The 101,029-nt window shown below is 44.6% G+C and overlaps 1 long non-coding RNA gene across 2 annotated transcripts; it reads left to right on the top strand.

The window, feature by feature from the left end:
• Window positions 1-30,078: 30,078 nt before the first annotated feature.
• Window positions 30,079-100,689, top strand: LOC125417121 (uncharacterized). 2 transcript variants are annotated; one of them, XR_015003020.2, is made up of 4 exons: window positions 30,079-30,199; window positions 37,325-37,410; window positions 65,092-65,206; window positions 97,670-100,689. It is a non-coding gene; the product is annotated as an uncharacterized LOC125417121 (long non-coding RNA). The 2 variants fall into 2 exon arrangements; XR_007237051.3 differs by lacking the exons at window positions 65,092-65,206; window positions 97,670-100,689 and adding an exon at window positions 58,234-59,582.
• The last annotated feature ends 340 nt before the right edge of the window (window positions 100,690-101,029 follow it).

Here is a 101,029-nt window from a genome sequence, read left to right as displayed (position 1 = left end):
CTAATCCAACTAGATGCTCTCTGGGCAGGGCAGGTTGCCCCTGCTATTGTGCTCGACATTCATCTCGTGAGGCCGCTCCAGTTGGTTCAGTTCACATGTTGTCTTTCTTCAGCAGTTCCAAAAATGGATCCACAACAGATTAGAACAGGAGTCGGTTGGTTTGTTTGCTTTAGACTCAGGGTGGCAGCCGCTGGTCCAGCCAGAGACAGAAGGGTTAACAGCCGCAGCAGGGCAGGTGTTGGAGTGAAGACAAGCCGAGGCAGCCGTGGGAAGAGAGCCAGCTGGTGAGGAGCTAACACAAAACAGGTGTTCTAGTGGCCCATGTAGGCATCCAGGAGGAACCTCAGCATGTGACTGGACGCCAAGAATGGCAGAGAGCGAGGCGATGTGGTGCGAATTTGTAGTTCCAAGCCTCAGGCAGGAGGATTGCAAGCTCAAGGCCAACCTGGTATCTGTATCGAGACACCCCCCCCAAAACTGAAAAGGACAGCAGTAGCAAAAACTAAGTAATAAATAAACAGATAATGAAAAGAATGACAGAGAGCATTCTAGAAGCAAGCATGTCGGAAGAAGTCAACCTTGGAATTCAGAGAAAGAGCTGGAGTTACTGGTTGTCAGGGGTTGAACTGGGCCCTCTACTCATATGTTAACTTCTTAATCCCCAGAATCTGAGGATATGGCTGCCTTTGAAGGGAAATTTAGAAGCATTAAGAAGACCAGAGAGATGAATCAGGAGTTAAGAACTTTGCTGCTCTTGTGGAAGAACAGGTTCAGTGCCTGGGATCCACATGGCGGCTCACAAACCCCTGTAACTCCAGTGCCAGAGACTCTGATGCCATCTTCTCCCCCCACCTCCAGAAGCACCAGGCATGAATTTGGCGTATATACGTGCATGCAGGCAAACACTCATACGCATAAAATTAAACAAATAAATGTTTTAAAAAGAAAAAAAAAACAGATTTTTTTTTTTGAGGGGAGAGCCCTAATCTAATTTGTGTCTTATTTCTATTTGTTTTTGTGGCCTTGAATTTAAGATTCACCTGCCTCAGCCTTCCAAGTGCTGGGATTACAGATTACAAAATCCTCCACACTGGGATTTTGTGTTTCCACAGAAGACCTGCCCCTAAGTACACTGAGAGAAGCTGGCTACCTGCAAGCCAAGGGGAGGAGAGATCCAACCTACAGAACCACAAGAAAATGATCTCTACTGCTTAAGCTACCAGCTTTTATTTAGCATTTTGTTGTAGGCCCAACAAATACCCATGGAAGGGATTTGCAGGAATGGGGTAGGGCTACCACCTCAGAGACATAGTACTGCGTCTAGGTCTCAGCCAGTTATGTGACAGGGACAGCGATTCCCTGAGCCTGGAACTCACTGATCCCGCAGGACCTGTGACCAGTCAGTGCTAGGGACCCTCCTGTCTCTACCTTCCCCGCACTGGGGTAACAGGCACCACACATTGCTATACCGGTCTTTTTATATGGGAGCTGGGGACCTGAACTCAGGTCTTCACAGTTGGACAGCAAGCGCTTTCCCCACAGAGCCAGCTCCCCAGTCTTTGGATTTCATTCATTCATGAACAATGCTACAGCTTTTGAGTTTACTCTGGGCTGGGCCCTGTTCCAGGCTATTAAGAGGGTCCATATGAGAGAATATGGTGGTGTGAATTGGAGTGTATAGAGAATGAGGTATTGACACCAAAATAACCAATCCTGGAGGTGATACTAAGTCACCTTAGTCTTGCACATAATTTCTTGCTAAGGAATTCAGAGACCTTATTTGAAAAGAGCTGGACCAAACAGGTTATCTATACCCAGTCTGAGTATAGGATTTTTTTTTTCTAGAGAAGGAAGTTGGTTTTCTGCGCCGGTAGTTTCTGTTGGCCCTAGGGGAATGAACTGAAATGCTTCTGCTGAAGGCGCCATTTCTGCTCTTAGAGTTAATACACAATATCCAACTGTATCTTTCTGAAATGTTAAAGCTTCCCCCACCCCCAAACAGGGAAGCAGGTATTTCCAGGCAGTAACCCCTGTACCACTGGAGACCATCAGCTTCCCTAACTCAGACCACATTGGCTCTTCAGTCCTCAATGACCTTGACTGAGGGGGGAAAAGGTCAACAACAAAAATGTCCTCCAAATTAATATTTTTGTCACCAATAAGTATCTATCCGAAATTCCTTACATGAGTTTTTTATTACGTGATAGACAACTTATCAACCTCAAGTCAGCAAACTCTCGTTAAAAGCTGGGAAGCTTCTAGAGTAAACTGTCAGGCTGAACGTGACAAGCTGATAATGGGAACTAACCGCGTCTCTCGGATCCTGTTGCTTGGACACAGGCATCCCTCTGTGCTTTATCGCTGGAGGACTCCTCACTCACCTCATTATTTGAAGCACTGAAGTGGTGTGAGAGTCCCAGATAGCCTGGCTGATTTATACTCTGGCCTTGTTTCATTTGGCAGGCGGTAGAGGGGACAGTAAAGGACTTGGGCTTTGAAGTCAGACAACCTTGAATTTGCACACTGACTCTCCCTCCTTCCAGCCCTGTAATTGTGGGCAAATATCTTTAACTTCCGTCTCTATTTCATTAGCTGTAAAGCCGGGGTAATCATATTTACCTTATGGGCTTGTAAGGGTGAAGGATACAAGGTATATGAAAGCTTTAACACCTGGTTGGCAGGACACTCTATGCTCATTAACTGGCAACTTTTAAAAATAGTACCAAGTAAGGATGTCCTCACTTAAAACAAAAAGCATCTGCTCTTTTGTGTGTTGGTGCATGGGAGTGTGTGTGCACATGTGTGTATGTGTGTGTACATGTGTGTGTGTGTACATGTGTGTATATATGTGTGTGTGTGTGTGTGTGGTATGCCCACATGTATGCAGATGCACACATATGGAAGCCAGAGGAAGACCTTGGGTCTTGTTCTGTCCTCTTCCTTACTTACTCTGCTGAGACAGGGTGTCTCTTGAGACAAGAGCTAGACTGACAGTCACCAAGCCCCCGTCTCTGTCCTGTCTCCCCCCACTCCCCAGCACAGGCACACTGGCTTTTCACCTGGTTCATGGGATCTGAGCTCAGAACCTCATGTTTGCTCACCTGGTGCTCTTTCGCACTGAGCCATCTCTCCAGTCCAGACCTGTTCCTCCTCCAGCCCAGAACGGAAAGCTGAATGGTGCATAGACTGGTTTAGCTTAGATAATTTATACAAGGAACCAGACTTGAGGACCTCTAACCCTCACCCCCAACTCCAGTATGCTAAGACATTTTATTCAGGGCGAGATGAGCATCACACAACCCCAAAAATGCAGCCACCTTTTCTAAGCAGTTCCTGGAGACACGCTGTGCTCCCTAGAGACACGCTGTGCTCCCTAGAGACACGCTGTGCTCCCTAGAACTTCTAGTTCTGAAGCTTACAAGACCCAGTTTGCCCAAGAAAGCCCAGGTTGGAAGAGGAAGCCTGGAGAAAGAAGACCAGTTAATTTATGGCTGAAGAAACAATTCTTTTTTCAGGATAACAATGAGAGCAAAGGGACATTTGACCCTTCCGAGATGTTTTCTTAGTGTGAAACACAAGGGATGCACACAATCTTGCTTTCTGACAGATCCTTGAAAATAATTCTGGCGTATTAATGATCCTCTTAAAATACCAAAGATGGGGCCAGAAAGAAACTTCTCTTTCTGAACAATGACTGGGAAGGGAATTCTAATGAACATTTTGGCACACAGATGTCATTTTCTGGCTCTTCCAGGACCTAAGAGCTGTGGGTCATAATTAAAGCCGCTGACGGCAACTCCAGACAGCCAATCCAAGTGTTTTCTCCAGGCTGTCAATTCTCTGCCTTGAATGATTTAACATCATGTTTGTGTAGCTGAAGACACACACAGAGGGAAAATTAAACGTTGATATGAATTCTGGAGCATTGCTCAAAAGATATTGTTTATTACATCCATAGGATTTGCACAATGTTTTCCTTAGCTGATAAACTGAAATGTCCCTTTCCCTAAAGAGAGTGGAGACGTTCACCCTGAGATGTCAGGATGAGATAACATTGCCTATCCACTTCCCTCGCTCCCTCCCTCCTCTTTCCTAGTAGGATCTCATAGTAGTTCAGGCTGGCCTTGAACTCATTATATAGCAGACAATGACCTTGAACTCCTCATCTTTCTGCCTCCACCTCCCTAGTACTGACGTTGTAAGAATGTGCCACCGCCCCCGGCTTATGTAGTGCTGGAGAGTGAATATAGGGATTAACATATTAGGCAAGCACTCTATCAACAACCCCAAGATCACATTTTCTGCAGGAAAGTAAAACTGACTCATATATTTGGAGCTGAAGCCACACATTAAATCAATGAATGTTGTCCCCGTCCAGTCCCCACCTTTCTGGAGACTCCCAGGCACTGCCGGTGCTGCAAGTTCAATTATGTAACTTAAAAAGCGGCTTTTTTTTTTCAATTCAAATTCCAGAAAGAAAACCCACAAATACATCTGCTTGCAAGATCTGTTAGGATCTTAGAAACCAGATTTCCAATTTTTGTCCTTTTTTTCTTTAATAAATTTTGTATTTTTTACATGAGTAAAATCATCTTTTCTCCTCCATCCTCCTCCATCCCTCTATCTTCCTCCATCTTCCTCCATCCCTCCATTCTCCTCTAAAAGATAAGTGTTTCAGTTTCAACCTGGATGGAAATGAAGCAACTAAATCCAAGTGTTTCTGAGAGAGTTCAAAGCATCATTTTGGAGTGAAATAAACTGACCAGTCACTTCCTTTTCTTTTAATTTAGTATTTTAGATTAAGTCTATAAAGATCATTCAGGTTATTTTCTTTTTAAAAATGCTTACATTACACACACACGGATACACATGTGTGCATGCAAATTTACATGCCATGGGAAGAATGTAGAGGTCTGAAGACTATTTGTGGGAGTTGGTTCTTTCCTTCCACCCTGTCGGTCCCAGGGATTGAACTCAGGTCTTGAGGATTGGCAGCAAATGCCTTTATCCACTGAGTTACCTCACAGGTTCCCAGGTCATTTCTTAAAGACAAACCTGGATTTGGCCTGCAAAGCAATTCATCTACGGTCTGGCCTGCAAGCTCCAGCACAACACCGTGATAACGCAGACTTTCCAGCTGCAACTTACACATTGGAAGCCAAGCATTGTACTAAGTAAGGCACGGGAGTCATTTGGGCCAAATGAGAGAATGGTCACAGCATTGCCCGCTCATGAGCCCAGCGCTACAGCAGCTGCCAGGGTGCGGTGGAACTTTCCGAGGTCTCTGTCTTTCCGGGTACCTCAGCTTCAGGTTCTGTGAGCTTGCTTTCTCAGGGCTCACATTCTAGCCTTGGGTAACACTGTAAAGAGACGGAGCAAACGCTGCAATGTGGAAACTCAGTCAGTAGGTACTCTTCTACTCCATCACACCCAGGTTCCTTCGAAGGTCTTTGCGGGGAATCTGTGAACTGGAACATTCTGATATTGGAATACAGGATATGAGACCCATATACTAGAGCCTGTGTGATCTGGATGCCTTGCTGCTGGCGCTTGCTTTCCTGTCTGGCCTCACAGAATCGGGGAATCTTTGGACAGAAGCTTTTGGAGTGTCTCTTGTCAAAACACACAGAGCCCCCTGGAGAGGACTCTCCACAGTCCACACGACAAAATGGTGGCGTGCTTGTCTCTAGGCCTGTGGGGTGACTCAGAGGAGAGATTACGCCCTGACACTTGGTTCTCACTCCACGCCAAAGGGTGAAAAAAGGTAACCCTCTGCTGCCACCTGCTGTTTCCTTTGGAATAAATTATTTGGAATAAGTTTACCCTTGTGTTGGTTGATCTTCGCCAAATGCCTTGAGGAATTTGGGGACTGTGAAATGTATGTTTATATAGTTCTGTACCAGCAGATCTGTTATGTGTTAGAATAAACTGTTGGATCCCATGGGTGCTTGTTCTCTTTTAAGCTAGTTCAATGGCTGTCTGCCTCATCTATCAGAATAAGATCAAGAGGAAGAACACTCAATGGCCCCAGTGAGGATCTACAGGGCCCTGCCCAGTGAGCCCCTTGAGCAAGGTCCAAGTCTCAAGAGTTTGGGTAACACTTCCTCATGGGGCAGTGACGCCTTGAGCCGTAACTGAAGACTCAGGTAGACTGTTCCCCAAGGGAGTGTCTGCGGATAGCTGCGATAGTAATCCTTGTAAGTACCGCCCCCCCTCCCCCGGAAGTGGAAATTCTCTTCCTAGTAAAACTGGCTGGAGGGTTTCAGACAAAGTTCACTGTGACACTTCAGAGGTTTTATCTTTGTCTTTTTTCGAGGAAACTGAGGCAGACTAAGGAAGAGGGAAGAGAAGATAACACTCCCGAGGTGGGAGAATCTGCTCGGGTTAGATGTCGAGATAGTGGTGCAGAGTTAGTAGCCCTAGGCTTGGACGGCCTGATAAGCACTCTTAGTCATCTGGCGGGAAGCACCGAGGACAGAGATCACCTATCTTGACACTTCTAGAAAGTGGCGTTCTCCTCTTTGCCCTCTTCAGGAAGATATACTCACAGACAGGGATTTCTTTCTGTCACTGTCGTTGGGAATTCTTCAAATCATGATCTTTTTATTGGCAGAGATTAATGAACCCATTAAATGTGTTTTCATATAAATCTAAGTATTTTTTTTAAAATGTCAAATCTGGTACTTCTTAGATGACATAAAGAATTAAGGAAATGACCCTTGATATTTTCCCTATCAGACTGTGCCTGATTAGGACCAGGTAGGACTCAGTGTCTTGTGCCACAGCTGGTACTGAGGGGCACATTTGCTGAATAACTGAGCTGACCACCTACCCGCTCATCTCCAGAAGCTCTGTGGGGTGGGAGGAGGAAGAAGGAGGAAGCTTCCCAGAGTTATGGTCAGGCGACCCAGGAGTACTAGAGTGTGATTAGGAGACCGAAAGTTATACTATATTGGCTTCAAATGAGATGAGTTGCTTCTAACGTAAGCACGACTCTTGAAAATTCAACCAGAAAGCTGTAACATGCAAAATTCCTTCCTCCCCTGTCTGGTTCTCAATCTCTTGCCCTTGTTCATGGGCTTCACAAGCCTGTGTTTATGCTTCATGCATTTTCTTGTTTATGTCCTGTTGTTCTTCTGTAGAGTTGTGTAAAGGCTTTGAGAATGTTCTAGCCTGGCTCACCATGGCAAGAGGCCAGTCACTAAAGTGTATTTCCTTGTGGGGGGGGCAATGCAATCATGGCAATACAGTGAGAGACTAGAGGAAAATGCTTGCATGTCTAGGGTAACGGTTTCACCGTCCTCTCTTCTCAAGATCCTCTTGACAGTTTTTAGTTCTCGAAGATTCTGGGTTGTCTCACTTTTCTTCTCCTGGCAGGGAAACAACAATTCAGGTGTGTAATACAGTGAGTATTTACTGGTATACTTGATTCAAGGAGCACGGAAGCCCACCCCAGAAGCCCTATCCTGATCTCAAAGATCCAGCCGGAAGGCATGACCAGCTTCTGAATGAAGCTAGTGAAGAGAGGAGGAAAGGCCATTGCTGAGAGTACTGAAGATGGTCAGGTCGTGCAACTGACTGGTCATGAGGCCACTGCAGATGTAGCCTGACAAAGGTTCTCACACAAGTGTTTGTTTCAGACTCCATGATGAGCAGGTGGACAGGGTCATTATTGCTTCTTTAGCAAGCTTGTCTTTTGATGAGCAAGAAGTCTGGCAGGTGGTGTCAAGGCGTAATTGTTTTCCAGTATTTTCGATACTAGTTCTTAGGCGTCCTGTTGTGTCTGGTAACTAAGATGCTGTCAAGAAAATACAGCTAGGCTTCTCTGAGCTGAAAAAGAGCACTTTTGCAATTAGCCTTTTGTCCCTTCAGTCTGTTTCTCTTAGAACAAATGTAATCTTAGTCGATACAGAGTGTCTAAAATAGCTCTTCTGGTGAGTCACCTAAAGAGAAGCTGCAGAGACTATTGTTTCAGCCACAGCAGGTTTGACATGCCAGCCAACTCCTAGTTACCACTCACAGGGGAGCAGGGCTGTTGCTGTGTGCTCACGTGTATTTGAGGCCAACCTTCAAAGGGTTCAGAGAGTAAGAAATGCCTGAGATGATGGCTGGTACTGCACATCTCAGAAGGCCCTAATGTGCTGCAGAGGCAAAGGGTTCCGAGCTTCACGTTCCTCAGGCCCCGAGACATGTGAGGGTTTTACCCATCATTCATTACCTCTCCCCCTTCTTCCCCCTAGAGTGTGGACAGAACCTCAGGGAAATCTCCAGGAGGCCACAAAGAAGAGACCGAGGACTTTGCCGATGCTGAGGAAGAAACGAAAGCTTTAAACAGAACATTGTGCCATAGCTTGAAAGGTCATTATCTAGTTCACACTTACCTCAGAATTTAAATATTGTCAGAAAATGGCTAAGTTTGCCAGGACTATGAGCAGTGAAATCACTCAAAATAGCTCTCAGGAGTCTTCAAGGCCAATGTGGCTCTGGCAGGCCGGGGCACTCAAACCTGTTGCTGCCTGTGAGGGACCTCAACGGCAGCTGTATAGGAGGGGTTTACTCAGAGGCCCTTGAAAATTCAGCCGCCTGTCATGTCAAGTGAGTCAACTTTGTCTCTCTCCTCCACCAACTTCAAGTGTGGGCTGGGGACTTGAGCTCTTCAAGTGAAGTCTTCGGTACTACAGGCTTCTGAACACTCTGCGTGGTATCTTAGCAGGCAATAGCAGCTACCAGCTTTACTCTGCTCCTGGCCCCACCCTGGATTGGCTAAAAACAGGTTGCCTCCTGCCAGGCAGCTGCTGGGTCAAAGTCCAGAGCAGTTTTCTCCCAAATAAACAAGTCCAACAAAGGCAATTCCCAGCAGTCAGCGGGGCTTTGCTCCAGAAGATTGTTTGCAAATCTGTCTTAGGAATCTGGAAGACTATTCCTCAGGAGGAACGACGTTATATGTCATGGCAAAGTTCCCAGGCTAGCCCGCACTGCTGAATGAACCCAGAAGGGACTTAGAATGAAGTGCTCCCGACATGCTATTATAGGCAATAGAGATATTTACTGAGCTATGGAGGCTGCAGTGAGATATGAGTTCCAGGTTACTTCAAGCCCAGCTTCATAGAGGGTTGACTTAGTGGCTCCAACTGCATGTGGGTGGTACCATCCCGTAGGCTCGGGTCTGTTGAGGGATCTTTAATCGCACTGTGAACCCCTGAGACTTAGTAAAATCAACCGAGGATGGGGGTGGAATCAGTGATTAGTTAACAAGAGTTAGTTACAGAGAGAACAGAAAGCCCAGGAAAATGGATTAGGAGGAACCAGGAAAATGGATAGAGAGACACACAGGAAGGAGTAGGGAGGGACTTGGAGATTTGCCGTCTTTTTATTTGGGAACAAACGGAGAGACGTTCTCTCTTGCTGGGTCTCTGGCCATAAGGAAGGTCAGCTGGTTGCTTGTCAGCCCCTCTGGGCTATCAGGTTTTCACCCCAACATCTGACTCCTGAGTCTTTATTGGTAGATAGAATGACAAATAATTAAAGAAATATATTTGGTGGCAGCAACAGAGCTGGTGCTGGCAGGGCTGGAAATCTCACCAGGCGGAAACCCAAGTGGCGGATCCGCTGAATGCAGGGCTGTGGGCAAGCGAGCTGCAGATGGTAGATTTAGATGTCGCTGCTAAGCCGAAGGGAAAACAACATGGGTCAAGACTGAATAATAAAAAGAGAAAAAACTGGTCACTGGCACTCCTCTCTCTGCTGACTGACTTCCGATGATACGACCAGTGGCCTCAGCTGCAGACACCATAAACTTCCTTGCCAGAGTGGCTTGCGCTTTCACACTGCGAACAAAAAGGAACCCCTCCTTCCTTAAGTTATTTTAAGTGTTTGGAAATTTATTTTTATCTTATGAACATGAACGTTTGTCCCACATGTCTGTTGTTGCCCACAGAGGCTCGAAGCAGGCAGCAGATCCCTTCAGGATGGAGTTATGTATAGATGGTCGTGACCACGTAGGTGCTGGGAACCCAACTCAGGTGGGCTGGAAAAGCAGCCAGTGCTCTTACCCACCTGAGCCCACCCCTTTCTGTCTTTTAGTTTTTGACAGAGTCTCATTATGCAGTCTGTTGCTTCCATCTCTTAAACTGAGAGGCGGGGATCCCATGCCTGGCTTCTTCCTTTCCTTCTGTTCTCTTTTTCCTTCTCCTTTCTTTGGTGTCTCCCTTGCTCTCCCTGCTCATCAGGGCTGGGGTGAAAGGGGAAGTGAGAGCTGGGATGAACCCCTGGCTGGGGAAGAGCTCATTACTGGAAGGCCAGAGAAGAACGCCTCCGGTTTTGCTCTGGTAACTTCTTTGCATATAATATCCGAGGTCTCAGATTAGACTCCCACAGGGGTTTGGTGACACGGTTCTCTGGAGTCTTTGCAGGAAGAGTGGACTAGCAGAACAGAGCACCTGGCTGTGATCAGGGAACGGGAGAACGGGGTACACATAATGACTGAAAATAAGATTTCCACTCAGCCACCATCTTCTAGACTTAGTTTGGCCCAGGTTCCCAATTTGAGGAGATTACTTTAACAGAATAAGTTGCAAAGCCAGCATGATGGAATTTTCAGGAAGGAACCAGGTTCTCCTGGTATCGCCGCTTTGTTATGCTCCTATGCATGGGGTCGAGAGCTCATTTGTCTCTTCTCACTGTTTTCAAGAATATGCTAGAACAGAGGACAGAGAAGGTGTGTAAGAAAACATCACTTCACAAAACCGGGATCAAGCAGGGGGTGGAGGGATGGTGAGACGGTTCAGTGGGCAAAGATGCTCTTTGCCAAGGTCAACGACCCGAATTTGATCCACAGGACTCTCTTGGAAGGAGAAAAGTGACTCTTGAGAGTTGCCCTCTGACCTCCACGTGAGCTTCATGGCACTTGTGGGCACATGTACATTTGCTTCTGAAAAATAAATAATTGAAAAAAAAATATGGGTCAAGGGTGCCATGTTCCAGCAGGGAAATGGATGCCTCCATGTGAAAACGGAGCTCCGGTGTGGTCTGCCTAGAACAGGATCAAACCACCACTCTCTTATCGGGTAGTAGATTTATGACTGTGTTGAAGAAGTTGCCTTAGCCTTTGTTTTTTATCAGCCACATTCCATTAATGCCTCAGGATGAATCTGCGGTCAATTAAAAGCCCGGTTGTTTTTATTTTTTATTTTTTTTACATGAATTGCTACCAAGCCAGGAATCCCTGTGAATTCGTGCTCTTAAGGGTGTTTTTCGAAACTAAGAACAGAAGTTTACAATGGTCCTCACTGAATCAGAGGCCAGCTTGCATCTTGTTTCTTTATCTATGCTAAGACTCTAAACTTTGTGCTTACCTCCTCCGTTCGTCAAGCCAGTCTAGGCTGAGAGTATAAGACAGATGACTGAGTCACATGGCAGGCTCCCGCTGAGGGACACCCAGGGCATCAGCCTCTGGGGAGCAGGAGAGTCAGACAGCGCAAACCCATCTCACAATAGTCTTATACCATTCATCCCCTGGGTGTCTGACATCTCTGGTCCCCAAGATACTTTGTGTGATATTTTAATGAGATCAAGTTACACTGCCCTCGAAGTTTCTACCTCTGGAGTTTCAGCCCTGACCGAAATTTTATTGAGCAAGACGTGGTAGATGCTCAGTAAGAATTGTTGGTTTAAACTAAACACTGTGGCTCACCAGCCTCTTAACTATGTATTTACAGAAGGGAGATGAGACACACTTCAGGGAAGTTTCCTTGGCTTCCGAGGGCTCTTCACAGTCATTTTATTTTCTTTACGAGAAAGGGTCTTATCCTGAAGCCCATGCTGATCCAGAACACAGAGTATAGTCAAGGTGGACCTTAAACTCACAGTGATCCTCCTGCCTCAGTCTCCCAAGTTCAGGGGTTACAGTTGTGAATCCTTATGTGAGACCCCTTCTTTGTTGCTTTTAATCAAAAATGGAGCTGGGGATGGAGCTCAGTAGCAGTGCTTGCCTTGCTTGTGAGAGGCAGGGGGATTGAGCCTCAGTACTGAAAAAGGGAGAGAAGGAAGAGGAGGAGGAAGAGAAGGAGAAGGAGGATGAGGAAGAGGAGGAACAGAAGGAGGAGGAAGAGGAGGAGGAAAAAGGAGTGAGCAACTGCAGAAGCAAAGTTTAAGTATTATATATTATGGGGAAAAAAAACAGAGGGTATTTGTGAGAGAATTTCTATGGAAAGTCTGGACAGTTAGTTTTATCTCCACTTAGTTCAAGGAAGAATGACAAGTAGACTCCTATCAGCTCAGGTCAAGAGAGAATGGATTCAGGCTGGAGAGATGGCTCAGAGGTTAAAAGCTGACTACTCTTCCAGAGCTAAGTTCAATTCCCAGAAACCACATAGTGGTTCATAATCATTTATAATGATATCTGGTTCCCTCTTCTGGTGTGCAGACACACATGCAGATAGAGTACTCATATACATATAATACATAAATAAATAAAGCTTTGAGAGAGAGAGAAAGAGAGAGAGAGAGAGAGAGAGAGAATGGATTTAATAGGACTATCCTCAGAGTTTTATCTATGTTATATGTGTTTTAAAAATGTATACACTTTATTTTACCAGTTTAAAAATTATTGTTTTGCCTGTATGCATGTCTGTACCATGTGCATGCAGGCCAGGAAAGGGCTTTGGATCGTCCATGTCCTTAGTACTGGATTGTCCATAGTACTGGAGTTATGGACAATTATGAGTTGCCTTGTGGATGTTGGAAACTGAACCCAGGTTCTTAGAAAGAGGAGTCAGTGCTTTGAAATGCTGAACTTTCTCTCGAGCCCCCTCTTTATTTTATTACATTTTATTTATTTGTTTGGTGTGTGTGTGTGTGTGTGTGTGTGTGTGTGCGTATGCATGCACACATGTGTTGAGGTCAGAGGACAACCTTTGGGAGTGGTTCTCTCCTTCCACCATGAAGGTCTGGATCATTGAATTCAGGTAATTCATCTTTTCAGCAAGCATCTTCGCCAGCTCCACACACTTTATTTACTTGTTTTAAGCTTTTTTATTCTTTGGAGACAGGGTCTCATTATCTAGCCCTGACTGGTGTAGAACGTGCTGTGTAGACCAGGCTGGCCTTGAACTTACAGTGATCTGTCTTCCTCTTGAGCACTGGAATTAAAGGTATGTACCACCATGCTTGGCTCTTAAAGTCATATTTTTATTTACTTCTTAAATTAATGATTAGTGGACCTATGTATGACCATTGGACAAGATTCAACTCTTTTTATTAAAGATTTTATTTTTGTTTTATGTGTTGCTTAAATGTATGTCTATGCACCATGTGTATGAAGTGCCCAAGGAGGCCAGAAGAGGGCGTTGGAGCTCCTGGGACTGGGTCAGACAGTTTTGAGCTGCTATGTGGGTGCTGGAAATTGAACCTGGGTCATCTGCAGGAGCAGTCAGTGCTCCTAACCACTGAACCATCTCATTTCGCCAGCCCCCAAGACTCAAATTCTTAAACTCTGATGTCGAGTTAGACATCGATACCTTATTCTCTGTCCTGCCTTTATTAAAGAGCAGTTTTGGATGCACAGAAAACAGAGCAAATAGTGCTTAGCTTCCATTTCCCCCATTTTATTTACTTATTGACTTATTTAGGTTGTTTTGAGACAGGGTTTCATGTAGCCTAGTCTTTCCTCAAACTCTCTATGTAGTTGAGAAAAACTTGAACTCTTGATTCCCATGCTTTGACCTCTCAAGTGCTGAGATCATGGACATGTATCACCACACCCTCCTGCTATTATGAACATCATACATCAGGTGGTGCATTGTGGCAACTAATGAATCTGTCATCCGCCGTTCATCTATCTACCTATCTATTTATCCGTCCATCTGTCATCTATCTATCTCTCTATCTATCATCTATCTATCTATCTATCTATCTATCTATCTATCTATCTATCATCTATCCATGTATCTATTTACTCATCTATCTATCTATCTATCTATCTATCTATCATCTATCTATCTATCTATCTATCTATCTATCCATCCATCTATTTACCCATCATCATCCGTCTATCTATCTATCTATCTATCTATCTATCTATCTATCTATCTATCTATCTATCTATCATCTATCTATCTATTCATTTACCTGTTGTTTTGCAGTACAGAGAACTGAATTCAGGCCTCATCTGTCCTAGGCGAGTGCTTCAGCACTGAGCTGTATCTTCAGTTCTTGTTAACTTTTAATCGACTTTGGTACAGCATCTTATGTAGCCCAGGCAGGCCTTGAACTTGTTACGTAGCTAAGGATAACTTTAAACTTCTGATCCCCTACCTCTACCTCCCAAGTGCTGGGTTACAACTGTCTAAGTTAGGGTTACTATTTTTGTGAAGAAACACCATGGCCATGGCAACTCTTATAACAGAAACATTTAATTGTCATGGCTTGGTTACAGTTCAGAAGTTCACTCCATCACGGCAAGGTGTATGGCGGCATGGTGCTGGAAAAATAGTTCAGTGTTCTACATCTTTTAGGCAACAAGAAGTCAACTGCCATACTTGGCAGTGTCCTGAGTATATAAAACCTCAAAGCCCACCACCACAGTGACATACTTCCTCCAGAAGGTGTATAGTCCAGATTAAAAGTATGCCTTCTAGTCTCAAGGTCTGGATTAAAGACATATGTCATCCAGCCTCCTTCAACACGATTATACTTCCTCCAACAAGTGCACACCTCTTAATAGTGCCACTTCCAATGAGCTTATAGGGGCCAAATAATTCAAATCATCACGAAGGTTTATGCCATTGTGCACTGTTTATGTGGTACTGAGGATCAAACCAGGACTTTGTGTCTCTTCAGCAATAATTCTACTAATTGGACAATATCCCCACCCCCTTCTTGTTGCTCTTTATGCCCAAGTCTGCTGGCTTTTGTTTCCTTCTCCTGGAAATGCAAGGTTGGCTACTTTCAAGACATCGAATTTATTTTTGCTGTGTGGTCCAGATAAAAGATGGATGAGGCCTGGAATTGGAGAAGGAGAGAGGGACAGATTAGAGGGCATCAATATAAAAAAGCTGGCAGAATTTTGCTGATTGGATATGTATAAAACTAAGAGGAGTTGTACACTCAGATTATGAGTTTGAGACCAGGATGGTAAACACAGAGAGTTCCGAGACAGCCTAGGTTACATAGTGAGACCCCGTCTCAAAAAAAAAAAAAAAACAAAAAAAACACACAAAAAACCAAAACAAAACAAAAAACCCCACTCAAGTTGTGTTGTTCACTTGAGGAGGCACAAAATCTATCTATCTATCTATCTATCTATCTATCTATCTATCTATCTATCTATCTATCTATCTTGGAGTTCCTTGATGCATTTTATTTATTTATTTTCCTGTTTTTTTAAAATTGATTTTATTGAGCTATACATTTTTCTCTGCTTCCTTCCCTGCCTCTCCCCTCCCCTTTAACCCTCTCCCATGGTCCCCATGTTCCCAATTTACTCAGGAGATCCTGTCTTTTCTACTTCCCATGTAGATTAGCTCCATGTATGTCTCTCTTAGGGTCCTCATTGCTGTCTAGGTTCTCTGGGATTATGAATTGTAGGCTGGTTTTTCTTTGTTTTATGTCTAAAAGCTACCTATGAGTGAGTACATATGTACATATGATAATTGTCTTTCTGGGTCTGGTTTACCCCACTCAATATGATGTTTTCTAGATCCATCCATTTGCCTGCAAATTTCAAGATGTCATTATTTTTCTCTGCTGTGTAGTACTCCATTGTGTAAATGTACCACATTTTCCTTATCCATTCTTCGATTGAGGGGCATTTATGTTGTTTCCTAACAATAACAAACAGTACTGCTATGAACATAGTTGAACACATGTCCTTGTGACACGACTGAGCATCCTTTGGGTATATACCCAAAAGTGGTATTGTTGGGTCTTGAGGAAGGTTGTTTCCTTCTGAGAAATTGCTCTACACATATCCAAAGGGGCTGTACCAGCTTGCACTCTTACCAGCAATGCAGGAATGTTCCCCTTACCCCACAATTTCTGCAGCATAAGTTGTCATCAGTGTTTTTGATCTTGGCTATTCTTACAGGTGTAAGATGGAATCTCAGAGTTGTTTTGATTTGCATTTCTCTGCTGACTAAGGATGTTGAACTTTTCCTTAAGTGTCTTTCAGCCATTTTAGAGTCTTCTGTTGACAGTTTTCTGTTTAGGTCTGTACTCCATTTTTTATTGGGTTATTTGTTCTTTTGATGATGAATTTCTTGAGTTCTTTGTATATTTTGGAGATGAGACCGCTGTCTGATGTGGGATTAGTGAAGATCTTTTCCCATTCTGTAGGCTGCCGTTTTGTCTTGTTGACCGTGTCCGTTGCTTTACAGAAGCTTTTCAGTTTCAGGAGGTCCCATTTATTAATTGTTTCTCTCAGTGTCTGTGCTACTGGGGTTATATTTAGGAAGTGTTCTCCTGTGCCAAAGTGTTCAAGTGTACTTCCCACTTTCTCTTCTATAAGGTTCAGTGTGGCCGACTTTGTGTTGAAGTCTTTGATCCATTTGGACTTGACTTTTGTGCATGGTGATAGATATGGATCTATTTCATTCTTCTACATTTGATATTCAGTTATGCCAGTGCCATTTGTTAAATATGCTTTCTTTTTTCCATTTTATAATTTTTGATTCTTTGTTAAAACTCAGCTGTTCATAGGTGTGAGGATTAATATCCAATCTTTGATTCTGTTCCACTGGTCCGAGGAGGTACAAAATTTAAATGAGAATATACCCCATAGGCTCAGATGTTTGAATACTTAATCTTCAGCCAGTGACACTGTTTGGGTTTCCTTAGGAGGTGTGGCATTGCTGGAATAGGTAGGCCATTGTGGGCAGCTTTGAGGTTCCAAAGCCTTACAACATTCCCAGGGTGCTCTTCCTGTTTTCTGCTTGTGGTTCAAGATGTGAGCTCTCACTTCCTGTTCCTGCCCCTGCCCCTTCACCTGTTGCTGCTGCTGTGTCTTCCTACCATGATGAACTCTTACCCCTCTGGAACTACAAGCCAAAGTAAACTCTCCTATATAAGCTGCTGTGGTCACGGTGTTGTATCACAGCAATAGTAAAGCAACTAAGACAGAAGTGAATACAGGAGATTGGATGGGAGCATCATGAGGTCATGGTGACATCCTGGCTTGGATTTACCCATGGGACATCAAGGTATTCTTCTCCAAGAGAAGGCTGGAAATTCTGAGTCTTCAGTTCTGCGTGGAGATTGGATAGGATCATTTCCCAAACTAGAGATCATGACGGGGGCTCTCATAATGGATTCAACTGGGATAGACCCAAGGGGCACATTTGCAGTAATTCAAACCCTTGGCAGTAAATAATTGAATGTGAACTTCAGGTCAGCAGAGAAATGAAAATTTATTTTGGAGACCACGAGACAGAAAGAGGCCAGGACTTTGTGGGGAGGATTTTGTGGTAATTCCATTCTCCAGGCTTAGGCTAATGACTGCTGCTTTTCTACTCAGATGAAAATTTGGGATTTGAAAAGGCAGCTATATTAACCAATTAATACAATCTCAGAGAAAGTAGCAGGGAGGTGGGCCTTGGACAGAGTCGTGTAAATGGGAATATAGTGGTGTGGAGTTGGGTTGTGATGGAAGAGCTCCCAGGTGTTAGACGTCTTAGACTTACAGCATTATTTCACGTTTTCTTTAAAATGCAGTCCCCTTGTTCTTGGCTGACACTGTAGGTTGGCTCAGTCGGGAACCCTTGTAGCTGCCTCCTACTCCCTTGTTGTCTACAGGGGCTGCAGCTCTCAGACACCTTTCCAATGGAGATGGCTGTGTAGTGGTTTGGGAAGCTGGTGGACTTCCAGCATGGAGCATCCACACCATGGTTGCAGCAGAATCTGTCTGTGACCAAGAGAAGGGAAGCTGAAGCTTAGTGTGCTGAGGAAGATGGGCAGAGGGGATCCTGACAGCCCCCCAAAAGATGATGTTGTTCTAGATCGCTCATGTCTTGTGTTTTGTCAAAACAATAAAAAAAAAGTGCTTGGTTGGGGAGATAGCTCCATTGGCAAAGTGCTGGCTACTAGAGATGAGGGCCCGAGTGTGGATCCTCATCACCCATGCACAAAGCTGATGTACAGTGTGTACCTGTAATCCTAGCACGGTGTGTACCTGTAATCCTAGCACGGTGTATACCTGTAATCCTAGCACGGTGTGTACCTGTAATCCTAGTACAGTGTGTACCTGTAATCCTAGCACGGTGTGTACCTGTAATCCTAGCACGGTGTGTACCTGTAATCCTAGTACAGTGTGTACCTGTAATCCTAGCACTGGGGAGGCAGACAGGAGGATCCCTGGAGTTTGCCGGCCAGCTAGTCTAGCTGAATCCAAGAGCTCTAAGTGCAGTGAGAGACCCGGTCTACAAAAATAAGGTGGAGAGTGATTGAATAAGACACCTGACGTTGACCTATGCCTTCCAAATGCACGTGTGTATGCATGCACACTCAGGGCTATGCACTCCTGTGAGCTGCACCCAACGTGTTTGATGACCTCTTTCCCTCTCTATCAGGACTCTCCCCAAAAGGAGATTCTGGAGGCTCAATCCCTGCCAGGACACTTACTCTAGGTAGCGAAACTGATCATCAAGTATTGGTTTTCTCCAGGGCTCAGCCGGGTCCCTTGAATCACCTCCCCGCCCCTCCCAACATATACGTGCATGCGTGTACACACACACACACACACACACACACACACACACACACACACGAGTCTGTATCTTTTTAAATGAACACTCAAGCTTTCTCTCTGAGCCTCCCACTAGAATCACTAGTGGAAATTTCAAGTCAGTCCCTACTGCTTAGCTCACTCTGGAATTTCTGACAATGGGACCTAAGATTGTGTAAATTTTAAAACTCCTCTGCCTGTTTGAATGTGCAACTCATACCAAGAACCTGTGGTTTAAGCCGGTGTTTGTGGCGGCGGGTGTTTTCTTGCCTTCCTCAGCTGGATGCAGCTATGACTGACACATGTATCGCAACTTTTTTAAACAGTAGAAGATGTCAGGTCTTCGACTCAGTCTCTACTCTAGGCGTGCTCTCAGGAGATGTGGAAAAACGGAAATATATTCTATTTTTCTATTCCAAAATTCCTTCCAGGGGCTGTTCGAGTGAGGCCAGAGAAGTGTCACTGTTGCTTGGCTTGGAAAAACTGGGACAAGGCTGACCTCAGCTTTCTATCTCTATAAACCTCAAGAACACCTGGGAAATGCCAATGTTTTAGCAACCAGACTCCATCTCCCGGGTCACGTTCTGCACTCTAAAATAGCATAATGTTAGTTCACTGACAGAGTTTAATCTGCTTCAAATGTTTTAAAATTATATACTAGAACTTTGTCAGTAATTTTTTTTAAAAGAGATTTATTTATTTATTTATTTATTGAAATAATGTCTCTTTCCGTAGTCCTGACTCCTGGAACACATTATGTAGACCAGACTGGCCTCAAACTCACAGTGATCCTCCTGCCTCAGCCTCCCAAGTGCTTGGCATTGTAGGTGTGAGCCGTCACGCCCAGCTGCTGGTTTCATCAGTGGTGTATCAAGCCGTCCACTTTCCTCCATGTCTTTTGCTCCAGCCCTGTTAGTCACAAAAGCATCAGAAGATGTAAAACCGTGACACTGACTTTGTCCTTGAAACTTCAGGACAAACACTGTTTGCTTAGTCACCTAACCTCATTCCTGGCCCTTTTTCTTTTTTACCTTCTAAGGTCTATGCTTCCTGTGCCGACTGCCACGTCAGGGTCTTGGTTGGCTCTTGCCCTTTCTCTAACCACATTTGTTTACCCTTATCTCCATTTTTCCCCCTGTCCCACTTTATCTGCCTGCCTCCTACAGAAGCTTCCTATCTCAATTCAATTATAATTTCTTCTCAGAAAACAGCAGGGTCTCCCTATGTAGATCAGGCTGATCTTGAACTCATAGAGACCTATCTGTCTGTCTCTGCCTCCTGAGTGCTAGGATTAAAGTTGTGTGCCACCACATTCTGCCACACCCATATGTTCTTATAGGACTTGATGTTTTTCTCTTCCTGTCTCTCATCAGGCTGTGTTATAATTACATCTTTTTATCTGCGCCCCACTCTAGAGGGAAACAGACAAAGTTTGCTAAGGACAGGGTCCAAATAGGCGACACCTACTAGTTGACCACAGCATTCGTTCCCATCTGGAAACAGCATCTTCTTTGATAACTAATTCTCATGTAGTTTCTAGAGACACTGGTGTGTGTTTATACAGTCTAAAACAATCATGGTAAGATAATGATAAGCTATAGTGGATGCTGGATTCAGATCTAGCTCTCAATCTGGGCATGGCCAGCACAGGTTTGTAAGCCCAGAGCCTGGGAGGTGGAGGCAGAAGGTTCAGGATTTCAAGGCCAACTTCAGCTACATAGTAAGTTTAGGGTATCTGCATGAGACCCTGCCTCAAAAAAAAAAAATCAAAACTCAACCCAACCCAAACCAAACCAAACCAACTCCTTTCAAACAAGCAAAAACAAAACAAAGAACCAAACAAAATTCCCACAAACCTAGCTTCCCGCTTTATGGTGTATGAACATCTTTGTGGGTTTGTCTTTTCACGTGGGTGTCCTGTAGTAATCCCCCTATGACAGATGTGTTTTGAACAATGGCTGTGGATGTTTGACCACAAGTTACCAAGTTATCACGGAATCTAAATTCCCCATTATGAATTGGGTGCTGTCTGGCCCTCCAAGGCATAAAGTTGCCCATTTCCAACAGCATTGTCATTTAATGAAACGGGGGTGGGGGGCATGAAGCAGGCTCATGTAAGCCCTGAAGGCATACATCATTTGTCTACGCACAGGGCACCACGGCCTCTTCCCCTCAGTTGCATTGGTGGTCTCTTCTAATTTCTTATGACAGGTATATGAGGAAGAAAGACCCCTGGGCTTGCTTTAAGGCTTTAATATTCATGGCACTACATTAGAGTGGCTTTGAATGGTGTGGGTGAAGGGAACCCTCCCGGTTGCAGTGTGGATTTACTTCGGATCAGGGGCAGAAGATACCGGCTTGACTGGACAGTCACGGCTCATGAATGAACAAGGTTGACTAGGAGGTCGGAGAAAGCAGTCTGTGTGTAGAAGTCTCTGGGTTGGAGAAGAATGTGAAGATGTAGACGGTCATCTCACAGCAACCCTTCAAGAGGAGAGTTCAATAAGCAGATGAGTCGGATGGTCTTTTCTCTTTCCTGTTCCTCTGGTCAGCCTGGTCTTAGTCCAATAAATACGACCCGTAAATTGTTCAGAGGCTCCGTACCAGGGATTCCCAATCACTGCTGTGCACAACAGTGAAGGCCCACAGTGAATCCACTCACAGGACACGGGACAACCAGTGGGTGAGAGGCTACTTACAAATGGTCTTCCATTACGGAAGGGACAGACTTCGTTCCTGTTCCCACTGGATTAGTCACTGTAGCTACAGATATCCCTTGCCTGTCCACAATTCCTCCAAAACCATCACCCAGAGATTTGCAGATGGTGTTATTGACGGAACACTGCTTCTGACTAAGGAACTCACAGTGAGTCAAGTATGGCAAAGGTCTCATGTTCACGGAATTCACTGAACTTGCCTTGTTCTCCACCTCCTGGAAATGGGTGCTGATACAGAGGGACATTTCAGAGGCTTGGTTACAGTGAGGATGGGATGGAGCTCCTGGCAGTGCTGGAGCTCTCTCCTCTAGGATGTAGCATGCTCCAAATCAGACTCATACGTGCTGCTGTATTTCCCATCACAGTGTTTATGGGTCCAAGAATCAAGGATAGAGAGGAGTTTATTTTTCACTATTGCGTTGAATCATCGGCTGGGAAATTTTTTCTTCTTCTTGCTACCACTTTCGGTTTTGCTAGTCTGTAGGACAAGCAGGAATTCAGAAATGGCATGCTGATGTTGTCGTGTATGCGAAGGCCACTTGGGACTCCTCAGACCAGTGAATCAATAGGAAAACAGAGCTCTCTTTCTTATTTCTTGGAAACAGGATGTCCTAGTTACGGTTCCTATTGCTCTGATGAAACACTGCGACCAGAGCAACTTCGGAAGGCAAGGGTTTGTTTGACTTACATATCTTGAATAATTTATTTAGTTGTGTATTTGTGTGAGGATCAGTAGGCCAGGGAACATTAAAGGATGGCCTTCCAGACTCTTCTCTCTTTGCCCTTTGGAATCTGGGTGTTGAACTCAGGTTGTCAGTCTGTGTCAGTCAGTGCTTTACCTGCTGGGACGTCTCACTGGTCCCTTATTCATTGATCTTTGAGATAAAATCTACTGTGTTCATTGCTGTTCTTCTACATCCAAATTATATCTGGAAATTTGCCAATTCTCTGTTAAGTAATGAATTTAAACCCGAGGCTCATGAGGATCCTGCTTTAGCGATTACTGAACATTCCTGCTTTTGGCTGAGAATTAAGGGAAAGTACCAGCTTTATCCCTGTGGTATGGGCGAGACGGAAGGCTGGAAGTCCACTGAATAGGTCCTAACTTGGTTGCTTCACAGACCACATGATTTTGCCATCTTTGCTACTGGTCCTGTTTAGAAACCAAACTGTGTGCCTTTTCTCATGGCTCCCGAAAGTTTCTTCTGGAAACAAGATGCCATCTTCCAAGGCACCCGATTTACCTTTCCTTGACTACCCTGTCTCTGAGTCTACTGAGTAATAAAACATCATGATCACAAGCAGCTTGGGGAGGAATGTGTTTATTTCAGCTTACATCCTGCGCTCCATCATCCAGAGGTGTCATGACAAGAACTCGATGCAGGACCTGAAGCAGAGGCTATGAAGGAGTACTGCTTACTGGCGTGATCCTCACTATGTGCTCAGTCTGTTTCTGACAGCACCAGGACCACCAGCCCAGTTTAGGAGTGGCTCTGCCCATAGTGACCTGAAGGAACCCCCACACAAATCATCAATTAAGAAAATGTACCAGACTGGAGAGATGGCTCAGAGGTTAAGAACATTGTCTGCTCTTCCAGAGGTCCTGAGTTCAATTCCCAGCAACCACATGGTGGTTCACAACCATCTGTCATGAAATCTGGTGTCCTCTTCTGGCATTCAGATATACATGCAAGCAGAATACTGTACACATGATAAATATTTAGAAAGAAAGAAAGAGAGAGAGAAAGAAAGGAAGAAAATAAGAAATTAATTGTAGGCTTCCCCACAGGCCAATTTGGTGGGGGAATTTTTTTGTTTAAGGTTTCTTCTTCCAAACGACTCAAACTTATGTCAAGTTGACCTACACTAGTGATTGCATCTTTCAATATGGAGGGAATTGAAAGGAGGCTGTCTACAAGGTAAGCATCTACCTGGCCAGCAAGCTAGCTCAGTGGATACAGGCACTTGTTGCCAGGCCCGACATACTGAGTTTAATTCTTGGAACCCACACAACTGATGGAGGGTTCCCATTCCTGCAAGTTGTCATCTGATCTCTCTGAGGAGAATCTCTGGAAGGAGCCACGTCAGCAAAGAGTTATTGATTAGAACAGAGAGATTGGGATGAATCTCTCCAGAGAATCTATGGAGAGATTGGGATGTTGATAGCTCAGAACCTAATTGTGCCTCATCCCGAGGGTAACCTTGTCCACCTATGTGTTGGATCTAGCATCCTGTGATCAGCAGATAAAATCAGTCAATTATCTTAGCAGCCCATTAGCTTCCACCAACCCTGAAGCTAAGGATGTTAATCAGATAGCATCAGACCTGGAGCAGAAATTCCCCCATCTTGATGTCATGGCTTTCTGAAGTACCCACCATGTATTTTAAAATCGTCTTGACTTAGAATTTTCTTTATTTTACTACTATAAAACAGAAAACTGCATCTGTCTGGGAACATGGAACCCGAGGTAACTTACCTGCACTCAAATTTGGCTCTAGAATAAACGGTTTTATTCCCTTTGAGGTAGGAGCTCTCTGCTTTCTGTGTAACTGCTCTGAAGATAAACTGTCACACCCTCATGTCTTTATACCACCTCTCCTGCCTACAAAATAGGTACACGGAATGCAGTTTTTACAAAATGATTTATTTTTAAAATTTCTATTATTTATTTTATGTGTATGTGTTTTTTTCCTTCATGTGTGTCGGGCACTTTGTGCAGGTTTGGTATCTGTAGAAGCCAGAAGAAGACATTGCTGGAGTCACCAGCATTCATGAGCTGCATGTGGCTGATGGGGATTGAACCCGGTACTCTAGAAGGGCAGCCAACACTCTGAACTCTTAAGTCGTCTGTCCAACCCAAGATTTATTTTTTTAAAAAAATTGTGTGTATATATATGTATATGTGTGCATGTGAGTTTAGGAAGTGGTCAGAAGGGACTGTGGGATGCCCTGGAGCTGGAGTTACTGGTCATAAGCCTCCCCTGGTGGGTGTCGGGACCTGGACTTGGGTCCTCGGCAAGAGCAGCTCAGCACCTCTCCAAGTTCAATAAAGTGAAATTTAAAAAAGAGTGTATCTCACAGATTAGTAAATTAATAAAGTGAAAGAATTATTCTACCAAATGTTATTTACAAATTTTGTGCAACCCCAATCAAAATCCCCATTTCATTTTTCATGAAAATAGAAAAATAAAAAATAAAAAACAAACAAAAAACTATCCTAAAATTCACATGGAACCACTAAAGACCCTGGATATCCAAAAGAACCATGGTGGAAGGATTACCATCCCAGACCTCAAGATACATTACAGAGCCATAGTAATAAAAACAGCATGGTACTGACACAGAGACAGACATGTAGACTGAGGGCATGTAGACCAGGGGTCAAAACGGAAGACCCGAGCATGAACGCCCTTAGCTGTAGCCATCTGATATTTGACGAAGATGCCCCAAACCCGAAACAAACAAGCAAACAAACATACAAAAAACAAGGAACAGGCAGTGTCTTCAACAGATAGTGCTGGGAGAACTGGATGTCCACACAGAGAAGAATGAAATTAGACCTGTATCTACCACCTCGCACAAAAACTGACTCCAGCTGGGCCAACCTAAACGTGAGATCAAAACCTCCAAAACTTCTAGAAGGAAACACAAGCAGTACCCTGCATGGTATAGTTGTAGAAAATGACTTTCTGAATATGATTCTATTTGCCCAAGGATTAAGAACAATTAGTTTTATGAGTGGAACCTCATGAAACCCAAAATCTAAAGAAAGCTAAAGAAACATTTAGTGAAGAAGCCCACAGAATCTAACAGAGGATTAATATCAAGAATATATGAAGAACTCAAAAAAAAAACCAGAGACAGTAAGAACCCCCCAACAAAAGCAAAATCAAAGTATTCATTCAAAAAATGGGTCTGAGACCTGAAGAGAGAGTTCTCAAAAGTAGGCAAAAAAAGTGGCTGAGAAATATCTCAAAAAATAAGCATCATGCCTGTCAACTGGGGAAGTGTGAATCAAAACAACTTGAGGCTTCATATACCCCAGCCAGTCTGTCTAAGATCAACAAAACAATAGATAACAATGCTGGGGAGGATGCAGGGAAAAGTGAACCCTCATTCATTGCTGATGAAATCTCAAACGGGTCCAGCCACTTTGCAAATTAGTGTGGAGACCCTCAAAAAGCTAAAAATAAATTTACAATATGAGTCGTTTATAGCATTCCTTGGCATGGACCCAGAGGACATCCTACTCCACAGATGGCTGCCTAGCCACATTCGTTCACAATAGCTAGGAAATTGAAATGCCATAGCCCAGGCAGCCTTCAACTCGAGATCACCCCTGCCTAAACCTCCAGATGCTGGGATTACAGACATGGGCTACCATGTTTGGCCTTTCCTCCTGAGTATTTTCTATCTGTAGCCAATTGACTCTTTGGATATGGAGTGTGTGGGTATGCAGACAATGTGATGTTTTGAATACACACACACACACATACACACATCTCTGGAATTATTGAACTGAGATCATTAAAATAAACATTTCTTCACATATTTATTTATGTATCTGTTTAATTATTAATTTCTTTACATTTGTTTACTTGATGTGCAGACAGACAGGACAGCATAGAATCCAAAGCCAAAGCTACTCGAGACAAGTGAGGATTTCACCAATGGAACTGCTTCCTAGAATTCAAGGACAAGTCTGCACCAGAACTAGGTCCTCAGGTACTGTCCTAATTTTGCATCTCCTGTCTCCGTGCCCATCTGTACACCACCATCACTCGCATACACCACCTTCTCCTGTATCCGTGCCCATCTGTACACCACCATCACTCACGTACACCACCATCTCCTGCCTCTCTGCCCATCTGTACACCACCATCACTTGCGTACACCACCTTCTCCTGTCTCCGTGCCCATCTGTACACCCCTGCCACTCCCGTCTCCTATCTCTGTGCCTTCCTGTACACCACCATCTTTCTCAGATAGGCAGTGAGCTGAAAAATTGTTGGGCTGTATTTCTTGTCAGGATTGGTTCAATTTATTTCTTTTTTTAAAGAAATTATTTTGTTATCAGTGTGTGCGTATGAGCACATGTGTGTGTCAGAATACAAGTGTGTGGAATTGACTCCTTCCATCTGGATGTGGGTTCTCAGGCTCAACCTCAGTGTGTCAGGCTTGTACAGCAAGCACTTTATCTCCTGGAGATTTCATGGGTTGCATATGCATGCATGTATTATATTTGTAGTCTGTAAAGTAAGTTTAATTTTATATTTTAATTTGCATGCTCTAATTATATAAAATAATTGGTTTCATTATATTATGACATTTTCATACTTACATATGATATATTTGATCTTATTCATTTCCTGGAAATTTTAGCTCAAGAAATCATTTTGAAATTAAAATATAACTCTTTTCCCTTATTCCTTTTTCTCTTTCCAACCTTTCCCTTGTACCTACTTCCTGTTCTTTCTCAAACTCTTGGCCTTTGTGTTTTTAATTGGTGTTAGATATTTGTATATATATTCCTAAATTTACAAATGCAACCTTCTTGGTTTATATCACGTTACTTGTGTGTATATGGTCAGTATTTCAAGACTGACCGCTTGGCATTGGATAACCAATTTGGAGGCTCTACCCCAAGGATGACTGTTTCCCTTGCTCTCAGCATCTTCAGTTGCCTGAAGTTCTTTGTCTAGCACTGGGGCCTGGTGAGCTCTCCCTCTTCACATTAGCGAGTCTGTGGTGTTCTTGTTCAGGTCTTGTTCAGGCAGCCATACTGGGGAGACATCGGGGTCTAAGTTCTCTGATCTTGCTTGGAAACTCTGCTCCTTCTGACTTACAGTCTCTCCATCCCGTCTTCTGCTGTGATCCATGAGCCTTAGGTGCAGGAGGTTGTAGATCTAACAGTTGGGGTTCAGCTCCATAACTCTGCGTTTTGATCAGCTGCATTTTTCTGTAATGGTCTATGTCTGTTGCAAGGAGCTATGTCTTTGATAAAGGGTAGGTTCTAAGCTTATTTGTGGGTAGAAACTTTATATTTTATGGGTGAGAAATGAAGACCAAGAGAAAATTAAACAATTGATTCATGTAAGCGGCTGACTAGGAATTTTAAGCCAGGCTTTCTAAGGATTGCTTGTTTCTTCTTTTTTTTCTTTGCTTTCTGGGGCTGAATCTCACTATGTGTGGAACTCATTGAGCAGCTCCAGGCGAGCCTTGAACTCACAACCGTCTTCTCACCTCATTTGTGATTAAGGTTGTGCGTCAGTGCACCTGGCTTCCAAGAGTTATCTTGTCAGGTGACACTTGCCCTGACCCCAGTCTTGCTCTCCAGGTGTGTGATATAGCCTCTCACTTCATACTCCAGGTGTTAGCTGATACCTTGAAGGCCAGCTAGGACAAGCCAGCTGCTTCTCCTGTACTGAATTTTGTCCTGGGTTTGGTGTCCTTGTCTCTGTCGGATCCCCTGACCCTAAGCCCAATTTCTCATATGTAAGAATAGATGAATGGTTCAGAGACTTGTATGGTTTTGTCTATTGTGTCCACTACTGACTTCCACTTCTAAATCTGATTTCTTGACAGTTAGTTATTTAAAAATGTGTTTAAAAACTGGTCTAATAAGGGTCCTACTAGAGGGATAATTGAATATTCTTGTTTTTGACTATGTACTAGACTTTTGTTTGTTAGGTTTGGCAAGAGATAAAGGAAGATATGAAGGAAGCTGTGTACTTGGTTGGAGCTGGATTACAGAAGTCTGTAAGTCACCCAAAATGGGTGCTAGGAACTAACATGAACTCTCTTCAAGAGCAATATGTGTTCTGAACTGCTGAGCAGTCTCCAACCCCAATAAAGTATAAATTTAAAAAGGAGGCCATGTCCATGGGGGAGAGAGAGAGGTGGTGAAGAGGCTGTGGGTGTAGGGGGAGGCCATGTCCATGGAGAGGGAGCGGGGGTGGGGGGAATGAGGCTGTGAGTTTAGGGGGAGGCCACATCCATGGAAAGGGAGTGGGTGTGTGTGTAATGAGGCTGTGGGTGTAGGGGGAGGCCATGTCCATGGAGAGGGAGTGGGCGGGGGTGGGGGCGATGAGGCTGTGGGTGTAGGGAAAGGCCACATCCATGGAGAGGGAGCTGGGGGGGGATGAGGTTGTGGTGTAGGGGGAGGCCATGTCCATGAAGAGGGAGCAAGATGGGACGGGGCGGGGGCGGGGTGAAGCTGTGGGTGTAGGGTAGGAGATTCTGCTGCAGGAAGTTAGAAAGACTGGAGAAGGAGAAAAGGGAGAAAGAAGACAGCAGATCAGGGTATTAACAGATTTTTTTGATTTATTAACTGTAAAGTAAGTTTTGAATCTACATTTCCTCTTGGTATCCACAGGAGTTTATTTCAAGAGTCCCCAAACAAGTTAATATTATCTGGACATATTCAGTATGCAGGAAGTTAAAACATTTCCTCCTTCTTTCCTCTCTTACTTCCTTTATTCATCCCTCCTCCTTCCTCCCTCTCTCCCCTCCTCCTTCTTTTGTTTCTCCTTTTCTTGGCAAGACAGGTCTTGCTAAACCCAATATCTTCTCACATGAACTCACTGTGGAACCCTGGCTACTTTTAACTTCCCTCTACATCCTAGGTCCCCCAAATGCTACGATTACAGACAGGAACCACAGACAGGTGCTACCATGCCTGCTTTTTTTCTTCCCTCAGTATTTCCCATAAGTATTCAGTTGACTTTGAAGATATGAAATATGTGGGTATGGAGAGCAGACTGCATTTATCATGTACAATATGGTGTGTTTCGAATATGTGTACTTTGTGGACTGGCTAAATGAGGTGATTAAAATGTATACTACTTTATATATACTTATTTTGTGCTGTGTGAAGAGTTAAAAAATCTATTCTCTTAGTAGTTTTAAAGAATATAATATATTGTTATTAACTGAAGTCACCAGATGTTCAAAGATGTCTTGAATATTAAGACTAGTGGTCTTCCCTAACCACCCCGTTTTAATTCCTGTGGAGTCTGTGGTCAAGCGTCCAGTACTCGCGACTGCTCTGCATGTGGCTTTGCTCAGCTGGAGCACAGGAGGCAGGCCAGTTGCTTGTCTTATTGCTCTGACTCCCTGATAACCGCTCTCCAGGAAAGGAAGGGTCTGCTTAGGCTGACACTTTTACTGTTCAGTTCACCACGGAGAAAGTCACGGCAGCCGGCAGGTGAGCTGGTCACACCGTGTCCACAGTGAGCAAGCAGAGAGTGTTGAATGCCGGTTCTCAGCTCCATTTCTTCTTTTTATACAGTCCAGAACCCTGGCCCGTGGAATGGTGGCATGCATTGCTACAGTGGGTAACCCACGTCCAGAGACTTGCCTCCAAAGTGATCTTAGATTCAGTCAAGTTGGCCACCAGCATTAACCATCACAGGTGGATTGTAAGTAGCAAGGTGAGTGAGATCTTTGGCCAAGGTACCCAACCTATGGAAGCTGCTCAGTAAACATCTATTTCCCCTATTTCCTGGGGAGCCTGGGGCCTTGGCTGAACTTCTCCATTTCCTTCACTACAGCAAAGGGCTTCTCATGCCCAGACCTCTCAGAATGTTTGCCTCCCTGCCAAGCCTTTTCTGAGGACTCTGTTGGGCAGCCTGGCAAAGCTCTGAGCAGTGGAGACGTTTGCCCCACTTCACTCTCTGCAGAGTTCTGTCCCATTCCCCCAGGCAGGAGCACAGCCGTCCCTCACACTGAAGACAACACTCTTTAGCCTGCTGGGGAGACTCCTGGGTAAGTGCTGATGTAATTTGTTTTTTTTTTTCCCCAAAAACTATAACAGGCTTCTGAGTTAAGCATTTGCTCAGCTGGCCTGTGCCAAAGACGACAGGTGCTTTGTGTCACTGCCTGTTGACAACAGCCGTGGTCACGCGCTGACCTTCAGTGGCAGAGCCATTCTGAGGGTGGCGAGCTACAGCAAGGGTCCAGAGGTGTCCTAGATCTTCCAGACATAGTACAGTTGGGAGAATGAGGAAATGACAGCCCGCTCAGACTCCCGCCGTCCTCAGACTTGCCATAGATGTTTTAATTAGGATGTCCAATTTGTTTAAATTAGAGGAATACAAATTCTATAATTACTTCTTTCTCCCTTTTGCTACACCATGAGGCTTGGGCAGGCAGGAGCCTCTGTCATCTGCCTGTCTCTCAGTACAGAGCTAGATACGGAGAGAAGCTTATGAAATGGGCCAACCAACGTGATGGCTCTGAAGACCCGGCTTCCCGAATTCTTTGCGCTCCTTGGCAAAGGCCCCTGCTCGCCACAGGTGTCTCCTAAGAGCTTCTGTCCCAACATTTCCTTTTCATCCTGGAAACGGAAGTTGGCTTTGAAAGCTGCTCCATTGTTTGTCCGGTTTAACCTCCAGCTGAGCGCGAGCAACCGGCGGGGTGCTTGGCCAGTCTGCTCTGTACTTTCAGACCAAGTACGGCCTGGGATAACAGCAAGTTACATCCAGGGTAGCTAGGACCCTAAACTTTTCTACCTTTTGTTGGTATAATCCAAACTATGATGTTCACAGAACCCTTTTTTCCTCTGTCCAGAAAGTAGATGGAACAAGGTGGCAGTGGCGGTGGGTAAGATTGGACCTAAAGATTTTTGGATCTGGGTCTGGAGAGAAGGCTCAGTGCTCTTGTGGAGGACCTGAGTTCAGTTCCTAGCATCTGTATTAGGAGGCGGACGACCGCCTCTAGCTCCAGCTCCAAGCGTTTACTGCCCTCTTCTGGACTCCCTAGCTACCTGACTGCGCATATACATACTTTGCCCCCTCATTAAAAATAATATAATAAATTAGAAATAAGATTTTGGATCACCTGATGGAGAGTGTGAAACGAAAGAACCCTTCCATTTGTAATCTTCATATAGCTTGTCTCCTAAAAGAGGAAGAGTCTAAAGAAGTTCTTCCTATGGGTCTTACACAAATTATATTTTAAAATTGTAATAATACTTTATTATTAGAAATCACAAATAAATAAAAGCGTTTCATACCAGAATTAATCATATCCAAATCTATACAGCTTAATGAACCTATATGAAGAATTGGCATTAAAAATGGAAACTGTGAAGCTTCATATTACATTTTACACTTTTGGTATGGAATATATTTTATGCATGTATACACCATCCAGACCAAAAAAGTCCATGACAGAATTAGAAATAGAAAAACAATTAGCTTTATGTTCCCTTTCACAACTATGTGCATTCCCTGCACAAATGTACGCCAGGGTACAGTGTAACACAGAGAAACGAGAACAAGGAAGATCAGGCACAAGGAGCAGAGAGAGGAGTAAATACAGCAGTTTATGCAAATTAGAGTAAAAGCTCATTTCCTTCTTTTTTAAGGCACGGACTTACTATGTATCCCTGGCTGGCTTGGGACGTGCTGTGCATGAATTCAAAGAGATCCACTTGCCCCTGCCTCCTGAGTTCTGGCATTAAAGGCACGCGCCACCCAGCTCAACTAATTGTTTTGATTTTTTAATACAAGGAAAGCGGCAAAGCCGTGACCTCTTAACCTTCCTACTTCTACTTCCCAAGTGCTGGGATTACAGGTATGAACTAACCATATCCAATGTGTTTCCTGCTGTGGGTTGAACACAGGTTGTACACACTAGGCAAACACTATACTATTTATGCTCCTGCTTCAGTCATAAGAAAAAAAAAACACAAAGCAAGCTAGCTAGCAAGCAAGCAAGCAAATAAAACCTTAATTTGGAATGAGGAAGATCTGATAACTTGGAACCAAGAACCTAAAATTTTTACTTGAAAAAATTGGGTTAGAGGTTGTCATGAACTGCAGAGTTGGCTTTTCTCAATGGCTCAGTCTTAGTTTTACTTTGTTGCCATGATATTACACTCTGCCTAAGAGTGACAGGTTTATTTCAGTTTACACTTCCAGGCCCTAGTCCATTATTACAGCAGGGTCTCAAGACAGGAACCTGGAGCAGAAAGCATGGAGGAATGCTGTTTACTGGCTTATCTAACTTTCTTAAACATTCCATGTCTACCTGCCTAGACATGGTGCCACCCGCTATGGACTGGGCTCTCCCTCATCAATCATCAGCCAAGACAATTCCTCATAGACAAGGCCATGGGTCAATTTGATAAAGATAATTCTTCAACTGAGGTTCCCTCTTCCAAGGAGACTCAGGATTGTGTCAGATTAACATCAAAAAGTAACCAGGAAGGGGCTGGGAAGTTGGCTCAGAGCGTAAAAATAGTGGCTGCTCTTCCAGAGGTCCTGAGTTCAGTTCCCAGCAGTCACATGGTGCTCATAACCATCTACACGGGGATCTGATGCCCTCTTCTGGTGTGCAGATACAGCACTCACAAACATAAAATAGGCAAATCTTTACAAATAAAAGCAACCAATCTGGTGGTGGTAGTGCACGCCTTCAATCCCAGCACTCGGGAGGCAGAGGCAGGAGGCTCTCTATGAGTTCGAGGCCAACCTGGTCTACAAGAGCTAGTTCCAGGACAGGCTCCAAAGCTACAGAGAAATGGTGTCTCCAAAAAAAAAAAAAAAAATCCAAAAACAGACAAACAAGAAAAGCAACCAGGACAGATTCCTTTTTGGAGCAGGATTTATTTTCCAAGTATGTATTTAAATCATCTGTTACAGCTCACTCTTAGATATTTTCTCTTCTCTTCTCTTCTCTTCTCTTCTCTTCTCTTCTCTTCTCTTCTCTTCTCTTCTCTTCCCTTCCCTTCCCTTCCTTTCCTCTTTCTTTCTTTTTTCCTTCCTTCCTTCCTTCCTTCCTTCCTTCCTTCCTTTCTTTCTTTCTTTCTTTCTTTCTTCCTTTTCTATGACACGATTTCTCTGTGTAACAGCCCCAACTGCCCTGGAACTCACTTTGTAGATCTGGCATTGAACTCAGGGATCTTCCTGTCTCTGCCTCCTGAGTGCTGGGGTTAAAGGTGTGTGCCATCACCTCCCGGCTCTTAGAGATTTTCTAATGGGTAAATGATGCTTTAGGTACAGGAGCTAGGAAACACACATGGATGGAAAACTGTAATCCTCATCATAGACGCCTGTTAGAAGGAGAATCAGGAAAACCGAGCTGATTCCATCAGGGATTGCTGGTCTCGCTGTGCTTTGGGTCTGAATGTCTGCTCTGGTATCCTTTAGAAGCTGGACATTTCCATGAAATGGACGCTTCTGTTCTCTGGCCACCTGGAACAAGACCAGTCCTAAGACAGGAAAGAAGAATGTTGGACATGGGCCTTAGGCTGGAGTGTGGAGAAATCGCTGCCTCCTTTCCCTGATTCAGGATTTGGGGGAATCAAGAACATTCCCATTTTAGGGAGGTGGCTGGCCCTTGCTTCATGTCTGGCCACAGCAGAAAGGAATGTGGGGGGGGTCACTCTAGGACCCAGGCAATCTGAACAGCGGCATTTGTTTGCTTGAGTTTCTCTGTGCTGTCATTGTCTCCTCTCCAGCTGTTTACTAATGAATCCTTGAATTTAAACCCAGCGTGGGTTATCACAAAGGGAGCTGGGAAAGTCTGTATCTCATGCTGAAGCAGGGAAGGAAGTCAAGGCAAGCTGAATTCTGAGAGGAGCAGGTGTTTAGACATAAGAATCTGCTACATGAAGCCAGAGATCTGGCAAAGGTGAAAAGAGCAGAATTGTCTGGAATTTGTAGGCATCTCCCAAAGAGCTTGGCCAAAGCCTGCACGTCTTGAAATTCAGTAGCAAAAGGCTCGGGTTGCAGTGATGCGCAGCCAACAGGTGTGTGAGTTCACAAAGTGGTGATGCTTGACACATTTAGGCTACATCAGAACCCTGAAATCGATTCTGTTGCTGTCAGGGGTGCACTGTTCCCCTGGCTGTCCCTTAGTATTTGCTCTGTGGTTACCAGTGGATGGTTCTCCGAGGTGCCTGATGGCTCAGCTGTTCTAGGATTTTGTGGGGTGCTAGAGACTCTGATGGACTCAGCTTTGTTCAGTTCCCACCAGTCTCCGCCATTCTCCTCTCACCAATGTGTTTCTTCTCCTCTGGCATGGAGTGTGGGGCAATGCTGGAATATCTCAGCACATGTAGCCAGAGCAATGCTGGAATCCACTTGGAGTCTTTCTTAAGTGGAGAATCTTATGCTTTAGACGGTTACATTCTTGGAAACTGTGGCTCTGAGGTCTCTCTGACTGCAGAAGGGGAAACTCCCATTTAGATTGTGACATGCTGAGAAATTTTGTAACATTTTTTAATGTAGGGGAGACAAATCAGAAGGAACATAAACAAAACCCCAGTTTCAAAATAGTTAAAGAATACACAACTTTCTTGAAATGTATACATTGAGCAGGCCAGGCCAGGCTAGAGGACAGGCCACAGAGCTGGATGATGGAATGTATTTTCCTTAGATCATTACTGTAACTCTCCTACCTCATGCTTGTCCTGATATTTTGACATTGTATACTCTCTTTGAAAGATAGGGTATGCCACCCATTTTCTTGAATCAGCAGGTTTGTAACTTTGAGGGAAGTAATATTAGTGTGTGTGTGTGTGTGTGGGTGTGTGTGGGTGTGTGTGTGTGTGTGTACATGCACATACGTGCACATTTGACACCGCAGACTGCACTCAGGACCTTAGGTATGCCTCACAAATGTCTACCATTGACTTACACATCCAGTTCTGTATGCAGTTTCTGAGTCTAGGTCATAAATGATGATATGATAATATAGTTTCTGTCTGTTTATCAAGTTAAATTAATGAGTTCGTCAAGTTTGTGAGTATGCTTTCACACACATATGTGTGCACTTGGAGATCAGAGGCCCACCTCAGGCAGTATGCACACACACACACACACACACACACACACACACACATGTGTGTACTTGGAGATCAGAGGTCAATTTCAGGCAGTATTCATACACACACATATGTGTGCACCTGGAGATCAGAGGTCCACCTCAGGCAGTATGCACACACACACATATGTGTGCACCTGGAGATCAGAGGTCCACCTCAGGCAGTATGCACACACACACACACATATGTGTGCACCTGGAGATCAGAGGCCCACCTCAGGCAATATGCACACACACACACATATGTGTGCACCTGGAGATCAGAGGTCCATCTCAGGCAGTATGCACACACACACATACACACACACACACACATACACACACACACACATATGTGTGCACCTGGAGATCAGCGGTCCACCTCAGGCATTTCCCAGGCACTGTCCACCTTGTGATTTGAAGCAGGGTCTCTCACTGGGACCTGGGGCTCACTAGGCTAGCTTGTCAGTGGGCAAGTGAGCCCCAGGGATCCTCCTGTCTCTGACTCCCTGTGATGAGGTTACAAGTACATCACCATGCCTGGCTTTTTAAATTTAATATATATGGGTACTGGGATTAAACTCAGATGTTCATGCTCGCACAGTAAACACTACCAAGTGAGCCATCTTCCCAGACCTTCTGCATGGTTTTTATGGCACACACATTCTTGGAGCCTGTATTAGATATCTGTTGTTCCATAAAAAAAAGTGGATTCCGAGACATCAACTTAAGATAACACACATTTATTATTCATTTCACAATTTGTATGAGTTAGGAATTCAGCCATCCAGCTGGATCCTCTGATTTAGGACATGTCACAAGAGTGTGATTGAGGTTTCTGGAAAGGGCTGGGGTTGGGGCTCTCATCTGAAAGTACAAATGGAGAATAGTCTAGTTCCAAGGCCACTTCCATGGTTTGAGCGAAGAATTCCATTCTTTAAGGTTTGTTAAATGGAAGGCCTCAGTTTCTGCCGGTTTTTGGAGCCTCTTCAACAGGACAGCTTGCTTCATTAAAGCTAACAAGAGGAATGGAGAGATAATACACCACATGCCTTTGATGAGAAAACTGTTCTCTCAGTATTGACATGTTCTAGTTAGTTAGCTAGAAGTTAGTCAAGGGAATGAGGTTGCACAGACTATATGTTCCAGCAGGTAGGGATCTCGGGGGATTTTCTTAGAGGCTTCTTACCGCAGAACCTAACCACTATGTTGTGAGAAAGCCAGACAGGGAAGGGGCACAAATACTAGACAGATGAGTAAAAGAATCCAGCCATTTGGTAATCAATCCCCAGCCGCTGAGGATCTAGACACTGGGCAGCAAATGACAGCTGTCCTTATCACTCCCTTTGTAATTCCTGACCCATGAAACTCTCAAAAACAATAGACTCACGCTGTTTTATGCCACTAACTAGTGAAGGAAACAATCCATGTGTCTTGAAATTTCATTGCTCACCTGGTTACCTAGTTTGATTGCACGAAATGCTCACTGAGTGATGTTTGCAGTTGGGTTGAAGTTACATTTTGCCCAGAGATTGCAGCCTGAGAATACTTTGAGAGTTTACACAGATCTGAAAACATTGAGACCCTCTGGTTGTCGTACACATGACTTTGGCTCATCAGATAAAAGCAGTATTTAATTTTGAGCCTCTTTCCTCTACTAGTAGTCTATAAAATGCCTTCGAAGGCACAGGGCAGATTAAGTTTTCCTTGTCTGGTTCTGGGATTCAACTGAACTCATGGATTTCAGTTGAAATGCAAGTCATGGCCAGGGGCACACTGCTGCATAAGGTAGGACATTCTAAATGCATGCCTGATACTGGAGAGATCAACAAGAGAGAAAATAACAGAAGAGACAGGGAAGGAGGGAAAGGGAGGCGGAAGATACATGTACCATGGCTGCCATGCTGGTAGACAGAGGGTTGAAGCCAATAGGGAAAACTGTCTTTGGGGTTGTTCACAAGGACTGAGGAGAAGAGGAGCACATAGTAGAATTGTCTAAAGAGAGGGGACACCCTTTGCCCATCATTTTCAGAAAAGTTTATTAACCTAATATATGGCATTCTAATTTTTTTATTACAGGGCAAAATTTTGTGCTTGGGTTGATACAGTGCCAAGCAACATGGTACTAAAGAACCATTGACCCTGGGAAACCAGCTGCAGAGAAGGTATGTGTCCTGGATCTTCTAGAAACACTGCAGGAAGTATTAGACTTCTGTGGACTGTGAGGAGATATATTTTGAGCAATGGTTATATAGCTCCTGTGGTATGGGGGGCCCTGAGTGATGTGTAAGTTCTCTGGGCATTGGGTGTGAGTGAGGTCAGCCCCGTTTCCAGTCCTCACGTTTGTGTCTATTCTCTTCTGGGCTGTAAGTGTGATTTCCCCAGGACCCGCCCCTGACCTGCACCCATTGGCCAGTCCCTACTCCAGGTATCTGGGACAGTCTGGTATACAACTAAACCAAGTCCAGTGATCTAGGGCTCCACCTAAGAACACCCCTATGATTTGATTTTCCTGATTTCATACTCAGGCCTTGAAAAGCGAGACTTGTCTTTGCGTCCAAGTCCTGGGCCGTCTCTCTTACTCCACGCTGTGGGTCTTACGAATAGTTGTTTAACTTAAGCTTTAGAGTCATTTCCTACCTTCCTTCTCTATTGTTCCACCTGCTCATTCCGTCCAGGAGTCAGGAACTCTGGGCTCCATGCACAGATATGATTACAGGCTTGCTGTTTGACTTCTGAAAAGTCATGTTTACTCTCTCGCCCTTGGATTGCTCACCTTGAAAACACTGTGATTATTAACTTAGCAAGCTTAGATACATGTCCCCTGGCGACATGGATGGTCTCAGGAATTACTTGGTCTTGACAGGGGCTATGAAGACATGGTGAAGGGAGGACAGTGTCTTAGTTAGTGGATCTATTGCTGTGAAGAGACACCATGACTATGGCAACTCTTTTTTTGTTTTGTTTTGTTTTTGTAGACAAGATTTCTCTGTAGCTTTGAAGCCTATTCTGGAACTAGTTCTTGTAGACCAGGTAGGCCTTGAATTCACAGAGATTCACCTGCCTTTGCCTCCCAAGTGCTTGGATTAAAGATGTATGCCACCAATGCCTGGCTATGGAACTCTTAAAAAGGAAAACATTTAATTGTGACTGGCTTACAGTTCAGAGGTTTAGTCCATTATCATTATTGTGGAAGCATTACGATGTCCAGGCAGACATGGTGCTGGGGAAGAAGTTGAGAGTTCTACATTTTGATCCACAGGTAGCAAGAAATGAACTAGCTTGAGCTTCTGAAACCGAAAAGCCCACCCCCTGGAGATATACTTCTTTCAGCAAAGCCATACCTACTCCAACAAGGCCACACCTCCTAATAGTGTTACTCTCTATGGACCAAGTATTCAAACACATGAGTCTTTGGGGGCCTTTTCAATTCAAACCACCATAGACAGGTTGTGATAGCAGGCTTCATTGGGTGGGAGGTAAGGCCATGGAGTATAAAGTAGAGACAGGTCCAGGATCTTGGTTTTCAGCACTCAGGCGATCAAATATAGAACCTCAGCAGGTTGTGTAGCAGGATCTTACTCTCATGTGGGGAAATGCCTACTAGGATAAGCTGAGACTCGGAACCACATCCAGAACTGGAACCAAAGGGATCTGGTTTTAGATCAAGATTCAGTTTTCAGGGATCATGGGAAGATAGGCTGGGGGAAAATGAAGCTGAAGGTTAAGTGTGGGTTGAGTCCAGATAACAGGAAGGTTGTGTCCAGGTCACAATGAGGTTATTTCTAGCTCAGCAGTTTATTGGGACAAAGGCAGTAAGATGATCTTACAGGTCAGCTGGTGCAGTTACAGTTGCTTAGACTTTCCTCTTTCTTCTCAGAGCTAGGCCTGGGGTTCATCCCCAACTATGGACAGGTATGGATTGTTAACACCAGATCTCTCTGGAAGAAGATTCTAGGAATCCCTAGACAGTCTCAACACATTGGGGAAAGTGAGGGAGCTGTCTTGCAGGCCACAGCAGCCTCACACTACTCAGGAAGAGCAGGCAAATGCACCTCCGACCTGGTCCTCTTGGCACTATGCGTGTTGAATCAGTTATTGGACAGAACAGTCTTGGGGGTTCACTGCAGCAAGGAAGGGAGAAACCCCAGGGGCTCTTGCAGAGTGCACTCCATAAATGCATCCCAAACAGGAAAGCTGAATGAAATGAATAGGAGAGAATGACAGCTTGGAGACAGGTTCCATTAGCAGTGACGCTGGGGAGCAGGGCTTTCCTTGTAGTATTCTCACCATTGACAACTGAGCCTCAACCTTTCCCCTATAACCAAAAAATAATTCTTAAACAAATTTTTAGATTATAAACTGCTAGAGTCAGGGAGATGTTCCTACCCTTGACCCAGTCATCCCACTCTTGGGAATCTTTCATAAGGAAATAATTCAATAAAAACAAACAGCCAAGCACACAAAGATATTTATGACATCATCAATGGAGGCGGCACATGTTCAACAATAAGTCGCTGCCTCAGTTTCGGTACATCTATTCACAGAATCTCCTGAAGGTGTTAAAACGACTACTGTGAAGGGTGTGTTCCAAACATGGACATGTACAATAAATAGTTTAGTGAAAATGTGATTTTGCAAAAATTTAGTCCCTTGTTATAACTGGTTAATTACAAAATTATTTTATTGTTTTTAATTATGTGTGTGCACGTGTGTGTGTGTGTGTGTGTGTGTGTGTGAGAGAGAGAGAGAGAGAGACCCCCAACATGGGTGCTGGAACTGAACTAGGGTCCTTTGTAGGAGCAACACATGCTTTTAGCTGCTGAGCCATTTCTCCAGTCCAACTGCATTTAAATAACTAATCTTCAAAAAATATTTTAAAATCACATTTATTTATTCAGTTATGTGTGTCACAGTGCATGTGTTAAAGTCAAAGGATAACCTGTGGGTGTTCTTTCCTTTTAGCACAGGGGTCCTGAATCTGAAACTCAACCATCAGACTTGGCAGCCAGGACCCTACCTGCTAAGCCATCTTGCTAGCCTCCAAATTCACTAATTTCTTCCAAGTTTTTCATCACTGTGGTTAAATTCCAAACAAAATATAAAAGTTACTTAAGACTGTAGTGAGTACGAACCAGGAAACCATCTCTTAAAGAAGCCGCTCAGTTTTTGCTGTAAACACTGAGTCAGGAAACCTTCTCTTAAAAAAGGTGTGCTTGTTTCTAGCAAACAGAGCCCACCCGAGGAAATGCTGCTACCAAGAAGCCGTGCTTAACTCTGTTCTCTTGTGTCTAGAATTCCTCCCCAAGCTCTCTCAGGTTTTATGTGAATGTGATTGCCCTGCATTAGCTCCATTTGTAGTCAGAGACTGCATGTTTATTTCCTGGACACCCAGACCCAAATAATCACACAAAACTATATTAATTACAACACTGTTTGGTCAATGGCTCAGGCATATTTTTAGGTAGCACTTGCATCTTAAACCAACCCATTTCTATTAACTGTGTATCACCATGAGGCTGTGGCTTACCAGTAAGGCTCCTATGTCCTTCTCCTTTGGCAACTACATGGTTTCTCTCTGACTCTATCCTCCCCCCCCCACCTCTCTGACTTGATTTCCTGCCTGGCTTTACTCTGCTAAGCCATTGGCCCAAATAGCTTTATTTATCAACCAATAAAAGCAACATATATACAGAAGGAAAAAAAAGGAGTGTTTAATGTTTCCTTTTCCTGCTGTGACTTAAAATGTAAACACACACACACACACACACACACACACACACACACACACACACACGGAGAGATTCTGAAAACCAGCTTGATCAGGGTTGCATCATGTATGAACATTCTTGAATGACCATAGAAAAGTCAGAGCAGCTGGCTGATAAAACTGAACACTGAGGTAAAACAAAACTAGGTAACGGGCTAGGGAGCAGTAACAAGCTGTCATAGAATGGGCATCTCTGTGGGACAGGGAGAATAACAGGGCAGCAGACAGAGCTGAAAACCGATGAGAGGCAAGAGAGAAAACACAGAGGCTCCACTCGAGAGCAGCCGTGGAAGCTGAAGGGCTTGTCATGTCCATGCGTGAGGAGAACAAAAAGACCTGAAGGATGCGGTGCTCCAGCCTCTTTGTATGTGAACCCCCAAGATGGAGTGACCCACATGCCATTTGAGACAGGACCTATTCTTCGAGTAACTTCTAGGACAGGCCATGAGCTTTAGAAAGATAAGGGCAGGAAAAAAAGCTAAAGAAAGAGAAAGCTCAGGTCTATATGGGGAAAGAGCAAAGAGCTGGCAGAAGAAAATAATTGTAAAAAATAATTCTTTAATTTTAGAATGTGAAGTGCTATTTTTGACATGACATTGAAACAACAGAAAAGAGAGCCCTGTGAGATTGCAAAGACTAAGCACACAGCCCACCAGCACCAATCGGCAGTGTTATCTAGCTCTTCTATATCAATCTAACCAACAGAAAAATATCAGGGTGAAAGGTTCTGTAAAGAAAAGGAATAAACAGCATTATCACAAGCCTACAGATAATACAAATATGTGTGACAGGAAGATCCACTCAGCAAGAGATCAAAATACAGTATGCCATATGTCTACGAAGAGAATACAAGGTAGAACTAGAAAGTCTCAAATGAAAGCCAAAAAATGGTTCAGCAGATAAAGGCACTTGCCACACAAGCCTGAATGTCAGCGTTTGGTCCTCAGACCCATGGTGGAGAAGAGATTGCCCTCTGACTTCCACATGTGTGCTGGTTCACTGAGAGAATTTTTCTCAAAAAATAAGGTAAGGGAGCTGGAGAGAGGACTTGGTGTGTTCAGTGTTTTCTAAACAAGCACTGAATTTGGATGCTCAACAACCTTGTGAAAAGCTAAGTGTGGTGGCATGCTCCTGTAAACCTAGTACTGGGAACCTGAACTCAGCTGGATCCCAGAAGCTTGCAAGACAGTCACGCTAGCTGAAGCATTGAGCTTATGGTTCAGTGAGAGACCCTGTTTACAAACAACAACAACAAGAATGCATAGAATAATAAAGATGGACGCATGATATCAATGTTTGTCCCCCATGTGTGTACACATAGGTGAGCACACACACAACGACATATACCACTACCCCAAATCATAACTTAAACTTTTGAGTGGAATAATTTTATATTTATTGAAAACTTAGGATACAACACAGAATTCCAGTATAGCCTTTACCCAACTTACCCCCATGGTACAGCTCTCCAGATTCAGAACCAACACTGGTTTAGTCCCAGCACTATAGTGACATTTCATTTGTATTTTAATAACTAAAGCTTGCCTGAGAATCAGAAAAGTAAAACAGACACACTGGTCAGCCTTACAGATTAGGCAGCAATGACACACACCTTTAATCCCAGTAGTCACACTAGCTTGCCATCAAAGCCAGGCGGTAGTGATGCTCGCCTTTATCCCAGAACTAGAGAGGAACATAAAACGGAAGGAGACAACGCTCAGTCTCTGAGATTCCTGGAGACAGGATCTCCATTTCAGACTGACGGCTTTAAGAGTTGGTGACTGACTGTTTTGCTTTTCTGACCTTCAGGTTGAAATCCAATTCCTGTCTCTGGGTTTTTTATTAATTGTGTTTCACAGCAGTTGGGAGGCAGAGGCAGACGAATTTCTATGAGTTAAAGGCCAGTCTGGTCTACAGAGGTAGTCTACAGGACAAGCTGAACTGCTACACAGAAGAACACTGTCTTGAACAAACAAACAAAGCAAACAAAGAAGAAATCAACATTGTAACTCTGTTGTAATGAAACTGCAGGCTCTGTTTATATTTCACCAATTTTCCCATCAAAGCTGCCTTTCTGTTCTAGATGGAAAGCTGTTGACATTGGAAACAACACACAGAACTTCATGACAACATAAACTCCACAAGTCCCAGCATTAAAAATGTTGCCACTTGAAGCTCCCTAAAATATATACCTCCCTGAAGGGAATCTAAATGAGACTGCCAAATGATGGGAGAGACAGAGACCCATCTCGACATCTCTGTCACCAAATGAAGTTTCTAGTACTGGGATTGGGTTGCACATAATTGAGCTGTTGGCTAAAGGGTCCTGTAGGAACTCTCAAACTACCCAGGCTGTAGCCAAGACTACAGGTTGCTCTTGCTCTCTGCAAGCTGACACCGAAGACAACACCTGCACAGCTCACTGAACATGGAGAGGTTGAGCTGTGTCTACACAGAGCCTTCACCCCTACATTCTAGCATCTTTGGTATAGGAAGGCATTATGCATACTATCAAAAAAGAAACACGAACACCGACCCAGCCACAAACCCTTTGGTCTACAATGGTATCCTGCCTGCAAGATATGCTAGGGCACTGGTGGCACAAAGCTTGTGGGAGTAACCAAACAATAGCTGATTTGACTTAGGCCCGCTCCAAGAGATGGAACCTATAACCAACACTGCTTAAGTGACTAAGAACCTGACGCTAGATAGCCCAGGGACTTAGGGTAAAACCCAAAGTACTGTTCTTTAAAAAACAAAAAACAAAAACAAAACAAAATATCCCGGTGGTGGTAATGGTGGACACCTTTAATTCCAATTCTTGGGAGGCAGAGACAGGTAGGTCTCTGTGAGTTTGAGGCCAGCCTGGTCTACAGAGAGAGTTCTAGGACAGACTCCAAAAAGCTACAGAGAAACCCTGTCTTGAAAAACCAAAAACCAAACCAACCCAAACACAGAACCAACAAAAAAAAAGAAAAAAAAAACAAAGAAAAAAGCCGCAGATGGGAACAAAAGCAGAGATCCACAGCTAGACATTATGCAGAGTGAGAGACCTGAGAACACTTGGCCCTAACGGGATGTCTCTGTCAAATCCCTCCCCTCAGGGATCAGGGCATCCTTCAGAAGTGGAGGCAGAAAGCATGTAAGAACCAGAGGGAAAGGAGAACACTAATAAAGCAAGGCCCTCTAAATCAATAGATGAAAGCTCATATAAACCCACAGAGGTGGACACAGCATGCAGAGGGCCTGCGTGGGTCCACACCAAGTCTTTTGTGTGGAGATTATGGCTTCCACTTTAGTGTTTCTATGGGATTCCTGAGCATTGCAAACAAATTTGTCTCTTGCTTCTGTGCCTTCTCTCGGGCTCTTTTCCTTCTGTTTGTCTTTCCTAATCTGATGTATTAGCTTCTGTTTTATCTTATTATTTTCTTTTATTATTGTCCCTTAGAGGTCTGTTCGTTTGCTAATGAGAGACAGAAAGGCAGTGGATCTGAATGGGAGGGGAGGGGAGGAGGAACAGAGGGAAGTAGAGGGAGGGAAGCCATAATCAGGATATATTCTGAAAGAAAAAAACGTTAGTTTCAATAAAAGGAAAAAAAATTACTACTCGTGAGAAGAAGCAAGAGTATGATCCAGAAACAGAAAATAAAAACCCTACCAATAGAAACAGGCATAGATACTGAGGATGTGGTGCAACTAACAGGAAGGAGCTTTAAACAGGGATAACTGAAGGTTTAAATGATAATGAACTTAGCAAAGTAGGGAACGGTAGGTATAAAAATAGTGGCATGGAAATGCCAGGGTGACAGATCATGAAAAATAAGGAAGACAGCAAATTCCTTGGATGAGCATCATTAACAGACCAGACACTGTAGAAAAGACCAGTGAACTGAAAACGAAGCAGTAGAAGCCATTCAAACTGAAAAGCAGAGAGCAGAAAGAGACTGGAAAAATTGTTCATCACCTCTGTCACCTATGGGGTAGTAACAAGGGCATAATGTATGTCCAGTTGGACTTCCAAAGGAAAGCACAGAAGAAACAGCACCAGAGGAGTTCATCTACCTGATAACACTATAAATCCACAGGCTCAGAAAGTTCAACAAACCCCAAGCAGGATAAGATAGACAAAAAGCAAACCACACCAAGGAACAACAGAACTGGGCTGCTGGAACTCAATGACGCAGGGAAAAAAAAAATCTGAAACTCAGCCAGATAAAAGATACATTGTGTTCAGGGGACCCAGATATGAGCGACTGCAAAACAAGTCTTTGTTTTTTTTTTTTGTTTTTTTTTGTTTTTTTTTTTTTTTTTTTAACATCTTTAAAGGGCTAACAGGAAAATCTGTCGCCCTAGAGTTCTCTATCCAGGAAAGGTATCCTTTAAGAGTGAAGGTGAGACAGTAGTTCAGTTGGTAGACTGCCTAGCATGCATGTGGCCCTGGGCCTCATCCCCAGCACCGCAGAAACCTGGCTGTAATCCCAGTCGTCAGGAGGTAGTAGCAGAAGGATCGAAAGTTCAAGGTCATTTTGAATATGTGCATATCCACGTTAATTGCTGCTTGTCTTAATCATTGTTCTATTGCTGTGAAAAGATACTGTGACCGGCAGAGGCAACTCAAAAAAGAAAACATTTCAAGATAAAAAACACGAGTGACAGCTCAAGCTGGTAAGGATGTAGGGCAAGGGGTGAACACTCCTCCATTGCTGGTGGGAGTGCCAACTTGTGCAGCCTCTATGGAAATCAATATGGCGGTTCCTCAGAAAACGGGATCACTGCCTCAAGACCCAGCTCTGCCACTCTTGGGCATATACCCCAGAGACACTTCATCCTACCACAAGGACACCTGCTCAGATCTCTTCATAGCAGCCTTATTCATAATAGCCAGGAACTAGAAACAACCTAGATGTCCCTCAGCAGAAGAAAGAATACAGAAAAGGTGGCATATTTACATAATGAAGTATTAGCTGTTAAAAACAATGCCATCATGAAATTTGCAGGCAAATGGATGGAGTTAGAAAAGATCATCTGAGTGAGGTAAGCCAGACAAATGTGATATGTACTCACTTATAAATGGACATTAATTATCAACTAAAGGATAAGCACGCTACAACCCTCAGACCCAGAGAGGCTAAATTACAAGGAAGGTTCAGGGGGCTGGGAGGATTCTTGGATCTCCGTGGGAAGGGAAAATAGAATAGATTTTTTTCAGGTGGACTGGGAGCGGGTGGGGATGGAAATAGGAAGTTTCAGGTGGGGTGAGTGGGGGAGGGATGGAAGGAGAGAGTACAGGGAGAGACTGGGAGAATACTGGGATTGGGAGGCATTTGGGGAATGATGTGGAAACTCTGTGATCCTAGTGAAGTCTCCTCACAATGGGGAATATGGAGCCTGAACTGGCCATCTTCTTTAACCAGGCAATGCTCCCCACAGTGGGACTGTGACATCAACCCTACCACAAAACCTTTGACCTACAAACTGTTCTGCCTGACCATGTCGGGTAATGGTGGTACAGAATTCGTGGAAGTAGCCAACTGGTCCAACTTAAGGTTCACACTTGAAGAGGGAGCTCATGGCCTGACACTGTTTGGATGACCAGAAATCAGAGGCTGGACATCCTGAGACCCAGGATAAAATCAAACAGGAGTGGAAAAAAAGTCAATGAAATGATTATTGTCATAATGAAGACTATTCCTTTGCATGTTGACTTTAAAAATTAAAAAAACAAACCTCTAGAGAACCAACTTTGTGCTATTTACAAAATAAGATTTACTTTAAAGACCCAGATGAGTTAAAATTAAATAAATAGAAAATATATACCTTGCAAATGCTAAACTATATTAGAGAAATGGAATGGCTACATTAATGCAAAGCAAAATAAATTTCAAGACAAGAAAAATGACCAAGACTAATGAGGAACTTAGCTCAGTACTGAAAAAAATTGTTTAATGGAGATTTTAAATGTGTACACCCAACAGAGTTTCAAAACATATTTATCAGAAGCTGACAAAGATCTGGAGAGATTTCTCAAAAGCAAAAGTAGAAATGGATGAACCACAAGTATAGTTGAAGATTCACCATTCATTTTTAGTAATTGATGGGACAGACAGATGACCAGTAAGAACTAAGAACACAGCCTGTGAACACTTTAATCCTAGTACTTGGGAGGCAGAGGTAGGAGACTCTCCTCAGTTTGAAGCCAGCCTGGTCTACACAGTGAGTTTCAAGACAAGCAATACTACATCGTAAGACCCTGTCTCAAGAGACCAAACAAAACAAAAAACATCCCCAAGCAAAACCAATATAGCAAAAAGCAAAACAAATACAGGATTAAGCACCATCACTGACTAACTATTTAACAATTATGGAACACCAGTGCCCAGCCACTCCAGAACACACATTTTTTGCACATACATGTGTAACAGTCTCCAAAATAGAAGGTCATGAAGTGTGTCTCAACAAACTTGAGGGTTGAAGTCACATGGAGTCTCTGACTGCAGATGAACTAAATTGGAAATTAAATGGGAAAAATCATCACCACTAACAAAATGCACAGATATTAAAAGACAGTTCTCTAAATAACTCATGGTCACAGGAAGGAGAGCACATGCTGACCTGAAAGGCAATGAAAACTCAAGACTTCAGAACTGGTCTATGAAACGGACATAGACACCTTTCTGACTTCTGTGGACAAGAAGCACATATGTGGTACACACACTTACATGGGGGTAGACAATCATCCAAATAAAATAAATACATCTGAAAAAGAGAGGAAATCAATGAAATAGAACTCAGAAAAAAATAGTAGAGTCAATGAAACTGAAAGTTTTTAAAAAGGTTGATAAATTGAAATTGGGGAGAGAGAGAGAGAGAGAGAGAGAGAGAGAGAGAGAGAGAGAGAGAGAGAGAGAGAAGCTTTAGAAATGCAAAAGGGGCCATCACAATAGACCCTATAGGTATTTTTAAAAGGGAATGTTGTGAACAGTTTGTAATTAATAAGTGAAGTCTATTATGCTTTAGAATGGAATACCATCAGATAAAGACTAGATGAAGGACTTTACTTAATTTATTCTAGGAAGTCAGCTTTTTCCTGACCCCACAGCCAGATCAAGATGTTACAAGAAAACTAAAGACCAAAATCTGACATAAGTTCTTAAAATGCCAGTAAACTGGAAACAATAGACTCTGAAAAGAACACAAATCATGATCAAATAGGGCTTATTCCAGGAATGAGAGTCTGATTTATAATTCAAAACAGAAAAATCCACCAACATGTGGACATTAGTTAATTACTCACAGATTTTACCTAGCTTTGCAGAGTTTAATTTTATACATTTGAAAATTGAATAACAGAGATGGGGAGATGGCTCAGTGGGTAAGGATACTTGCTCTGCAAGTATGAAGACTTGAGTTCAAATCCCCAGCTCCTCAGTAAAGGCTAGGCATGGCCCTGCATGCCTGTTACCCCAGCATGAGGGCAGGGAACAGCAAAGACAAAGGTGGGTTCTGAGAGCTTGGAGGCCAACCAGCTAAAACTCAGAGCTTCCGTGTTCAGTGAGAGACCCTACTTCAAGCGATTAAGAAGAGAGTGGGAGAAGATGCTGGTACTCTACTCTGGCCTCTGCTTGCACATGCACAGATACTAACACTTGCATGCTCATGCATGTGCACACACACACACACATACATACATGAATACAATTTCTTTAAAAAATGATGTAGAACTTATTTGGATGTTTGGTGTCAGTGACAATATAATTTTTTTGTTAAAGATCTATTTTTACCAGATTATTTGTTGAATAGTATCATATTTATTATTTTTATGTTTCTTTTGTCAAGTATTAAGCTACTGATTTATATATTTGTCAAGTCCTTTTGCTGGGATTGTCATTTAATAATGTTTAGTAACAGTATTTTAAACATTGTTTATTTATTTATTTTGGAGATGGGGCTCATGTAGCCCAGGCTAGACCTGAACTTTGTAGCTGAGGGTAGTCTTAACTCCGATCCTTCTGCTTCTACCTATACTGAGTATTGGGGTTACAAGCATGTGCCATCATTCCTAGTTTATAGTTGACTTATTTTTCGATACAGGGTCTTTCTATGTTGCCTAGGCTCACCTCAAACTTTTGATTTTTCTGCCTGACCTCTTGAATGCTGGAATTACATGTGAATTACATGTACATACCTCCTTGTCATCCACAATAGTTTTGAACCAATTATTTACATCTGTCAAAGCAAAGGAGATCCCATTTTTCAATAAAGCTTTGTTTTAGGTCTTATTTCTTAAAATTAAATGTATTTATTGATAGGCAGTACATTCACATGACTGAAAAACTCATATAACAGACTAGAATAACACAGATACAGTAAATATTACTATACCAACTTATTGTGCATTCATCCATAGCATTTTGTCTATAAACTAGTGTTGAACAGACTGACCATGAACTGAGTTCTGTTGCCTGAGGTTTCTGTCCTGCCCAGTTCCCACAGTTGTTAGGTCCCAAAGAAAATCACACAGAGAGTCTACATTAGTTATAAACTGATTGGTCCATTAGCTCAGACTTCTTATTAACTCTTATAACTTACATTAGCCCATTATTCTAGTATATGTTAGCCACATGGCTCAGTGCTTTTTCACCAGGGAGGTCACATCTTGCTTCTTCAGTGTCTGGACAGGACTGGAGAAAGAGCTTCCTTCTTCCCAGAATACTCCTGTTCTCATTGCCCTGCCTCTACTTCCTCTCTGGTTTCCCTGCCTATACTTCCTGTCTGGGTACTGGCCAATCAGCATTTATTTAAAACATATTTTACAGAATACAGAATTGTCCTGCACAATTTCTCCTCCTCCTCTTCCTCCTCCTCCTCCTCCTCCTCCTCCTCCTCCTCCTCCTCCTTCTTCTTCTTCTTCTTCTTCTTCTTCTTCTTTTTAAGAAAACAAGAACATCCATAGTCCATAGGCTACTTCCAGCTGGTTGGGGGCACTGATAATCTTATGGAGACCTAAAGAAAATTTAGAATTATGATCAAGTTCTGGATGGACTATCCTATGAGTCTTGATCATCTGAGGCAGCAGTCTTGAATATGTTCTGGATGTAGAATTCAGACATCCGGACCATCTGTTCCTACCAGAGATTTCTCAGGTGGTCTTCCTTGATCAAACCTGATTTTTCTTAACTCAAAATGGATCCACAGTCTCTCATTTCCTGTGGAAACAAAAGCAAAACCTCTTCTCCAAAGTAACGTATTTTTTGACTTCAATTTTGAAGTCAAGGCATTTTCAAAATACCTATCTTGGATTAGTTCAGCAACATTTATAAGCAAATATCTTTTAGCAGCTGTTGCTCCTTCCTCAGCATTCAAACAATTCAAAGAGATCATAATAATATACAGTATCCAAATTCTTTGTGTATTTTCCATCTTTATGTGGCTTTACTTTAACCTCTATTTTTTTTTTATTTTTACTTTTACTTTTTGAGACAGGTTCTCTGTATATCTTTGGCTGTCTTGGAACTCCCTCTGTAGACCAGGCTGTCTTTGAACTCACAGAGATCCACCTGCCTCTGCCTCACAAGCTTTGGGATTAAAGGCGTGTGCCACCATGTCTTGAACTCACAGAAGTCTACCTGCCTCTATCTACCAAGTGTTGGGATTACCACCACACCCAACTACTCTTTTTCTTTCTTTTTTATTTTAAGGACTTTAACCTTTTTTTAAGCCTGCATATATTTTTAACACATTGTAAACAATTTAGAGGGTTTTTTGTTTTGCTTTTGAGTCTCTCTTTACTGTATATCTCTGTTTTTTTGACCACATGAGTCTTTAATTTACTAAGCAATATGGAGAGGATTAAAGCTGTGGCTTTGACAACTGGATCCAGCCCATTCCTTAGCTTTCTGAGATTTCAGCCTCATGGCTGAGGTACTGGCCAGAGCTATGTTTATTGCCACAACTCTATGGCATTTCAAGATTCCTGACAGCAAGCAAGCTGCAGCAGTGTGCTCACAAACCACACTCAAATGCTCCGTAGTTGGACCACCTGCCTGAAAAAGTCAGAGTTTGCCCTGGCAGGATGTCCCAGAAAGCCAGCATTTTAAAACAGTGTAACTTTTTTCCTGCTATGGCTGAAAATCAGAAAGCATGTGGTCAACTCTTCATCAACACTATTTAAGTGTTTTGTGTCAGCACTTCTTAAAAGAGCTGCAAGGTTTTGCAGCTAAAGCTGAGTTAGGAAGCCTCTCTTAAATGAGAGCACTTGCTTGCCTCTAGCAAGCAGAGCAGACCTAAGAAATTGCTGCTACCAAGAAGCCATGCTTTACTCTATTCTTTCCTGTCTAGAATTACTTCCCTAGCTCTTTCAGGTTTTATGTGTTGTCCACACGTTGGTGCCATTTGTAACATGATGTCCTGCCCAGTTCCCACAGCTGGTAAATCTCAAAGAAATCACACTGAGGTCTATATTAATTATAAGCTAATTGGCCCATTAGTTCAAGCCTCTTATTTACTCTTATAACTTATAATAACCCCTTATTCTTATCTATGTTAGCCACATGGCTCAGTACCTTTTTCGGCGGGGCAAATCACATCTTTCTTCTTCAGTGTCTTGGAAAGACTGGGGAAAGAGCTTCCTTATTCCCAGAATACCCCTGTTCTCATTGCCCCACCTCTACTTCCTGTCTGGTTGTCCTGCCTATACTTCTTACCTGGCTACTGGCCAATCAGCGTTTATTTAAAACATAATTAGCAGAATATAGAATTGTCCTGCACCACCTCAGTATTTAAACAATTTTCTTGTTTTGGATTCCCAAGAAGTTGAAAATACAGGAATATGCTACCACACCCAGGGACACAATCTTTTAAGTGTGTTGTATTTTCACTTATATGCAACAATAAGTAAACTTATATCATTTGTGCTCATCCCTTTCAGCATGCAAAGTTTCCCTCCTTATCCATTTTCACACATGCACAGTGTACCAACAGACATTGATTATTGATGGTTCTTTATATCATTTCTACTTCTTAAGATGTAGAAACAATGGATAGGAATAACATTGCAATACACTTTTGAAACATAGATTCAAGGATATTGGTAGAACATTCTTCTATGTTATAGTGTATGTTGTATACATTCATTATGTAATTTAGTCTTTAAAAGAGAAATTAGTAGATAAAAACATGCACATGTATGATTTTAAAGTATTGTCACATTGTTTTCATTGCCTGTAGAAATACACAATACTATGGGATAGCAAAAAGTGTGTTCTACAGTTCCTTATCCCTTACACAGATATAAGACCCTAAAATGTGCCGAAAGTATCTTTGTTGTAATGAAATGAGTATTTGGGAGGATCTTTGAGGAGGGATGGTCATCAGAAAAAGACCCAGTCATTTTCAGCTGCAGTCCCACCATCCCCAGGGAGGGAGGAGAAGCTGGAACAGAAATAAAAAATTGATCAGACTTATGTGAGGAAGACCCCACAAACATCCCTCAGATATGGATCTGGATGATTGTGTGGGTGTGTGAATGTATCCATAGGTTGAGAGATGATACACTCTAGTTCCACAGGGACAAAAGCTCTTGAGCCTTACATACTTCCAATGCCACTTTATGAACCTTTCCCCTTGAAGAAAGAGGTTTCTGTCCCACCCGGCCCCTCAGCCTTTCAATCCCAAAGAATCACACAGAGGCTTATATTAATTATAAACTGTTTGGCCTATTAACTCAGGCTTATTATTAACTAGCTTTTATACCTTAAATTAACCTATAACTCTTACCTATGTTTAGTCATATGGGTTGGTACCTTTTCTCAGTGAGGCATTCTCATCTTACTTCCTCTGCATTTGGCTGGTGTCTGACTCTTTGCCTTTTCTCTTCCCAGAATCCTCTTAGTCTGGTTGTTCCACCTATATTTCCTGCCTGGCTATTGGTCAATCAGTGTTTTATTAAACTAATGTGAGTGACAAATATTTACACTGCACATGACATTATTTCACAGCATTCCCCTTTTTTATTTTCAAAACAAGAACTCTGAATCTAATCTCCTTTGTTTAGCATCTTCCCTGACCATTATCCATAACAACTTGTAACCAACATGCTAAACAAAAACATACATCCATAATCAATTTTTTGGGAATGTTGGCATCGTTTTCTAGGTTACTTCCTACTGATTGGGACACTGATAATCTTATGGGGATCCAAAGAAAATTTAGGATTATGGTCAAGTCCTGACTGGAGTATTCTGTGAGGCCAGATCATCTCAGTCAGCAATCTTGAGGCTGTTCTGGATATAGAATTCAGAGGAAATTGCAGCAGAGGTGCTCTGAAGCATTGGATCATCTGGGTCATCTAGTCCCATTAGAGATTTTTCAGGGGGGTCTTTCTTGATCAAACATTATTTTTCTTAATCCAGAATGAATCCACAGTCTCTTATTTCCTGTGAAAACAAAAGCAAAATCTCTTCTCCAAAGTAACATCTTTTGACTTAAATTTTGAAGTCAAGGCATTTCAAAACACATAGATTAAATTAATCCAGTAGCATTTATAATCAAATATCTTTAGCATCTGATGTTCTTTTCTCAACAGTCAAACAATTCAAAGACAACACAATTACATACACTATTGAGACTCTATGTGTGTTTTCCATTGTTACATGTCTTTTTTCTTGCTCTATTTCTCTTTTAAGGAATTTCTCTATCCTTTTTCTTTTCTCTCCCAAGTCTACATATATTTTTAAACACACTGTAAACCATTTAGAATATTTTTTTTCCATTTGAATCTTTTTTCACTGTATATCTCTATCTTTTTCTGAGCACATGAGTCTTAATCTGCTAAGCAGCATGGCTAGGATTAAAATGACAGCTTTGGCAGATTGCTTTGCCCATTCCATGGTTTCCTGCAAGTCTAGTTTCATGGTGGAAGTACTGGCAAGAGCCACATTTATTGCCACAACTCTGCAGAGTTTTTCGGTCTATGCCACCACCAAGAAGAATACTGTTGGCTTCTCATAAATACAATTCAAGTGCTTGGTGGCAGGGCCTCTTAAAAGAGCTGCTATGTGGTTTTTGGTACCAATGCTGAGTCAGAAAGCCTTTCTTAAAGAGTCACGCCTCTGTTTGCCCCTAGCAAACAAAGCTCACCTGAGAAAACACTGGTTCTTTCATGTCTAGAGTCCCTTCCCAAGATCTCTTAGGGATTTATGTGGATGTAGTTGCCCCACAATGGGCACCATTTGTTGACAGAAGTTCCTCTCCCACATGGTCTCACAGCTGTTCAGTCCCCAAAAGACACGCAGAGGCTTATATTAATTATAAACTGTTTGGCCTATTAGCTCAGGCTTATTATTTACTAGCTTTTACACCTTAAATTACCCCATATCTCTTATCTATGTTTAGCTACGTGACTTGGTACCTTTTCTCAATAAGACATTTTCATCTTGCTTCTCTGTATCTGGCTGGTGACTGACTCTCTGTCTTTCCTCTTTTCAGATTTTTCTTTGTACTGCCTATAGTTCCTACCTGGCTACTGGCCAATCAGCATTTTATTAAACTAATACGAGTGACAAATCTTTACAGTGTATAAGAGCAATATCCCACAACACCACTTGTCTCCTTTGTCACATATGTCAATTATAAACCAGTAAATGCACTGCTTTGAGTTTCTTCAGTCATTCCAACAAATTATAGAAAATAAGCAGAGAATTGTGGGAATTCCCAATCTATCGCTGATGGACAGAGGCAAACTGCTTATAAACTGGTGTCTGAAGTGGGGGCCAGTCTTGAGGGTTAAGCTCTTAGCCTTTGGGGTGTGCACTAACTTTGGGTAGCTACTCTCAGGATTGAGTTAACTGATAGGGCACTTAGCTAGTATCTGCAGAGAATTATGGGAGCATAATAAAGATGGCTGGCTTTCCCTCTAAGATACCGTCAGCAGTGTATGAGGGGGCTTGCTAGCCCACACATTTGTCATGGTCTCAAGCTTTTTGATTGCTAGCATTTTTGTCCTGTTAATTGTTTTCATTCACATTTGTTCTATCCTTAGTGAGTCTTAAAGCTCTTCTTAATGATTAATTTATTTCTAGAATTTATTCCAGTGGAATTTTAATATACAGCATTGACAACTAAGGTCTGATTGATAGGTTTTTTTTTAAAAAAATATATCTTGTTTATTTTGCATTTTTTTTACTGCATTGGAATTAATTTCTAGAGTAATGTTAAGGAATAAAAGCAAAACTGAATATCCCTTTAAGTTGCTGATTTTAATGAATCAGTTATAATTTTTCTTTTTCATTGTATTTTAATTTTAGATAAAATACTACTACTACTATTATTACTATTATTATTGATAAAATATTACTCTTTATTATGTTAAGAGATACTGGTCTATCCTTAGTATATTTTAAAAGTAAAACAATGAAACAAATGGAAATCAATATGGATTTTTAACGAACGTTTTTCACATTGTGGGTCTGAGTGATCTGTTTTCTTACCGATAAGCTCTCTCTCTCTTTCTCTCTCTCTCTCTCTCTCTCTTACTCTCTCTTTCTCACTCTGTGTAGTTCTATATGCGTGTGTGTGAATATGTATGAAAGTCAGAGATCAACCTTCAGTGTCTTTCCTTAGGCACCATCCATCTTGTTATTATTTTGTATTATTATTTTATTTTTTTATGTATATGAGTATTTTGCCTTAATATGTATGCCTACGTATCATCTGTGTTCCTGGTGCCTGCAGAGGCCAGAAGGGGGCATCGTATTCCCTGGAACTAGACTTAGGGATGGTTCTGAGCTGCCATGTGAATGCTGTAGAAGAGCAGCCAGTGCTTTTAACTCCTGAGCCATCTCTCTAGCTCCCACCTTGTTTTTTGAGACAGGGCTTGCCAGTTAGGCTAAACCAGCTGGCAATGAGCTCCAGGGATCTGCTTGTGCCCATCCCTCTAGTGCTGTGATTATTCTGTTCTTTTACAGAGGTGCTGGAGCTCAAGTCTGGTCCTCAAGCTAGTGCCACAAGCACTTACCAGCTGAGCTCTCCAGCCCGCACCCCACTTTTAACAAAAGAACTCATGTATCCCAGGTTGGTTTTGAACTTGTTATGTAGCAGAAGATGATCTTGAACTTGTGATCCTTTTGGTTTCACCTCTCAAGTTTTGGCCTGTACTACCATGCTGGGTGTATAGGATGCTGTCAACCAGACCCAGGGCTTTGTGGATGCTAGGTAAACGCTGAGCCACATCCCCAGCTCAAGTTGTTTGATTTTAATTTTAATCAACTGAGCCATATCCTCAGCCCATGCTTTTTAATTTTAGCCCCCAGAGGAAGCCCCATCTCACTACCATGGGCATTTCTTTTCCACATATTTTATTGACCTTGTTATTGTTCAGTTTTCCCTTGCTGCTTCCTGTGTGTGTGCTGTTCCGGACAGGTCTTGTTATCAGAGTTTTGATGAGCTCATAAAATGAACTGAGTAGCTTTTCTTCTTCCCAACAAATTCCTCTCTGCTGTCCAAGTTCAGACCCTCTCCAGGACCTTTAGTGACCTTCAGTCGGTTCTTGGCTTTTTTCTTGCCTCTCACAGTGTTGTCTCTGGCATTTTTGCCTCTCCTTGAGTCTGGCTTCCCTGCCTGCACCCCAGCATCTTTGCTTCAACCTGAACTGGCCTCTGAGTGAACCCAGGGGAGGGGATTTCCTTGGCAGATGGAGGTTCTCCCTAAGCCCGTCCCACTTCCTGCAGGAGCTCTTCCAGCTGGGCTTCCGCCTTTGGCCTTCTGCAGCCTTGGCCTGCTCCTGGCCAACACATGTGTCCTGGCCATGGCTTCTCACAGACACAAACATTGGGACTAGGATGCACTTCCCCAGTTCACTGCTTAGAAATGGGCTGAAGAGTCTAGGAGTTCCCAAGAGCAACAGGTTTGAAGGGGTTTTACAAGGAGGCGGTAGCTTGTTCTGGCTGCTTCCAAAGGAGAAGGATTACAGGACAGACTCAAAACTGGATGGTACCTACAAGGGAAACAAGAATTGGATGTCTACCCACACACTTTGTGAGGGTCTGAGGTAGCCTGGCTGCACAATTCTGTAAGTCCCACAGTGGCTTTTTTCCTAGTCTTCGAAACAACTTGTACATCCAACCTTTCTGTCCAGTTCTCACTGGACAAAACCAGATGCTGAGGCCTGACTTATGCACTACAGTGCCTGGCTTAGGCTGACTCTCTTCTTGTGATCTCCCTGACGCCGTTTGAAGTCAAGGCCATGGCATCTAGAATCTGACTGATTTGAAGTTTGAATCCTGCACATGTCACTCACTAGTTATGTGACTTGGGTCACTCTGGCTTAGAGGCTGGAGAATGAGAGGCTGGGGTTAGATGATGCTGGCTCTCCTAATGAACAATGGACATTTACTAGTATGTGAGTGAGCAATAGAGTTCTTGAGTCTGGATAATAATAAAACATGCTCATTATAATCAAAGCAGTTACTACACGTGAGAACATGAACAAAAATGTATGATTCTATGGAGTTTACAGCAAGGCAAGATTGAGTGTTATAATGCACCACGTGACAGTCACCCCAAACCTTCTGTGGAAGGCCTTCTGGGGACATGGAAGCTTTGGCCTGGATGAGAGAGAGAGGCTGGGACAAGTAGTGTGTGAAAGCACTTGAGATGATGAGGAGTTGACCTTCTACTCAAAGGGAGAGAACTGAGTTCAGCAAGTTGGTGCAAACTCGGCCCAGAAGGGCCTATTAAGAACCATGGTCAGTGGTCAGGTTATGGCTAGAGGTTTGCTCATCCCTGTGAAGTGGGTGGAGGTGCCTGTAAGGGCCCCCAGGGGATTGGCTGGTGTTTTAGAAGATGAAATTGAGTGGACACATGGCCTCAAGCCCATGAACTCTTCCCTGTGGTGAGGTGAGGGTGGGGTGCAGTAGAGGGAGTGAGGGAAGGTGAGGGAGGGCCCCAAACTTGAGGCAGAGGAGCCAAGCGATCTTGGCTCTTTGGACGGGCGTGTGAGGAGGCAGTAGAAAATGACTGGGGAGCAATAAGTGCCAGAGCATTAATATTTATTTATTTACTTACTGTTTATTTAGTATAGCCTTGCAAAAGTCCCTTCCTACCTGGGGTTTAAATCCCTGAATCCGGCCTTAACCCCTCCTCCTTTCTGCAGTTTGTTGCTCTTAAGCTAAAGAATCACGAGTCCCGTTTGCCAAATATTTCCAGTTTTCTCCTCTTCCAGGCACGTGATAGGATTGCGCTTCTTGGCTCCCCGTGGCTGGCTGGAGGCGGAGTGATAATTTACGGCCAGTGGATTGTGCATGGGAGGACATACATCATTTCTGGGCTTGGGCATTTCATCGCCAGCGCAGGGCCTTCCACGAGGCTCTCTGCCTGCCAACAGTGTGGACGGTGTTCAAGATGGCCGCTGCTCTCCAGTGAGAAGTGGAACAGACCCCGAATGTGAACAGGGCGCATGAGGGAAATTCCCCTCTGTTGTCCTAAAACCCCTGTTTCTAGCTACACTGGCACTCCAATTTCGATTCCCCAAATCATGCTAATTTTCTTTCTTCAAGGTTCTGTGCCCTCTAGTGACTTCCTTCCTCCTTCCTTTCCTTTTGTTTGTCTCTTTCCTTCCCCTCCCTCCTTCTTCTGTCCCTCTCTCCCTTCTTTCCTCCTTTTTTCCTTTTGCATGTGTATGTGTAGGTGAACATGGAGGCCCCAAACTGCTGTCAAGTTTCTTCCTCAGTTGCTCTCCACCTTATCTCTTGAGGCAAAGTCTCTCCCTAAATCAGGAACTGCTAATTATTACTAATCTAGCTGTCCAGCTTTCCCTGAGGGTTCTTGCCTCTGCCTCCTGAGGGCTGGAATTATTAATCACAACACCGGCCTGACTTTATGTGGGCATTGAGGGTCAATACCCTGGTCCTCAGGTTTGTGTGGCATGCGTTTTATTACTGGGCTATCTTCCCTAGCTCTTACCACTTTTTTTTTCTTTTAAAGTCTGCTTATCATCCTTCAGACACACATCCCTGGTCCCTTGGGCTACATGGGTGGTGCTTAGTTTCATTCTTGAGACCTTTAAAATCCCTTCTTGGACTATGGCGGAAATGCAGGCTTCTCTCAAGCAAGACTGGAGGTTGGAAGCGGAGAGTGTGTGGTGGCCAGTGGCCAAGGTGGTTCCTGTCACCTCTACTTTCTTATTCACGCTCTGTGGATACCTGCCTCCTCCCCGGTAGGGTGGGCTTGTGTGATGGTTATGACACCAGTGGTGGTGTGTGGCTTCCAAGATCAGGTGAAAGGCATCGATTTTGGTCTTGGTCATTCTTTCCACCTTGCATGATTTGCTTCGTGAGGAGTCATGTCACCAGAAGTCACGTGAAGGATCTTGAGATAGGGGCTCCTGATCCAAACAAACCTCTGATGATTCTAACCTTGTTTAATCCTTGATAACAATCTTGACAGAGACCATGGTCTAGACAACCCTGTTAAGCAACTCCTGAATTCCAGACTTCATAGTAAACATGTGTTGTTCCAAGCTACCGAGTTTAGAAGAAACCATATGTAGCAATAAACAGCTAATACAGGCAATGTGACTGGAAGAGTATCTTTGGGACATCAACGTGTGGTAAGGATGGTGACAACAAGTGTCCTTTTAGCCCAGATAGACCCCTTGTTCTGGGATAGACTTAGCCTCCTTGGTAGTTCCAAAGGCCAGGTTTCCCAGAAGCCCTTGTGAATAGCTGTTGAGGGATGGCACTTCTCTCAGGAGAAAACAGAACCAGTAAAAACACATTTCAGTGTCTATACCTTAAAAAATACCTTAAGGTCTCATGGGGACCATTTAGCCTTGAAATTGCTTCTGTAGCCAAGGATATCCTCAAATTTCTGATCCCCCTGCATGCTGGGATCCTGTATTCTGATCCTCATGCATCTACCTGGATGCTGGGGCTTCAAGATTATGTCACCATATTTGATTTATGCCATGATGTGGCTAGAACCCAAGGCCTTGTGCATGTAGGCAAAAGCTCCACCAATTGAGCTATAGCCTCAGCAACGTCAAGGTGAATCAAGAGACTTGCTCAGGCCTGCTCTGTGCTTCAGGGGTTTCCAGAACAAGATAAAGCCAGTTTATAAAAAATGTGAAACATTGGCACAGCAGCCACATTCCCTGAACCTTACTGGGTGTGACACACAAGGACAGAGCCTACATGATATCACCAGAGTCTCATGTGCCAGCGGTGGGGCTGACAGGGAGGACCAACCTCAGAAACTAGAGCTCCATAGAGACGCATGTGTCCACTACCAGCAAAGATGACCCGTGGGGTGCCTTCCACTGGAGTGACCATGTTAAGGGGTGGTGTGAGCTGGAGAACCCTGAATTATTGTTCAGACCCCCTCAGTTATGCTCGGAGGTTTGCAAAAGATAAGGAAACACATCATCTAGACATAACCATGAGCAATGCCTCTCCACTGCTTCAGTGCTTCCCACGGTGAGGACAGACAGACATGGGTCAAAGGGTGTGAGTTCAGTGACATGGATGGGATGGCACGCTCCTTTCATCCCAACTTTGGAGGAAGAGTTCAAGTCAGACCCTTTTACATAGTTTCAGGCCAGCCAGGACTACACAGCGAGAGTCTGTTTCAAAAAAAAAAATACTTTCTTTTATCTCCAGCTAGACCTGACGTTCAAGAGGTCTAGTGTATTACAATACAGTGATTTCAGCTGACAGGATATTTTCTCACAAACTCTAGAAGAGTTTTCACATTAAAGAAGAAAGGTAAATGTGTGAAGAAAAGGGTATGTAAATCGCTCTGATGGAGCCGGTCCACAACACACCCTTAGATCAAGCATCATGTTGTATGTTGTAAATATATAGACTTTTGTCAATCAAATTATTTCATTTTAGAAAAGTCGGCATGATGAAATATTGAATGATTATAATATAAATACATTTGAAAAATTGAGCTTAAGAAAAAGTAGCTAGTATATATCAGACTCTGAAGTAAATGGCATGATATTTTGGAAACTTTGTAAAGTGGATATTATTTGAATTTCATAGGTGAGGAGTCAAGCATTCTATAACTTGCTTCTTCCAAAGTGGAATCAGGGGCCACACAGGTAGATGACAGCCACCAGGGAAGGCACCAGGGAAGGCACAGTCTTCTTGTGCCCCCATCTGACTTGGAGCATCTAACTTGTGTTATGTTGTAGGATCCTGAAGCTCTGGCCCTTTGCTGGGTAGGTCTCCTGGAAAGAAGCCCTTGGCACTGCTGGGCCCAAGGCTCTTGGCTAAGGGCAATGGTCTGTTTTTATCCACAGAGTCAGCAAATGTATGGGTGATTTATAATGGCCATTAGTGGGGTGCATTTAAGGCCAAACACAAATCTCCTCCTCTTTAGCTCTGCACAGCTCTATGCAGGAGCAAAGAGGAGTAGAATTTCTGGAATCGGACTAATCAAAAAAGGTGGTCCTGTCACTTTAAGACTTTTAGGCAGTTTCAGAAAGGAGGTATGAGGAATGACAATATGAGAATACTTAATTCTGCTAGACTATGTTTTTAAAAATGTCTACTCCTCCACAGTGAGATGGGTTTTTTGTTTGTTTTTCCTTTTTAATTTTTGTTTCATTTTTACTGTTTTGTTTTCCTTTGGGGGGGAGGTTTCAAGGATGAAGGGTGGATATGAAGGAACAGAGAGATGAGGTGGATTGAAGTGTATTATGCAAAATTCAATAAGAATCAATAAAAAGTTAGAAAACGACTACAATAGTTTTGTTGTGTAGTTCAGAGGACCGCTTTATGGAGGTGATAGCCTCCTTCTGTCATATGGGCTCTGGGATGGAACTCAGTCGTCAGGCTTGGTGGCCAGAGTCTTTCTTGACGAACCATCTCACCAGCCCTACATTGATAAATGCTATGCCATATGTATGAGTTCTTACCACAAGTAGATGTTAACGAATAAAACGAGGATACTAGGAAAATCGCCATCATCTAGAAAATGGGATTGTGGAAGGAAGTGCCTACTGTAACGGTGGTAGGAGAGGAAGGTAGAAAACTAAGGGGCACAGGAGGCAAAGAGGTAGTCCCTGGGGCTCTGGTTTGTCTTTGCTGTGGTGCCAGAGAGTTGTGAAATTTCAACACAAATGATACAGCCAAAGTCCCTGCAAGGTTCCTGCTTTCCTAGAGGCATGTCATTTAAGGTTCTTGCTTTCCTAGAGGCATGTCATGCAAGGCTCATGTTTTCCTAGAGGCATATCATGCAAGGTTCATGCTTTCCTAGAGACATGTCATGCAAGGTTCACGCTTTCCTAGAGACATGTCATGCAAGGTTCACGCTTTCCTAGAGGCATGTCATGCAAGGTTCCTGCTTTCCTAGAGGCATGTCATGTAAGGTTCATGCTGTCCTAGAGGCATGTCATGCAAGGTTCATGCTGTCCTAGAGGCATGTCATGCAAGGTTCCTGCTTTCCTAGAGGCATGTCAAGCAAGGATGTACAGATAACTAATGAGCCGAGCTGACTGGGCCAGGAGGAGTTTTACAGTCCCTAAAACTAAACACTGCTCTTCATAAAACTGCCTGACAGTTTCATTCATAGGAGGAAACTCTTGAAGATCAAAACGAGGTAACCCCAGCACATGTTTATTTTGTTATGTTGTCTCATGCAGACCAGATTGGCTTCAAAGTTGCTCTGTAACTGAGGATAACCCTGAACTTTGGAGTCCCCTGCCTCTATCTGCTCAGTACTGAGAAAGGTGTGTGCCCCCATGTTGGCTATCACACTACTTTAACAATGGACCTCAGGGAATGGGAGTTTCCCCAGGAATCTCATGTTGGAGAAAGGAAAGGCCAACTCCTGGTGCCAGTCAGGAAGAGATGTCACATGGGGTGACTTCTTGTCAGCAGGACAGCCTGGAGCTGAAACAATAATAGACCACAGCTGGCCAGGATTCCGTAGTTACAGTGCCCATAGCCACATGCCAGTACCCTGATGATGGACTAGGCTGGTCCCTGGACCACTTTACTGCCTCTGTTCCCAGCTGCAGTCGAATGTGCTTCCCTCCATGTTTCACTGCATTTTGTCTGCACACTTGGCCCGTTGAGGATGGGTAGCAGATCTGAACTGCCAGCCCAGGCTCTGACCCCAGTGACCACAGCAACTCAGGTAACAAGTGGGACCCAATGGCATTGTGGGCATCACTCCTGGGTTAAGGAACAACCCCAACAGAGCTTTCTTATGCCTGTCTCTCCACATTAAAACTCTACACATTAAAACTGTAGCAAAGTACAGGAAGTCAGCAAGGGAAATCAGTCTGAGACCCCGAGAGCTTACAGTAGGAGGCCTCTGTTCTTCTGTTGGGCCTCGCCTGTCGGCCTCCACGCTCTCAGAGGCAGCCCCCTCCTGAGGCTTGAGAATAGCTTAGGACTGAGTTAGGAGTCTTGACTACTCCTGAAAGGTGGAAGGACTTGGGGGCTGAGCTGGGCAGCTGGGAGGGTGATATGGTTCTTGGTTTTGTTCCTTGACAAGAGAAAGATCTTAGAGGCCCAGGCCTCATCTTAGAGACATGGAAACCTGAGAAACATGTGATTGCCAGAACTTTGGGAGCTCTTAATCCTTTCCAATCCTCTGAAATGTATTTAATGGTCCCTCTTCTGTCCAGTCTACTTTTTCAAACCCCCCAGACTAGGGATGAAACACACCTCCTACACACCTTTTGCCATGCTATTCCAGCCCAGCATCCAAGGTGACGCTTTGGGCTAGGAAGATGCTTCACTCAGTAAAGTGCTTGGTGTGCAAACATGAGGGCCTGGATTTGGATCTTCAGCACTCGTTAAAAGCTGGACTGGTGGTGTTCATCTGTAACGCCAGCACCGAGTCTTGCTAACTAGCCAGGCAAGCTGGATCAGTGAGCGATAGCCTATGTGGTGATTTAAGGGAGAAATGACCCCCATAGCCTCACTTATTTGAACACTTGGTCTCCAGTTGGTGGTGCTGTTTTGGGGAAGATTATGGAATCTTTTGGAGGTGGTGCCTTGCTGGAGGAAGTATGCCCCCAGAGGGGCAGGCCTTGATAGTTTATTGCCCTACCCATTTCCTTTCGTGTACATGAAAATGTGATACATTTGTCATGCTTTTTCTGCTATGAGATTTCATCTCTCCATAACTGGGAGCTAACCTAGACCTTTTCCTCCTCTTAGATGCTTTTGGTCATGGTATTTTATCACAGCAACAGCAAAGTAACTAATACACTTTGTCTCAAAAATAAGGTGGGAAGTAATTGAGGGATTGAGGAATCAACCACCAGCCTCCACACATACTTGCAAGGATGCAAGCACACACACACACACACACACACACACACACACACACACACACACACACGCACGCACGCATCAATCAATAAATCATCAATCAATCAATCAATCAATCAATCATAACCCCTCTTAAAGACTCACTCATTCCCTGCATTCCTTCCTTTGCTTAGAAACAACAGACTTCTGCATTTTGCTCCTAGATTGCAATTCTGCATCAGGGGAGACACTGGCTTTGTTGAACTTGGGTTCAGACAGCTTTCTTCCCTTTGCCTCTTGGTGTACCTTGCATTGGAACTCCAGAACCATCTTCTTCCCTTTGCCTATAAACCAATCACCCTAGTTCTGTCACTATGCTCTTTTGTCCAAGGCTTCTCATATTCCAGTTTGTCTTTGTCTGTGGTCCCTAGGTTCTTGCTGAATTCCTTTCTCTGAAAAGTCTCCCAGATAAATCACAGCTATCATGTCAATGCTGCACCTCTCCCAGAATAGCACGAGGAAGAGCTAGCAAGGCCTTGGGAGAGCATCCAGGAAGCCTGTGTGTTGTAGATGGGAAAACAAGCTGCTCCTCTGCCTAGAGGACAGGCGACTCATCCAAGGTCTTGGCTTTGAGCTGGGGCCAGAAATAAGCTTCTCCGTCTTCAGAGCTTTGTGCTTTCTTAGTACTGGCCTGTGGCCTCCTTCTTCAGGCTTCCAGCGAACCCTTCTCTGGCCTTGGCCTCTCAGGTGTCATATTCATAGAGGCAGGTTGGCGGCTCAACGTTTCCTGGAGTATCTATCTGTTCCAGGGCTGCAGAGCTTGACCAAAAGAACGCGGACGATAGCCAGTGGCTGCCTTGATAGTGCCTGGAGGAAATGACTTCTGCTTTCAAATCATTTGAGAATGAATCGTGTGAACAAATAGTAAGTATCTGGGTAGACTTCGCTCTGAACCTGAACTTGGTGAAGGTTCATGGCCATCGGAATTGCTGTCCTGCCCTTCTGTCTTCTGGCGAGAAAACTGTTTTGTTTTTGTGACTTCGGGTGGTGTTTTTCTCATCAACAGGGTGTTGGGGGGGGCTGATTCCTGACTGAGTTCCAACCGAGGCTGCTGTGAAGGGAAGGAGATGATGACACCATTTAGCAAGCTCTTTCCCAGGCAGACTCAGTGAAGTCCTGGTGACAGCAAGAACGCCCTTATTAGTCTCTTGTTTGCTGAGGGTACTGTGGCCCAGAGAGGATATGTGCCTAACTTGAGGCTGCACAGCCAGTAACTATTGCAGCCAAGGAAAGTGAATTTCAGCTCTTGAGGTGGAGTAGACACTTGTCGCACAAGCTTGAAGCCTTGAGTCCAGCTCTCCAGCACCCATTTTTTTTTTTAAGCTGAGTACAGTAGATTGTCTGGTGATCCCAGCACAGGTGAGGTAGAGAGAGGGAAATCCTTAAGTCAGGCTAGCAGAAATTTATGCAAATTTTATATTTGAGACACGCCAACAAATATTAGCACTAGCCATGCACACATATGTGCATACAGCCACAGACACACGCTCCCATATAAAACAACCCTCCCTCGCCTTCAATGGTTTCTGTCAAACCAATGGTTTCTGACAAAATGGTTTCTGTCTCTGTTACTCACTGAAAAGGTCTGGGATTTCACTAGCTGTGAGAACTTGATCAGTCCTTGACCACTGTCTGTTTCCTCATGTTTAAAACTGGGAAGCTAATAAGTTTCTCATCAGAATGCTGGGTAAATGGGTCACTATATGTAAGGGTTTCACCATGTGTCTGATGGGCAGTGAGTTCTCAGTATAGTTGACACGGTGCTTGGTCAGCTTGTCCTCATCTCTAGTGGGGATTCCCCGGGGGATCTATGGGGAGATTGATTTCAAATGTCGTCATACTGTATGACCTTTTGAGATTACCCAGGTTGTCTGCTCACTTAATTTCATTAAACCAAAACAAAACAAAACTCTGATATTTGAAGATAATCCTACGTAATAATACTTGTGACTCAGAGTAATTAGGCACACTGGGTCAGTGATCCGTATAAATAGTTGAATTTATTATTATGTTTATATAACCAAATGACATTTTAAGATGGTCTTTTTTGTTGGTATTCTTTGGTGTTTATCACATATCCATGCCATTGCATCTTTGTTATGGGCACCATCTAATCCCAAATGCCTGCCCTGGGAGTGACTCACATAAAGAGACAAAAATAGGAAAGAAATACGTTCAATACGACATTTGGGAAGCAGAGGAGGGGAGGTGGGAGACGGTGTAAGAGGGGTTTCCTGGTTGACGTCACCTAGAACTGAATTGTAATGAGGTAAGAAGGGGTTTTAGTCTCTAAATAATATTTTCAATACATTTTCTTCTTGTTGTTTTGTTTTGAGACAAGTTCTCACCATGTAGTCCAAGCTGGTCTCCAACTTCCGGCCTCCTGCTTCAGCCTCCTAAGGGTCGGAATCACAGGGGGACATTACTATATCTGACTAGGAAGTACTTATTGTGGGAAAGGCAAAGTTAAAAATTTCCATTGCCTTAGTGTTTTTAATCTGTTAAATAAAAGATTAACTGATCTTACCTTATGCAAAAAAAATAATAATAACTACCCTTCCGGAGGACCTGAGTTCAATTCGCAGCCAACCATAGGACAGCTCACAGCTTCAGTTCCAGGGGACCCAACCCCCAAGGCAAAGCACCAATGTACGTGAAATAAGAATAAAAACATTGAAGTATGGCCTCTTTATGATGTCTTCCATTCATCCATCAAATCATTCATATATTCATCAACACAGCCTCTACCCACCCATCCATCTGTCCACAATGCTTTTTCTTGCTTGCTCACCTACCTACTTGTCTATACACATAAGGAAGAGCCAAGCAGTAATGGTCTATTACATCAACGATGGTTATTTTCAGGTGTTGTTATATTCAAGATCTTTTTCTTTGCGTGTTTTAACATTGTTTAAATACTTATAATAACTATATAATTCTTTCATAAAAATAAAAAATCATAAAAGGGGGAAATCAATGCTCCTGAATTTCCTACAACATTTGGGGTTTCTCTGCTCTTGTTACTTTCATACATCCTAAATTGTCCATAACAAGGTCTTTAGGTTCATCCAATACCTCTACTTATGGTTGTTTCATTCCTAGATTCTGCTGCAGAGTTTACACCTGGAGTCTTCAGTGCTGGGACCTTGAATGGCAGGCTGTTGCTGACCTGATGGGAGACATAGGGCTGAGGGGAGGCATAGGCTGAGAGGAGCCATAGGCTGAGGGGAGCCATAGGCTGAGGGGAGGCATAGGCTGAGGGGAGCCATAGGCTGAGGGGAGCCATAGGCTGAGGGGAGCCATAGGCTGAGGGGAGCCATAGGCTGAGGGGAGGAATAGGCCGAGGGGAAGAATAGGCTGAGGGGAGCCATAGGCTGAGGGGAGCCATAGGTTGAGGGAAGGAATAGGCTGAGAGGAGCCATAGGCTGAGGGGAGGAATAGGCTGAGGGGAGCCATAGGGCTGAGGACAGGGATGCAGGAGAAAATTTGAGTCCCTGGCATTTGTTGCCTTGCTTATGAGAATATCAAGCCTAGAGGGAAGAATAGCTTGTATTGAGCCACCCTATCACAAACATCTAAATCAATCAATTTCCTTCCTGTAAAAAGTAATCTTTTCCTTATTAGACATTTGTGAATAAGGGAAAAAGAAAGGTGGGTTCTCACGTCCTTAGACTTGACATGGGAATGGGACAATAGAGAGACCATCAGGAAGTGCAGAGGAATTAGGAACACATCCCCTTCACCTTTGAGCATCTGGTCCTGTTTTCCTACTAGATTCACGGAATGGACATCTATAGGAACTCCTAGACCCTTTAGAAGCATCTAGAACGTGCATTGCAGAGTGTTCAGAGGAATCCGTGTGGGCTGACCCTATGTGGGGTTTGGGTGGTGTGGGAAAGATACAGAGAACTCTGGAGGCTTGTTTGCTGCATAATGGGGCGTCTGCAAGTTGGGGAAGATTTTCGCGGTTCTTTACATTTTTCCAAAAATGATGGTGCTGGAGAGGTAGAAGGGACTCTTTCAGGACCCTGGAGGGCAGCCCCTGTTCAACTCCAACAAATTGTCAGCACCACCCTTTTGGACAGCTCCATACTTCCAGCAAGGGCTACCATGTCCCCCACCAGTCACTTCCTGTCCTTGTGTGTTGTACATGACTCTCTCTCTCTCTCTCTCTCTCTCTCCCCTCTTGTCTCCTCTCCTCACTCCTTTCCACTCCTTTCCTCTCTCTCCCCTCCCACTTCTTTCTCTTCCCTCCCCTCCTTCCATCCGATTCATTTTGTTATAAGGAAGTTTCAATTCAAGTTTTATTTTTAATAGACATGATGTATAAAAAGGAATACACAGTCCAAATAAAGAATTCCTTTGGCTAAATACAAGAGTTGGAGTGATTAGTTAGAAACAGTCGAGGGATGTGTTTGTCATGGTTTAGGAATGTTTTAGAACCAACTTTAAGGACACATCATCTTACAAAATTGTTTTGGGCTATTTCCCAGTGTTAATGCAACATGGGAGGGGTTATCTGGGCACGGAAACCTTAGAATTCTGAGTATTTTTAACGGCTTAAGGCTAAAGTTCAGAGTATTTGAAATCTGGGTGTCTCAGAAAACCCAGAATTAGGACGATCATGTCCGTAGCCAGCAGTCTAGCATGAGTCAGGTGAAAAAGAGAAATCAAGCAGGAAACAGAGCCCTGTGCTGACATTGTAAACACCCTGAATAATAACAGAGTGAGAGGAAAGCTTCCCGCAGACAGGAAGAAGAAAGGTTCGAAAGCCTGCGAAGCTATCCATTGTTTTTCTTAATGGGGTGGAGCACCAGCACCGCAGTCTATAAGAGACATGTGGCCAGGCCAGCTGCTGCCAAGAGAGGCTCCTTCACCTATAGCACATGCCTCACAAAGTAGGCTTTGCCTTAGGAAGGGTCCTTGGCTAGGACTCGGGTCTCATGGAGCTCATGATGCTCTGTTTTGTCCGTGGCCCCATCTGAGCTCACAGGTGTTTATTGTGTTGACTGCAGTTCAGATGCTCACTGGCAAGGGAAGCAGAGGGGCTTGAGGGCTGGGGGCATTGGCTACCTCTAGTCAACTTCTCTTTTTCTTTAAGACAGTGTCTCACTGTATAGCCCTGGTTGACCTGAAACTTGCCACTTATACCAGGATGACCCTGAAAGGACAGAGATCTGCCTATGTCTGCCCCTAGAGTGCCCTGTTAAAGGCAGTACCCCCCGCCATGCCAGGCCAGTCTCTTTTTCCATAAGAAGAAAGATTATTGGGGTTACAGAGATGGTTCAGTGGTTAAGGCCGCATGCTGATCTTCCAGAAGGCTTTAGTTCAATTCCCAGCACCCAGGTCAGGCAGCTCAAAACTGCCTATAATTGCAGGTCCGGGTGAAGCAATGCCTCTGGTCTCGGCAGGCACCAGCACTCATGTGCACATGCTCACACACACACAGATATAATTAACAGTCAAATACATATTTTAAAAATGATTAAATCTAATCAGACTGTAGTGCTTTGTGCTTCCCACTCCTGACCCCGAGAATAGCTTCTTTACATGGTTCTAATTTTATCTATCAAATGGAATTTGTCAGCGTCTAGTTCTCAAAGTGATGGGAGGGCCTCGCTGATGCTCAGAGGAAATGGGGGTGGGGTGGGGAAGAAGAATCTGATCAGTAACTGGAAAAGGAGGAACATTCAGAAACAAGGTATTTGATGTGTTCTGAACTTCTTATGACCGCTGATTCTGGAGTTCATCTGGATAGAAAGCGAACAAGCCCAGCCAAGAACATTTTGAAAAAAGAAGAATTTGCTTTATTTGATATCAAAATCCACAATAAAGTTACAGTGTTTGAAACACAGTAGGATTGGCATGGGGCTTGACAGGTTCTTCCATTGAGCGCAGTAGAGAGTACAGAGAAGCTTGGGCTCCATGGGTGTGGTATTCCGGATGAGAGGCCAAGGGGAGGTGTTCAATATTTGAGGTACAACAGGTGCCTACTTGGGATTGCTTTCCCACACATATAGAAAAACAAATATTCAAATAGACTGTGGAAATAACACTAAAGAACAAACAAAAGAAGTTTTAGAATAAAGCTTAGCAGACTCACTCCCTTACCCAGAGGGTTAAGCGATTTCGTGGGTGCTTTAAACAGAAGATTGCACTGACCACCTCCCTCTTTCTATACACACATACATGCCTACTGCAAAGCCTAATTTATAAAGGAGAGGGAATTGACAAGAGTAGCAATAAAGTAGAATAGTTAGAACAATGCCCGGTAATAAATGTTCAGAATCCTGAATTGTTTATTTCTGGAATTTTTCTTTATATGTGGGGACCAGGGTTGAGCACCGGCAACTGAAGCCATGGAAGTGAAACAAGGGCATGGGGGACTCCCGTGAGGGAGAGCATTATTGGCCAGGCGTGGTTGCCAACCCCAGTACTTGAGGTGCAGACATCTGTGAGTCGGAGCAGCTTGGTCTACATACAGAATTCCAGGACAGTCAACCCTATCTAAATAAACAATCAAAACAACAACAAAAGAGAACAAAAATCTTGGGGTGGAAAGGACCACTGCCACATCTCAAGGAAAAGGCCGGCAGGTTTGGTTCTATAACGTGGCCTGTTGTGTAAGCTAAGGCATTGTAATTACGTTACGGTCCCACGGAAATCTCCCCGTGCCTCAGTCTCCCTTGCTCTGGATTCCATTTCTATAAGTCTCTCCAGTTCCTGAACCCTGTCAGCCTGTCTGAGCTCCTGTTCCCTGGAGCTCTTGGGTTTGGTTTTTCATCAGCCCCACCTGTGTCTCCTTCCTTGGCTGTCAGCTTGTCTCGCAGTCTATTCCCCAAATAAGAGTAGACATGGCCTGGATAAACAGCAAATTTCATGGTTAGGTGGGGGGATAGGGATGGGGAGAAGGGTTAAAAAGAAAGAAAAGCTGGGCGGTGGTAGCACATGCCTTTAATCCCAAATTCAGAGACAGAGGCAGGTGGATCTCTGCGAGTTTGAGGCCAGCCTGATCTACAGAGTGAGTTCTAGCCAGCGATATACAGAGAAACCCTGTCTCCAAAAAGAAAAAAGAAAAAGAAAAGAAAAGAAAGAAAAAGAAAAAAGAAAGAAAGAAAAGGAGGAAGAAAAGAGACAGAAAGGAAAGGCACAGTGGAGCAAAAGTGTGGGCGCATCAGGATGTCAAGGTTCCTAAATACACAGCAGCTGTCCCCAGACAGGTAAGGCTGTGGTCAGCAGAGGGAGGTCCAGGCAATTCTAACGCAAATATAAGTTGCTGAGTGGGGCTCTGAGGCCCCCTGGGCATCTGGGAACCCAAGGGCTCTCTCCCCAGAGCTCTCTCTCCAGGATCTGCAGATCTTTCCAAGGAATTGCTTAGTCAGAACAAAAGGAAATATTGCCATTCCCCAGAGTTCCTCGGAGCTGTGAAATTCACTACAACTATGTCATTGTCCTATATCTGAAAATGACCTTTGTAGCTGCCACAGTGGGGCCAATTTTCTGTCTTTCAAATGTAATTTAAACTAAAAGTCTAGATTTTGTTCACTTTTAAAATGCTCAGTTCTCCCTCCGCATAAGACAGGTTGCAGCTTAACCTGAACATATGTACGCAAGTGACATTTTACCATCTAAAGCCTTTCCTGGTCATTGCTTTTACTGAAGAGCCGGAATGCTTCCCATGCTCCCTGAGTGACATCTGGGCTCTGTCCCACCACCTAATGACATAGATTTAAGACCAAAGGCTGCTGGGTGAGGATTAGTGGTTACATGCCTCTCTGATGTGACTGTCCTCAGAACACAGACACCACGTTCTGAGTTGTGTTGGTGAAAAGGATAACATTTCTGGTAACAGTAGCGGGCGGGGTTGTAGTTTTGCTGGCAGCTATTTGAATCCTCGTGCTCATTCTCCCAATACAAGCCTCTCCCCTCAATAGGCACAACAGGACAAAATTTCCACTTCCCGCCATGGGCAGCTGAGTCCAGAATACAAGTGAGCGAACACCGGCAGGACACAAGCCAGGTCAGGGAGCAAATGTTTCTGAAGGATATCCGAGCTCCTCTCAAATACTCTCCCACACTCTCTGGGATCCTGTGGGTACTTGTATATCCTCAGATGTGCCAAACTGGAGGGTGTCTGTAACCCTCCCACCAACCCTCCCACCAGGTTCACAAACACCCGAGTAATCCGGAGGGTGCCATGGAATACGATGTTCCCGCTCAATCATTGGTCAGTTCCTAGGCAAGTGACCTTGGACGGGTGTCTAGGAGTTCCCTTTGCTTTTGTCACCTCCCTCATGATCCCATGTTTCCTCTGTGTGCTCCCTGGCCTTTTCGGAATCTCAACTTCACACAAGACTGTTTGGCATCATAACCTGATGTCCTCAGATCTTAATGTCTCGCAGAACAGTTAGAGAAAAGAAGCCACAGGTCAGTCTCCCCCTTTCCCCTGTTTATTGCTCTGGTCCAGGGGCTGCATATGCTGATGGGGGATGGGTTTCCCACCCCCTTCTCTCCTTCTTTCCCAAGGTTTTGCACGTGCAGGACAAGAACTCTTAATCACTAAGTGCCGCATTTTTCTCATAGCGATCACCCTCCAGGGCTGGGGGTTTCAAGTAAACAGTTTCTCCCACTCACTGGTGTCTTTCCAGGGACTGTCTGGACAAGGACAGTGGGGTAGCTTGAGGGGAAAGAAATCCTCATTTTGCTACCTTATTTCTTTTCATAGATGGCAGTACTTTGGGGGCTGGGATGTGTGGTGATCCCTTGGTCCCCCACACCCAGCATGGGCTGGAGGAGACCCAGGGCACATTCTTGAATCTCATGCCTCCCTCACTGGCTTCAGCTAACGTGACTCACTTTTATTCTCTCATTCAGCAGCATCAGCCGCCCTGCCCGCCCTCTCTGTGCCAGAACCGTTTCTGGGCACAGCATGACAACATGTACCAGGCTCTGTTCCTAACCTCAGGGAGCTTTCGTGCTTCGCTGGAGGAGGCAGACACACCTGGCAAACTGCAGTCCATAGCGTCTCCTTGTGCTGGGATGGAGTTCACAAAGGCCATGGTGGGAGAGCAGAGGAAGGTCCTTGATCAAGACAAGAGAACAGAGGAAAGCCTAGTGTTCTTTCTAGAAGCTGTTAAATTCCTGGCCAGAGGCAGGAGAGGACAAGGGGAGCCAGTCGGGAGGGAGTTAGCCTGCAGTGGAGCCTCTGGCCAGGAAGGGGAGTGAGAAGCCTTGCATTTATCGTTGACACTGTTTTTCTTTCTTCTGGAGAGCTGCCACGTGCCGCCACAGAGAGCATTTCACGGGTAGATGCGTATTATCGCAATGTGTTTATCTAGGAAACCAGAGCCCAGCTCTAGCATCTGTTTTGCAGCACAGCCCTGAGTGAAGTCCAATTTTCCAGTTGGGTTAATAAAAATAAAACTTGGGAAGCTGTGGGCTGACTGCATCAGGGGTTGCGTCCTGGCCTTATGCGGGGTCATGGACCCACTATGGACAACCTTGCCCTGGGAGGGAAGAGCAGTCGGCTCACTCTGAGGAACACACCTCAGAGAGGAATGACGGCTTTGGATTTTCTCTGTCTCAACCTCACATGAATTGATGGAACACTTAACTGTGGCCAGGGCACTGGTCTGGTTGTGGGGATGGAGTGAGATGCAGACGAGGACCAGAAACCTGGGCTGAGATGTGTGGAGCAGGACTAGGAAGCCAGATGGACCGGGAGGACACAGGCTTGGAAATGTTCACTCCCTTGAAGTTGATAGGAGGGGAGGGATCAGAGACTTCAAATCCATTTTTAAAAGCCAGCTCAGGGCGTTGGAGCAGGGGTGGTGGCTCAGTTGGTGAAGTTGTTGCCTTCAGGACAAGCCTGAGGACCTGACCCAATCGCCAGCATCCACATACAAAGCCAGAAATGGTGGTGTGAGCTTCTAGCCCAACTCTGTGGAGGGGATATTAGGATCTCTGTTACCTACTGGTCAGCCAGTCTGGCTGGATTGGCGGACTCCATGCCAGTGAGGGACCCCATCTCAAAAGCAAGATAGGCAGCATCCGAGGAACAACAGCCCAGGTTGTCTGCCTGGCTTTCGTGGTTCTTCATTCTCCCAGTCCTTGCAGTGGGCTCTCCACTCTCCAGATGGCTCAGTTGAGAGCACGATTATCCCCAGCTTCTGAGTCCTCTCTCTCTTGATTTCTTTTGTTCCTTATCCCAAATCATTTGTGGAAAAGGTGTTAACTGGCCCTATTTGAGGTGTGGACAGTCACTCTTGGTAACATCAGCCATGACCTGGAGTTCAGAATCACATGATAAACGTGGCTAAGGGGAGCCCACCCTGTGGCAGCATGCTGGGGTGCTCTCATTCATAGAAAGTGCTTATGGACCCAGTTGTAGACAGACTTGCTTGTATTCAGCTGAACCATTTGAACAGGACAAGGTAGGGAAACGAAGGCCACTTTGTTAAGGTCAGGAGGGCTGGACCAGGGTTCCTGCCTCTCATGGTGCTCTTCCTACTACACCCCGTTCCTCTGGTCCTGGTGTGAAGCCAGTGATTGTGAAACAGACCGCCTAGCAGCATTCCCTCGGGAGAAGCTGCAGACTGAGCAGCATTGATTAAAGATAATTTTGCTGGAGGAACTTGGAGTGAACTGGGAGCCAAACCCCAAGGGTGTGGCCAGTTGTGACCTTAGGGAAACTATCAGAAAGCCTATGTCATAGACCCTGGCAGGGTGGTCTCTCACAGGGCACAGGGTACATGGGTGAGGAGGGACTCTTGCTCTTACTTGGAAAGCTGGGGCCAGCAGTGAAGAAGCACCTTACCCGAGGCTCAGTTCACACTAGAGAGTTTGAGCCGTGCAATGGGTTTAGGGGGAGAAATCCTTCCCTTCCCTGAGGGTGGAGAAGAAGGTCCCTGAAGCAGGCCAGACAGCTTGCTTCTAAAGGATCCAAGGGGAAAAGCCAGCCTGCAACCTATTGTCTTAGTCAGTGTTCACTTTCTGTGAAGAGACACAGTGACCATGGAAACTCTTTCATAAAACTGGCTTACAGTTTTGGAGGTTTAGTCAATCATCATCACGGTGGGGAGCATGACAGCAGGCAGACGGACATGGTGCAGGAGAGGTAGCGGAGAGTTCTACATCTGGATCCACAGGCAGCAGGCAGAGAGAGCCACTGGGCCTGGCTTGGGCTTTCGAAAGTTCAAAGCCCACCCCCAGTGACACACTTCTTCCAACAAGGTCACATCTACTCCAAGAAGGCCACACCTACTCCATCGAGGCCACACCTCTATATTTTTTCAAATGGTGCCATTCTCTGGTGACTAAGCATTCAATCTGTGAGCCTCTGGGGGGGAGGTCATTCTTATTTAAACCACCACACCTTCTGAGCGAGGACCTCACTCTTACTCCTCTGCCTTGGTGTGTAAAGCTAACATTTCCCAGCAGCTGTCTGTGGCACGTATACCTTGTTGCATCGGCCTCTCTCTCTCTCTCTCTCTCTCTCTCTCTCTCTCTCTCTCTCTCTCTCTCTCTCTCTCTCTCCAGCACCTCAGGGCTGGAGTTGCTCTTACCTCCAGTCTGGAGCCCATGCCGACGGTGGTTTCACCTGTATTCCACTGGAAAACTCATTGTAAGGAGCGCTGGAGTCCTCGCTGCATTGCTATGCTGTGTGCCCACCAGCCTGAGCCCTTTCCTTCCCCTTCCAGGCGCACTTGGCTATACCCACCAGTCTTAGCCCCTTCCTTCCCCTTCCAGGTGCACTTGGCTATACCTCCCTGAACTCAGCCAGTTGGGGGCTCCAAACCCATTTGCAACCTTTGGGTCTGCTCCCTGTTAGGCATCACAGTGTTGCTCTGCCTGGCTCTCTGGCCCCTTTCTGTCATTGCTGCCAACTGGCCTGGCTGTCTGTATTAGTTACTTTTATATCACCATGATCGAATCCCCGAGAGAAGCAGTTTACGGGAGAAGGTTGCTTTGACTCTTAGTTCGGGCGCTGTAGTCCATCACGGCAGGGAAAGCCCCGGGGGCGGAAGTGGCTGGGCTATGGTGGTAGAAACTTGCAGCACAGCTTGTTCACATCTCAGTACATCAGGAGATAGAGATCTTGGGTACGGTGCACGGACCAAGAGGCTTAAATCCACCAGCTGGGCCCTGTGTATCACAGATCTTATCACCTCCCCAAGCAGCACTACCGGCTGGGAACCGAGTGTTCAAACACACGAGCGTTCAAACACACAAGCCTGGGGGAGACATTTCAGATTTAAACCCCAACACTGATGCCAAACAGACTTGCGATTTGAAGAGTCTGCCCCCCCCCCCCCACAGTTTGCAGCTGGGCTGGACTTGCCGCTCAGGTTCAGTGAGGCTCCTCCGCTCTCTTTTACTCTTTCCAGCCCTACATACTTCCTCGGTGAGTTCATTTTCTGTTTACTCTTTTATTTTTAACTTCATTGTGTATACTGATGTTACGGTTTGAGTCTGAAATATTCCCTGTTGCTAAAATTCCACTTGAGGAGAAAAGATGTAAGCAATGTCTACCCTTCTCCTAAATAGAAGGTCCCAGCAACAAGCCAAGGCACGATTCTACCGAGGTTCCTTCTGGGGAACCAATGACTTTATTTGGTTTCCTTATAGGACACGGGTGAGGGTTTCTTGCAGAGGCGGGTGCTCCTTCCCCCAGTAGACTACAGCTGAACAGCCTTACTGAGTAGGAAGGAGGGCTTCCTAGAAAGCCCCTTTCCCATAGTAGCCCCCTCCCCACTACAAACTCTTGAGCCTCCCCAAGGTCATATGCAATTAAGGCAGAGGTGCAGACAGGACGTGGTAGGGAGTAGATGGATACTCAAGTGAGGGTTTTGTGGCCCTCCTTGCCTTCCCATGAGGGGATGTAAGCAGTCAATAAGTCCAACTCCGTTCATCCTTTAGAGGAGAGTACAGCTGAATCTAAGATGGTGGTTGCTTGGCTCAAAGGACAATCCCTGGCAGTGCCCCTCCCCCCAGGGTCATATTTTGAATGCTTATTCTCACCACCGGGTATCTCTTTGGAGGCTGTGGAACCTTTAGGAGAAAAGGCACTTGGCAGATGCGGGTCACGGGGCGTGGGACTCTGCGTTAGTCCTCTCCTCATCACTGTGACTACATGCCTGGCAAAAACAACGTAAGGATGGAAGTGTCCCTTCTGGATCACACTTTGAGGGGAAGATACGGCAGCAGGAACATGAGGTGGCTGGTCATGTGTCCACGGGGAAGCGGAGATGAATACTCATGTTTCTCTTCTACGAGGACCACAGACCATGGCCCGGCGCTGCCCACACTTAGGGTGGGCCTTCCCTTTTTTGGTTAAATGGTTCTAAATCATCTTCATAGGCACATGGAAAAGTATGTTTCTAAAATGATTCTAAATACAGTTGAGTGGCCGGTGAGATGGCTCAGTGGGTAAAGGTGCCTGCTGCCAAGCCTGAACACCTCAGTTCAGTCTCTAGGACCCATATGGTGCAATGAGAGAAATGACTTACACAAGTTACAGGCATGCGTGCACGCACACACACTTTTACATATGAATAAATAAATCAATGTATAAAAAAAACCCAGCCATGTTGATAGTGAGTATTAACCATCCCGACCCCTGGGGGTTTTACCCATGATTCCTGCAGCTCTTGTGAGAGCCAAAGTCACATTTGAATTACTATGCCTTAGAGATCCATGAGACAAAAATGCCTCTGATTTGCCCATCCCCTTGCCCAAGGACGGATAGTTCCTGAAATGCTGGATACTATTATTTATGAGAGATAACAAGCCACATTTTTTTACTCCCCTATACAAATTTTCACCGGATGTGCTTGATCACACGTGGGCAGGAGGTAAATAGGCTGGAAATAGTCAGGATGTATGCTTGCCCCTGATGGGACCTCATGGAAATGCAATGGATTATGGGTTTTCCTTTTTTAGCCCTTGCCGTACTTGATTCTGGGCCATTTCAAATTGAAAGCTTGCTTCAAATTTGGCTTTGAACTGTGGTAGTGCTGTTCTTGATGTGCTCTCAGATCCATCTGCATGTGAAGGGTCTCCGCCACACGTTTCCACACTGCCATGAGCCAAGCAGCGCTGCCTTGCCTTCCCCACTGTGATGAACTGCACTTCTCCGAATTTCCCTTAAGTTGCTTCTATCCTGCGTCCTGTCACAGAGAAAAGAAAGCCACTGTGTAGGTGATGTCATTAAAAACATCGGCTAAGCCAGAGCTTCTATATTCGTGTGCCTCCTTCACTTAACGTTTAGAACACCACTATAGTTGAGTAGCAAGACAGCACAACAGCAAGTAATGACTATGGCCTTCTCTTACTCGCTCACCCCTGCATGTGGAAGGCCAGCCGGCCACGGCGTTCCTCAGAATGAGGCCTGACATGAACACCCTCTGTCCTAGTCTCTCTTCGTGTATGCAACACACGACCAAAAACAAGTTAGGAGGAAAGTGTTTATTTCTTCTTACATTTTACAGTCTGTCATCAAGGGGCACCAAGGATAGATTCTCGAGGAGAAACTGAAGCAGAGGCCTGCTCGCTGGCTTGCTTCCAGCCTCATAATCAGTTTCCTTTCTTATACCATCCAAGACCACATGTCCAGAAGCGGCACTACCCACAGTGGGCTTGGCCCTCCTCCACCAACTAGCAATCCAGAAAACGACCCACAGGCACACCCATCTGGTGGAGACAGTCCCTCAGCCGAGGTTCCTTCTTCTCAGGTGGCTCTGGCTTGTGTTCAGTTGATAGAACTGACCGGAATACCATCTCTAGGAAGATGTCCGTCACTCCCGTGTGCTCCTCCACTAGAGTCACTGTTCTCAGTTTGGATCCAGGACCTCTTATTCTGCCTGCCACTTCACCAGTCCCTTCTACTTCTTTTCCCAGAGGAAGGAGATTTCTAAGAAAGTCTATGAGAAGAGAGCCTTTTAGGGGATTTTACTTTGTACTAGATAATTGTGTAGTTCATACAGCGGATAACATGCTGGCAAACTCTCACTGGGCACAGACTTGAGGTCTCTGTGTTTGGCCATCAGTCCTAGACAAAGAGTGATGCCTGAGGTTTGATCATCAAGAGGACACTGTCTTGGGAGCACACACATTGCTTCAGCCAGCTCTATGTCCATCCACATAACAAGGTCTTCTTGTTGGGGGAAATCAGCACAGCCCAGATTGAACATAATGATGTCTCCTGGCTCCGTGACTGGCTCTTGGTCTCCTTCTGCCCATTTTTCAGACTTCTTGTCCATTTGAATGTCCTAGTTTCATTTCTTCTGCTGTGATAAAACGCCATGACCAAAAACCACTGGGGGAGGAAAGAGTTGATTTCCTGTTACAGTCTGCAGTTCATCACAAAGGGACATCAGGGTAGGAACTTGATGGCAGGAACGGAAGCTGAGATCATGGAGGAACTTACCGGCTTGCTCTCCAGACTTGCTCAGCTTGCTTCTTCTGCACCCTGGTGCTCAGACACTGTTAGTGATTGACCTTTAATCCAAGCAAACACCATTTTAGGGAGTCCAGCTGTAAAGGATTAGCGGAGTTGGGCTTATTGACTGTTTACACCTGCTCATGAAAAGGTTGGAAGGGCCCCACTACATCAGTCATCAACCAAGAAACTCCCCCTCAGGCCTACCTACAGGCCAATCTGTTTTCAACTGAGGCTCTCTCTTTTCAGATAAGGCTAACTTGTTTTAAGTTGACAAAAATTCCCAATCAACACAATTTTCTAGAATCATCTCTGAGTCTTCTATTGCAGCCTTTGCGTCTGTCTTTAAGTGGGGTTGACACCCTTCATGGCTCTGGTACTCGGCACACGCAGACTGAATTTCTGGAATCATTGCCCATCCTTTCTGAGAATCCCCATTTGGATTCCACTCCCTCTGCAGTTGGGCCAGCCTGTCACTGCTCCCTTATTACCACCGTGGGTTCCACATTTGTCACAGGTCACATTCTTTTGCAAAGCCAGTCTTGTTGCATCCTCGTCTAAGTTCAAGGTTACTGAAGTTCACACGCAACATGTTTACCTCTCTTTTCTCTCTGCATCCTTCTTCTGCCTCCTCCAGAAAGTACCAAAGACGTACACAAGAGAACCCCCAGTGCCATTTTCTCTCCTTCAAAAGACCTGTTTGACTCCTTTGTTACACAATTCTATTGTTATCAGAGACAACATTTTGGCTTGGAGTCTTTTTCAATTCTTTGGCAGTATTGGGTTTGATTTCTCAAATATCATAGTAAGTAATTTCTCTAACCACTTTCTATAGCCCAGGAGTAGGTTGGGCAGAATAAGGGAATGTAGTTGTATGCAGCTTAGGCAGCCACTATTCTCTGCCTCTCATTAAATATTCTAGAAGGTTCCATGTGAACTCATTCTGATAACATTTGGCATAAGCTGAGTTGCCTGCTTTATTGAGTTGTGTCTCTTCTGTTGGTTGGATGAGTCATTGGGAGTCCATAGACAGCAAGCCTTCTCCTCTGGAATTTGTCCCTGATGTTCCAGGGAATGATGCTGATATTGCAAAACCAAGTTCTGTCATGTAAACACGTCCCAGAGTATTGTGGGTCATCCTGCATCAGCTCATCAACCCGTGATTCAGCTGAGTCCAAGCAGCTCTGCCCCCAGCGAAGAATGAGAAAAGCGGGCGGCATTCCTCAGCCATTTGGTTTTCATTTTCCGTCTCATCATTCAGGAAGGTATTTCCTGAGTGTACTCATGGGCAAGTTTTCTCATCCAAGATCTGGAATGACATTGTCCACATTTCTGAAATGAGTCTCCAAGATCCAAGAGATGGGTCTTCCTGTAGGTACAGAGTCTATTCAGCCTACTCCCCGATTCTTAGACAAGGTTTCTATCACTTTATGTTCAAAGCTAGAATTCTCCCATCCAGCTATCATTCATCCATCCACCCACCATTCATGTATTACATATACATCATCCCTCCATCTATCCATCACCCACCCACCCACCCATCCATCCATCATCCATCCATCCATTCATCCATCCATCATCCATCATCCATTCAACCATCATCCATCCATCCATTCATCCATCATACATCTATTATCCACCCATCCATCTATTATCCATCCATCCATCCATCCATCCATCCATCCATCCATCCATCCATCGATCCATCCATCTATTCATCCATTCTATCCATCCATCATCCATCATCCATCCATTGTCCATCCATCATCCATCCATCCATCCATCCATCCATTATCTATCCATCCATCCATCCATTCTATCCATCCATCATCCATCCATTCTATCCATCCATCATCCAACCATTGTCCATTCATCCATCAATTCATCCATCATCCATTATCCACCCATCCATCTATTATCCATCCATCCATCCATCTATCCATCCATCCACCATCCATCCATTGTCCACCCATCATCCATCCACTGTCCACCCATCCATCCATCCATCCATCCATTCATCATTCATCCATCTATTTATCCATCCATCCATCCATCCGTCCATGTATCCATCTGTCCATCCATCTGTCCATCTGTCAGTCCGTCTGTCTGTCCATCCATCCATCCATCAGTCCATCCATCTGTTCGTCCATCCAGCATCCATCCATCATCTATCCAACTATCCATCCATCATCCATCCATCCATCCATCCATCCATCCATCCACCCATCCATCCATTCATCCATTCAGGAGGTCCTCGGCCATGATCTGAGACAGACAGTTGGAACGTGGTGTGAGAAATGGTTTCTTATCTCAAGGATTCTTGTTGTCTCCACCGAGCCCCATTTCTGTCTCCCAGGGCTCTCTGATGTGCCTACTTCCAATCTATAGCCATGAGAAGCAATAGTAGGGAGACTGGGAAGAAACATACAAGCATTTAATTATTATTAACGTGCATCCAACACAAGCTGGCCAAATTTTATATAGGAAATAAACAGAATAGCAAAAGAGAGCAAGAAGTTAAGAGGAAGGACTTGCTTAGAAAGGAGGTCAACATAAGCTTTATGAGGAGGTGACCCCAAGATTGAGATCTGAGGAATGTGCTAGAGGAGCAACAACAGCCACACAGCCACACAGAAGAGGAAAGAAAGAAATGTTAAAGCCAGTGATGTGGGATTCCCCTCTGTATGCTGCGAATATGCTTTATTACCATTGGTTAATAAAGAAGCTGCTTTGGCCTATGGCAGGGCAGAATAAAGCAAGGTGGAAAATCCAAGCAGAGACAGAGCAGGAAAAAAGGCGGAGTCAGGGAGACGCCATGTAGCTGCAGAAGGAGAAAGATGCCAGAATCTTACCGGTAAAACCACAGCCTCTGGCAATACACAGATTAATAGAAATGGATTAATTTACTAGCTAGGACTACGCCTGAGCTGTTGGTCAAACAGCGTTGCAGTTAATATAGTTTTTGTTTGATTATTCATGTTTGGGTGGCTGGGAAATGAAAGTACAGTCTGTGTTCACACACCTCAAATCCCAGTGCTTAGGTGGCAGAGGTAAGAGAATCAGCAGGTCAAAGTCATCCTTGGTTACATTGTATTTGTGGTGAGCCTGAGCTTCATAGTGAAATATCATCTTAAAAAAGCTAAAGCTCTCAGGGAATAAAGAAAATATGTGATAGAAAGAACAGTTGAAGACAGCCCGTGGAAGAGTAGAATGATGTGAGGTGAAGGAGGAATGCAGGAGACACCGCTGAGGCCAAATGCTAAGGGGAGCAGGGTCAGGAAGTTTCAACTAAAGGGCCTTAAGCCATGGACCATGGGGCAGTGCTTGGTGGCTTGGTCTTATGTCACCGGAGAGATGCTACTAAGTGTAGCGCAGGAAGTCCAGTTTAATGGGCAAGGGGATTTCATGCCTGACTCCCAGGCTTCTTGAACAAGAAGCCATCCGATGGAGATAGCAAGCAAGGAAGCTTGGCAGGGTGGGACCAAGCATGCAGAGATCAGCTCTGACTGCTATTTTGGACTCTCATGAACCCTCTGAGCATCTCTGGCAGATGGGGCAATGGGTGAACAGGCGATTGGTACCAAAAAGCTGCAGGCTGGGAGGTATGCTCATTGAGGAGAGGGAGGACAGCGAGAGCCTTCTCATCCCACCCCTACTAGAGTCCGGTCCCTGCAAACTTCCAGAACAAGCTCAGGAGTTGGGGTTCTCTGTCACCCTTCTTATCCGAGGGTCCCTGCAGGCTCAGGGCTGCTCGCAAGCGATGAGTCTGCTAGAGCAGGGAATTTTCCCTTTTCTGAGGACTGGCTTTTCCGAGGATTGTTCTAAATTCCATTGGTGAGTCTTTGCTCTGTCCTGGAAACAGCGCCTCCTTATGTAATCACTTTCAGAAGGTGACGAATCCCAGAAGAATGCTTCAGTGTTCAGACGTAGCCCAGGCAGAGGGCACCGCTCGCTGGTGGCTCGGAGGCAAGAGCAGAGGATGTGCCACAGGGAGAGTTGGAAATGGATGCAGGTGGCCTCTGAGTCACCAGCTCCAGCTGGGGGGAGGGTCAATCGTGGTCTTCCTCATGTTCCAGGAAGAAAGGGGATGTTGGAAAAGGAAGGGCACGTCACTTCTGAGGGGTAGAAGAACACAGCGTGCCTCTCTGGCTTCCAGGTCAGGAACGATTTCTTGCTGAGGGCTCTGACTTTGCTTCAGGGCTGAACTCTGTGAATGGAAGACTGGCTTGGCTCTTAGAGGACATGGGGTTCTGGCTGCCACCATTCTTGGCTTTAGAGGACACACTGGGGAGGACCAGGTCCTTTATGATTAGCTACTTGTCTCTGTTTACTAAACACAGAGATCCCTAAGCAACTTCTTCAGGGAGGAAGGTAACACCTGATTGTGGGTAATTACATGGTCAGGGTCTCTCTTCTCTCCATTGGATGGAATGGTGCCAACAATGGTGTTGGCAATAACTATAGAATGTTGCTGGAGGCATAGAAAGATGGTAAGATGTAGAAACAGGAGGATCACTCTGAGTTTGAGGCTATCTTGAGCAGAAGTTCAAGGGTAGCCTGGGCTACAGAGTGAGACTGTCTTAAAAAGCAAACAAAACCTAAACAATCAAACAAGGAAACAAAACCAAAAATAAAATATCAGTTTGATGGCTCTCAGTGACCTCCCTCATCGACCTTTTCTCTTCTTGGCTACTTCACATTGGGGTTGAATCCAGTCCCATCTCTAAGATGAGGCAAGACAAGAGAGGCAGAAAGTTTAGCCGTGGGCTTCTCTGGGTGCATTGCAGCTGAGAAGCAGTGGCCCTAAATCACTCTATAGGAAACCCACATCTTCCCCTTTCTTTTCTCCACCTCATGGGGCTCTCTGTTGCTGATGAATATCAAACCCAGGCCCTCACAAGCTGAGCTGTCTCCTCTTAGAACTCTTCCAGAGTTAGGACACCTCCCCTGGGCTAACATTTAGAGAATGCAGTGTACTTCAGAGTAAAACCCATAAGACTCTGTGCTTTTTGGCCTCCCTCTCCTACCTCTCTGCTCTCCCTTCTCAGTCTGTCCTGGCCATGCCAGCGGCTTGCCGCTCTCCCAGTGTGCCTCTCAGAGCTCTGCCTTTGCTGGCTCCTCTCTGAGATGCTTTCCTCTTGTAGAGACTCCTAGCCTACTTCCTGCCGCCTCTCAAATACCACTATAACTATGGCCTCTGCACACCTAACACCAATGAGATTCCTCTTCATCTGCCCCTCTGTGTCCAGTCTCCTAATGGGCTCAGTTTCTCTCCAACAAAATATTTGTATGTTTCCCATCTCTCTTGCTTGAATGTGATTGTTTCCTTTGTCGCTGCATTCCCAGCACCTAGAAGAAAACTTGGCCCATGCACACATTCAATAAATATTTGTTGAATGAGCAAGCGAGTCACTGCATGCAATGAAAATTGAGGTCTTGGTGACTGCTTAGTACTGATATGTAATCTTCAGTGTGAATGTTTGTCACTTGTGTCAACATTTTCTTTTAATCAAATCCATTTTCTAATAGCATTGCCTCATGTGTGCAAGGGACCCCCTCGGCACTGGGCACGAGCCAGGCTGTTCCTGGAAGGATTGCAAGGAACAAGTGCTCAACCTGGTACCCAGGATGATGCACTCAACAAGGAACAGATGTTCAACCTGGTACCCAGGTTGATGCATACAACAAGGAACAGATGTTCTACATAATACCCAGGTTGATGCACTCAACAAGGAGCAGATGCTCAACCTGGTACTCAGGTTGATGCACTCGAAGGACTTGCTGCCACAGAGAGAAATTCATGTTGCACCCTTGTCTGTGGATGAAGTAGAAGAAAGGGTGTATTAATCAGGTTATCCAGAGGTTTAGAACTCTGTGTGTGTGTGTGTGTGTGTGTGTGTGTGTATGAATTAAGTGTCTGAGTGCTATAGAATGCTTATATATACATCACATTCCCTAAGAATTTTCACAAGGAGAGATTTCTTCAGGGAGTTGGCAGTTGCCATTGAGGAAGTTTTTGTTTTGGGGGCAAGCTGGCAGGCTAGAGATGGAGGCAGTTTCTGTGTCATAATCTCAAGGGCACACTCCTGCTCTAACGACTTTACTTAGTCTTTGCTTTTAAAGACCGTTGGCTTATCAGATAAGGCCCACAATGTGGCAGCATGTGATCTGCTTCATTCAAGAGTCTGCTAGGGAGAATACTTCTTTTTTGCTTATTTATGTTATGGGCATGAATGTTTTGCATGCATATATATATGAGGACCATATGTGTGCCTGGAACCTCAGGAGGTCAATAGGGCATTAGGTGCCCTGGAGCTGGAGTTGCAGATATGTGTGAGCTGCCATGTGGGTGCTCATAACTGTTGAGTCATCTCTCCAGACCCGAGTCTACTGATTTAAATGCTAATTTGCACAATAGCAGTATTGAGGCTGGATCTGAGTCAACTGACCTTCATTCCCTAGCTTACAGAACTAGCTGCCTTGGGGACCTGGTCTGGCTGCAGTGTGCTAGAATTAGGAGTTGCTACTGAGGTCCTTGTGGGGTAGTGACATCAGTCTTCAGGATGGGAGGCTTTAGGGAGGGGGAGTGGGGGGTGGCTAGGGAGGGATGGAAAACTTCCCTATGGTCTGGCTTACCCCTAGTGTGGCTGGAAGTCATTGCCCATAGGAAATGGAGGTCAGAGAAGCCAAAGGGTACCTGACTGCTTACGGGCTGCTGTGCACAGAGGACTGAGGACAGCCAGGACCTGAAGGTCACCCAGAGCTCAAGGGCTCAGTGAAAAACAAGGATGCAGGAGGGTGAACTGAGCCTGTACTCATACAGAGGTCTGCCTGCATCTGGTTCCTCTTGGTGACCTTGTCCTGGGCCCACACACTCCCCACCTTCCCTAGCTACTGAAAGAGTCAGACGCTTCCTCCCTGGTGTCCTCAACCCCAGACTTGTCTCTGCAAAGCATTTTTCGAGTTGTATTAGAGTGCTGATGTCTGCCTCAGCTCCACCACCTCCAAGACACTGTGACTTCTTTAGGGACAGGCCCACCCCCCACTCCTCCCTCATCCTTGGGTCCCCTTGGGTTTGTCACAGCTAATTCCAGGTCTCTGTGGGTATCAAATAGCTAAGCCCTGAATGAGGCACTCCTGCCTGAGTGTCTGATCTTGTGTAGCCCAGGGTGGCTTTGAACTCACAAATCTGCCTCTGCCTCCCAAGTGCTTGGATTAAGGTGTGTGCCACCACTGCCTGGCCCTTTGGCTAAAAAGTGGCTCACTCTGCCCTATGATCTTCAGGCAAGCTTTATTTGTTAGATGACAAACAAAATATTGCTATGACCTCCCTCCCATAAAGCCACAATTCTGTACCCTTTGACTCCCCAAATCATTCATTCTTCTCCTATTGCTATATGTTCATTATTTACATTTGCTTATTTATGAGAATGTGTGTGTATACCATAGTGAGCATGTGGAGGTCAGTGGAAACCTTTGGGGGGATCAGTTCCTTCCTTCTATAATGTGAGTTCTAGGAGTGGAACTCGGGTCACCAAAACCTGGCAAGCACTCTTAACTGACGGAGCCATCTTAGCAGCTCTATGTGTTCAATGTTTTGAAAACAGGATTTGATATATAACTGAGATCACACAACTTTTTTTTTTCTTAACTGATTTATTTCACTTAGCTCAATGTCTTCCAGGTTTCGCCCATTTCATTTAAAATGGCAAGATCTTCTTTTAAAATGCTGAATAGTTTTATTGTACACACACAAACACACCACACACAGTCATCTATGGATGGACACTTAAGTTATTTCCATGTCTTGCCTATCATGAATAGTGGGCATGGGGATGCAGGTGTCATTGTGAGGTGATGATTTCACACCTTTTGTGTATGTGCACAAAGAAGCTATCAAATTGGAGCCTATGGCAGTTCTTGTTGTAATCTTTGGAGGTCCCTCCATGTTTTTTCCCAAAGTATTTGCACTGTTTTGTCTTTATCAGTAGTGATCAAAGGGTCTCCTTTTTCCCAATTCCTTGCTGACATGTGTTGTCTTAAGCTTTTAGATACTAACTACCCTGGAAAGTATGAGCTGGTACCCTACTGAAGTTTTGGTTGACAGTCTTCCTGATGATTAGTGATGGCAAGCACTTTCCACACCATTGGACATTTGTAAGAGAACTTCTGCCATCTTGGATTTCCTAATTCCTCACATCTACTGAAAAATCCTCCCTGGTTATTCCATGCTGTATTCTAGGAAAAGATCATAGGAAAAGCCAAACCAGGTGAAGGTGGCAGATCTGCCAGGGCCCAAGTAGCCCCCTGACACCCTCCTTACCATACTCAGCTGGGACCCACTGACCTCCAGTGTTGGGTGGGACAGGGACAATGGATCATTTATAAGCTTTCAGAGAAGGAATGTTGCTCAAGGGTCAGCAGGGAACACCTCAGGATCCAAGGGGTCCCAGGATGTGCTGTAGTGACTCTTTTTTGCCCCACCAACCAGCTCCCAAATAATCACATGGAGACTGATTATTAATTATGAAGCTCAGCTGATAGTCCAGGCTTATTTCTAGCTAGCTTTTATAACTTAAATCAACCCATTTTTATCCATCTATGTTCTGCCATGTGACTCGTGGCTGTTACCTCTTGCCCTGGATGTCTTGCTTGTTCTCTGTCTGACTGGCAACTCTGCCCTTCTTCTTCCCAGTGTCCTTTGTGCTTTGAAAATCCTGCCTAGCTATTGGCTGTTCAGCTTTTTAATTAAACCAATTCAAGTGACACGTCTTTACTGTGTACAAAAAGATTATTCCATAATATTTCATCCTTTTTTGTCTAAAAAGGGGGAAGGTTTAACTATATACAACAAGAACAATTATCAAGTATAAGAATTACATTTACAATGTCCAGTCCATTTGTATTTGGCAAATTTAGAGAAAATATTCCATTTTCTATTCTGTCTTGAGTCCAAAGTTTTGTGTCTAATTTATCTTCTGTCATAACCAAGGAAAACCACAATTAAAACTATCTAGTCTTCAATTCTATCAAAGACCCTAGAAGGATATATTACCTGGGTAAACAAGACAGTACAAGTCACTTCCAAGACTAAGAAATGATAGAGACATCTGGCTGCCTGGACAGTCACCCAAGTTCCTCTGTAACATTGGGGCATTAATATTCAGACTACAGGTCTAGTAAATTTGTGTTTCTAAGAACAGACATGTTTTACTATCATGAAAAGCCTTATGTTATTAAAATATATTAAATGCCATATTCCCTAGATCATTGAAGTGTTTGAAGACCATCTATTTATCCAAAATATATCACTGTATAATCTTAGAAACATACTTAAAATGCTACAAGTTTGATTGTTACAGATGACTACTAACCTGTATTTCTTAATTATTCTAAATGATTTACATTACATTTTTAATTGAGCTGCATAGATACAATACCTTAAACAAGAGTAGAAACAGCCAGGCGGTGGTGGCACACGTCTTTAATCCCAGCACTCGGGACGCAGAGGCAGGGGGATCTCCATGAGTTCGAGGCCAGCCTGGGCTACAAGAGCTAGTTCCAGGACAGGCACCAAAAGCTATAGAGAAACCCTGTCTTGAAAAAAAAAGAATAGAAACATATATGCAGCATGTTGTAACAAAAATGACCTCAATTTTGTGTCAATAAACAGAGATACGTACCAACATAAAATATTTGAGACTAGTTGGTTGTTTAAAAGTAGCCTTGGGCTGAAGAGTTGGCTCAGCAGTTAAGAGCACTGACTGCTCTTCCAGAGGTCCTGAGTTTGATTCCCAGCAACCACATGGTGGCTCACAACCATCTGTAATGAGATTTGATACCTTTTTCTGACATTCAGGCAGGCAGTACACTTTATACATAATAAATAAATAAATCTTTTTTTTTTTAAAAATGTAACCTCAACGATTCACCCTTTATCCCATCATTTCTAAACTGTATCCCCCATTTTCCCTTCAGAAAGAGCTCCCTGAATCTAGTCTTCTTTGTTTAGCATTTTTCATGGCCATCACCAATAACAACTTGTAACCAATCCCCCTAAATGATGACAGGCATCCATAACCCACCAGTGACCAAAAACCACCCACTGCACCTCTTGGGAATGTGAGTGTATATCCTCTAGACTGCTTCCTGTTGTCTGGGGATAAAGGCATCTTTTAGGGAAATTGAGAAAATTGAAATAATGGTCATATCCTGGGAAAATCAGCTAAAATATTTGTTGTTCAGTCTCTGTGCAATAGGAAAGCACAAGGCTTATCTGCAGTCCTGGCCAGAATATTCAACAAGGCTGGATCATCTCAGCCATCAGCACTGAAGCTGTTCTGGATGCAGAACCCCGAGGAAACTGTAACACGGGCACTCTGAGAGTCTGGATCACCTGGGCCACCCATTTTCATTGCTGTCTGATCTCCTTGTTCTGAAAACACACAAATTTTCAAAGGTAGCATATATATCTGCATTAATACAAGTTTGGAATGTGTAGTATGAACAAGTAAGTTAAAAATAATTTTTTTTTTATGTTTGAGCAGATAAATGTGCATCACCTGTCTTGTTTTCTTTTTTATGTTTATTTCTTTATGTCTGTAGCCAGGATTTCAGGGGATCTCCCCTGATCTTCTTCAACCCTGAATCAACTCAGAGCCTCTTGTTTTCTGTGGAAACAAAAGCATAATCTCTTCTCCAACACAACATGTTTTTTTGACTTTCATTCTGAAGTTAAGCCATTTTAAAACCATGTCAGTTGATTTAATTTGGCAGTTTCCATAATTCACTGTCTCTCAGCAGTGACTGCTCACTCAGCAGCAATCAAAAAATTTAAAGTCAACAAGACACCATGTATGATCCAGACTCTCTGTATTTTCACCTTTGTATGACTTTTCCTTTTTATATTATTTTATTTTCTCTTTAGATATTTTAATCTTATTTTTAAACTATTTTATGACGGCCTATACTCCTTTTATTCTTTAAGCCTATATACATTGTTAAATACATGCAACCTGTTTAGAGGTTTTTTTTCCTGTCTGGATCTGCTTTACTGTTTATCTGTAACCTTTTCTGTCTGCATGAGCAAATCCTTGAACTACTGCACAGCTTAGCTCATGGTGCACTGGTCGCTCAAGCCTGCAGGCAGTGGCTGGGAGATGCACCTTTGTACTGTGGCTCACGCGAGAGACTACAGGACCTGGGAGTCATGTTAAGCTTCATTTTTTGTGTGTTTGGAATCTTTTTTAAAGTTTTTTTAGGTCTAATGTGGAAATACATGACCCCACATTGGTTGCCCTTTATAGCAAGACTTTTTCTATTCCACCAACCAGCTCGCAAATAACCACACAGAGACTAATAATTAATTATGAAAGCTCGGCCAATAGCCTAGGTTTATTTATAGCTAGCTCTTATAACTTAAATCAACCCATTTCTATCAATATATGTGTTGTCACATGGTTCATGACTGTTACCTTTCCTCCTATATTTCTTGCTTACTCTCCATCTGGCTGGTAACTCTGCCCTTCTTCTTCTTCCAGTGTCCTCTGTGTCCCAAAAATCCTGCCTAGCTATTAGCCACTCAGCTTTTTATTAAACCAATCCAATTGACACATCTTCACAGTATACAAAAAAGATTATGATACAACAATGTGCTACCATGCTGTCTCCTTCTTACACTGTAGGAGACTCAGAATTGTCTTCAGAGACTCCAGTCATGCAGATACATAAATGCCTGTACTGTCAGCCACAGGTTGTGTGGTCCATGACCAACTACAACTCTCTTTACATCTACAAGTGGGGGCAACCAGGGGAGGATCAACGTGAGGATGTTCTGAACAGTTCCTTTACACATCTGTCCTTGATAGATGTCCTAGGACTGAAATGTCCTGGTCTCTGGCCCACTTTTTTTTTTTTTGAGGTGGTATTAGTCAACATGTTTGAGGAGACTAAGAATGAAATGTTCTAGCTGGGGTGGGCAGTAGCTCTGAGGACAGTAAGTTCTTAACCAATTACCATGTGTTGACTTGACATTTGTTATGTGAAGATGGTACAGTACATTGTGAGAATCATAAAAAAAACATTGCTCCCCTGCAGCCAGATTATCTCAGCTGTTTATTAGGTACCTGTGGCATGTCTATCTGTGTTCTAGACACTGGTGATCCAGACAGCTAGATTCTTGCTTTCATGGAAATTCTGGGTCTTTTGTCTGATGTCCTGGCTGATCTTGCACGAAGCTAGTTTAGGACCTTCTAAAGCAGGAGCCAACTGGCTTCTCTCCCTCCACCTTGGATTCATCAGTGTTGTTGGATTTAATTTGTTTTCATGCTGTGGGGCAAATGCTAGGTTCACCAGGAGCACTGCCAAGGCCCTTGGAGACCAGAGACAGCCTCCATCTGATGCAGGAAAACATAGGGAATGCTTAACACCCTGGGACTCCTCTTGGCTTGGGCTATTCGTATCCATACCCTCCTTCAGTGTATTCAGCAACCTGGGACTCTCCCCTGCATTGAGCCACAATTACACTGCACTTCAAACAATGGAACAAGTCGCTATGGCAATGTTTGATTTCCATCCAAACTTGTCTCCAAACATGAGAGAATGGGAGGCAAGGCCCTATCCTGCCTAAACTCATTTTGGGTGCATACACAGCAAGGCAAACTGTGTTCTCTGGGTGAAACAGGGAAACCACTATTTACCATCTTATACCTATGCATAATTGAGCATGCGTATGATGAAAGCCAGATACATCGTGGGAAAGGACAAGCCTAGTGAGCATAGGCTTACATCATGGAGCACCCATCACTATATGATCATGGCAAAGAAGGCTTACATAATCAATGTTTGTCCATCAAAACAGAAAGAACACCTTTCCCCACCTCCTAGTAGTCAACTCCTCCTTCTCCTGCATCCGTGTAAGGCCCCAAACAATAACTCACTGTTCTGGGCACCCTAGCCCGAGCGGCCCATTGCTCTCTTGCAGTATATGTCCTGTACTGTCTCTTTAATAAAACTTTGTGCTACTTTGCTGTTTGTGTGTGCTCTTTTAATTCTTTCAGTGTTCAGCCAAGAACCTGGAAATACCAGTCCAGATGGCTAGTGACAACCAGCAACGTATTCTTCCTCTAGTTGGCTGCCTCCTACCTTGGGCTCTGGACTTTGTCAGGGATGGTGCTCACACAGAGCCAAGTGTGGCTGAGCTCGGGGCTGCTCCTGTGTCTCCTCCACATTGCTCTACAAGAATTTCCTGACACTGAATTCCTTAGCCTCAATTTCAGGCGCCAGCGTGAGCCTCCCTGAGATACCCCAGGTGTTGGGTCTGTCTCACTGTGTCCAGGTTTCTAATTCCCAGTCCCCTGCTTTGGCTCAGGGCTCAGCAGTGCAGGCTTGGCCCTGCTGCGGTGCCAAACCGAGGCTGGTGACCTCCAGGGTTCCTGAGGAGGAGGCTGCTTGGGCTGGAGCCTGGATCCAGAATGGCAAAAGGAGGTGTGGAGTTGGGCCCTGGGCCTGCCCCTTGTTTGCTGTGCAACATAATCCAAGCCATCGCACATCTCTGCGCTCCTATTCACTCACCCAGAGCCTTTTGCCTACTCTCAATCTCCTACTGAATGGAATCTCAGACTTAGTGCAGCCTCCATAGGACGGAGCTACTAGAGAGGTTTTGTCTTCCTGAATGGTCTTTATCCTGCCCTGTGCTTTCCAAGTCCCTCACATACCACACTGGACCCCCAGCAGATACCCTGTACCCGCAAGCTGGCAGGCATACAACCGGGGAAGCTAGCACCCAGAGGCTCTTTCTAGTTCTCGTGGAATTGGGTCTGCCTGGAGCTATAGGGCTCAAGGATATTTGGAGGCTGACTCCCCATTTCCAGGTTTTAGCCTGACTTGGGAGTAGAGTGGAGGGCACTGATAGACAGGTGGCGGTGAGAACTCATGAGGACCAACAGGTCCCTTGAGGATTAGTGGAGAGGCCTCTGGATAGACAGTCAGAGCAGAGGAGAGGCCAGGAGAGATCTGGGAGAGGTCATGGACAGATCAGACTCAGAAAGACCAGAGGCTGCTTGGCATCCAGACCTCAAAGGATGGCACAACCTGGCTGCTTTGGACCGTATCCTGCTCTTGTTGGTGGGTACAGTGATGAGTTTAGAGTCATGCGTGTTCCAGTAGCGATCCCCACTCCCTCCGAATCTCTCTCGTGTGTGTTGGTGTGCACGTGTGCCGTGCTGCATGGGGAGAGGTCAGAGGACAACTTGTGGAGTCCATTCTTTCCTTTGTCCCTTACCCAGGGGCTGGGGATCAAAACTCAGGCTGCCAGGGTTGTGCGACAAGTGCCTTTACTTGCTGAGCCACCTATCAACCCCACACCTTGTTTAAGACAAAGTATCCCCTTGGCCCGGATCTCAAATAGGCTGGGCTGATTGTCCAGAGATCCTCAGGGATTCACCTGTCTTTACTTCCGTGGTGCTGAGTTACAAATGTCTACATCATGTCTGGCATTTTAACAAGGGGTTCTGGGGACAGAACTCAGATCCTCCCACTTGTAAGGCAAGGACTTTAGTGACTGAGTCTACAAACTGGGTCTGTCTCTGTAGAGAACCACAGGACTTGAACACTGGACTTGTGTCTAAGAGGTGAAGTGTGGAGTTGCCAGTAGCCATTTTCCTTAGATATGAAATTAAGATGAACGCCCAAAAAGAAGAGAGCCATCTTTATGGCCTTGTTTGTAGCCTTTCCTGAAGCTAACTATTCCAGGACCTTTTTACTTTTTTTTTAAAAAATAAGTTGGATAGAATTTGTTTTGATTTCTTGTAACCAGAAGACGAATAATGTGATACAGAACCCAGGATAAAGTTCATCTCCTGAAAGACAAGATCCCTCTGGGGGTCTCTGATGGCCGCAGTGGTTTCTGGGGTCACCTGTAGGTGCCAGTTGTGCAGTCAGAGGGGACCCATGTGTTCTGACACTAACAGCCGGGTGACCCAGGACAGCTGCCCCACAGCTCTAGGGGGTGACCAGAGCCTGTGCCCCTGGGCACCAGCATCCTTGCTATGCCATGCTCCAGGGATCTCTGGCTAGGGAGAGATTAGCTGACTGCTGCCAACCTCCTGGCCTAAGGCAAGTCTGCTCACAGTTCGGGGAGAGGGATTAAGTAGACACTAAGACTTGAACTCACTGAGCATGCTGAGAGGAGGGGTAAATCTGAGGTCCCACGCAGAAGCCTGACCACCCTGATGACCCTTCTGCTATACACTTCCCCAGTTCTAACAGCTCCTGATACCATTTCCCAGTGTACTTATGGGGCTCTGTCTGAGAGCAGAGGGCTGGACGGGACAGGGAGTCTGGGGCCTCCAGCTTCTCCAGAGCAGCAGAGGAGGACAAAGATGAGATAGAATAGAGTACCAGAACATTCCATAGTTTGTTCAGTTTGTTTTCAGAGTGGAATCTGCTCTCCTCACTTCAGACCCAAATTCAGGTGTTCCCCAGTTTTCTTGTGTGCATGAATGACCCTCCACCTTGACATGTGTTGACTTCCACATGGGTATCTGATGGAGGAGGGTTATCTGTCTATTGTGTTATTTTCATTGGTCAATAAAGAGACTGCCTTGGCCCCTTGATAGGACAGAAAATTAGGTAGGCGGAGAAAACAGAACAGAATGCTGGGAAGAGGGCTATGAGGCAGACGCCATGGAGCCAGCCACCAGGTCAGACATGCTGAATCTTTCCCGGTAAGCCACACCTCGTGGTGTGATATAGATTATTAGAAATGGGTTAATCAAGATGTGAGAGTTAGCCAGTAACTAACTCTGTAGAGATAATGGGCCAGGCAGTATTTAAATGAATACAACTTATGTGTTATTATTTCTGGGGCTAAGCTAGCCGTGTGGGAGCTGGGCAGGATGAAAAGCATGCCTGCCCGCAACTCCTTTCTACAGGTATCATGTAAGTTTCACCTCTGTAACAGTACTTGTTGTTCTAGGTGCTTCCTATTGATGGGATAGGCGCTGTTACCAAGAACAACGTGCAGAGGAAAGGATTTATTCACCTCTGATCACAGGGAGTCAGGGGAGCAGCTCCAGCAGGAGCAGAGGCAGGAACCGTGGGGGAAGGCTGGTCACAAGCTTGTGCCCTGTGGCTCACTCGGCTTGCTTCCTTAGACAATCCAGAGCCACCTGCCCGGGTGCCATTACTCACAGTGGGCTGAATTCTTCCACACCAGCGATTAATCAAGCCAGTGTCCTACAGACTTGCCTACAGGCCAATCTGATGGAAGCCTTTTTTCAATTGAGGCCCCTCATCTCAGATGACCCTCGCTTGTGTCAAACTGACAACACACAGACACACACACACACACACACACACACACACACACACACACCACACACACACACACACACTCACTCACTGCCCAGTACACATAGATAACTTGAAACTGATGCTTGGTTATGAGTTGAAGTGAAGATGATTCTTCTGTTCTTTTCATGGTCACTTGTCCTGTGCTGTAGCTGGTGTCAAAAAGTCTGGGTCTCTGCCTAGACACAGAGGGTGCAGCAAGTGCTTCTGGCCCAGCGTGGCTCTTTCCTTTTGCTGTGCCCAGAGAACCCCAAATTCCCCGCGTGCCTGAGACCTAGAGTCTGCCTGTTGCTATTGATTGCTAAAAAGGTGTTACATTTCAGCTCGGCTCTCTCCTTTCCCTCCTATAGACCCTAAATCTTTCAGGCTCAGTTAGGAGAGGGGTTTGGTGAAAGTGGTATTAGGTGGTGTCAAGGGTGGCGACTTGGCTCGTGGTGTAGTCATGAAGACGAAGGCAGAGTGTGATGAAATTGCTGGAGAGAAGCCACAGACTAGACCCTCCCCAGGGACGGCAGACCAGCAAGAGGATGCCTGTGAAGACATGCATATCTGTCGGGGCCCACTGTAGGCACGATGTCTGTGCAACAAGACGATAGCTTTGCTTGTATAAAACCAGTTCATTACCCCTTATATCACATTTTCCTCTTGAGACCCATGTACAAAAATGACCACTAGGGGGCAGGAGGGACCGCCTTAGCAAGACACCTTGCTAACCAGAGGGGAATTACTCTTCAGGTCTGGGGCGGTGAGACCTCTCTGCTTCCAGATCAGGGCTCACACAGACTAAGAGAATAGGGTGTGGAACACAGGGCCAGCTGGGGGAAATTTGAAGGAGTCTCTATAGGGCTTAGGGAAAGGAATTTTCATTATGCTTATAGTTAAAATATAAAGTAAAGGAAAATTTTAGGTATTGAATTTGTATGACAAATGAAGGAACACAACTGTTTTACTACTAAACAAGAGCCTGCCACAATCTAAACCTACTAGTGTCCAATTATATGCTTGAGATGACAGTGTGATTTCTTCACATTTTCCTGGAGCATAATTGGTAAGAAATTTTGTTTGAACAAATTGGTGAAATAAAACTTACAAACAGGGCTGGAGAAATGGCTCAGTGGTTAAGAGCTCATGGTGTTCTCACAGAAAACCTGAGCTGAGTTCAGTTCCCAGTATGTCTGTCAAGCGGTTCCAGCTCCCAGGGGCAATCTATGCGTTTTGTCTCTGTGGGCTTCCTCACATAATACACATAATTAAAAATAAAAACATATAAATAAATTACAAAATGTCAAAAAATAACTTGATTATTTTTTAAAGATAAGGTTTCACTGTGTAGCTCTGACTGGTCTGGGAATCATTATATAAACCAGGCTGGCCTTGAACTCACAGATATCTGCCTGCCTTTACCTCACCAATGCTGGCATTAAAGACACGTGCCACCATGGCCTGCTACAAGCAAATGTAAAACCATTCAAAAATATATAGTGGTTGAAGTTGTATTTGAAGGTGATTCCAACTCTCTCTTCTCATTTTTCCATCAGCGAACCACTGTTGACCTTTCTTGTGAGAGGCAGTGGACGTGTGCCCATCAAACCTCTCCTGCTCAAACTCATAAGATGGCCCGGAGAATACACTGTGGAATGTCTACCTTGTGACCAAAAGTGCTCCTGTGCTGAGCACGGGCAAACGGCCGTGTACCTAGACTGACTCTTGTCCCACTTGGTCATGTGGAGTTCTGATTTGTGCCTTCAGATCTGGCGTAATTGTTCCTTCAACTCACAAACAAAGGCAGAAGTATCCGGTCTGGTATTGATGCAACATGGACGAGTCTCAAAGCGACTGAAAGAAGCCAGACACAAAAAGTACAGGCTGTGTGATTCCATTTCCTTGACGTTTCAGAAGAGGAATAACAAATTTGTGCTGATGGGAGGCAGATGGACAGTTGTCTAGGTCAGTGGCGAGGGAGGCGGGGGGTGACTACAAAGAGGCTCAGGGGACATTGGAGAGAACACAACAACTTCCTATCTGAAGGCTGGACTTGAATTCACCAGTTTCTGTGGGTCACACAATCCTCCCTCCTTCCCTCCCTCCCTCCCTTTCTTCTTTTCTTCCTTCCTTTTCTTTTTCCCTCCTTCCTTCCCTCTTTCCTTAACTCCTTCCTTCCTTTCTTTTTGACAGGGCCCTGTGTGCCTAACATGACTTTAAACTTGTGTAATTGAGGATAACCTTGAATTCTTTGAAAGGTTTTTTGTTTTTCCAATTTCATGCATATGGGTGTTCACCCTGCATGTGTCTGTGTACCATGTACGTACCAAAGGGGCCAGAAGAGGACTTCAGATGCCCTGCAACTAGTACTAAAGATCATTGTGAGTTGCCATGTGGGTGCTGGGAATTGAACCTGGCTGCTCTGGAAGAGCATTGAGTCGTCTCTCCAGCCATGACCTGGAACGCTTGGCCCTCCTGCCTCCACCCCTCAAGTACTGGGATTGCAGGAGTGCACCGCCACACTGGATTTAACTCACGGTACGCAGTACTAGGGGGTCAAGCCACACCTTCCTCCATACTTCAGAACTCTACCGCCTGAGCTACAGCCCAGCCCCCAAAGTCTTATTTTGATTTTGATTTTCCCCTAACCATTAAAAAAAACTATAAAACCTATTTTTAGCACATTGACAGTCATGGCTTGGGGGGCAGGGGTGGCTTGCCAACCCTCAGCTTAGGGAGGGGCGTTAGGACGGGAACTCTGAGAGTGGAGGGCTCTGGAGAGGGAGTAGATCTCCAATGTCTGGCTCCCAGTCTGGTTAAGAAGCCACAGTCTGTAGCTTTTGTTGGAGACTCTCAGTTCCTATGTGCTTTGAATGAAACCCAGAAGTTCCTGCAGCCTCTGCAGGCGCTGAGTACCCTTCTTAACACACTTGTCATCCTTAACACAACGGACTGCTCAACCTCCCGTCTTCCGAATCTGACTTTCAAATAAGTTTTCAGAAATCATAAGGGCCACAACACAAGTAAAATAAAGGGGGCCATACATTGACGTAAAATCATGTCTGGAACTGTATTAGTTGGGCTTGCATTATTGTGACAGGTTAAAAGAGAGACATTGAGCTCACATTTCTGGGGCTCAAGTACAAGGTTGGGTGGTCCCATTGGTCGTCTCTGCTGAGGGACTGACGTTGGTGACATCAGGGCAGGGACAAATGAAAGGAGGAGATTGCATCTTAAACCAAGAAGCCTCTTTAAGGGCCAAACTCATTTGTCCTTTTTGTTCTGATAGTGTCTCACAGTGTAGTCCAGCATGGCCTAGAACTCTGTGTATAGTTAGAGCTGGCCTCAAATCCATAGCATTTCTCCGGCTTTAGCTTCCTGAGGGCTACGAGTCAGGTGTGAGCTACCATGCCTGGCTCAGGTTCATGCTCACTACTCCTGTGAAACCTCAGTGGTCCCATAAGACCCACCTTAATCTCTTTCCAGGGTAGCTCCCCCAGAGACCTAAGAATCTGCTACCAGGTCCCACCTTTAACGGACCAACCACCTCAGCAGCCCCGGCATACCAGGTCCCCAACTCTGAAGAGAAGAGCCTTTGAAGACACACTGGAACCACACTCGGTCCAAGAATGCTTAGGCCGAAGGGCCATAATTAACTAATCTCTGATTTTGTGTTTGTTTTGTTTGACACAATTTTACTATGTTTCCCAGTGGGTTACCTAGACTCTAGACCTAGATTCAAATATCTTCCTGCTGTAACACCCCAAGTACTCTGACTACAGGCCATTTTTTGGTAGTGTTTTATTTTGTTTGTGTTTTTTTATAGCGTTTTATGATGTTTTCATTTTGTTTTCCAAGCTAGCCTAAACTTCTCAGTCCTCTTGTCTCCACGTCCTCAGCTCTGGGATTTATAGGTGTGTGCAATCACAGTGGCTACCAAATTTCTTATGGACGAGGTCTATAAAAAGGCATATGTTGGTGACTATCTTAATAAGACTCAGAGTAGGAGCCCTTCAGGTACCACCCCCAGGGAGGCAGCTTAGCAGCAGGCAGAGTACCTGGGCATCACTTCCCCTAGGGCTGGATCCCCTAGAGCATGCTAGGGAGAAGTGTGCTTTGTGGGATGGTCAAGCAGGTCTCTGAGATTGCATGGTGCTGATCTTCTGCATTGGTGGCACCCATCCCACTCACAAATACCCGCAGTCATCTCTGCCTTTTGCTAACCCCATGTCCCTGACTTCCTGGGTCCACCCTTTTCTTATTTCTTTTCCTCTCCCTGTTACAGAACTCCTGGGAGGTCTGTTAACATGGGATTCCCTTCTGTATGCCCTAATAAAGGACTGCTTTGGGCCTGCACAGTGCATAGAGGTAGGCGGGGAAAACTAAGCTGAATGCTGGGAAGAAGGCAGAGTCAGAGAGAAGCCATGTAGCCCCACTGGAGACAGACTCTGGAAACTTGCTGGTATGCCATGACCTCGTGGTGAAGTACAGATTAATGGAGATGGATTAAATTAAGATGTAAGAGTTAGCCAATAAGAAGTTAGAGCTAATGGTCCAAGCAGTGATTTAATTAAAACAGTTTCTGTGTGATTATTTCGGGTCTGGGCGGGAACGAACAAACCTCCTTACAGCAGTCTGTTGGTTTTGTGACTGGAATTTCTGTTGGAATTAGGAACTGATACCACAGAGAGATGTCGTTGTGGGGGCCGTGTCATCGCAGGGGTGGCCACCCTGACTACTCCCTCTCTTCCTTCTTCCCTTCCCTTCCTCTTGTCCATCCTCCAGATGCCTCTGTGTTGCCAACCCATGGTAATTCCAGCTTCTCGGACCTGCCTCCTCTCAGGGGCGAGACCACACTGTGTGTATCCCAAAGCTGCCCCTCTAGAACCTAGCGCAGGGCAGAGTCCAGACTAGAC

This window comes from Myodes glareolus, chromosome 7 (genome assembly GCF_982192425.1).
Source record: "Myodes glareolus chromosome 7, mMyoGla1.1, whole genome shotgun sequence".
Lineage (NCBI taxonomy): Eukaryota > Metazoa > Chordata > Mammalia > Rodentia > Cricetidae > Myodes > Myodes glareolus.
The sequence above is the reverse complement of the archived record's forward strand: the minus strand, read 5'-3'. Positions and strand labels throughout refer to the sequence as shown.